Raw genomic sequence first — 139,053 nt, forward strand, 5'->3', positions numbered from 1 at the left:
ATGAGTTTTAATACATGTGTTGGTGGCTTGGAATCGTATAGTGAAGTTTTTGTGGCTTTGTGTGAAAGAAAGAAAACCTAAAAGGCTTTATGTTTGTGTTGATGCTGTACAAAACAAACGTGCATTATGTAGTTAAAAAAAAAATGATAATGATGAGTTTGAGTTTAAATTGGACTTGTTAAAGAGATAGAGTTTTACTCCTTATTAAGTTTGGACTAAACAAAAATAGTTTTATTTAAATATTATGCCGACGTGGAAAATTGTGAAAGTTTCAGAAGTTTTGATTTTATATATACTAGTATTATGCCCGTGCGATGCATGGTTTAATCAAAATTCATATTTAAACTATTTTTTATATTAATTTAATTAAAATTAAATAATAAAATAGATAATAAAAATAAATGAATATTTTACTTTTACGTTATATAATGAATGCAAATTGTATGAGACTAATGTATTATAAAAGGCATATATGTGTGTGTGTGTGTATAATAATAATTGAATGGAAGATGGTAGATAGCTATGTAACTAATATAAAAGGAGATACCTAAAAAAATAAATAAAAGAATTTTACATAATATATTGAAATTTAAGGCTCAAGTAATATTTAAATGGAAAAGCCTTGAATTTAATAATTAAAAACTATCCAAAAAAAAAAAAAAAATGATTGAAAGCATATTTAAGTGGAAACATTAATTCAATAATTAAGAACAATCTAAATTAATAAACATTTAAGAATTTGAAGTAGAAAGACTTACATGAAAATTTAATTTTTATCCTTGAAAGCATGGGAAAAGACACCAAAACTTGAGTAATTTTCACCCTACTAAAAAAATATGATTAACAAAGAGGATATATATATATATATATATATATATGTATATATAAACTTCAAGCTTTTTTTTTTTTGGCTGAGAAAAACTAAGAGTTAAGACATTGGCAATAAGTTTTCATCTGTAATTGAAAAAATAGCACAATCTCTATTAATTGATCTCAACTTCTCTTTGTAATTATTAACAAAACAAAATAAGTAGCAAAAAAAAAAAAAAAAAAAAAAAAAAAAAAAACTGCTTAGTATGATATTTGCTAGCTAGTTCACCTAAATAAGTTTCTTCAAAGTGAGGATAAAGCTTTAACTACGAAGAGATACAATATGCCAAGCAATAGAGAATAAAACTTAAACTACAAAGAGAATAATAGACCGTTAAAACAAATGCAGCAGCTTCCTAGTTAACAATATGGGCAATACAATCTACTATATCTTTTAATTAAGCTCTAAAACAATCTAAGTGTTGTGAATACCGTGTAAGAATGTGTGCTGAAAACTCCAATCTATCAAACTTGTTACAACCATCTGTGATATGTTTTCTAGGACCTCACAGTGCATATATAAAAAAGTTGATAATAACAATTAAAATTTGTGTCTATCCAAAACATTGTCAAAGCATTAGGGTAAAGTTTTTGAACTGATTTAATGGCTAGAATTAAAAAAAAAAAAAATTTCCTGTAATGAGCACCACATAAAGAGAATAAATCTAAAGCTTCTAACCACAAAATTAAACTTTAATTTTATGCATGCTTGCATGGGATCCATATAAAGAGTATAAAAGAAGTGACCAAGGGGAAAAAAAATCAAAATCTATGCATAAACATCAAAAGATTAGGCAGAGTACAAAAGGCTATGAAAAACTGCAACAAAATACATATAATAGATGACTGAAGCTAAGCAAGTTCATGTGCCACCCGATTGTTTTCTAAGATTGAAACCATGGCAAGCCCATGAAAGATGTTTTGTATCAGGTGTCCGTTGATTCATTGGTTTGACCACTTGAAAAAGCAATGGGCTCCTTGCTCTTAGGCGAAATAGATTTCTACTTCTAGTGCAAAAGCCTCCGTTCATTTTCTAAATAGAAAATAGAAATGGATAACTTGGTTTTCTAGTTTCAAAATAATTCTAGCAATAGTAGAGTTCTAGTTATATTTGGAGATATTTATCAACATTTCGGATTGATTAGCCTCCATTGAATTGTTCTTGGAGATAAATATGATTTTAGCATTTCATATTGATAAGCCTCCATCAAATAATTCTTTATGATCTAATCTAAAGTTGTTGATAAACTTGGAGACGGAAAGGAGAGTAAAAATTATTGATAATTCATAAACTCGAAAAAAAAAAAAAAAAAAAGCTGAACAATGCAGGAGATAAAATTGTAATTTATGTAAGAATCAAATATATCCAATAAAAAAAAAAAACTGAAAAACAAATAAGTGGTTGTTTTTATCTAAAAATTTGCTTTATTTCTATTTATTTAATTTACTGCAATTTGTTTAATAAGTGGTTACTGCTTTATTTTTTTTTTTTTTTTTGTTATAATAAATTTTTATAATACACTGCGTTGCTAAAGTAATGCAGTAGAGCTTTTTTTAACACTATGTCTAAGTTGCTGTAATTCAAGATGCATTAGACCTCCTTTTTTTTAGTATAGTATACATTGTTGCAATTTAAAATACATTAGACTTTTTATTTATTTATTTTTAAATCTAAAAATCTAAAAAAATTTCTACAATATGGTAAAGTCACTTGGCTCAACTTTTATTATATAATAATATACTAATCGTTAACCCATGCTATGCACGAGAACCTACTTATTTGTGAGGTAGACTAAAATAATTTTATAAAATCTTAAATTGATTAAGAAACTACATCATTGGATGATTTGCTCTTGTATGACTTCAATTTATGTTACAATTTGATAAAGAAGCCATTGCTTGAACGTACAATGGTTTACAAAAAATTTGTCAAACAATTTCAGATTCTGCAAAAAAATAACTCAAAAATTTAGATATTAAAGCTTTTGAAAGACCAAAAAATATTAAAATATCAGATGATTCACTGATTAAAAATTATTAAAACAAAACAAAATATATGTGACTAAATAATAAAGAAATATAAAAGAAAGATGAGTTACATTCAAAAGAATAATTTCAATTATTGTAAACTTTTTTATCTTGTAAAAAATGGCTAAAGAGAGTTTGATGGTTCATGTACAAAAATTACTTTTTAAAAAATACATGAAAAACCATAAAATAATTTTTTTTTAAAAAAAGTAGATGAGAAGAAAATAACATAAGAAGAGCTCATAACTCTACTCGGCTTTAAAAAAAAATATTGGGGTTTGCATTACTTTTATAGTGTTCATGATTAACCTCACAAATTTTGAGATAAAGTATCAATATTTGAGTTTGAGTTTAAGTTGGACTTGTTAGAGAGATTGAGTTTCACTCCTTGCTAAGTTTGGATTAAACAAAAATAATTTTGTTTAAACAAAATGATGAGTTTGAGTTTAAGTTGGATTTGTTAGAGAGATAGAGTTTCACTCCTTGTTAAGTTTGGACTAAACAAAAATAATTTTATTTAAATAAAATGATAATTTTATTTAAATATTATGTTGACATGGAAAACTATGAGAGTTTTAAAGGCTTCAGTTTTAAATCAATTTTGAAGAATTTCATTTGGTATAAAATTTCAAATTGTAAAGTAGTTAGATTACTAATCAATATGAATTATAAGAGAATGAGAATTATTGATAATGGTGGAATGAAAAGTTTGATAAGAAGAATAAATAAACTTAAAAAAAAAAAAAATTGTGACAGTTCCACATAAATAAAAAAACGAAACCGTGTATTAGGGAAAAAATTGTGACACTTTCTACCTAATAGCTAATGATTTTAGCGTAGAAAAAGACGATGTGAAGGGAAAAAAAAAATTGATTACCTTTTGTATCTATCCAAAAAGTGGATAAAGTAGTAGAGGAAAATGTTGTATATATATCTAAAAATTTGCTAAAGTAATAGGTAGAAGAAAAGTGGATAAAAAATTAAAGATGGAATTTCTATGTAAAAATAAAATATAAAAAATTTGTGACACTTCAACATTAAAACAAAAATAAAAAAGGAAAATATTATGACATGCACTTCAACATTATTGATTTTAGGATTGGAACAATAATTAAGTTTTCATATTTGTCTCAAAATTGGAGTTTAAGTTGGACTTATTAGAAAGATTGAGTTTTACTTCTTGTTAAGTTTGGATTTTTGTTTAAAAAAAATGATGAGTCTGAGTTTAAATTGGACTTGTTAGAGAGATAAAGATTCGCTCATTGTTAAGTTTGGATTAAACAAAAATAATTTTATTTAAATAAAATGATAATATTATTTAAATATTGTGTTGATGTGAAAAATTGTGAGAACTTCAAGGCTTCAGTTTTATATATATAGATAATCCAATTTTCAGCTTTATTTCAAATAATTAAACTTTCTATTTTTTTTTTGTCTTACATTATACAAATAAGCTACAAATAATAAGCAATTTTCAAACGGATACGAAATTGTGAAAACGTCGCTTTTTGTTTAATTTTTGAAGGGGCACGGTGGCTTAAGACAAGACGCGTCATGGGGGGAAAAATGAGTATTTTGTGGATTGTGTTACTAGCAGCAATATTTTCTCCAAACAAATAAAGGTGGAGAATTCTACTAATTAAATTCATGGCATATATGAGATGAGAGCATTGTTTGTTTTGACAATATTGTTGTAAATGTATTGTAAAAATTTTGTAGACATAACATTTATCATTTTTTATTAATAATATTTTCTTTACAAGCAAGAAGAAAATACTATACTTGATTTTGATTGAAATCGCAAGTTGTGGTTGATGGAGTCCTATCTCCTCCACTATCTATCTAACTAAAAAATAAAAAAAGCACGTTGTGGTCCTTGTCTAATGAATAGTGATCCAGTTCTATCAAATGTCTCCGATATGATGAAAACACAAATGTTTCACAAAGAAAGTTAACAAAATGACATTTTTGTGTGAGAACATGATAAAGACCGGAGTGGGCCAAATCAAATGCATCGATCTCTCGTGCCAATGGTCCATAAGATCGATAACGAACTAACGAAGTGAGGTTTCACCTTTTAGAGAAGACATTTGTATGTATAAGATACATGTTGGCAGTGTGAAGATCATGTATAAGATGCCAAGGCAATGTGAAGATCATGTATAAGATGGATGTTGGCAATGTGCACTAAGAACTGACGAGGTCTTGTAAAGTCAATTTTCTTAGACTGAGCTTCATTGCCTTTCTCATCACCCAGCCCTTAATCACGTGGTATGTGTGACACTTATCTATTTGTGTGTTTTTCGTTTTTGCCCCTCATCCAGTGTGTTTTGGATTTTGTAAAATACTATAATAGAATGGATTATATAGATCATAAAGCAACTGAAAGGAATTGAATGTGATGCATTTTTTTTTTTTCTGATGTGTTTTATAGTTTGGGATAAGATTCTCTCCCATTTAAATCCACTAATTCATTCTAATTTTTTAGTCTGATGTGAAACACATGACATTTATCTGATTTTGTATAGTTTACATGGATTTTTTAAATACTACTTGTCTTATATCTGGATTAAAATATTTCTACTAAACATCAATCACCCTAGATGAAAAGGAATTTACGCTATACATAGTTTTATATAGAAAAACTCTAGAGAAGAAAATTATGATAATCCACCTAAAAGATCAAATTTATATGGTACAAACTGAAATTTTTGGGAAAAAAAACAGAACAAAAAAGGATAAAAAGGAAAACTCAAAACTCCATATTGGTGCTGATGAAACCATGGAACTTGGAGTTGCAAGTGAGCTTATTTGATAAGGATCATATTATTATCATAATGAGTTACTTAACTTTATCACAAGTATTATAGTCAAGAACTTTGTTGCTTAACTAGCATTTCTTCTAATTGACATATCCAGGATTCAAGTCTCCCCTTCTCCAACAATTAAGTTATCCCAAAAAAAAAAAATTTAAAGTTTAGGGGAGCCATGTTCCTCGTTTTACATGTGGATGTGACTCTTCACCATCCTGCATGGCCTCTTGCTAGACACCGACACTGAAAGAAAATCATATATGATACATCCTTAAAGGTTGGGCCTAATCCAAGTACATATCGGAGTACAAGAGAGGTGCTATTGTGTCTTAAAAAAAAATAAAAGATAGTCCTCGCATTCTTGTCTAATTGGGTGTTTCTTTATTGATCGACCTTGTCTCTTTTGAGGCCCTTGCCCCTTGGACTTTTTTGATTGTGATCTGGTAGAAAAGAAGCTTAAATACGCTTTCAAGAACTCAAAAAGAAAAAAACCTTTGTTGAAAATGACTGTGAATTAGAAAAGTCTAATTGATTGAGACATTTCCAGTAACTATTATCTTAAAGAGATGAACTTCCTTGGAAAATATGTTAGATTTATAGATGTTTTAGGATTTTTTTTTTTTTTTCAATTCAAAATTTGAGATAACAAAAGTATCAACTAACTATATATTAAAATAGATTCTTAAATCATAAATCTACATAATTCATACACTTAACTGATATTTTTGTTAAAATAGATTCTTAAGCCATGTTCCCCTGTTTTACAGGCGGCTCTTCATCCTCCTGCGTGGCCTCCTCAGTCCTGCTTGATACTAATACCGAAAGAAAATCAGTATCCTTAAAAACAGTTCTGTTGTATTCTTAAAAGGTCGGACCTAATCCAAATATATAGGAGTACAGTACAGGTGAAAAGGTTTTAGTTTCAAACTGATTTGAAGTTATCTTCCTCCAACTCACTATGTAGCGATTAAAAAGACCATCCATATATAATTTTAGTTACATGAGTATTTTAATAAGTTGTGTAGCTTGTTTAAATAATACATATGAATAATTTTATAAGAACAAAATTTGGTTATAAACTTGGTTATAGCTAATGGTTACAATAGTTATATATTTTGAAAATCTAACTGTTGGGTTACATGTTGTTTGTATTCTTAACATATATGTCAAATTTTATGTCAATCGAATAATATTTACTGAATGATCCATAAACTTATTTTATTTATTTATTTATTTTTATGTATAATTGTAGACTACAAAAACTTGAAATTCAAACATTTGATTGAAGACATAGCTATTGATTTTTTATTTTTTAGAAAATTTGCAAGCATGGATGATATGAGAAGTAAATGTAATCCAATGGTGAATTTATTAAAATTCAGATCCAATAAAAAAAATATTGAATAGAGTTGTAGCCATTGACTACATTTAAATTTGTAGCCAAACTTTATATATTTTATAAATCACAATGTAATGGACTAAATGAGATAGCTCCAAACCGGTTTGAAGCCAAACATTATCATAATATTATATATGGTGTTATATCATTTAAAATTTTAAATGGAATGATAATTTTTTGTTTCTTTTGAGAAGAAAAAAAAGGGGTTCGCATGTATAATCATTGCCCCACGTTCCATGGTATTTTACCACTTGGACTTTTTAGTAAGTTCATGGATTCCATCATGGCTCAACAATAAGTGCCACAACTCAACTTCATTACCACAATTTCTGCATATTAAGAACTATGAGTCAGTATTAGTAATCAAACCCACAAATACTATGATATTAAATGTAAATTTAAATTTGTTATATTTAATCCCAACTATAAAATTTAGGACAAACTTTAGATACAAACTTGGTAGTAACTAATAGCTACAACTTCTATTAAAAAAATTAACATGATTATATATTTTGAAAATTTAATCTACAGATTGAATATTTTTTTTATGTTTTTAACACGCATGTTAAATTTCGTGTCAATCGAATGTTATTTACTATGACATTGCTATTGATCTTTTTTTTTTGGAGAATATTGCTATCAATTTTTGATTTTATTTTTTATAATTGCATGCATGAAGGATGTAAGAAGAAAATAATATCCAATTGTATATTTTTTTTCAAAATTTACGTTCAATAAAAAAATATTGAATGGAGTTATAACCATTGGTTAAAAAAAAAATTAAAACTGTAAAATAACAAATAAGGTATATATAAAAAAAAAAAATTTATTGAATAACATAATAGCATATGAGGAATTAAACACGAAACTACGAACAAAACCCTTAGAAAAAATGGCACGTGAAAGTATCGGATAATTCGGACCCACACATGCACCTAATTCATGTTTTTCACGCTAGTCTTTAACTTTCTAACTTTTTATTATTATTTATTATTATTATTATTAAAAAAAAAAAATACTAAAACGTGTTCTGCAAAAGCATAATTCAAAACTTGGCCCTACACTAAAAGCTTCTTGTTTTTTATATTGAATAAGAAGTGAGAATGCATTACGGCGGTTTTTTTTCTTTTTTTTTTTTAATTTAATTGTTAGGAAGTATAATTTAAGCATTCAACGTCTCCAACGTCTCTATTGAAAACATGCAAGTTTATTACAAGAGGATGTCGACAGAGTAGAACAATTACGAGGTTTTGACTTTTGATGCTCTTTTGACCATTGAAAAGAACAAAGTTTCTCTAAACTAGTTTGGAGAGAAACTCTTCAAACTTCTCATATATTTCTTTTTTAGGTGTGAATTTTAAAAATCTAACCGGTGAATTTCATGTTCTTTATGTTCTTAACATGTGTATCAAATTTCGTTCAAATCGGATATTATTTACTATTTGATCAATTAACTTATTTTTTATATACAACTTTAGATTACAAAAACTTGAAATTATAACATTTATTTGATGACATAGCAATTGATCTTTGATTTTCTCAAAATTTTGTAAGCATTAAGAATGTAATAAGAACATGCAATCTAACGGTTAGATTTTCAAAATTCGCACTCAATATAAATATATATGATGAGTTTGTAGGGTAACTCTCCAAACTAGTTTGAAGAGAAACTTTGTTCCACTGAAAATGAGCATCATATATGAGTATGACTAGTGAGTAATCCACGGCCTAAAACTTTGGTGGCCGGTTACTAAATGGTCCTGGCATTCTTGTCTAATTGGGTCTTTCTTTTTTGACTTGAAAGAAGCTCAAATATTTAGCAAAAAAAAAAAAAAAAAAACGAAAGAAGCTCAAATACGCTTTCAAAAACTTAAAAGCCGTTTTTTGGAAAATGACTGAATTGGACAAATCTAATTAATTGAGACATTTATAATACTAGGGTGTATTTTTTTTTTTTTTTTTTTTTGGAGAAGGAAATAGAGTGTAAGTTAACTACTATATTAAAGAGATGAACTTCCTTGAACAATATATATATATATATATATATATATATGAAAAGATATGTTTAGAGAGAGGTAACCTGTGTGACTAGATTTATAAATATTTAATATTGTTTAAGATTTTTTCAATTTGAAATTGGAGATACCAAAAGTATTAATTAACTATATTTAAATAAATTCTTAAATTACGAGAGGGACATGAGAATGTAAAAAAGAAAAAAGAAGGATGAGCTTTCTCTCGCTTTTGGCATAGCGGACTCCGGTAAACCGACATAATTCAAACAATTATTGATATATGTATTGTAATTTTTTTTTTGAGAGAGTTTCAAACTAGGTCGTCTACTTCTAATGATAGCTCTTTATCATCAGACTAAAACATCAATCGATATATTTGTTGTAATTTAATACTACATAAAATGCTAATGTCATGAAAAACTTTGAAAAGTGTTAATTGGATCAATTTTGTGTATTGTTGATATCTAAATGGCTTATATATTTGCTATTTTTTTTTTTTTTTTTTATGAAAATCAATTTTAATATATGGTTGATCATTCATGCTTAATAAGAATCTAATGGAAAGGAGCCTATAAATAATGCATTCTTGAACCACACACTATATTTTGAGAGGATATAGGATTTTATACCTTAAATTTAGATTATAAAGAAACAATGTCCACAACATTTTTGTCCAAATTTTAGGTGGGACCACACACCTAAATGCTATAAGGAAAAAACTTAGTCCCAGAATACTGATCAAAGACTACCCATGAATTACCCATGATATAAGACATCTTTCTAGTTATGCCCAAACAATAAAGTGGTGGGTACAAAAGTTGTGTCATTTGTTGCGGTATTAGACTTTTTGATTTTACTACACGAATCTTGCCAAACCTGACACCAATGAAAAAAAAGGAAAAAGGAAATACTAAAGCTATTATAAACTAATTACAAATTGACTTAGTAATACAATACAAGTAATTGGTCTCTTCAACCCATAATACTAAAATTGTCATTATTACTATTCTTTTTATTGTTGGCACATAAACTTAAGACTTATATAGTGAAATTTATAATATTTCAAGCATCACTCAAAAGAAAATGCTAATGAAAATATACCTCTCCCCCAGTTATCAAATTATAAATTAAAAATTAAAAAAAAAGAGCCTAAACTTGGTTATTTTGTTCTTCTAAATTGATAATTTAGACTTGCGAGAACTAAGATTTGAACGAAAATAGTAAAATGTAGTCCAAAACAGTAAATTGTTTTAGCTAAATAAGGATTGTTATTGCATACACTGGTAATTGAGATTTGAGAGAACTAAGATTTGAACTGAAATAGTAAAATGTAGTCCAAAATAGTCAATTTTTTTAACTGAATAAAAATAGTCAATTTTTTTAACTGAATAAAAATTGTTACGAGAGGAAGGAAATATACTTTCGAGTGAAACCCATCCCTCTACAAGAAAAAGGGTGTATATTGACAAAATATACAATAATTTTCTAACCAAATAAAGGACAAAAGATTCCTTTATTTTTATGTGTGTCTCTAGAGCGAGTTAAGATCCACATCTTTGCAAGAAGAAGAAAGTATACTGTGTAGTGAGACTCACTTTTATGTGAGAGGAAAAAAGCCTCGAGTAAGACCCATCCCTTAATAAGAGGAAGGGAGTGTAATTTTCTTGCCAAATAAAGGGTAGAAGATTCCTTTAGTTATAGAGAGGTGCTATGTTTACAATATTTTTATAATAAATTATTAGTAGTTAGTTGTTATTTGTTCAAATTTGAACCTAACACTAAGATTATTTTTTTGCTCCAATAATAACAAGTTAACAACTAGTAACAACCTACCATTTAAGATTTATTGTAAAAATGTTATAAAAAGTTAAGAGTCAAGAGTAAGACTAAGAATACACGCAGTGCACGCTAAAGTTCCAGCACAGACATCTCATTTTCTTATTTATAGTTGTTTTTTCAGTTACGGAGGCCCGGAATCCCAAAAGCATTATTATACACACACCATCATCTCTCCGCTACCGGTGACCCGCAGTTCCGGTACTTCTTCCAAATGCATTCCGAGATGACAATGCAAACCCTAGGCGCCCTTTCCTTCCCGTCCAGCCACTGGCGTTCCCCGTTCCCGGTCACCGGCCTCCCTACCACTAGAACCTCAACCTCACTCTCATTCTTCCGTACAGTGAAATGCTGCGCTCTCACAAGCTCCCCTTTAGGTATTAATTTTTTTTCTTTTCTATGTTTTTATTTGAAAGTTATGATTGCTGAGAAAATTAGAGAAAGAACTAATTCAAAAGAATATGAAGAGTTTTTTTTTTTTTTTTTTTTTTTTTTTTAAAGTGTACTTTGTCTCATTTTCACAGTCACTAACTGAAAAGGCTAAGACTTATTAAAGTGAAAGCGATGGTTTTAATCATTAAATACTATATGCTAAGACTTTTTTTACCTTTTTTTTTTTTTTTTTTTTTTTTTTTTTCTAATTTTTTTTTTAAAGAAGATTAGAAGCAGCCAAAAAAAAAAAAAAAAAAAATTAATGATATAAGTTATAAAGGGATTCTATTATTTCAGTTGACAATGAGATAAAGTTTGTGGAAGCGGCTAAAAGATCGAATCTAGTGCCACTTTATCAATGCATATTCTCCGATCAGCTCACTCCGGTTCTAGCTTATCGGTGCTTGGTTAAAGAAGATGATCGGGAGGCTCCGAGCTTTCTTTTCGAGTCAGTGGAGCCTCATCCTATTGTTTCGAGTGTTGTAAGTGTGTGTGTGTGTGTTTTGGGATTTTTGTTATTTTGGTTTTGAATTTCGAGTGTTGTAACCATATTTTATAATTGAACGCTGCATTGATTGTCATAGGGGCGTTATAGTGTAGTTGGAGCTCAACCAACAATGGAAATCGTTGCAAAAGAACATAAGGTGATGATAATGGACCACGAGGAAGGTCGCTTGACTGAAGAGTTTGTTGAAGATCCAATGGTGATTCCGAGAAGAATCTCGGAGGATTGGAAGCCTCAACTTATTGACGAACTCCCGGGCACATTTTGTGGTATGAGAATTATGCTACATAATATAGGTCTGTTTGGATATCGCTTATTGTTGAAAACTAAAAATACTGTAACAAAATAATTTTTAAATGTGTGAATAGTACCGTAGGACCCAATTTTAAAGAAAAAATTGCTGAATTAGACAATTTGGGGGTCCCGTGAACAATGCATGGGACCCACTGTTTGGATGCAAACGCGCTGAAACTAAATTTCAGTGCAATCCAAATGGAGGCTATATGTACCTTGATTAGTGTTGAAATTTGATATACATTTTAAGTATGATTGGATCATGACCCTGTGCTAATTTTGTTTTAAAGTTGGTTTCTTGGATGTACCATGCTCAAGCTGAAACAAAAGTGCACAGAGAAATAACTTTTTTTGTTTATTGCTGATTCAGCAGATAACTTATTCAAACAATTTCATCAATAACCCTCTTAATTGGAATATTGCATTAATGTATGCTAGAGACATATAAACGTGTAAGTTTCTCTCATGGCATGCTTATTGTCCTACAAGTTGGCAAACCAATGGTGGGTCTCGTTCATAATAGGAATCGGGTATTGGGGATTCACTTGATTGTCTATTGATGGAAGTGAACTATAAGTGTTGTATTCCTCTTTCTATTTCTGAAATACCTTGCTTTGTGGTAAATTGCTGTCATGACTAGGTGGCTGGGTAGGATATTTCTCGTACGATACAGTTCGGTACGTTGAGAAGAAAAAGCTTCCATTCTCTAGCGCTCCAAAGGATGATAGAAATCTTGCTGACATACATCTTGGCCTCTATGATGATGTGATTGTTTTTGATCATGTGGAGAAGGTAATCTTGTTTTGTAGCATTGACAGTGTATGACCTTTTACAGGTGATCATAATTCTTGGTTCTGATGTTTCATTGTGTGTATCATTTGTCAAATACCACTTAAATTTTCTTTGTAATTATTTTTTGGTTTCCATTTGAAAGTTTGAAAGTCTTTTTTGGTCCCCTTTGTAGTGCTCATGTCCTAATTTGTACACATTAAGATGTCCATGTCTCTCGGAAATGTAATGGGCATTATCATTCCTATTAGAGGTGAAAAGAAGGGAAATAATAAATTAAAATATGTACGTATACACTTCCCAAGATTTTGCTTATAATAAATGGCAGTGTATACTGCCAAGGAGCTCTAGTTCAACTGGCACCTCCTCCACTTATAGGTGTTAGGTGGAGGGTAAGGCGGCGGGTTCAAAACCCACCGAGTGCGTTTGTAACTTGCCAATAAAAAAAATAAATAAATAAATAAATTGCAGCATATATGATTGTACATTAAGGTATTATATTGCCATTTGTGATGGGTTTTTAAAAGTTGATTTGCAGTTACTTTGCTTCTGCTTATGGGTAGTTGAGTTTCATAATTTATGGGCATCTTGGTGTTCTGTTCATATGCAGAAAGCATATGTGATTCACTGGGTGAGGCTAGATCGGTATACCTCTGTCGAGAAGGCTTATAATGATGGGGTGAAACGCTTGGAAGTATTACTATCCAAAGTACAGGATATTGACCCGTGAGTAACTGTTGTTCTTTTTTTTTGTATGAAAATACTGGAGGTCATAAAATTGGTAAGTAATTTTTTGATTTTATTGTCAATTTTTAGCCCAAGGCTTTCTCCAGGGTCTGTGAAATTACACACTCACCATTTTGGTCCTGCTTTAAAGAAGTCAACCATGACAAGCGAAGAATACAAGAATGCCGTACTACAGGCCAAAGAACATATTTTGTCAGGAGATATCTTCCAGGTTGTATTAAGTCAATGTTTTGAACGGAGAACATTTGCAGACCCATTTGAAGTTTATAGGGCTTTGAGAGTTGTGAATCCAAGTCCGTATATGACTTACTTGCAGGTTTGTATCTCTTAAACCTTTTCTAATCTCAGGCCCTGGTTTTATGAGTTTGCTAAGCTGTTCTTTCTGATTTATTTTTCTTTTAACTTGTTCTCAATCAGGCTAGAGGGTGTATTCTGGTTGCTTCAAGTCCAGAAATTCTTACGCGTGTAAAGAAGGTATTTTATAACACTAATTTGAAGTCCAACAAAAAGATTTGCTCCTTGTTTAGCTTTAAAATTATTTTTCTACCCATAAATTTAAGCAAGTTTGTGGATGCCAGTGAGTTTTTATGTAATTAGAATTTATTTTTCTTCTTTGAATATTTACAAACAAAGATATCCATTTCTACAATGTTATGAACAGAATAAGATTGTCAATCGGCCATTGGCTGGAACTGTGAGAAGGGGAAAGACAAAGAAAGAAGATCATATGTTGGAAGATCAGCTGCTAAGTGATGAAAAGCAATGTGCAGAACACGTCATGCTTGTTGATCTGGGTCGAAATGATGTTGGAAAGGTTTCTCTTAAATCATTCTAATCACGTCTCTCTTAGGAGTCTCTTCTTTGTTTTTGCTAGAAAGGGTGTGACTTCTCTTTTTATTGTTAGCTGCATATATAAAACTGGTCTTGGTGACATAGATTCTAAATGTAGGTCTCAAAATCTGGTTCTGTGAAGGTGGAAAAGCTCATGAATGTTGAACGGTATTCCCATGTGATGCACATAAGCTCCACGGTGAGAATCTGCACTCTAGTGTCTGTTATTGGTTGAATAGGAACCTGAAAATGTTTTTTTCTTCCAGAGAATGATTATCTGCATAAAGCATGCATAACATGTTATTATGTCATTTGCACTGGTTTTCCTTCAATAACTGGATGGTGTAGGACAGGAACCTAGAGTTGGGAGACACTCTATGATTTTGACATCCTGTATACATATGACATTTAAAATGAGTAAGTGAGAGCAACCGAAGAACTAAATGGATGTGATGTGGGTGACAAACATGTTGTAATTGCCAATTTTGGGTTGAATGTGCATTTATTCCCCTAAGGAGAATAGTATGTCTACAGTAATAAGATATAAATGTCTATACACTACATAATATAGATGAAATGCCTTGCTTCAAGTGATGCGGGAGATGCAAGAAAATTATTATTTAATATTATTTATGTTTGCAAGTCAATTGTATTTTTATGTTTTAGGTCTTAGTAGTTTATTGGGCTATTAGTATTTTAATTTGGCAAGCAAGGTTATTTTTGTAATAAGACAATTAGGGTTTCCTAGCCAATTAGAACTAGGGTTTAGCAATCCTTTATAAGTAACCTATTGTACTCCTTGAGGAGATAGTTGATATTTTGATGAATGAAAATAATGGCCATTTGGTCTTTCTTTGGTCTGGTGCTAACTCCAGGTCTACCCTAGGTGAGGACTCCTAGTGGTTTCTCTGCTTGGTGCTGGCTCTAAGCAAGGCCTAGGTGTTGACTCTTAGGTCATATCTTTTATTTTATTGTTATTTCAGTTTTGTTCTGGTTGTCCTGTATCATCAAGTTTGGTTGATTAATGGTTATTGGGGTTAGGTCTGGCACTCAAGACATCAAATGAACTGAAATATATATATATATATATATATTTGTTTTGTTAGTTGTACAAGTCCATTTTGCCTCTTTTGCAACTTTGTATGATTGTATCATTTCCTTTCTTGACTTTCCTAACTTGAGCAAATTTAGGATTTTGCTAAATTTCCTATATTCAATTACCATATTGATTCTAGGGATGATTATGCACTTGTTCCACATTGGTTCTATACACTATTATCCAAGAGTATTCTTTGAAAGCACTACAAAGCAATGTGACCTTATAGATTCATAGTGACAAACGCATGCTGATTTATCTTATGCAGGTTACGGGAGAGTTGCAAGATCATCTCACTTGCTGGGATGCCCTTAGTGCTGCATTGCCTGTTGGAACTGTTAGTGGAGCTCCCAAGGTTTGTAGTTATTTTGCTTGTTTTCGTTCTTTTCATTTACCCTGTGTCTGCATATGTGGTTCTAAATCAATGACTAAGTGTTGCCAAAACAAGAGCAATACTAGGATACAACTTGTTTCACAAAATTTTTCACTACTTGATAAGATAACTAGTTGCGATTAGTGCAATGCCACTTTCACATGAGCTCATCACTGATACAACTTTTATTATGCACCAATTATAATATATCACCTCAATAGTTATAAATAATTGTATCACTAGAGTTATTGCAAAAACAATGTGGGCTGTCGTAAGAAAGTCAAGATCATTGCAAATGAATTAGCCATGTGTAATCTTACCTAGTTTACTGTTCTAAATTTGCAGTCTCTGATCAAGATTTATTCCCCCTCTTTGTTCTGGTTGTCATTGATGATTTGTCCAGGTCAGGGCCATGGAGATAATTGACGAGCTGGAAGTGACAAGACGCGGACCATACGGTGGAGGCTTTGGAAGCATTTCTTTTTCCGGTGACATGGACATTGCATTAGCTCTAAGGACAATGGTATTCTCCACGGCAACCCGATATGACACAATGTACTCTTATAAGGATGCAACCACACGCCAGGAATGGGTTGCTAACCTTCAAACTGGTGCTGGTATAGTGGCTGACAGTAGTCCCGAAGACGAACAACAGGAATGTCAGTACAAAGCTGCTGGTCTTGCCCGTGCCATTGACTTGGCGGAATCAGCATTTGTTAATACTAGCTGATGCTCTATGCCTCTATGCAATGGCACAGCCCTCCCCCTTTTTTTTATTTATTTGAGAGGGGAGGTAGAGCGGGTCAAACCCGATACAGGATGGAGAGTAGCTTAGTATGTCCCACGGCCAACTAAGCTATACGGCCATTGGGACATACTGTAATTTTATTTTGAAATAATTTGTAGCAAGTTTTCAGTATGATCGATCTATATGTAATATTCATATTTCGATATATGATATTATTTAGCATTTAGAGAAGTAATTTTAATTCTATTGCAAGATGAAAAACATTGTCAGAAAACGCAAAATGGGAATGCAAAAGAGAAATGAAAGGAAAGTAAGAAAGAGAAAAGAAAAAGAAAAAGAGAGATAGAACATAGAACAAGAAAAAAAAAAAATAGAAGTAAATTTTTTATTGGAGAATGAGAATCCTTGGTTTGGCTAATATAGCAAATGGGAATGCCAAATGCATTTCGCATAAACTAATAAATCAAAGGCTACCAAAATTTACAAGATCCATTTCATTTTATAAAAACATGTGAAATCTTTTTTTTTTTTTAAGATCAGAATTCAGGAAAATTGACTTATTATATCGTTAAAAGAAAAGAAAAAAAAGAAAAGGAAAGAGAGACTTTTATGACTTTATTAAAACGACGACGTCTTACATGCCCTTTTATAATTTTTTTATTTGAGAATCTTTTATAAAATTCTCTTGGTTGCACTACACAGAAAAAAAATTCATATCCATGGCGTCGCTGCTACTGAGACTGAGAGCTCCTCCAATTCCAACTCTGGCACCCGATATCTCCTCCAATTTATCGTTTTCTCAATCCGAAACTCTCTGTCTTCCAAAACCCATATCTCCAAATTCTGTTTCACTCTCTGTGGCCTCTCCAACACTACCATTAATAAGTAACTGCGTCTATCACAAACCCTCCAAAAACATATTACATAACATTCATATGTATATGTATATGTGTTTGTTTATGTTTCTTTTTTATAAAAATTTTTGGGCTAAAATTGCTTTGTTTTACTTTGGTTTCAGTTCACTGTGGCAGAGGTGACAGAAAGACCGCCAAAGGCAAGCGATTTGCTCACTCCTTTGGAAATGTGAGTTTCTTAAATTCATTATTTTTGTTTTCTTTATTTAAAAGTTGGATGTTTTTGTCTTTGTTTGGCTGCTGAGAAAACCCAGGAAAAGCTAGGAAAACATGGGGAATATGAAAATGAAACAATAACTTAGGTGTCAGCTCTATCATGATTGCTTTTATAGGGTGTTTACGAGATTCGAATCCGGGTCTCTTGTTTTAAGACAAGAGACTTTACTAGTTTAGCAAACTGAAACCCAATTTGTTTTTTTATTAGACTTACTGAGCAAACTATGAAGTATCGAAGATTTCAAATTTGCTATATTATATATTTTTAATATTTTGGGCAACCAAATGGAGTACTTTCATCTTTGATGAATGATTATGAGAATGGTTTTGGGTTTTGATTGTGTTGTGTGTCATCAACAGGCAAGGCCTAAGGGCAAGAAGAAGGGGAGAGGTCCACCGATGCCACCTATGCCTCCGTCGGAGCCTAAGAAAGATCGCTTTGATAATGATTAGAGATGGTGAAGTTTGATATTGATGGCTCATTGTATTCTAAAAGATTGTTGAGCTCGACATCTTTTTTTGTTTTTTGTTTGTTTGTGTGTGTGTGTAATTTCTGACATTTGAATTGCTTTTAATGTTAGTAAAATTGCTTCTATGGATCTTTAATTTGTAAATCAAAGCAATTTGTTTGTGATTTTACTTCACTAAAAGACAATCGATTTTCTTGCTAATTACCTGAAATTGTGGTTAAGATCACAATTTGTTAGCTATTCCATTTTGTAAAATTCAGGGTTTGGATAATATGTGTGTTAAAAGAAAACAGATGTGAAGCCCCAGCATGTGGGTTTTATGGTAAGAAAACTGGAAGATGGAAAACAAAATCTGAGTAAAACAATCTACAACAGTTTGAAATTAAAGGCTTGAATTGTTATTGATCGAGACAGATTTGGGAGTTACTGTGTGATATTTTTAATTATAAGTTGGGTTTCCTATTTGGTGTTGAATTAGTGAATTACCCATGTATGTTTATGTGTGATTTTAGGCTGTTGGACTATTGTCAGTGTGAGTGTGTGTGGATCGACTGTTAAATACCTAAATATTTGTGGAGAAAGAGTAATTCTGATACGGTTATTAATGTTGCTTGGGAAAGTATAATGGATTTGTTTTTCTCAGTTGTTACATGGATTTACAATTATTCGTTAAAGAAAACACTAAATACTTAAAAAACGAGTCTCACAGAAAATATGTATGTTACATATATAACTTGATTGGCTTTAATTTTATTGAGATTTAGACAGATACAATCATTGAAATTGGTATTTTATTGAATAACTAACTAATCTAATCTTCTAGTGTTGGAGTTCTCAACTCATAGCAATCATTTTGGTGAAATTGCAATTTATATTATCTTTTTGTAGGTAATTTTCCTGTCTGTCTCACTTAGCATTGACATGGATTGGACTTGGTTGCTTCTATGATATTGTTGAATTAGCATTTTGATGATCTATATTGTTTTTGTGGGCATTCACACTGTTTTGCAATGTGGTTCTAGTGTGTGTTTTACTAAATTTAGAGTTTTGTAATGTTTTAAGATCTAACTTCAGACTCTGGACTTTTTGCCAAGAAGCCAGTTGTTGAAAAAGGTTAATGACGAAAGCAATCTATATGAAAAACAGTATCTCTCTTTCAATCTCTTCTTCTTGTTCTTTTGTATTTGGGATGTTTGGTATCTGGCTGCTGGGTTGGTCACAAAAACATCAAGGATGACTCCCATATAATCAATGCATACTTTAATCTTGCTACTCATAGACAGGTGCTTTATTTTAATTAGGGTTAATTGTGTTTATAGTTATATACTGTATAAAAAGGTTGAAATGGCATTTATAAGTGTTTTAACGAATCAGTATTAATAGTTGGAGCCGATTCCCCACTAAAATGCAAATGGATTGCGCATGAAGCAAGAGGAGCTTTATTTGCTGCAACAAAAGCAGTTGAACTGGGATATAAATTTGTAATTTGTGAAGGAGACACCATGAATGTAATCTTCCCACTACAAAGTTCCTCGACTGCCCTCCATTGAGAATATCACTGCTAGAACTATTCTTGTCATAAATTCTTTTTATTTGATGCTCTGTAACTCATACAATTAGGGAAGCTAATTTTGTGACCAGTAATGTAATTAGATGGAGATGGATTCATTTACCAATATTTGCAATTTTTTCTTTTTTTGTTTTAATTTGTGATAAGTATTATTCAGAAAAATGAAAAAGAAAAAAGTGGATGGCATGTATGCCCAAAGAGACTTTATCACTTAATAAAAAATTCTCTTATGTAGTAAAGGATGTTAAAATTAGAACTAACGGCTTTTTTTGCAGAGTTACTTTCATATATTAGTTACATTCCTTCATTACTTGTGTACATTAGTGCTTCATTAAATCCCTTTGCAGAGAGAGTTTTGGACATTAAAATACTGTCGTACACCCTTGTGTCTTGCTGCAAACTAGATATTTACTATAGTTGATTTTGTTGTAATCTTACTGGATAAGGTTGCTTAGGTTACATCAAACCTGATGTGAAATCTTCTCGTTTCATTTTGTGAACACACAATTTATATCATGCTCTTTTGAGTTTCAGCTGAAATTATGCAGTGAAATATCCTATGCAGCATGTGTGAGTATGAAGACTTATAAACCTTTCTAATAACCTCAAGAGTTAGGCCCTTTTGAAGTTATTAGTATTGTAAGCTCTTGTGAGTCTCTCCCCCATTCCCCCGTGTGTGTGAGTGTAATTTAACTATGTCTATCAAAAAAAAAAAAAAAAAAAAAAAAAAAAAAAAAATCCTATGCAGCAATTTCTGCTCGTGTTGATAAAAATAGGCAACAGGAATTTAGCTGCTAATCTGTTATAGGTACTCTAGTTTGCAAATGAGTGTCAGGAAACATAGTTACTAGAAGCTAATGGCACACTTGAGAGTCGAGGCATTGAGGTTGCTTCTACAAATACATCCAAAGTAATGAACATGATGACATGAAATCGATTGACAGCAAGCAACTGATTGGTAATGTAACAGAGACGTGTTACCAACGATAAGATTTAGAACATATTTGTTTATTTGTGAACATAAATAGAAGATTCATAGGGGTTGAGAAACACCAAGATTTTGAAAGTCACCAAATTTTTTTTTTTTTTTTTTCCGTCTTTTTAAAATATCAAATACATCAACTGTTTAATTTAGTGCTCATATAGAAGCTGTAAAATAAGAAGCAAATAGAGAAGAAAAATACCAAACATAAAAGCATATATATACAAAAAGAGAATGAAGATGAAACTCTAATCAATATATATAGATGATACGACTGCAGCTTTAAAAACAAAGTCAAGTTTGCCACATTTATTTCAGACTATGTTCTACCTCAACCGAGTTGGTTGGTTACTTAACTAAACAGTGTTAGTAATCATAAGAATAACATCCTAACAATTTGTACCTAGTGATACATTATAAATAATCCAGCATAAAATCAAAGTAAACTCTTTTGCAAATAACGAATTACACCAAGTTTCAAAATCTTCATCTTTCTCCTCATTCAATAGTGACACATAATGTGATGCACTATCCATGCTTATAACTTCAACCCAATCAATGTTATAGAAATCCAAAGGTGGTATCTCCCCCTCTCTTCTTGGGGTGGTTTCTCAAAAAAAAAAAAAAAAAAAAGGTGGTATCTCAGGAGTGGTCCCTATCTAAGGAGTGCTCATCTCCGAAATCAGTGATGGAAGCTCTAGATTCTTAGATGAAGTAGTGTCCTCTATCTGGTGTGAATTATCTCTTGTAACACCTCCTCGTTTTTTAAATTTATTAATCTAGCAAAGGACATAATCATCCTGAAATTTAAGAAAAAATGTCATTTAAAGACAGACCGATAATATGATAAAAAACACAAGATATTGATTTTGCATGAGAATTAACTAAACTGTCCTAGATGTATACTCCAATTTAATTTACTTATAATAATAACAAATCAAGAAACAGTATAAACAATTAAAAAAAAAAATTGCTTATAGAAACAGAACATGTTAAAAGACAAAAAAAGAAAAGAAAAAAAAAGCAGATAATAATTAGAAAAATAACATGTTGAAAGACAAAAAAACAATAAAAATAAAATTTTATTATATCAATAAAACTAATGGCTTGTTTGGTTTGTATCTTTTTAAATTTTTTATTTTTTTTAAAGTTAGAAATAGAATGCAGTGGAACCTGCTTTAAAAATGAATTTGGTTGGAGTTTTTAAAAATACAACTTATAACTTTGTTTCGAAGATCACTACACATGCGAAAACTGAAATCATCTCCTACATATTTTCATTGTTCATCATTTTGTTCTTTCAAATGTATTGTGGCAATGGGGTAAATTTCTAAATTGAAATATCAAGCTATTACGAGAAATTGATTATTAATAATGATTTGATGCATCCACAACTTATTTTTATGAAATTTCTTAAGATTTCACTTTGAATTTAATTTTGTCTCAAAATTGGATAAATTTTATTGCGGAAAATTAAGATGAACTTGGCGTATGCTTGGATAAATTTTATTTTTAATTATTGATTTAATTTTAAAATATTGGAGCATTTTAAATATTAAAAAAAATGCAAATGAATTAATTGATGGAATATAATAAGTTGGCAAATTGAGAATAAGTGAGGAGCAGAGTTGAGCTTAAAGATGGGCCACTGGTTGGAGAGGTTTTAAAATGGCTTGGTCTGTTTGGATCGTGTAGGGTCAGGTCAATTCCAACATAGCTTATCTTAAATACTATTTTGAAAAATTGCTTTGTCAAGATTTGGGCCCGTTTGGTATGTGAGTTCAAACACATATTTTCAGTTTTTAAACAACATTACACGTATTTTCACACATTTTTTCACCCACACATATTTTCAAAAAAATTGAAAACTGTTGTTTAAACAATCGTACTAAACAGACATCTTTAATATAAATCGTTTGGATGGAAACAACTCAACAAAGCATGGTGAATTTATTGTTTGTGGTGCGTACAATATGGATGTTCAAAGTTGACAAATTGCGACCCGGGGTGGATTATTAGTTGCTTCTTCTAGAACTATTATTTGGAGAGTTTTTTGATCCTTGAAAATCCCTCAGAAAACCAAGAATTCAAGTCTCAACCATTCCATTCTCACTATGTCTAATCTGTGCATGCTCTATGGCCTATGGTCCTGTGAGGAAACTGTTGTTCATGCTCTATGGTCCTGTGGAGTGGCAAATGATGTATGGGCTGGTTCAATTTCAAATATAAAGCCTCAGACCGTGATTTCCACATGCTGTTTGATGTCTTAGTTGAGAGATTAACGAAGGACAAGTCTTTTTTACAATATCGGCATAGCAGATTTGGTCTCGAGTCGTGTTCATGGCAGCGAGTTCCATAATACTCTGGTGTTAATAGAATATGCTCAACAACTTTGGCATGGCTATAGGCAGATTTGCAGAGTTGAGGAGATTGCACATTCCCTGCTGTTCCAACTAACATGGAGTGATTCAGGATGTTGATGGTATCATGGTCATTGCTGCAAAGTCCTCTAGTGTGCCACAGTTACATAGTAGAATGGATGCTTATGTCTATGGACTATGCAGTAGTTGATATACTGAATTTTTGCCTGGAGGTCGGTGTTTTCGATTTTCTTATGGATTGAGATGATCTCGCTTTGGTCAAAGCATTGAAGGCTGGTTGAAATCCATCAACCACTTTTGGCCACTCATTGGCGGATGTACATGGACTGTGCTCTGGTTTAGATCCTTTTCTTTTAAATATGCTCGTAAATCTTCCAATAATGTGGCTAGTTTATTAGCTTCTACTGCAGAAACCCAAACTGATGTTGTCGTTGAATGGAGGAGTTACCTCCTCATTTTGGTGCTACTGTTGCAGCCGATGTACCTTGATGAATTATATCAATTAACTTTCCAATCTTTATTCAAATAAATAAATATCTTGTATTGTACTATACATGAACACTATAAATTTGAATAGTCCATTTTCTTGTGTAAAGAAGTTGCAAAACTAAAAAAAAAATTTGAACTTCATTTTCTTAAACCTTCTCATGGACCCAACAAACTGTTACTTTCCATGATATTATTAAAAATAAAAAATAAATAACTACACATTTTTAACCTCAAAACCAACACATTCCAAACAAACTAAATTCAAATATTCACAATCATAATTAATCAAATTCCAATAAAGCAATTTTACTTATAACCAATTAATATATATATATATATATATATATCAAATTCCCAAAAAAAAAAAAAAAAAAAATCCCCAACAAATTTGTATACATCATGTTTGACATATTAAAACACAAAACTAAATAATAAACCCAAAAACATCCATTGGCTACAAGATAGGACAAGGTAACAACAAGATACTCTTGTCCAAAACTAAAGTTGCCAAACACAACAGAAACAGAGAATTAGTAGAGGAATGCCTTAGATTTCCGTTGAAACCTAGCTCAAGTTACTCTGCTCTACTTTAGGGTAAAAAATATTTCGACAAAACGGGGGAATGATAGGGATATGATACCTATCACAACCTCCAATCCATGTGGTTGGAAGCTAACATCCGCATTTAGACTTAAAAGTATGCAACTTCCACTTTTTATTTACTTGTATACAGTTTTCATTTATGTATATTTCTATATGTATGTATTGATGTATGCAAATACATGCACACAAAGTCACAATAGAATTTAGATGAATGAGGTGGTGGCAGAAGCTTAATGTTGATGGCAGCAAGAACCTAGTCATAGTCAGAATAACTAACCTTGTAGGTAGGTGGCCACCCATGCTCCCATTCCAATCTTATGTTATTCAAAATTACATAGGGAAAATGCTTTTTCTGACTCCACCAATTTTGGGGGTTCCAATATCACCTAAAATTTCTACCAGTTGCATGTTATACTTCTAATCATAGTGATCAAATTAATTTATTAAAAATTATTTCTTTTTATTACTGATCATGAATCTTTGAAGCCCAAGTGATCAAGTTGAAGGGATATTAAATCCTTACCTTGAAACATGTTATCTTGAGTACAAAGGTCACATGAATGCTATTATGTCCATTTCCACTGAAGCAACAAGAGAGTGGATTGCTTTAAGCCTGCTACTCATATTTTTATTGCATTTTCATTCGGGATACTAGACAAAAGCATCATTGGATGTGGGTATCTCGGAGGTTGAAATTGGTAGCTGTCTAAACTCTAAAGAGTCCAGGAGGTTGGTGAAGTAGCTCAATGTGCAGCATAGAATCTTCTGCATGAGCTTCCAATCTTAGCTGTCTCTGTGTAAGGCTGATTACATACATTTGTTGTTCCTTTTCTGGCTTTCTTTAAAAAATAAAAGAAAAAAAATGAAGATGAAATTTGCTTTTCCTATCAGTTTAAATCAACTAGTGAGAGTTTAGTAGGGGACAAGAGTTATTTTAAACACTGATGATTCACGTTAGTATGATATATCTATTATCTTCAATATCCTATATTAAATGAATTTTTTTCCTGAACTCTACACGATATATTTCATGTGCTTAGGCAACAAGATGTCTGTTTCAAGCTGGCTTCAAGATGATAAGCATGGAGGAATCATGTTAAGGCACAATGTTGGTAAAAGCGTGATGCACACTTTAAGAACAAAGGCCTCCTAGAGCCTAAACACAAAGTGCAAGCATGCACAATCTTAATAGACAATCAAGCAATCAACTAATCATATAAAATTTTATACAATTCTCTTGTGCTTTACAAAATATACACACTGATATTTGATATCTATGATCAAAATGAAGACAAGATGTACATGGTTGAATCACCATACACCCAAAAGGCAAACGCTAACAGGCGCTACAATGTTAAGTAACGATTTCTATGCCTAACAAAGGCCATGCAAAGCAATGCAATACTGAAGTATATAATCATCATCCTAATTAAGAATAGGGCCATTACAATTGTCATCTCAATATTTGTAACCCTCATCATCTTCCTTATCTACTTCATGTAAATTAATAGTCTCTCTCTCATGAGGTTCTAATAAATTTGATTGTGCAGTGAGGTTCTGTGTTTACTGTCTAGTGACTAATGATTAATTACCATACACCAATTTGTCCCTATTTAGAAAGCAACACATTGAATCCAGCAAAAATCAAGGGATTGAAAAAGAGAATTATTGTAAATTCAAGATCTGAGAAGTGATGATTGATTCATTACCAAACAGAGAGAAACAGAGAAAGTATTCTTACAATTACAATTACAAAGAGCCACCAAACGAAACGATCCGCATAGATATACAAACAAAATATCCGAAAATTGAAAGTACAAAGAAATCGAGCTCACCAATTATCATCATCATCGCTTGCTATCGTAATCGACGATCTCGGAGTCGGTGACTGATCTAGAGTGCTGCACTATGGACCGTCCGATGGAGTTGATCCAATCCTCCTTCTCCTTCTCAGAATCGGCGATGAAGTACATGGTATCGGATCGAGTGGAGAGTTCGAAAGCGTACTGTCTGTTGAGGATGTCTTCGGCGCCCTTGACTGTGAGGCAAGTGGCCACGGGGATGACGCCACGTGGCTTAGAGACGCGGGTAACGGTTGAGTCTTTGAACCAGAACAGCTTGCCTTGCTTCAACACGAACCAGCGGCGACGCCAGGTTTTGATGTACTCGCCTTGCTTGGTTAGCCACCCGGTGCGCTCCGGGTTGGCCCAATACTCCACGCCGTCGTAGTTGTTGGGCTGCTCCGCCTGGCCCGTCGCGGCCCGCCACAGGCTCGCCATCGGAACTTCTTTTTTGGAGGAGCGTTGAGTGGTCGGTGGTGAGTGAAACTGAAAGAATATTAGGATTTTTTTTTTTTTGGTCGTCCTATTATTTTCTTTGGTTGGGGGAATTTGTAAATGTGGCCGTTAAATTTTGTGTATTTATGAACTAACCCAATGATTTCATGATATTTTCATAGACTAATGGATCATGGTTTTTTTTTTTTTTTTTGGGGTTCGGTGCTAAGTAAAATAGGAATGACACATGAGAAAAGAGTGTTGAGGGCCATTTGTGAGAAAGAAAGCCTAATAATAAGGACAACAAAGAATTGACAAAGTAGGTAGCAAAACCATTAGGTCCAAGCGGCAGGAATAAAGGATTACAGGCCCAAGAAATAAATAAGTGGGTCTTGAAGAGGCAAGTGGGCTCAAAGAAGCCCGAAAAGAAAGAAATAGCATCCCATGAGTAGTGTATGAGGTAGAAAAGCGAGAAAGGGCCGTCACAGGCCCAATGTAGTGTAAACTAAGAAAGTAAGGGGTTTATGGCAGGCCCATAAACCCCAAGGATGAGAATAAGGTTATTGGACCAAGGAAGTCCAATGAAGTTAGTAAAAAGTTCATGGGAGTGTGGAATTAGCAAATGGGCCGAGGAAGCCAAAAGAAAGCAAACGAGCTGTGGATGCCCAAAGGAAAGCCCAAAGGGACATAGGAGCCCATAAGTAAAAGCAAAACAGTGGCCATGTCAAGCCACTGAGAGAAGGAATAAATGGCTGGCCCAAAAGAAGTCCAACAGGATTAAGTTATTACGGCAGGAATAACAGTACAACATTGCAAGAAATAAAGAAAACCAAGGAGTGGGCCAAGGAAATGTAAGACCCATCATCAGACAAAATCCAACTCTTGAATGGAGCGGGAAAACAAAGAAAAGCCCACATAAGAGGTCAAAAAACACGGACGGCGAGCCTCCAGATCACGGCAAATGCATGAGCAACAGGCAGATTTTTGGACATATCTGAAAGGAAAGCACGCGCAAGACCCAGGTGCCACCAGCCTGTACCCAGCCAATATGGGACGTGGTGGGGTCATGAGCTAGAGGTAAGAGGTAAAGGGGGTATGGTTTGGTGGTGGGGAGAAGAGAAAAGACCTATTTTGTGGCTTCTGCCCAAGCCCTTTTGGGAGGTACGTCCTGCTAGGATGACAGACCACCCAAAAGAGGTAAGGTTGAGGGGGGAATCGTTAGGTGCATGCCTTGAGGGAAAGAGAGAGAAAGCATTTACGCCGTGGCAGGTAAGACTGCTACGGTGGATTGACGAATGAAACAAACCTGCCTTTGTCTGGCAAGGGTGAGTGGCACACAGATGAACCCTTTAGTGGTTGGCAAGTACGCCCAAACCAAACAAAGGCGGTTAAGGGGCAAAGTGGTAAAATCTGGTCACGGCAGGCACTATAAAAGGACCCTTGCTGTGCCCTGAATGAGGATCGAAAAAAAAGAGGGTATTTACGGAGTAAAAAGAAAACAGAGTAAAAGAAAACAAGAGAAAGAAAAGAAAAAGATAAGAGAGAAAATAGAGGAAAAAAGAAAGATAATACAATGGGCATGCACCAGTAGGTCGATTTCCCTCTCTCCCCCTTCAAATCCTGCTCTCTTCCAAAACATAACAAGGACTCTTTTTGGGCATTAACCATTCAGGTCCGACTCCCTCAAAGCCATTAATCCCCATGGTAGGATCTTTTCCTAGGAGATTATTTGCATTGAGAGGAGGCGTTCTCCCCTCTTTGGTTTTGCTTCTGCGGACTAAACTTAAACTCGACTTTATGCCTATTCTTGATTAGTTCATATTACTTTCTTTCTCCTTTACTTTCTTTGCAAATGACATTGTTATGACTGTAATTATGTTTTATAAGTAGGGATTACTTGGCCATTTTTCATTAAATAGTCAGAGTACTCTGTTTTGTTATTATTATTATATTTGCTTGCCGTAACTCATCTGAAACAGTTCTGCTTGCCGTAAGCATACTCCTGGCAGACGAGGCATACAGTTGGACCGGTTTCAACTCCCTTACTCAGAAACATTTCAGCCCATTACCGTAGGAGGCAGCCCAGCCCAACGCAATACACAAAAAAGGCCCCTACAATGAGAAGATAAAATTTTCCTCTAAATCAGTTTAAAGGAATCTACTTTTTTAACTTCTTAATGATAACTTATAAAACTATTCACTTACAATTTTTTTAACAAGTTGCATAACTTATCAAATAGATTACGTGACTAAAAGTACGTGGTGATGATCATAAATTGAGAGTCATTCACTTATTAGAAACTTAGAAAACATGATTCTTTTTATTAACCTTTTCACTTTGTTCTCCTCCTTCCATCTTGTTCAAATGCCTTATTAATAATAATGCTTAGATATTCATAGAAAAAAGAATGGAAATTACATGAACCTCCTTGGCAATAAAGAAACTACAATTACCAATAATATTTTGTGGAAATGACAATATCCTCCTTGAGTTTTGTGATAAATGTTAGATATATGATGAAATCCAATGTTGCACGAGTTATCGTATTTTTGTAGACTAACATATATTGGGTTCAGCAAAATGTTCCTAATTTGTCTGTTAGCTTATTGATGAAATCTTCATTTTGCTCTTTACTTTTCCAATTTATATGATTTTATTTTACCCAACAAATTTTGTTGTTGTTGTTGAAATAGTTATAATATGCATAGAATCTTGCAATTCAAATTCTTTACCCTTTAAGTAATTTGAGGGAAAATAAGAGATTTAATAGTATATGTTATTCTTCTCATAAAGTTTAAGGGAGATTATGATTCCTGATAAGGGACCCCTCAAAAAAAAAAAAAAAAAAAAAAAAAACTTATGTTAAGAACTAAGAACCAAAGAAGTCATACATTGATCCTTCAAACAAATGAGATTAAACAAGAACGCCAAATACAAATGCCAAATCTTTGCTCAACAAGGGTAACATATAGATTCCACTGATCTCTTCAAGTAGCTTATTGCACCTAGAATTTAAGTAAAAAATTAGTTATGTTCTATGATTGTAAATAAATATCATGATACCAAAAACATTAACACGTTTTGCATGTGCTCATTAAAAAATAAATGAAAATTATAGTACCCTTATCCATTAATAAGGTTCTTGGTTTAAATAGTCAAAAATTTCAATGAGAACAGCGAAATCAATTAAACAATCATGATTATCAAACAAAAAGAATTTTCTTTCATAAAAAAATATACTCTTGTGTTTATGGAAAATTAATTGGAACAAGGAAAGAAAACATATGTCTAAAAAAACACATAATGGCTTGTAATTATTTTACAAGATAATTGTCATGCGATATTCTACTTACCTCAACTTGGATTCTACTAGATAAGTCCACCTCTACGGATCTTGGAACCAAGAAAGGCATTAATTTTTAATTAAATGCATTTCTCTAGTAACTTCCTCCATATTCATTCTTTCTTTTGGCGACTCCATTGAACAAGCAAGTCCAATTTCAAGGACCGAGACTAAGCACTTATGCAGATTGGCATCAATGTGGCAAAGGTTCACAATATCAAGAGTTTCTTTGTCTTCTTGAATTTCATTTTTGTTTTTATCTTCTCTAGCCAATGTTGATGTTTGCATTTCTTCAACTTCTCTTGGTAGAAGGATTGGGTCTACAATCTGAACAAGCCTTTCTGGTAATGCCATTTTAGCAAAATTATGGAGATTGAGACCATCTTTAAACATTTCGTCAATGGGTCTCTTCCCCAAGAACATCTCCAGTAGAAATATCCCGTAGCTATACACGTCCCCCTCTGTTGAAGCCTCACCACCCATGCCATACTCTACACATTATGTTATTTAAGGAGATTTTGCAATTCTTGTTTATAATGATAATTGGGATTTAAGGAAAAACATGATGATAGATACCATGATTACAAAATTTCAAGTTAAGAAAATGGTAATATGTCCATTAGAATAAAACTTTTGGGGTCTAGTAGAAGGAGGTAATATTAATGGTTTAGAACTTTAGACGTAGTAGTAAAGGAAATATGGTTAATAGTTAGGATTAGGATAATCTAATCAAATTAATTTTTAAATGATATGGTCATACAGTCATATTGGACACATTAGATATTGGCATTCCTAAATGCCTTGGGCCCTTGGCTCCACAGTCCACCCATATATGTTCATAACAAAATCATATGTCCTATATTATTATCCGTTACTTGAACATTTGTTTGTTGAAAACTTGTTTAGATTAGGTCACGTACATGAATAGAATACACAAAATTGTAGCATAGATTTGTTTTGAGAGCAACTACACCATATTTGATATAGCCGATTGGTGAACTATTATCACAAAGACGTAGTGTTGTGGAAATAAATGCTTAAAAAAACAAAGTAAGTGAATGGATAGTCAATAACATTTGCCAACTAATTTAATAGATGCTTAAATCATGTTTAAAGCTTTTCGTACTTTTGAGTTTATTTAAAAAATAAATTGAGTGTGTATTTATGTTTCCGTGTTGCATTTGAGAGAGAGAGAATCTTGTGTTGATAGTAAGGTAATTGCAAAAGTAAAAATAAAAAATTAATATGTTTCAAACAATTATTTTAACGATATCTATTAGGATATTTTAGAATTTATACACAATTGGAAAGGCATTACCTGGAGCAGCATAGCCAATAGATCCCTTTATCCCAATTGTACTAGATTGCTTTTGAGAAGAATCATTAGTGGTTGGGAGGAGTCTTGCTAAGCCAAAATCACTTACATGAGCAACCATATCATTATCAAGAAGAATATTGTTTGGCTTTAAATCACAATGAATGACTGGTTGTGTAAAATGATTATGAAGATAATCTATTACAGAAGCCGCATCAATTGCAATATTTAGTCTTTGAAGAAGGCTTAAGTTACTTGATTGATTTTTGTTGTCTCTCTCGGGATGTAGCCAAATATCTAAGCTTCCATTTGTCATGAATTCAAAGACTAGAGCTTTGAATTGATTCCCACTGTAATCCATGCTAGAGCAACATGTTAATATCTTAACAAGATTTCGATGCCGAATGTTTCGTAATGCATTGCATTCAACCATGAAACTTTTGGAAGCTCTCTTGTGTTGAAGGTTAAGGACCTTTATAGCAACTAGTCTTTCTTCTTGATCAAGAGCTCCTTTATATACAACACCAAAACTCCCATATCCAATTAACTTACTTAGAGAGAATCCACAAGTTGCCTGGTAAAGTTCTTTGTATGAAACATTCAGAAGGAGGCCTATTGTTGAAACCATAGAAGGCGATTTCTTAAAACAAAAAGAAAAAAATAAAAATGGAAACAACTACAATTGCTAGTTTGAAGCCAGTGGATTTTCGTGGTTTCACGACGCTTATAGGGCATTTTGGCAACTGCAATTTTGATATACCACCACAAAGTTTAGTATTTCCAATCAATGATATGACACTTGTGTTTTTAAAAACCCCTTCAGTTGGTACCTCGCCCTCAAAATTATTGAACAAAATATTCAAATATTCAAGAAAATGAAGCTTCTCTATACCCTTTGGAATGGATCCTGATAGGTTATTTTTTGAAACATCTAGATGTTGGAGGCCTTTCAAAGAAGCAATAGATGATGGTAGTGATCCTTCAAAAGAATTCCCTTGCAAGTAAAGGTGTTCCAAGATCAAACAATTTCCTATAGATGTAGGAATTTCACCAAATAAATTATTGTTAGAGACATCCAGTTCGTTATCATTTTTCAAATTACCCACTTCAAATGGTAATTTCCCTGTAAAAGAGTTGTACAACAAATAGAGGAATACTATTTGTAGGGAAGAAGGACCAATAAGCTGCTGGGGTATGGATCCATTTAGGTTATTTTGTGAAATGTTTAAGTATTGCAGATTTTGACAGTTTACAATTGTTGGAGGTATGGTTCCTTCGAATTTGTTTTCACTTAATTCAAGATAGAACAACTGAGTAAGGTTGCCGATGGAGGCTGGTATTTCTCCTGACAGTTTGTTTTCACTTAAACCCAATAATTGCATATTTTGAAACTTCTCGAAAGTAGTAGTAATGATGCCCGTGAAGTGATTATTATATAAGGTCAAGACAATTAAGTTGACAAGATTCCCTAATGATGCGGGAAGAGTTCCAGATATTTCATTGGATCCAAGATATAATTTAGTGAGTTGGGTGGACAAGTTGGATATTGAATTGGGCAAAACACCTTCAAATTGGTTTGTATCTAAATCCAACATATAAAGTCTGTTACAGTTTGTTAAAGATGTTAAGAAATGGAAATCCCTTCCTAGGTAATTGCTACCCAAATTTAGCTGGTAAAGATCCAACAGATTTCCCAAATTAGTTGGAACCGATCCTATAAAATTGTTATGTTCTAAACCAGTGTGTTGAAGCTGAGTTGCGTTGCATAACGAAGCAGGGATTGGCCTAAAGAAATCATTATTACCAACTTGAAGAAATTGGTGGTTAGGAAGATTGAGGCCTATGTTAAGTGGAAGTGTGCCATTAAGTTGGTTGACTGCAACTGACAAGATTTGGAGAGATGACACATTGTAAAGAGAGGAAGGGATTGTACCTGACAATTTATTTATCCCAATTCTGAATGCTCTTAAGCCTTTTAATTGGCCTATGGCATTTGGAATAGTTCCCACCAAATTATTGTATGCTGCACTGAAATATTCGAGTGATGAAAGATTTCCAAAAGATGGTGGAATAATTCCTGTTAGATTGTTCATAGCAAGACAAAGTTTTTCAAGCTTCATCAAAGAGCCTAGCTCAACTGGAATCTTCCCTTTAAGGTTGTTCACACAAAGATTTATGTACCTGAGATTGGAGCAGTTGGACAAGCTGGATGGAATCTCCCCTTCCAATGTGTTATTGTTGAGATTGAGCTGTTGTAGTCGGTATAAATGACCGACTTCTTGTGGAATTTCGCCATAGAAGTTGTTATTTTGGAGGTTGATCAACCTAAGAAAGGTGAGGTTTCCAATATTAGGTGATATGGATCCATGTAACTTATAGCCCTCTAGGTTTAAGGCTGTGACTCTTTGGTGCTGACGGTCGCATGTGATTCCATGCCAGTTGCAGAAGTTCATAGAATCATTCCATGAGCTCAACATGTTAAAGGGATCTTGAGGTACAGATTCTTTGAATTTGAGCAAAGCCAAACGATCAGTCTCGTTTGTTAAAGCAATGGCTGTAATGGTGGTCTGCAAGCAGAGTAGGCATGTGGAAAAGAGAAGAATCACATGAAGGTATATAGAACTAGATGATGCACACAAATTGGTTTGCTGTAGCGTCATCTGGTTTGGAGGAGAAGGAAGCTGGTGACTATGTGAAATGGAGGCTGATGAATCCATTGGGGTCAAGGGCGGAATATGCACTTACATTGAAATTGTACTCCACTAATTACGTTAGCTTATAGTCTCGTACTAATAAAAATTCTGTATACCCCACAAATCATAATAACATGACATTCTTTTTTTCTTTATAAAGTAACTAAGATTTAAAATGAAATAAAAATCATATACATCTCCTACTGCCATATATTTTGATGAAATATAAAAATCAAACATTAAATGGTTTTCCCACCATTTCTCCCCCGTTCCCATACCTTTCTTTGTTTACTTTTTAAAACTTTCATCATTCTTAACTTTTAGTGGGGGGCAGATTTTTTGTCACTCTCCTCCTTTCCCATTTGAATATAATTTCTTTTCTTAATTCTTTCAATATTTTATTCTTATTGGCAAATGAACAATATGGGCTTAAAATATTTGAACATGTTTGTCCACCACTCTTTCCATATTCCCATGCCTTTCCTTCTTTCTTCACCTCTTCAACTTTTCTTCAATTTGAAATTTTAATGGGAGAGAGAAGAGTGTCATTTTCCTTAGGCTTTGTTTGGTTGGGAGATGGGAAAGTGGGAGATAGAAAAGATTTAATTTTCTTTTATATGTGTTTCGTTGAGGGTGAAAACTCTTTCATTTGATTGAGAAGAAAAATAAGACGATATAAAATATAGTTTAAATAAATTTACTTACATACTTGTATTACATAAAAAAGATTAATAGTTTAAAAGAAAAAAATTGCTGAAAAAAAAAAAAAAAAAAAAACCTACAACAACGTGTGGGAGGAGATAGGGGTAGATGAGTAGTTTTTCATAAGCACCTCTTTCCCCATATTTTCTCCCCAAATGAGGAGATTCCAAAATCACCCAAAATGGTGGGCCCAGAGAGAAAACTCTCGGGTCCCCCATTTTCCCCCCCTCAACCAAATACCCCCCACACCCAATTTCTCTCCACTTTTAACCATCTCCATCCTCCAATAATCACCTCAACCAAACGGGCCTTTAAGGTTTAGGACGGAGTTTCATTTCCCCAAATGGCAAGTGAATTTTTTGTAATTTTATTTAAAAAAAATGTTTTAGTAGTATTTTTATCATTTCTGAGGTTTTGGGTATTTTGGTCAAAACAAAGCTTTCGGGGTATTTCAATCGTTTTAGGCGTTTTGTGAATTATTATAGAGTTTGGTTAGATTTTTAGAATTTTAAGTGATTGGATGCCATTGCAAATATGAGGATTTTGTTTTGGGTCTTAAAATACTGAGTGAAGTTGGCATAAAACCAAATCTTTGCTCTTTTAAACTATCAGTACGATGTGAGGTCTATTTCCCCTTGGCTCTTGGATTCTAAACTTTATCAAAACGAAATATAAAACAAAACAAAAAAGAGACCACAATAACCAATAATATTTGGTTGAAATGACAATATCCTCCTTGAATTTTGTGATAAATATATGATGAAATACAATGTTGCTCGAGTTATTGTGGAGCCGTTTGGTAATGTTGTTTTAGTAACATTGTTTAAGTGTTGAAGAAATACTTATGAGTGAAAAAGTGTTGTGAAAATACGTATTGTATAGTTTAAATAACGAAAACTGTTGTTTAAACAACACAACCAACAGACCTTGTATTTTTGTAAACTAACATGTATTGGGTTCAGCAAAATGTTCCTAATTTCTTTGTTAGCTTATTGATGAAATCTTCATTTTTCCCTTTACTTATCCAATTTATATGATTTACCCAACAATTAGGAATGTTTAATTAGGTAATTTGAGGGCATAAGAGATTTTAGATTTGATATATTTGGACAAAACTTAGGTATAGCACCTTAGATGTTGTTCCTTAGATTTCCCTTTTAAGATTTAGTCATGTGGTTACTTAACTAAAAAAATAAACTTCCATTCCATAAGAAAAAATCTACATGGTAGAATTTTAAGAAATGAACCTAAGAAATAGCACCTAAGTACCGTATCTAAGTCTTGCCCATGTTATGTTTTACATAAATTTTAAGGGAGACTGTCATTCCCATTAAGGGACCCCTCCAAAAAAATAAAAATAAAATAAATACTTACGTTAAGAACCAAAGAAGTCGTACATTGATCGTTCAAACAAAGGAGATTAAACACGCCACATACAAATGCCAAATCTTTGCTCAACAGGGGTAACAAGTAGATTCCACTGATCTCTTCAAGTAGCTTATTGCACCTAGAATTTAAGTAAAAAAATTAGTTATGTTCTATGATTGTAAATACATATTATGATACCATAAACAAGAATAGGTTTTGCATTCGGCCATTAAGGAAAATTAAAGTACCTTATCCAGTAAAGTTCTTGGTCTAAATAGTCAAAAACTTTAGTGCGAACAACTAAATCAATTCAAAAATCATGATTATCTAACAAAAAAGATTTTTCTTAAAAAAAATCTACAAATGTGTTTACGTACGTGAAATTAATTGGAACAAAGAAAGAAAGAAACATACATATATAAATATATATATAAACATATTGACTAGTAATTATTTTGCGAGATAATTTTCATGCGATATTCTACTTAAGCAAATTCAAAATTGAAATATAGCATTACTGCAACTTGGATATAAGTCCACCTCTTTGGATCCTAGAACCAAGAAAAGCCTTTTTTATCAAATGTATTTCTTTGGAAACTTCCTCCATATTCATTCTTTCTTCTGCCGACTCCATTAAACATGCAAGTCCAATTTCAAGGACCGAGACTAAGCACTTATGCACATTGGCATCAGCTTGGCACAAGTTCACAATATCATGAGTTTCTTTATTTTCTTGAACTGTTGATGTTTTTGTTTCTTCAACTTCTCTTGGTAGAAGGATTGGATCTACAATCTGAACAAGCTTTTTTGTTAGTGCCAGCATAGCAAAATTATGGAGATTGAGATTATCTTTAAATATTTAGCCAATGGGTCTCTAACCCAAGAACATCTCCATTAAAAATATCCCATAGCTATATATACACACACACACGTCACCCTCTGTTGAAGCCACACCGCCCATGTCATACTCCACACATTATGTTATGTAATGAGATTTTGCAGTTCTTGTTTATAATGAGATTTGGGATTTAAGGAGAGTGCAAATTCATTTTATTCATTAGAAAAAAAAAGGTAGAAAAAAAAGTTTTGAACCTAAGGAAAAACATGATGATAGATACCATGATTGTAAAAAATTTTAAGTTAAAAAAATGGCACTATGTCCATTAGAATAAAACTTTTGGGGTATAGTAGAAGGAGGTAATATTAATGGTTTAGATGTAGTAGCAAAGGAAGTATGGTCAATGGCTAGGATTAGGATAATCTTATCAAATTAATTTTTAAATGATATGGTCATATAATCATATTGGACACATTAGACACTGGCCTTCCTAAATGGCTTGGATCCACAGTCCACCCATGTTCAAAACAAAATTATGTGTCCTATATTATTATCCATTACTTGAAATTTTTGCTTGTTGACAACTTGTTAAGATGAGGACACGAACATGAATAAAATACACAACATGTTTTGAGAGCAACTACACCATATTTGATATAGCCGAATGGGAAGCTATCATCACAAAGATATAGTGTTGAATAGATAGTCAGTAATATTTGTCAACTAATTTAATCGATGCTTAAATCATGTTTAAAGCTTTTCTTACTTTAAGTTGTTGTTGTTGTTGTTGTTGTTGTTGTTTTTTTTTTTTTTTTTTTTTTTTTAAATAAAATAAATTGAGTGTGTGTATTCATGTTTCCATGTTGCATGTGAGAGAGAGAATTTTGTGTTGATAGTAAGGTAACTGCAATTTTTTTTAAAAAAAAAATCAATTTGTTTCATAAAATTATTTTAACGTTAGGATTCAGACAAAATTGGAAAGACATTACCTGGAGTAGCAAAGTCAGCAAATCCCTTTATCCCAAATGTACTAGTTTGCTTTTGAGAAGAATCATTATAAGTAGTTGAGAGGATTTTTGCTGAGCCAAAATCGCTTACTTAACCAATCATATCATTATCAAGAAGAATATTGCTCGACTTTAATTAAATCACAATGAATAATTGGTTATGTAGAATGGTTGTGAAGATAATCTATTACAGAAGCCACATCAATTGCAACATTTAGTATTTGAAGAAAGCTTAAGTTCCTTGATTTTTTTTCGTTGTCTATCCTCGGATGCAGCCAAATATATAAGCCCCCATTTGTCATGAATTCAAAGACTAAAGCTTTGAATTGGTTCCCACTATAATCCATGCTAGAGCAACATGTTAATATCTTAGCAAGTTTCTGATGTCAGATATTTCATAATGCATTGCATTCAGCCACGAAACTTTTGGAAGCTCCCTTGTGTTAAAGGTTAAGAAACTTTATAGCAACTAGTATGTCTTCTTGACCAAGAGCTCCTTTATATACAAACCCAAAACTACTAGATCCAATTAAATTACTTGGAGAGAATCAATAAGTCACCTGATAAAGTTCTTTGTATGAAACATTAATTTGGAGGGAGGTCTATTGTTGAAACCATAGAAGGCAATTTCTTTTTTTATTTTTATTTTATTTTATTTTATTTTAATTTCTCATCCAATAAAGAACAAGAAAGGATGAAAACAAAAAGAAAAACAGAACAGTGGAAATAAATACTGTAGGGACACGATTCTCAAACGGCCCAACAATGACGTTGGGCTCGCACATGAAGGATCCCTCACAATAAGATTTGGAGAGAGTGGGCTTGAAAGGCTAGCGTTTGGTCACAGGGCGTTGGGCCAGACCGGACTTTAGGGAAACTCAGATAAGAAAAGGCTTCAGCCTGGATATCCAAGCCCTACAGCTTTGTAACTTGAGGGATTGGACTCCTCGGATCATGTCCGAGGAGCACTAATGCCTTTCTCCGGTTACCCGACGGTGGGTTTTTCGTGGTGGTGTACATATATTATCCGGGCATTCTCATCCCTGGAGTTTTTTCCAGGAAGTGAGATGGGCCTCCTTTTTCTAATTAGTTTACCTTTCCTTTTATACTAGCCTACGTTTGCTGTCCCTCGTCCACGTGTAGGGTCAACTTTTCCAGGACTGATATTTGTCCCGTCAATCTAATCCCAGAATTGTTGGGGATGGTTAATAAAGCCTAAAAATCAGGTTCTGTTAGGTGCAGAGTCTTATCAGTGAAGGGTATTAAGGACAACTTCCCTGAGATATTTTCTGATCTTTAGAGTTTGCCCGTATGCCACTTTCATCAATGAGACTTTGGGTCTGCCGAGGACCAAGCTGTCCTCGGCTGTATCCCCGGGCCATTTTGAGTTTCTTATCTTTGAGCTTGGGCCATGGCCTTCTTCGGCTTGGGCCTGTGGACTCCCCATAAGCAAGCGGGCCGGGCCTATAAATTATTGGGCCCCACAATAGCCCCTCAAAACCCTGCTGTCCAACATCTTGGTTGGAAAGGTGGGTTTTGGTAATACCGAGCCTTTATTGTGGCTCATTTAATTCAGCCCTTGATCGACGTTGGCGACTCTTCACCTCCCTAGGGAATGCGCCGGTCTACGAGACGTCTCCCTCAATTTACGCGCGATGCGTTTATGCCGTTTGGTTATCTGAAGCATGCCTTTAATATCTTCCTTTTACGAGACCTCCCAGATTCAACGGTTTTTGATAGCATGGGGGAATGAAACGGGTGTATTGATGTTTGCAGATCTCCTTGGAGATCTGCACACATTAAGTAATCTCCTCTTCGTCCCCTATATAAAGAGAAGAAACAAGAGTTGTTTCTCCCACAGATGAATCCCTTTAATCCCCACAAAATTTGAAACCCTTAGATTCCTTCCGGAGTTTATTCTTGCTCTCCGGTTACATCTTAGCCTGAAATACACTCACCGTAGTATTAAGCAATGAAGGAACCATTCCCCTCCCAGAAACACTATGTTCTAGCGAAGCTCAAAATGGCTCGGTCAGGGCAAAGATGGCGGAGACTCAAGATTTGTCCCGCCGTCCTTTTAGCCAAAATCCGAAGCAAGGACTCGTCACGTTACACTTTCGGCGTGATTGAGCCGAGGAAGCACATCATCAGTACCACCCGCTCTTTCACGAGCATATCTAACATGGCGCCAGCGTGTTAGGAGTCAGGACTGGGGCAGGGACTAAGTGCCCCTGCTTCTTCCTCTCTTCGTTCACTGGCGCCCCCCTTTGCCTCTCTCTCTTCTTCTCCTCCTTCCTAATCATGTCCTCCATCTTCTTCATTCATCTCCTCCATCTTCTGCTCATGTCCTCCATCTTCTTCTTCCTTTGCGCTCCTTGATGACAAGAGCTTGCTGAAGTGCTTCTATGTGTTCCAATTCTTCTTCCTTCTCCTTCATCTTTTTCTAAAGAAGGTTCTTCTCCTGATATGAGCAGTACTGAGGCAGAGATTGGAGAGACTTTGAAGGCGAGTTTAAAAGACACCTGACTGTTTACTGATCTGTATTGCGGATGCTATTGTTGCTTTAGCAATTCATTTTTTGTATAGGCTTGTTTAAGCCCTTCTTTGTACGTTGTAATAATTTTTCATATTAATAAAAGTTATTGTTATTCTACTTCGCATGTTCTGTTTATATGTTTTAATAAATTTGCAAACACTGCTCGGCACAATAGTATAGCATTTGAATCAATGACAATTAAGGCCAAAATACTTGCTAATAAAAAGATGCCACCATAACTTTAACAGAATTACTTGACATAGCAATGCCGACCAGGGAGGGACGACACTTACCTCAAAATTAGCCAAGATGAGGACTGAGTATTCAATACGGTGTAAGAAGTAACTATCCGAGGACATGTCATCCGCAAAACGAACAGTTTCCTTAGGCTATTGAATAGGGGGTCATTTTGCCATCTTAACATACTGGCCTTAACATTTTACAGTATTTGAGCCGAGGAATTTCCCGTCCGAGTAGTTGGCGTTCCCATAGGCTTGAGTCCGAGAACCATGCAAGACCCAGGTTCTGTCCAAAACTTTTTCCAGTACTTGGTTTCCCCATAGGCTTGAGTCCGAGGACCATGCAATGCCTTGGTTCTGTCCAAAACTTTTTAGAGTACTTGGTTTCCCCATAGGCTTGAGTCCGAGGACCATGCAATGCCTTGGTTTTGTCCAAAACTTTTTAGAGTACTTGGTTTCCTCATAGGCTTAAGTCCGAGGACCATGCAATGTCTTGGTTCTGTCCAAAACTTTTTAGGTTCAATTTCTCCCTTTCTTCAGGTATATCACGAGGCGCCGAGCAGGGGTTGTCCTTGGCAACGGCTACTTCTCGGCGTGGGCCACAGTCCCTGGGCCCTCATGCAGAGCGGGCCTGGGCCGCGAAGTCACTAAGCCCACAAATTAAGAAGTATCTCTACAACCTTTGGCCACGCGGTACTCTCTGACGTCCCAATGTTCGAGGTGCGCCTTTACGAGGCTTCTTTAATCTTGTGGTTGCAGTTGACGTTGGAAGTTGAGCCAGAGTCAATTTGTCTGTAGCGTTCCTTGGGACGCTGCGAGAATTAAATGCCACCACTTTACCTTTTAAATAAATAGGAGAGAGGTGTTTTACCTTTGCATAAGTCCTTCAGTTTCCTCCCTTAGTATATCATGTCTGAGGCGAGGGTTGAGGAAAAAGAACTCTTTCCGCCACGGAGGCGCCGTGTCCTCCTGAGACTCAAAGTAGTGAGGTACGGGCACAAGAAGCATAAGTTCAAGAGAATACTCAATTTCGATCGAGGGGAAAGGGTGTCTCTCCCTCTTTTAGCCAAAATCCGAAGCAGGTTCTGTTCATGCCAGAATTTTGGTGTGTCAGAAGAAAGATTCTCCGCCATCAGCGCCTCTGCCTTGTGGCAGGCAAATATTTAGAGAAAGCCCCTCAACTTCCGGCTCCCTGCACCTTTCCTTCAGCGGTGTAAGGCTCAAGTTGGGTTTCTTTTGCTGCCTGAGTCATGGGCATGTAAAAGCATTGAGGAAGAATTAGGTCTTGGAGCAGTAGCCAACCTCTCCTCTGATCCACTTCCTCGGCTTTGTTTTATTTTCTTGTATCTTCCCTTTTGATTATGTGGTTAGCTTTAGTAGCCAACCTCTCGTCTGTACTGCTCCTCGGCTTTATTTTATATATTTTTTCTTGTATCTTCCTACTCAATTATGTATTGAGCTCTGACATAAGCTGATTCCAGCTTTTTATTGTACGCTGTACTATTTCTTTGTTTTAGTAAAAATAGAAATTTATTTACATGTTTTGAGTACTGATCTTTTGGCAACACTACTTTGTGAATGGGTGTGCTCCATGTGTGTGTTGCTTCAAGAATATTTAGAGCAAGATACCTTGAAACATAATCTAACTAATTCTAATTTACCAGTACTACCAGGCGTTATATCGATAATTCATAGTAAATCAAATTTAGGAAACTAACCGGGGTAACAGTTGAATATTCTGTGATAAACGCGCGAATACCGTCCAAGACTGATAATCCCTAAATAATCCATCCGAGCGGTCGACCGGGAAGTAGGGAACTCCGATTGTGCTTTTGTGTACTTGGTTTCCCCATAGGCTTGAGTCCGAGGACCATGCAAGGCCTTGGTTCTGTCCAAAACTTATGTTTTTTCTTTTATGTACTTGGTTTCCCCATAGGCTTGAGTCCGAGGACCATGCAAGGCCTTGGTTCTGTCCAAAACTTTTTGTTTTTCTTTTGTGTACTTGGTTTCCCCATAGGCTTGAGTCCGAGGACCATGCAAGGCCTTGGTTCTGTCCAAAACTTTTTTGAGTACTTGGTTTCCCCATAGGCTTGAGTCCGAAGATCATGCAAGGCCTTGGTTCTATCCAAAACTTATTGAGTACTTGGTTTCCCCATAGGCTTGAGTCCGAGGACCATGCAAGGCCTTGGTTCTGTCCAAAACTTATTGAGTACTTGGTTTCCCCATAGGCTTGAGTCCGAGGACCATGCAAGGCCTTGGTTCTGTCCAAAACTTTTTTGTTTTTCTTTTGTGTACTTGGTTTCCCCATAGGCTTGAGTCCGAGGACCATGCAAGGCCTTGGTTCTGTCCAAAACTTTTTGTTTTTCTTTTGTGTACTTGGTTTCCCCATAGGCTTGAGTCCGAGGACCATGCAAGGCCTTGGTTATGTCCAAAACTTTTTGTTTTTCTTTTGTGTACTTGGTTTCCCCATAGGCTTGAGTCCGAGGACCATGCAAGGCCTTGGTTCTGTCCAAAACTTTTTGGGTACTTATTTGCTTTTTCCGCAGGTCAGCCTCTTGGCCATGACTGGGGGAGCTGATTTGAGGTCGGAAGCCCCTAGAGCTGCCCGTGCCGTTGGCACTACAGGATGTAAGCCCTGGCACCAGTTTATATCGGAGCGACAACTGCAGGTCACCGGAGATGGGAAAAACTCGCGAATCTCTGCTTGCTAGAGAGTTGACTCATGCGCCACCCGTGCCAACGCGCAAGCCTTCCCACAGACGGCGCCAATTGTAGGGACACGATTCTCAAACGGCCCAACAATGACGTTGGGCTCGCACATGAAGGATCCCTCACAATAAGATTTGTAGAGAGTGGGCTTGAAAGGCTAGCGTTTGGTCACAGGGCGTTGGGCCAGACCGGACTTTAGGGAAACTCAGATAAGAAAAGGTTTCAGCCTGGATATCCAAGCCCTACAGCTTTGTAACTTGAGGGATTGGACTCCTCGGATCATGTCCGAGGAGCACTAATGCCTTTCTCCGGTTACCCGGCGGTGGGTTTTTCATGGTGGTGTACATATATTATCCGGGCATTCTCATCCCTGGAGTTTTTTCCAGGAAGTGAGATGGGCCTCCTTTTTCTAATTAGTTTACCTTTCCTTTTATACTAGCCTACGTTTGCTGTCCGTCGTCCACGTGTAGGGTCAACTTTTCCAGGACTGATATTTGTCCCGTCAATCTAATCCCAGAATTGTTGGGGATGGTTAATAAAGCCTAAAAATCAGGTTCTGTTAGGTGCAGAGTCTTATCAGTGAAGGGTATTAAGGACAACTTCCCTGAGATATTTTCTGATCTTTAGAGTTTGCCCGTATGCCACTTTCATCAATGAGACTTTGGGTCTGTCGAGGACCAAGCTGTCCTCGACTGTATCCCCGGGCCATTTTGAGCTTCTTATCTTTGAACTTGGGCCATGGCCTTCTTCGGCTTGGGCCTGTGGACTCCCTATAAGCAAGCGGGACGGGCCCATAAATTATTGGGCCCCACAAATACAATTGCTAATTTGTAGGCATTGGAATTTCTTGGTTTCATGACTTTTAAATGATAATAAATGCAATGCTTCAACTTTTAGATATATATGTGGGACATGTTAACAGATGCCCTTAGGGCAATTGTTAACAAACCATAATAGAACAGTTTTGATACTACTTTAATGGAAATTGTAAAAAGCTATTAACAACATTTATTGTTTTGTCATTCTTCTAATAAAATGTTTCTAAAAATAATTCCTAAACCAATGCCCTAAACATTTGAAATCTATTCCCCTTATTCTAAAGCAAACCATATATAGATTAATTATTTTTTAAAATTGAAATCTATTCCCCTTATTGTTTGATAAGAGAAAGATTAATAATTAAGTTTTTGTATTTGTATTTGGGTTTTACTATGATTCATCTATTTAAAGCATAGAACAATATAATCTAGTTTATGGTGTGTAGTTTAACTTGTCTCACCCTCTCTTAAAAGTTACCATGACTTTTGAGTAGAGTTTATGATGTACCTTTGTATTGAACCCCTTTCTCTTGTGTGTGTGTTTTTCAAAAGATATAAATATATAAATATATATATATATATATATATATTATGAATTCAGTTAATAATTAATAGAATCACCCAACACTGTTAACATATCCAAACAAATGCTTTAACACATAACTCTTTTTTGATAATTTGATAATACAAACTAAGAATAATTTTACATAGAAAATTAAATATAACGATTTTGCAGTAAAATTATAAAAATGATGAAATTTATTTTGTTTTATGTATATCACTTATTTTGTTTTCACATTAAACGTATAAATAAGAGATACAACAAATAGTTTTTTCTCCTCCGAAAAATTTTGCTTCATGGTTGAGCCATGCTACGTACACACTAGCACTGGTTTTCCTGCTCGTGTTAGTTAATTGTATAATAAAGCTTAAGTACTGTGATAACTGATAGAATATCTAGTTGGAACTATTTAAGATGCGTATTGGGGGTAGAAGCACGAGAAGTCGAGAACCCAAATCGGAGAATGGAAATGGCTTATATTATATAAGGATGTATGAAGGTTACTACTTACTAGATGAAACTAGGCCCTGTATAATTTTATTATGTACCTAAATTAGTTACAACTAACTTAATTAAGATCCCTGGCATTCCGATATTATCCTTTATTTTTTTCTCGTGGCCCTAGCTAGCTCTTTATGGGAGAGTCTCTCATGGCTTGTATGTTGTATATATATTAAGTTGTTAACTATATTAATCTCTTCTCGTTTCGGTAGGAAAAAAAAAGTTGCGTATTGACTACGACTAGTTCGTGCAAATTATTGAAGTTCTATACCTCCCAATAAAACATTTACCAAGAATCTATTTTTCAATGCATCAGTGCTATGTGTGAACGTTTGCAGGGAAGAAATGACCGTACTGAATTATAAGTAGTAAAGCTTTCCACTCACACTTGAATTCGCAATGGACTTTGGGGATTAGAGACCTGGAAGTGGACTGTAATTCACAGTGTGTTACAAAGGAGCTCTCAACTCACACCCACCATGTACGTTTAGACTTGGTCAATTTATGCATGACAAGCTTTGGAACTGTGTCTAGTCAAGGAAATAAGGCTGCAAAGCAACTGGCAGTAGGGTCCCAGCACCATGAATCCATGACGATGATGTAGTGTATTGGGTGGAACAGTGGTAGACATCTATAACTCTCTGTATTTCGAATATTAAATAGCTACTGATATGTACAACATTTAACGGTGCTTGTTAACATTTTCCTTTATTATATGTGTACTGCTTTTGAATTGAAAAAAATAGTGTTGTTTGATACTAACATGAAGAAGATTAGAAGAATCATATTATTTTCACATTGGATATTCCACAATTTTCCAATGGGAAAGGTTTGATAGTTTCACATGGGTTGGTTGGACGATGTTTAACATTGTCATAAAGTCATTGACTCACTCTGCGGATTCTGACGGAGGCGACCATAATATGGCTCCACACTTGACGTCTGAATCATGATTTTCCACCGTGTTTGACACTTCGCATGGTATTAAATTTGTCCTTGCTGCCTTGCGAAAAACGGTGCGAGTAATTTCAAAAAGTCTCAACTTTGAAGTCATGTTTTAACAGATTTGGGTCTAATCTTCTGCTCGATTTTCTCACCGAATAAAGAAAATGATAAACCTCTTGTAAGTCAAGTCTTTGGTTTTTAAAAACACACCTAGTGAAATAAACAATACCAGGCAGAAAATACTGTCTTAAAAGAAATGTCGGCCAACATGCCATGTCGGGTTTCCACGGCAACAATGCCGTGAGATGTTAGAAAGGAAAAATAATTTTCCTCTTTACCATCTCTTTAGAAAGGCTTTAGGCTTAGGGTTCAAGTAATAATTCAGCAACAATAGTGTCATTTGGGATGTTTTATGTTTGTAATTTAAATCTCATCTTTCCCTCATCTTTTATAGTTTTTATGTCATACACCATATCAATCATACTTGATTACTTTAAGCTTTTGTTTAATTGGATGATAGAAAAGATTTAGTTTTACTTTATGTATGTTTGGTTGGAGGATGGAAAAATATTAGAAAAATAGAAAATTATTTTGTTTAGCTGAGAAGAAAATTGAGAGGATAAAAAATGTAGTTTGTATAAATTTATTTTTATGCCCTTCTTATATTAAAAAAAATAGTTTAAAAGAAAAAAAAATCTATTGGGAAATTTAATCACCAGTTGATAGAATTAACCAATTTTAAGTCAAGTGATTAATTAGGCAAATTATGAATAGTCATTGATTAAACAAACAAACATTAATATCATGCATAGCATAATAGTAAATAAGACAAGATATGAGGACCTAGAAAACCAAATAAATAAACTAGTTTTATAATTAGAAAAACCTAGGAGGAAACTTTTTCAATAAGCAATCCACTATAATAAAGAGAAGTTTAATATTTAATACAAAACATTTGTGCCTAAATTCTACAATATTAGTAGATGAACTCACAATAGAAAGTTACTACCACTTTAAAACTTTTGAACTTTTCAATATATGAATACTCCACGGATAACGCACTCACAATTTGACAATTTACAAAGTGTCATATTTTTTTAAATTTTTTAAATGATATGATATGAATACACCTTTAAATTTATAATATTTAATGTGAATCACAAATGAATTCATTTGAAATGGAAATGATCCTAATACATTAGTCGATAGTTAGAGAAAAGCACATGGTTAGTGTGAGATCATTCAAATGAAGATATGAGGTCATTTTTATTGAATTTAGTATCATAAAACATAAATGATGAAATGTCACAAAATATGTAAAGAGTTTTGTGGTTTTGTACCATTTTCTTTTTCTTTTTTGATGGGTTTAGTTTCATTTTCACTCTCCCTTATGAGAAGACTTTGGATCCTAATCCCGTCACTATAAGGGGAGAATAATGTTACCATATATATAATAGACAATACAAATTGGGACTACAGTGAAAATCATATTAATAAGAAGATGCTCGCGCTTCAAATTGAGACCTGTATTATGTTTAAAATTCCTACTTAATACGTACATATATTTTAATCAAAAGGATTGCTTGAATAAAAAATGTCAAGAACTGAGAGCCACCAAATCCCTGTACAACTTGAGCGAGTTTGCTTATGGAAATAGTATATGTTGGTCAAACAAAAACAGCGCATTATGGGCTCTTTGCTCCTAGTCACTGAGAGTTTGTTTGATTGGAGGGATGAAAATGTGGGAGAATAAAAAGTAGGAAGAGGGTGGAAAATACGGAGGATAGAAGATATTTTAAATTCTCTCGTTTGGGTTTGGTTGGAAGATAGAAAAGTGGAGCGCTCCACTTTTATTACACTTTTATTAAATTTACTCTCAAGCACCTATTAGGAAAAAAATTATAATTTTATTAAAAAATTGTGTATGAGTGGACACTTCATTAAAAACAAGTATAAGAATCCAAAACAGATGAATGAAAAAAAAAAAAAAAAAGTAAAAAACCCATTAAAAAATCAAGGGAAACAAGAAAAAAAATAAAATAAAATGGATGGAAAAAAAAAAAAAAAAAAAAAAAAACCAAAGGAGAAATCAGAAGTGAATGTTAATTGGGGAATTATAAGAAAATCAAAGAAGAAAATGACAAAAACTCCTATGAATATGAGAATGATACAACTGTTCAAGTGAAGTTAGTGAACTTTGCACAGTAAAGAAAATAAAGAAGAAAAAGAGCAAAAAAAAAAGAAAAGAAAGAACAACGTTGCAATACGGGACATTTTTGTCCAGATCATTGGCCCAGTTCTCTATCTAGTTTTCTTCTCATTTTGGGGAAATTACATTTTGTTGGGCTTAGGGAGAAAAAGCTTGGGCCCACCAAAAAGTTTTAACCTTTATCTCCTTACCAAACAACACTAAATCCTATTTTTTCTCATTTCTTTTTCATCCTCCTTGTTCCACCTCCAACCAAATATAGCCTAAAGTAGTGTAAGGATATAAGGGAAGGCACATAAAAAGAGACCTTAAGCAAATGGTATTAAAGCCACAGTCTTACTTGTTGCAAGAAAAGGTTGTTGAGTGTGTTGTGTTAGGTGAAGAGAATATAGCACGAAGAAGTTTAAGAACACTAGCCTTAGTCATGCTAATTTCAAAAATTTTAGTATTTAACATACTAAATATCAAAAATACCCCTACAATTGTTTTCTTTTTCATGCTAAGAGAACCATGGTATAGTGTCATCATGAGTTTTTTGGCTAAATATTGATAAAAATAGAGTTTAGAGCATTTACAGTAAATGTGTTAAAATAGCTAAAAAACTATTTTAACCCCTCAAACACCAAAAATCTCCCTTTAGTCAATGGTGTTAAAGCTAAATTTTTTGCTGTGACGATTAGGATTGAGATCGAAATTTGGGTATATGTTAGTTTTGATTGGTTTTTGTTTTTGTGTGTATTCATATGGGTTTGGCGGTGGTGGTGGTGGTGGTTAATTTTGGTAGTGGGTTTCGTGGATTTGGCTATGGCGATGGGTTGTTATGGCTAGTGGTGGCGGTGGCTAGCCATGGAGGTGGCTATAGCTAGTTGCTAAAGGTGTTTGTGGTGTGGTTGTTTTTTATTATTTAATGAGTTGTTTATATTATTTAAAATAAAGTAGTAAAAAAATAGAGTATTTGATGTTGGGTGTAATGTCTAAGTGAGATTTTAAAATAGATAAATTAGTTTTTTGAGTTGTTAAAAACTAAAATTTTTAGAAGTTTTAATGTGAATGCTCTTGTAGTTGATATGTGTACTATGGAAAGTTATTTCAAAAATTGAGGAGAGAGAAAATTCGGCAATGTTAGTATCAGATTTACATAGCAATTTGGGGGGAAATGAGAAGAGAGATATACAGAATTACAAGAAAGAAGAGAGATAAATTTACATCAATTTTAGTGTTAGAGTTGCCGAATTTCAACTCCCAAAGTGCCATATAAGTTGCCCAAACTTCTGCCCACACTGATATGGGTATTAATTTTTCGATTAGGGTTCATTTGGTTGGAGGGGTAGAAATTGGGAGGATAAAAAATGGGAAAGAGATAGAAAAGTGGGAAAATAGAAGAGATTTAGTTTTCTCTCATATGTGTTTGGTTGAGAGGATAGAAAAGTAGACAGATAGAAAACTCACTTGTTTATTGGTTGAAAAGAAAAATAAGAGGATGTAAAATAAAGTTGGTATAAATTTACAATTATGTCTGTACGGCACCAAGCTTCCAAAGCCCATACTGTCCTTGGGCCCAGACCCATTTAGGCCCCGGGCCCAAGCCCATACCGGCCTTGGATGCAGGCCCAGCAGAAAATTCCAGTTACCTTATGCCCTTCTTGAAACTGCCTTAGAGTAAAAACAAGTTTTGGGTATTAAGTTCCCAGAGTTGACCGGTTGATCCTTCCCGGAAGAGCGCATGAGTCATATCCGGGAAGGACATGATATGCACGGGAACGTGAGTTGCCGAACATAATCGGTGAAAATGGAACCAAGTTCCAAGATCATAAATGCTGCACCGCCCTTTCACCTAAACAACCACTTTAACCAGATAATACTGGACCTTCAGTAGCACTAACGGTAATTGTAGTCATGATCTCCCCACTAACCTTCACTATAAATAGAGGAAAGTTGGGAGAAGAAGGGGTTCAGAAAAATTGAGAGAAAATAGTCAAGGAAAGAGTATTTCAACTGAGTGTTGCTTTGAGTCTCTCTGCCGAGAACGACCCATTGTAGGAAATCCTTAAACCCACTACAAATAAATTGTGAGCCCAAGGGATCTAAGGCCCAGAATTCTTGTACTTGGTTCTTACAATTGGCGCCCACCGTGGGGCCATCCTACGAAGCTGTGGTTCGAGTGAGACTCAAGCAAAGAAGATGTCTGAGGAGCGTTCAAGAGGGCACGTTCCGAGCAATTCCGCAGGATCTTCTCGGGGATCGACGTGGAGGGAGAGAAGGCAGAAGCGGCTGGAGGATAGGGAGCATTCAAGAGGAGAGGAAAGGTCCGGATTGGGAGAAGGATCGGCCCAAACGCACCGGACGATTTCAAACGTCTCAGCACATCGGCAACATGATGATAGAGACCGGGAGCTGGAGCGGTTGCGCAGATTGGTAATGGACTTGGAGCTGGAGGCAAGGGGTCGGCGCCACGAAAGGAACCACAACCCCCAACCCAGGAGGAACCGTGGCGAGGAAGGTTCCATCCGATCTGTTACACAACAACACCGAGACCGATCCCATTCTCAAGAGTCACGTCGTCACTCCCCGGATATTCGTCGTAGACGGGACCGTTCTCGGTCGCATGGATATGATAACCAGGGGTCAGAGTCGCCAGAGGAGCGGCCGCACCACAACGCCGCGATGGACGCCATGAGCAGGGCCTTGCGGATGGCGGCCCGGTCTCCATTCTCTGATGAGATTGAACGGGCACCCATGCCGAGCAGATTCACGCGTCCACCATTCAATTCCTATGAGGGGAGGACAGACCCCGTGGAGCATGTCAGTCATTACATCCACATGATGTCGTTGCATGCGCACAACGATGCATTGATGTGTAAAGTATTCCCCTCTAGTCTCGGCTCTACCGCACTGAGATGGTTCAATGGGTTGCGAAAAGGTTCTATACACAGCTTCGCCGAGCTGATTCAGGAGTTCGGCAGCAGGTTCGTAACATGCAGCCGAGTGCAACAATCGGTCGACGCGTTGCTTTCCATGAAAATGAGGGTCGGGGAAACCCTTCGGAGTTATGCCAGCCGATACTGGGAGCTCTACAATGAGATTGGTGGGGGAAACGAGAAAATTGCGGCTAGCACCTTCAGGATGGGGCTCCCCGAGGATTCTAAATTACGGGAGTCGCTGACAAGAAGACCCCCGGAGGACATGAGGCAACTGATGAGACGCATAGAGGAGTACAAACGCCTGGAGGATGACCGGCTGCAAAGCAGGGGGAAAGCCCCTTTTACGAGGAGATCTCGGCAAAGCATCTTGCCGCCAAAGCCGAAAAGGGACTTCAGAATGCAGGAACCAGAGGTGCAGATCGAAGGGGTTAATGTGTTGTTTAAAGAGCCCGTGCACAAGATACTGGAACGGATAAGGAACGAGCCATACTTCAGATGGCCGAACAAAATGGGGGGCGACCTATCTCGGAGGAACCAAAGCCTATACTGCACTTATCACAGAGACAAGGGGCACACCACCGAACAGTGTAGGGTATTGAAAGATCATCTCGGGCAGTTAGTGAAGGCAGGGCACCTGAAAGAGTTTGTAGCAGATTCCACTGACCGGGAGACCGAGCAGGGCGCCCCACAGAGAAGGAATCCCCTCCCACCACCCCGGGGGGTAATCAACGTCATTCATGCCGCACCGAGAGGGGCAGCAGCGGCAAGGATGGTGATGACAGTGGCTTGCGCGGAGGGAGAATCATCCAAGAAGCAAAAGAGAGTTGGACGGCTAGACATCTCGTTCGGAGAAGATGATTTCGAAGGAACCATCCAACCTCACGACGACGCTTTGGTGGTGACAGCCCGAATAGGCGGATTCCTGGTGAAGAGGGTGATGATTGATCAGGGTAGCGGGGCTGACGTCATGTACCCAAACCTCTTCGAAGGGCTCGGGTTAAAAACCCAGGATTTGGCAAAGTATAACACGCCATTGGTCTCGTTTGACGGGAGAATTGTGATTCCCGAGGGGCAAATCTCACTCCCAGTGGACATGGAGGGCAAGGAAGTTGTAGTTACGTTCATAGTAGTCCGATCGTTCGCACCTTACACCGCAATCCTGGGGAGGCCGTGGATTCACGCCATGGGGGCTGTTCCGTCCACCCTTCACGTGAAAGTAAAGTTTCCTACTGAGTACGGAGTTGTAGAGGTAAGGGGGAATCAGCAGGTGGCGAAGCAATGCCTCGTAGCCGCGGTCCAGTGGGAAAAGGAACAGCTCGGCCAAGCTGAGCACGCCGAGAAAGAGATTGCATAGCAATTACAGATACCCCAGGAAAATGGGGCGGACGTTGCCGAGGAGGTGCTGAAGGTAAGAATTCTCCCAGATAGTGACAAATACTTCCAGATAGGTACAAGCATGAATGACCGGGAAAGGGTAGAGATGTTGTTGTTCCTGTTGCAGAACATAGATGTCTTCGCATGGAACCCGTATGAAGTGCCCGGCGTAGACCCCGAGTTCATTGTTCACAAACTCAATATGGACCCATCATTTCCTCCGAAAAAGCAGAAGCCGAGAAGAGCATCAAAGGAGCACGTCGATGCAGTAAACCTGGAGGTCCAGCGACTGAAGGAAGCCGGGGTCATAAAAGAAATATTCTTCCCGAGATGGCTAGCAAACACTGTCGTAGTAAAGAAGAAGAGCTGTAAATGGAGAGTTTGCGTGGACTTCACCGATTTAAACAGAGCGTGTCCCAAGGATCCGTTCCCGATGCCCAAGATTGATCAGTTGGTGGATGCCACGTACGGGCACCCGAGAATGAGTTTCCTGGACGCCTTCCAAGGCTACCACCAGATTGCCTTAGCACCCGAGGATCGAGAGAAGACAGCATTTATATCCCCGAACGCAAACTATCACTACGAGGTCATGCCGTTTGGATTGAAGAATGCCGGGGCCACCTACCAGCGTATGATGACAAGGATGTTCCGGGAAAAAATTGGTTGCACGGTTGAAGTTTATATCGACGACATGGTAGTAAAGAGCAGAAAAGAGTCGCTGCATACTGAAGACCTTCGGGGTGTATTCGAGATACTACGACGACACAGGCTGCGCCTCAATGCCGAAAAGTGCACTTTCGGAGTGGGGGCTGGCAAGTTCCTGGGTTATCTGATCTCCACTCGTGGAATAGAGGCTAACCCCGACCAAATAGAGGCAATCAGTCGCCTAAAACCACCAAGCAATCCTAAGGAGGTGCAGGTGCTCACCAGGATGTTGGCCGCCCTGAACCGGTTCATCTCCAAGTTTGCCGATCGCTGCCGGCCATTCTATCAACTTCTGAAGAAGTGGAAGGGGTTTCAGTGGGACGAGAGCTGCGATGAAGCTTTTCGAGAACTAAAGGAGTATTTGGCAAAGGCGCCGAGGTTGACGGCCCCGGAGCTCGGGGAGGATCTGTTTATGTACCTTGCAGTCACCAATCATGCCGTAAGTGCTGTATTACTAAGGGACCGGGGAGTGCAAATACCGGTGTATTACGTAAGCAAGACCTTGGTCGATGCCGAGACAAGGTACCTGCCTCTTGAAAAGTTGGTTTTGGCCTTGGTACACGCCACGAGGAAGTTACCACACTACTTCCAGGCGCACACAGTGTTCGTCCTCACCGAGTATCCATTGCAATCACTGTTGAAGAGATCCGACTTCACATGACGGATTGCTAAATGGGGGACTCGGTTGGGATCGTTTGACATAAGATACCGACCTAGAAGCTCGGTGAAAGGGCAGATTCTCGCTGATTTCATCACGAAATTTACACCTAAGAATGAAGGCCAGGTAATCTGTAGTGCGGAGATTCGCCCGTGGAGGTTATTTGTGGACGGCGCATCAAATGCTATGGGGGCCGGGGCTGGTATTGTCATAATCACCCCTGAAGGTATGCGACTGGAACATTCCTTCAGATTGGGGTTCAAAGCCTCGAACAACGAAGCCGAATATGAGGCCCTGTTGGCCGGACTAAGGGCAGTATTGCATCTGGGCGCCAGGGACGTGGAAATCTACTCAGACTCTCGGCTGGTTGTTTATCAGATCACTGGGGACTTCGAGGCTCGAGATCCCCGAATGAAAGCTTATCTGAGTACGGCAAAGCAGATTATCGGTCAGTTTGGAACGGTAAAGATATCCCAGGTAGCCCGGTCGCAAAACAAGCATGCTGACTCTCTTGCCACGTTAGCCTCATCGGCTACCGAGGACACCCCGAGGCTTATCACGATTGAACTTGTAAGAGAACTAAGCATCTGTGTGAAGACTGCCCTCGACCGGTCCGGAGTAGAGGTTGCGCAGGTGGCGGTGGCCGGACCATGCTGGATGAACCCGATCATAGACTTTCTTTCCGAAGATAAAGTTCTAGAGGATGAGTCCGAGGCCAATAAGATTCGACGAATGGCTCCCAGGTACTGGTTGTCTTCGGACCGAAAGTTGTACAGAAGGTCCTTCGCTGGCCCTTACCTCTTGTGCCTGCATCCTTAAAAAGTCGAGGAGCTTCTAACCGAGCTGCATGAAGGAGTATGCGGCGGGCATGCCGGGGGACGATCTTTAGCACACAGAGCAATGACGCAGGGGTTTTGGTGGCCACAGATGCAGAAAGACGCCGCCAAATACGTTCGAAGTTACGAACAATGTCAAAGGCACGCCCCAATGATCCATCAGCCTGCCGGACATCTAAATCCTGTCAGCAGCCCGTGGCCATTTGCACAATGGGGGCTCGACATCCTCGGGCCATTCCCCCGAGCAACGGGGAACCGCCGTTTTGTACTGGTGGCCGTGGATTACTTCACAAAGTGGGCTGAAGCTGAAGCCTTGGCCAATATCCGGGATACCGACGCGAAAAAGTTTGTGTGGAAAAACATAGTTACAAGGTTTGGGGTGCCGAATTCACTAGTGACAGACAACGGGCTACAGTTCGACAGCAACGCTTTTCGGACCTTTTGCAGTGAGCTCGGCATCAAGAACAAGTATTCAACCCCGGCATACCCCCAGAGCAACGGCCAAGCTGAAGCAGTAAACAAGACTATTTTGAACGGGCTCAAGAGAAGGTTGGATGGAGCGAAAGGAAGGTGGGCAGAAGAACTACCCAGTGTTTTGTGGGCCTACCGCACGACCCCCAGGAGATCCACGGGGGAAACCCCATTTTCTCTGGCATACGGAGCAGAAGCAGTGATACCAACCGAGGTGAGCTTATGCAGTGCGCGGGTCGCCGGGTTTGACCCCGTACAGAACGCCGACCTTATGATGGAGCAGTTGGATTGGCTAGAAGAATGCAGGGAGGCCGCGACCGTACGTCTTGCCGAGTATCAGCAGAAGCTGGCGCAAAGGTACAACCGAAAAGTGAGGACCAGGGAATTCAGTGCCGGGGAATTGGTGTTAAGAAGGGTAGTGGGGAACATGCGGGACGTGGCTGCAGGGAAGCTTGCTCAGAGTTGGGAGGGACCATACAGAGTCACAGCCGTCGCAGGGGCAGGGGCTTACTACTTGGAGGACCTGGACGAGAGGCCGCTCCCCCGACCATGGAACGCCAACAACCTGAAGAAATTCTACGCGTAACCATCGATGTAAGCCGAAACTTGTATTCTATGAAGATTAAGAAGAGTATGATGAACTTTTTTGTCTTTGCTGTTTTTGACCCTGTAGCCGCACACCAAGAGAATCGCCAGCAGAACCTAAGGACAGAAACCTGACTCTCGGCTCGATCAATATCGCCGAGCAGGTGAAAACCTTACAAACAAAATCCTAAGGACAGAAACCTGACTCTCGGCTCGATCAATATCGCCGAGCAGGTGAAAACCTTACAAACAAAATCCTAAGGGCAGAAACCTGACTCTCGGCTCGATCAATATCGCCGAGCAGGTGAAAACCTTACAAACAAAATCCTAAGGACAGAAACCTGACTCTCGGCTCGATCAATATCGCCGAGCAGGTGAAAACCTTACAAACAAAATCCTAAGGACAGAAACCTGACTCTCGGCTCGATCAATATTGCCGAGCAGGTGAAAACCTTACAAACAAAATCCTAAGGGCAGAAACCTGACTCTCGGCTCGATCAATATCGCCGAGCAGGTGAAAACCTTACAAACAAAATCCTAAGGGCAGAAACCTGACTCTCGGCTCGATCAATATCGCCGAGCAGGTGAAAACCTGACGAATAAATCTTAAGGGCAGGAACCTGACCCTCGGCTCGGTCAAAATCACCGAGCATGTGTGAACCTTGCAATTAAATCTATGAAGACAAAAACTTGATTCTCGGTTAAAATCAAATATCCGGACAGACGGAAACTTTGCAAACAAATGCTCGAAGGACGAAAACTCAATTCTCGGTTAAACCAAAACCTGATAAAAACCTAACCCTTTTTACAAAAACTAAGTCCAAATAGCGCTCTCAAAACTACCCACAGCTCCGCACAACAGGTTCTCGGGGGTACCATTCTATTAAGCGGCCATAGCACTGGTATAATTCAAGCAAAGCACAAACGGATATAATTTCATTCAACAAATCGAAACAGGAAAAGGAAGCGGACTACCAATTAAACAAGTAAAAGCAATTGTTCAATCACCACATCCCGGTGACATGGGCAAATAAAACCAATAAATTAAAGCAACGGTTCAATCACCACATCCCGGTGACATAGGCAAATAAAGATGAAATAAAAATAAGCTAAAATAAAATCAACTAGGAGGTTGAGTCGGTGGTGGCACTTCCTGTTGGACGATCAGGGAGAAAGGCTGGGCCTCGTCAAGAAGTTCCTGCACAGTAGGTATGCTCGTGGCCTCCAGTTCCTCGGGCTCGGCATGAGAGTCGATTTGCTCAACCAACTCCCTCATACTGGCCGTCTCCTCCTCGTCTAGAGTAGCCGGGGCGTCCTGGCCGGCAGGTACAGGGTTCGGAAATGGAATCTGGCTGGGGTCCTTCAGCGGCGAGTCCTCAGGAACTGCCATTGCCTGAAGAGCAGCAAACCACCCGGCCTCGAAACCCGTATGCCGAGCCCGAGCCACAACCGGCTCTGCGGAGTTCTCGGCGTCGGCGAAGCCTACGTCATACCACTTTTGCTCCGCGGCCGCCAAGCCTGCCCTGAGATCGGCTATCTCGTCAGCATGGGAAGTGTTGAGGCTGAGGGCTTCGGCTAGTTTGAGTTCCGTCTCATTTTGCCTGGCCAGGAGGTCTGTACACCTTTTTTCAGCCGATGCTCGGAACCTCTCCGCGGCAGCAGCTTTCTTCTCGGCAGCCTCAGCAATCTTTGCCTTTTCCTTAGCCGTTTTTACTGCTGCCTCCCGCGCCCCCTTCTCGCGCTCATTCTCCTCATCAAGCTCCCGTGCCCGGGCAGCCACGATATGAGCCAGTTGAGCGGCCTAGCAAACACGGGGGTTAACAAAGAAACCAAAGGAAATCTATATATATACGAAAGTAAAGAGATAAAAGAATTACCGCAATGGCGTGCCACTCTAACCGGCGCCCCACAGACTCCTCGGACCCATCCTCGAAAGCATGCACATCCTCGGGGAGTTGGAGAGCTCCAGCCAAAGTCTGGGCGATACGACCGCCCTCGCCCTTATCCCACATCCGAACGGAGGCGGTTGAGGGCAATGGCTTGCCGTCCAAAAGGAACTTAGGCTCCCACGCTGGAGCCACTTGGGAGGAGGACGCGCCCCCCGTGCCAGCTTCGGTTGGCGGCTCGCGGATAACGATTCCACCAGTTGGACGGGGAGGAGTCTGAACTACGGCATCCCCCGGGCCCGTGGAAGGCTGCTCGGTTACTTTCTGCTTCTTACGGGCCCGTCCGGACTGCGGAGGGGGAGGAGGTTGAGACGCTGGACCCCGACCTTGAGTAGGCGGGGGCGGGTTGTTCGGCCGGGCACTAGGCACGAACCTGTCAAGGGTCATTACTCTCCTTGCCACCATTCTTGCACCGGGCTGGGTTGCTTCAGCTAGCAAGTTAGCCGCTTCTATCACTTGCTGTTGAGGCTCGGCGGGTGGACCCTCGGGATGGGGCTGCTCTTGGGCTTGATCCCCTTGTTGAATGGCTTCGTGAGCTCTTTCTCTGAGGCGCCGAGAGACCCGTTCAGCGGAATCGTCTCGCAGGGGAACTAGTTCGTCCGCGGCAGTGAACCGTCGACCAAATTCCCTCGCTTCCCCGGTTGTAAGCTTCGGCGGCAAGAAATTCACGTACCGAACGTCTATGTACGATAGCAGGGGGCTGTCAACTATCAACGCCTGCTTGAAAGGCTGCCAAGTAGAGTAAACCGGTTCCACGCCGAGGATCAAGTGTGAGGCCCGGAGTTGCCCGTCCCAATGCGCGTAGATCTCGGAACGGAGAACGAAGTTTAAGTCCCTAGTATGGACGGCTCTGAGGTCCTGAGTAAACACTTTGCCGTCTGCAAAAGAACAGGTGACGCATTAGCTTTTAACAATATAAAAATAAAAATAAAAATAAAAATAAAATTTTTTACTCAAACAATTATAAGAAGGGGATGGTACGAACCCACTTCACGCCGTGTGAGGGGGCAATGGATCTCCCCGGCAAACCAATTGCCGCGCACCCTGACGAACTCCCCGGCGGAGTTCCTGTTCGAATCGGGTAGGCACGATATCAGCCGTACCCGAGCATCCCTCGTCTTTAAGTAATAATTTGTGGATTTGCTCCCACAGAGACTGTACATTTGGTTAATATCATGTTGGTCTAATTGTAAGTTAAATGTTTGGTTCAATTGGCTGACACAACTAACTACCCGGTAAAAATTAGGGGGAAGCTGGTCGGGGCACAGCCCATAGTAGGTGAGTGTGTTTATCAGGAGGGGATCTACCGGGAACCTAACCCCACCCTCCAAAATGGACATCAAAGGAAAGAAGGCTGTACCCTGCCCTCGGTGGAGTTCCATATCACTCTCATGGCAGTAGGCCACGTCCACGTCATTGGGAATACTAAATTTACTCCTAAAGGTGGCCAACGCAGCCGGGGTATCTAGAAGGTAAGAATAACCCATCTACAGAGCCTAAAACTACAAGAATGAACTCAAAGAAACAAAGCTGTAGGATTAGGAAAGGGAAGAAAGACTTACTTTGGGTGCTAAGGAGGAAAAGAACGCTGAGCGAGCAAGCACACAGAGATGTGATCGGCAGAGAGTAGGCACTAAAGATCAGAGGCGAAGGAAAAATGGAATGATGTGTGGAGAAGGACTATTTATAGAGCCAAAAGAAATGGGGGAAGAAGAAACACTTAATCAAGCAATAAATGGGCACAGCCTACGAGCGACCCAACGAATGCCAAGCGTAACTGATTTGCGCGCCGCTTAGGTTCACGAACCGTCAGGCAATAATGACGACTGCACCTGGCGCCGCGAAACGGCGCGTCTTTTGAGATGAGTATTAATGAGAAGTGACAGCCAGAAGCCCCAGGCTAGAGGGTTCCCGGGATCAAAAGGCCCTGGCAGCTCCTTGATTCTCCTCGGCAACCGAGTATGAATCAAGGGGGGGCTATTGTACGGCACCAAGCTTCCAAAGCCCATACTGTCCTTGGGCCCAGACCCATTTAGGCCCCGGGCCCAAGCCCATACCGGCCTTGGATGCAGGCCCAGCAGAAAATTCCAGTTACCTTATGCCCTTCTTGAAACTGCCTTAGAGTAAAAACAAGTTTTGGGTATTAAGTTCCCAGAGTTGACCGGTTGATCCTTCCCGGAAGAGCGCATGAGTCATATCCGGGAAGGACATGATATGCACGGGAACGTGAGTTGCCGAACATAATCGGTGAAAATGGAACCAAGTTCCAAGATCATAAATGCTGCATCGCCCTTTTACCTAAACAACCACTTTAACCAGATAATACTGGACCTTCAGTAGCACTAACGGTAATTGTAATCATGATCTCCCCACTAACCTTCACTATAAATAGAGGAAAGTTGGGAGAAGAAGGGGTTCAGAAAAATTGAGAGAAAATAGTCAAGGAGAGAGTATTTCAACTGAGTGTTGCTTTGAGTCTCTCTGCCGAGAACGACCCATTGTAGGAAATCCTTAAACCCACTACAAATAAATTGTGAGCCCAAGGGATCTAAGGCCCAGAATTCTTGTACTTGGTTCTTACAATGTCCATATAAAATAAAACAAAACAAAGTGTAACACATTTTTTTATTAAAAAAATTGTGTATGGACACTTCAATTTATTTTTATTTTTTAAAATTTTAAAATAGCACAAGCCAAAGGATCCAAAACAAATGAGCACCCAAAAAATTAAAAATTAAAAAATAAAAAATAAAACCTTACCGAGAAGTATAGAAAAAGACAAAAACCAAAGAACAAAACATAAAAAAGAAAAAAAAAATGACAAACCATGTGCTTTGCACATGGTTTTTTTTTTTTTTTTTTCTTTGTCCAATTTTTTTGTCCACCTTTTTCTCTCTAGATTTCTCCCTAATTTGGGAAGAAAATATTTTGATGGGTTAAAGGAAAAAACACCCGGACCTCACCAATTTTCTCTTCAATCAAACACCCACAAAACCCATTTTCTCTCCACTTTTCTCTCACATCTTTTCCAACCTAAATTCTCCCCAGCCAAACAAACACTTATAAACCAACCACCAAACTGCTCCATTGATTGTTGTTAATTTTGGAAACTAAAATTATTTTCCTAAAATGATTAGATATTTCAAAACAAAAATGATATGTTTTATTTTATTTTATTAAAATAGATAGATTCAAGGTTTTGAGTCAAATTAATTAAATCGAAAGTTAATAACCTTGATTAATAAATAGTTGAAGCTAAAATTATTTATCCCTAAAACGATTAGATATTTCAAAACAAAAAGTATTAGTTTTTTGTTTATTTTAGCATAATTAAGAACTTAATTTTTCTACTTTACATACTCATTTTTTTTTTTTAAACAACTCATGTCGAATTATCTATTTTATGCTACATTTTATTAAAATATCAAATTTTCTTGATTTTTTAATTGTTTCTCTTTCTTCACACACAATAAATACCATCCATTCTCTTTTTTCATACTCTAGATATGTAGAGAAAAAATAAAATGTTAAATGCAAAATGAATAGTGCTAATATAAATTTACACAGTTATTGTAACAACCATGTATTTTTATACGACTTTACATGGCCTGCTGGGAAAATTTGAGCTTGGTTGACTAAAATGCTGTACTTTACATCCTAGACTTTTATTTTAGCCAATTTACTCTATAAACTTCACATTTTTTGCCAAATTGATACTTCTGTTTGACTACTGTCAATAGTTCTCACATGACATGCACGCTCAGTTTTTTTTAGAGAAATATCAAGATTCTTTTTTTCTTTTTTGCCAAGGCCATGTAGCTGTAGTTTACAATTTTATGAAAGTACGCAGTCGTGATTTCATTTATTTATCTATTTTGCCTTTTATAATTACATATATAATAATATTACAAGACTTGTGTGACCATTGTGTATCTCGGTTGGATAACTTTTAAACCGAAAAGCTTTAGTTTTTGTTATCTCCATTATAGGCATAGCTATTGGTATGTACAGTACCATTAAAAAAAATTTACAATTACATATATATATATATATATAAAGATTCAAATTATACTCACTATTTTTTTCTCTTATTTTTTTTTTTTTTGGTTATACACATGAATTTACTCTTTAAAAAAAAAAAAAAAAAAAATTTATTAAGTTCTTGATGATTAATTTAATCAACTAGTGAGAGTTTATTAGGGGACGAGTTATTTTGAACACTCATCTGGAAATGAAAAAAAAAAACAGATAAGGGACTTTATCCCCGTTGAGACACTTATAGCACCAGATGATTCACGTTAGTATGATATATCGATTATTTTCAATATCCTATATTAAATAATTTTTTTTCCTGAACTCTACACAATATATTTCATGTGCTTAGGCAACAAGATGTCTGTTTCAAGCTGGCTTCAAGATGATAAGCATGGAGGAATCATGTTAAGGCACCATGTTGGTAAAAGCGTGATGCACGCTTAAGTACAAAGACTTCCTAGAGCCTAAACACAAAGTGCACGCACAATAATAGACAATCAAACGATCAACCAATCATATAAATGTCATATAATTTTTATGTGCTATACAAAATATACACTATGATATTTGATATTTGATATCGATGATCAAAACAAAGACAAGATGTACATGGCCGAATCACTATACACCCAAAAGGCAAACGCTAAAAGGCACTACAATGTTAAGTAACGATTAAGAATAGGGCCATTATAATTGTCATCACAATATTTGTAACCCTCATCGTCTTCCTTATCTTCATGTAAATTAATAGTCTCTCTCTCTCATGTGGTTCTGAGTGTAAATTTGAGTGTGCAGTGAGGTTTTGTGTTACTGTTTAATCGACGATCTCGGAGTCGGTGACTGATCTACAGTGCTGCACTATGGACCGTCCGATAGAATTGATCCAATCCTCCTTTCCTTCTCCGAATCGGCGATGAAGTACATGGTATCGGATTGGGTGGAGAGTTCGAAAGCGTACTGTTTGTTGAGGATGTCTTCGGCGCCCTTGACTGTGAGGCAAGTGGCCACGGGGATAACGCCACGTGGCTTAGAGATGTGGGTGACGGTTGAGTCTTTGAACCAGAACAGCTTGCCTTGCTTCAACACGAACCAGCAGCGGCGCCAGGTTTTGATGTACTAGCCACCCGGTGCGCTCCGGGTTGGTTCGCCTGGCCCGTTGCGGCCCGCCACAGGCTCGCCATCGGAACTTCTTTTTTGGAGGAGCGTTGAGTGGTCGGTGGTGAGAGTGAAACTGAAAGAATATTAGGATTTTTTTTTTTTGGGTCGTCCTTTTATTTTCTTTTGTCGGGAGAATTTGTAAATGTGACCGTTAAATTTTGTGCATTTATGAACTAACCCAATGATTTCATGATATTTTCATAGACTAATGGATCATGGATTTGTTTTTTTTGGTGCTAAGACCATTCACATCAAAGGTTCTAAAAAACCTTTATAATATATAACACATCACTTTACAATATCCCTTATATCAAAACTTCTATTTTTTTAATACTTCATTTAAATATTCTTTTTATTTTTATTTTTTATTCTTCCTCTCTCTCTCTCTCTCCTTTGTCTCTCTTTCTTAACCCATCGTTGCCACCAACAAACCCACCAAGCAAAAAACACACACAGAGCAAACCCACATCCCAATCCACCATTGCCAATCAAACCACCAAACAAAACACATACACACACACAAGAAACCCACAAAACTCCACAACCACAGCAACAACGAAAATCCACGGCAACAATAGCAAACCCACAATGGTAACCCTCCACCACCGATCTATTGCTCAATCCACCACAACAACCCTTCAACCCGGATTCAACCTACAACATCAAACCCACCACAGCAAACCTCCACAAAAGCAAACTCATCACGTTGACCTACTGCACCATGACCCACCACGCCCTAGACCCATTACGACCTAGACTCATAACCCACCATCCCGTCGCCACCAAATTTGACTCACACCCCTGAACCAGTAGATTGGCGAAGACCAAACCAAAACCCATAGTTCCATTAAAAACACTGCATCGTGACCCACGACCCATGCCCATCGAACCACAATCGTCGACTATCGGACCATCGTCGCCGCCACCCATGACCATTGGACCATCAAACCATGACCCACAACCCAAAATCAAAACCATAGTCATTGGACCCATGATCCATGACCATTGGACCATAACCCACGACAGCCCACAATCAACATATCACAATCGCTGAACTAAGGGAGAGAGAAGAGAGAAGTGAGAGAGGAAAGAGAAAAAAAAATGAATAACAGCTCATTGTAGCTCAGTGCTAAATTTTTTAAGATTTAACATGTTTGATGTAAGTGTGTTTTTATCATTTGAGGTGCTAAAAATGCTAAAAAAATAGCATTTAGCATTTTTAGCACCTTTGATAAGATTGTAAAATAGGACTGACACATGAGAAATGAGAAGATAAAGTTTTCCTCTAAATCGATTTAAAGGAATCTACTTTTTTAACTTCTTAATGATAACTTATAAAACTATTCACTTGCAATTTTTTTAACAAGTTGCATAACTTATTAAATAGATTATGTGACTAAAAGTACATCGTGATGATTATAAGTCGAGAGTCATTCACTTATTCCAAACTTAGAAAACATGATTTTCTTTGTTAGGTTCTAAGACTTTAGGAACTAAATGTATTAGAACTTCATTATATATCATGTTGGCAAACCATGATCAAAACATAGAGTCTAGGTTTAGGCTTGCTCAAAGTGTGTTTATTTGTAAAAGTTGGAATCGAGTGATTGCAGGATTTATTGGTTAAATCTGCAAGGCTCAATCGATCAAAAATTAGGCTTGATCGATCGAACCTCATGCAGATTAATTTTCTGCAGAATTTTCCAACTTAGCTCAAGCCCGATTTAACGTGTAGAGTTTTATGTTTTACTCCAAGTATATAAGGAAAAACCCTATCTACATTTTAGAAGTCTTTATGTGATGTGTGTTGAATCTCTTGTGAGATCTAGAGGTGTTTACCTTTATACACACTTAGGGTTATCAAGATCAAGATTCATCTCAAGAATTTGGTGATCGCTTCAGTTGTTTATAAAGAATTTAAAGGAGATCTGAAACCTTTAAGTGGAGTCTCAAAGTCACAAGTGGGAGTACTTGTGGTTGCAGTGGATCAAGGAAAGAAGTAGTCCGTGGACTTAGAGTTGTCTTGTGGTCGTGGTAGTAAGTTTTCTACTCAAGGTAGCAATAGGATGTTAGTGGTCTAAGTTCTATTGTACAAATTTCAATTCTTTCATAGTGGATTTGTTTTACCTTAAGGATGGCTAGGTTAAATCCCCCTCAGGTTTTTCACCAGTTTGGTTTTCCTAGGTTATCATATCATGTGTTCTTTATATTTCCGCATTACTTATATAATATGATTTGAATGTGTTAACTTAGATCTGAATAATTTATCTAAGTAATTATTTGGCTAAATAACTTGTATTTTAAGAGGTCTAAAAACGTACACTTTTTATTAATCTTTTCACTTTGTTCTCCTCCTTCCATCTCGTTCAAATGCCTTACTAATAATAATGCTTAGATATTCAAAGAAAAAAGAAGGGAAATTACATGAACCTCCTTGGCAATAAAGAAACTACAATAACCAATAATATTTTGTAGAAATCACAATATCCTCCTTGTGTTTTGTGATAAACGTAAGATATATGATGAAATCCAATGTTGCTCAAGTTATAGTATTTTTGTAGACTAACATATATTGGGTTCAGCAAAAATGTTCCTAATTTGTCTGTTAGATTTTTGATGAAATCTTCATTTTCCCTTTATTTTTCCAATTTATATGATTTAATTTACCCAACAAATTTTTTTGTTGTTGAAATAGTTATAATATGCAGCTAATTTCGCAGATTTAATAGTATATGTTATTCTTCTCATAAAGTTTAAGGGAGATTATGATTTTCGATAAGGGACCCTCAAAAAAAAAAAAAAAAAAAAACCTTATGTTAAGAACTAAGAACCAAAGAAGTCATACATTGATCCTTCAAACAAAGGAGATTAAACAAGAATGCCACATACAAATGCCAAATCTTTGCTTAACAAAGGTAATAGGTAGATTCCACTGATCTCTTCAAGTAGCTTATTGCACCTAGAATTTAAGTAAAAAATTAGTTATGTTCTATGATTGTAAATAAATATCATGATACCAAAAACAATTACACGTTTTGCATGTGCTCATTAAAAAATAAATGAAAATTAAAGTACCCTTATCCATTAAGGTTCTTGGTTTAAATAGTCAAAAATTTCAATAAGAACAGCGAAATCAATTAAACAATCATGGTTATAAATAAAAAAAAAAAAAAAGAATTTTCTTTTATAAAAAAATATATGCTTGTGTTTATGGAAAATTAATTGGAACAAGGAAAGAAAACATGTCTTAAAAAAACACATAATGGCTTGTAATTATTTTACGAGATAATTGTCATGCGATATTCTACTTAAGCAAATTCAAAATTGAAATATAGCATTACCTCAACTTGGATTCTACTAGATAAGTGCACCTCTACGGATCCTGGAACCAAGAAAAGCTTTTTTAATCAAATGCAATTTTCTAATAACTTCCTCCATATTCATCCTTTCTTTTGGCGTCTCCATTGAATAGGCAAGTCCAATTTCAAGGACTGAGACTAAGCACTTATGTAGATTGGCATCAATGTGGCAGAGGTTCACAATATCAAGAGTTTCTTCGTCTATTTGAATTTCATTTTCGTTGTTATATTCTCTAGCCAATGTTGATGTTTGCATTTCTTCAACTTCTCTTGGTAGATTGATTCCATTTTTAAAACCATGTTATTTTATGCAAGACAAATACCAAATAACAATTTAAGATGTTAGTTGGTAGACCTTGGCAAAATTGAACCCCAACCCAAGACTTTTTTGACTCGGAGAAACAGTCGAGTCAACTCGTGCCAATCAGTTGGAATGTTGGGTTGGGTCAAATCAACCCATGACCCAACCCAACCTGTTTTTTAAAAGAATGGACTTAAAAGGAAATTCATTTTGCTTATTATTATTTATAATCTTTAAATTTTAAAGGTCATATACAAAGTTGTATGATTTTCCTTATTGGAAAGAGAATTATAGTCAGTTTTCAAAGCTTTTGTTAACGGCATGCGACCTCTTAAGCATTTCAATAACCGTGATTACTTCTTACTGAACTTTTAGCATTAGAGGTAAAATTCGTACTTATTATCAATCTTGTCTTTTGCTCAATAATGTGAGAGATTTGCACTCAAATTAGGTTATATGGATTTTGAGGTGATATATATATATATATATATATAGATTTATAGATTTAGTCATAATTATAAAATTTAAACCCTTTATTGACTTGATTACTTTGTATACTTAATTTATATTAAAATTTTGCATTGTAAATGAAAATTTTAATGAAATTACTCGCCAACTTAAGATGCAATTATTAAGTATGAATATTTCCACTATAAGATCTACCTACCAACATTGAGTAGATTGAGGTGTTATTCAAATTAAATATTTAACTTTTTTTTTTCTTTACCTAATGTGTTAGGTTTTATTCTTAAAGTTTTATTTGCTTAGTTATCTTTCTTGGTAATTTAACTTTATTATTAATTTATATGCAACAAGTGCATTTGAGAAGATTGATATGGTCCACATCTTCTATAATGTGTGTGTGTATATATATATGGTCCACATCATCTTTTTTTATTTTTTTTTTATTTTTTTTTATATTATAATTTTTTTGTGGTGATGATAATATTTGTGAGTTTTGGATTGTGTAAAAGTAAAAGAATTTGTGTTTTATAATTTTTATTCAACTTTTACTTTTGCTTAGTTTTCTTTTTTTGGATCACTTATTTGTATTGAAAAAGAAGATAAAGACAATATCATATTATTGTTATTGTTGTTGTTGTTGTTGTTGTTATTTGAAAAAATACTAGTCAACCTGATCGAACCCAACTGATTCAACATGTAACTAGATGGACTCAGCTTGTTTTGTAATCTGTTTTGGATAACTTGTTTCTTACCCAAATCCGAATGAGTCTAATTCTAATTTTATCAACCCAACCCGTTTGCCAAATCTACCTGTAATATTATCCTGAAAAAAAAGAAAAAGAAAAAGAAAAAAAGAAGATTAAAAGGAAGGGTATTTAAATAAATCTCTTGTGGGGTCAATTTTATAATTTATAATTATAAGGGAGTTTTTAGAAAATAAGGTTGAAACCCTAGCTACATATATAAGCTTCTTAAGTCAACGTATATGGGGAGATATGGTGAGAGAGAAGATTACCCAAAAGATTGAAGTAGAGAAGGATCCTTGGGTCCCGTGGCCTAATGGACACAAAACAAAGCTTAAACATACCTCCATGATATGCAATCCCATGATGGTATCAAGCCTCTTTTTTTCTTCAAGGTTGTAAACATTGAGAGATTGGTGGAGCTATTTGATGCTAAATCTGTGGAAGCTATTGAGAAGAAGATTGTCATCCCTTCTTCACGAAGACAAGATTGACTGATATCAATTAAAGACCCAAAGGAAAGTTTTGTTTTATATCAGCAAATGTGACAAGTCAAGACCATAGGGTAAATCATAAATGTAAGCACGGGTTAATTGGAAAAGTCTATGGAAATCCCGACAGGCATCCTACCCCCAAAACGGAACATAGCTCTGAGATTGCAATTGCTGGGATATTTGGTTTGGAAGCTTATGGGGCTTTGAGATCTGAGATTCTCCCTATTTCGAATAATAAAGATATTGTGAAGCTATTGCTGGACCGCCATAGTCTTTCCAAATTTAGATTCTCCTACAAATTCTTTACAAGAACAATGTACTGCTCAAATTGCTTTCACACTTGAAGTAATCTAGAATCTCATAAATCAAGTAGAGCACAATGATTCACAGATCAACATCATGACCACTATCAATTCAATAGAACACAAGGTGAAATCTAAGGATTTTTTTCTTTTATAAAGGAAGTGTTAGGGTAAAGTTCTCTTTGGAATAGCTTTTGGAGGTAAGTAACCTTATCCTAATTGGTTTTATTTTGCGTATTTTAACTACTGAAAATTGTTTATAGTTGTTACAATTTTATTTCTATTGTATTACTAATTTCAAGTAAAGAATTATCACAAATATATCTGATTACTGAAAATATGATGTATTTTATTTAATAGTTTTTAACTATACTAATTCAAAGTAAAGAATAAAGAATTTTCACAAATATATATGAGCATTGAATATAAGATTTATTTAATTTAATTGTTTTTTTTTAGCTGTATTGATTTAAAGTAAAGAATATAGAAATATCACAAATATATTTGAATATTGAATATATGATTATATATATGTATTTGAATAAGATATATTTTTGTTAGAAACTATGATTTCATATATATGATTATGGACAATCTGACTATGAATTGATTTTGATACCCAAACCAATGAGGGTTATTCATTGGTACTCTGATACCCAAACCAATGGAGGTTATTCATTGGTACTCTGATACCCAGCCAATGGGAGTTATTCATTGGTACTCTGATACCTAGTCACGGGGATATAGTGTGACCATAGTCATAAGATTGTTAAGAATATGAATTACATTTGAATAATTGACTATTTTGAGTCCTTAAAACTACCTATGTGATTTTGGAAATGTTTGAGTATTTGAATTATTTTGAGTCACTAAAACTGCTTATGTGTTTTTGGAACCTATTGTAAGTTATAGCTTTTGATATATGAAAAACTGATTATTTTCTAAACCATCTATGATATATTTGTAAGATTAAAGTATGTGACCTATGTGCAAATTATTATTTTAAGACTATGAAACTTCTTCAGTTATTTTGAAAACGCATAGTATATTATAGCTTTTGAAAACACATATTACATCTTATACTTTACAGATCTATTGCTTGATAGAACTTATTAGGACTTTGGTTACTTATTAAGTTGTCAACTCACCCCCTTTTTTCCATCCAATTTCAAATTGTGAAGAATAACAAGTTTTGGGAGTTTTGCTGTTGTGTTGTGAGCATGAAAGAAGCTTAGTAAGTTTGGGATTAGATGGTCTGGTAATGGTCTTATATCTTTTGGTCAATTGACATTATGTGCATGAGGTTTGGAATTGTTCTATTAAATTATTGGAGATCTTTTGAGAATTGCATTATTGAGAATGTTTTTAAAATTTATTAATGAAATTTTCTTTGAGGATAATTATTTAATTGCTAAGAAGGCCTTACATACTTGTAGGGTGATTACTTTATAAGCGTGCGGCCGTTGTCACGTGCTTATCTTTATGATTGGGTTCAGGGCGTGACATTACCAATTGGTTCCATTGCTAAAGGTTTGTAACTTAAAAGTGCAGTAGGCTATATAATATAGCTTTAAAAAGATAAGAATGAAACAAAGATATAGGATAGTTGGACAAGAATGAACTTTTCACCATCTTTGAATTTTGCCTTAAGCAAAAGAATAATATGTCTAATAACATAAAAAAATTTATGATATTTTTTATAATTTATGAGGTGATAGATTATGATTGATGCATGTAGAATTGATGGTAGCATTGGTTCAAAAAAATTGTTGTTGACTAATTACAATCTGTCATCTACGAGTATTGTAAGGTGTCTGTTAAGGAATTTTTTCTTTTATGTCAGATTTTTTATTAGTTTTATATGGTATGAAGCCAATGGAACTAACTTTTTAAATTCCACTTATTATTTCAGCCATATTTTTAGCTAATCTCATTAATTCATGCAACTTTTTTATTAGTTGAATTCCATGACAACTCATCCTTAACTGCAAGCACCTTATGATGCTCATTAACATTGCCCTTTATTATGTGTACCACTCTTGAATTGAAAAAATAGCGTGGTTTGATACTAACATGAAGAAGAATCAATTATTTTCACATTGAATGTTCCACATTTTTCCAACGGGAGTGGTTTGATAGTTTCATGTAGGGGTGGAAATTCGTGTTCGTGTGTTGGGTTCATGTCGTGTCAACTCATGAGTATTCGATTAAATGGGTCAACACTAACCTGACATGTTTAATAAACAGGTTAAAATTCCTCAACCCTAATACAATCTATTTATTAAACAAGTCAGTCGTGTTGATCTGTTTATCAGATTTTATCAAAATGAAATAAAAATAAATTATGAAAAAAAAAACAAATAAATATCTTTAATATAAAATCCAGAACTAACTAGTAGCTGCATCACAAATAATAATTCAAAATTAAAGCATATCTTAATATCACAAATAATCAATCACAATATGTTAAAGAAAATAAATCACAACAACTAATAAGTTTATATACCTAGGGTTTGAAGGGTATATTGGTAAAATGTCATTTAATCAGACGGGTCAAACAGATTCCATTGGTTGAACACTAATTCAATCCGTTTATTAACGGGTCAATCATGTCAATCTAAAGATAACACGAATCTATTAAATCTCAACCCTTAACCTATTAATTTCGTATCATGTTGTATCGAGTTCACGGGTCGTGTTCAATTTTATTGCCACTAGTTTCACGTGGGTTGCTTGGACGATGTTTAACATTATCATAAAGTCATTGACTCCACACTTGACGTTTGAATCATGATTTTCCACCGTGTTTGACACTTCACATGGTAATAAATTTGTCCCTGCTGCCTTGCAAAAAACAATGACAGTAATTTCGAAAGTCTCAACTTTCAAGTCATTGTTTTACTAACAAATTTGGGTCTAACGTTCCACTCGATTTTCTCACTGAATAAAGAAAATTTGTAAGTCACATTTTCAGTTCATAAAAACAGTCTACGTAATACACTGTGTGAAATAAACAATACCAAGAAATAGTAATACTGTCTTAAAAGGAATATCGGCTAGCGGGGTTTAGATGGCAACAATGCCGTGAGGTGTTAGAAATGAAAAATGATTTTCCTCTCTCAAATGAGGTGCCCCTACCATCTCTTTATAAAGGCTTTAGGCTTGGGGTTCAAGTAATAATTTAGCAATAATAGTGCGATTTGGGATGCTTTAGGCCTATTTGATAAGAGATTTTTAGTAACGTTGATTAAGTTTTGTGGAAATATGTGTAGGTAAAAAAGTGTGTGGATATATGTGTTGTGGTGTTTAAATAATAGTTGGCGTTGTTTAAACACCGTTACCAAACGAGGCCTTTATGTTTGTAATTCAAATCTCATCTTTCCCTCCTCTTTTGTAGTTTTTATGCCATACACCATATCAATCATACTTAATTACTTTAGGCTTTGTTTGATTGGATGGTAGAAGAGATTTAGTTTTACCTTATGTGTGTTGGGTTGGGGGATGAAAAAGTGGAGAAATCGAAAATTCTTTTGTTTGGTTGAGAAGAAAATTGAGATGGTAGAAAATGTATTTATATAAATTTATTTCATGCCCCCATTACATTAAAAAATAATAATAGTTGAAAAGAAAAAAGAAATTTTTGGGAAATTTAGACCCCATTTGATAGAATTAATCAATTTTAAGTCAAGTGATTAATTAGTCAAATTATTAATAATCCTTGGTTAAATAAACAAATATCAATATCATGCATAGCGGGATAGTAAATAAGACAAGACATGATGACCCATGAAAACTAATGAAACAAACTAATTTCACAAAAAAAAAGGGGGGAATCTTCCCAAAAAGCAATCCTCTATAATAAAGAAAAGTTTAAGAGCTAGTACAAAATATTTGTGCCTACACTCTACAATCTCATTTGATGAACTTAGAGCAGAAACTTTCTATCACTTTAGAACCTCTTTATCACTTTAGAACCTCTTAACTCTTCAATATATGAACACTCTATGGATGATGTACCTACAATTACAATCAGAACCTCCAACTAACTCCGATTTTATTTTTTGAATTTGATAAAATACAAAATGTCATATTATTTAAATTTTTTTTAATAATATGATACTAGATACACATTTAAATTTATAATATTTAATATGAATCACAAAATGAATATATTTCAAATGGACATGACCCAAATACGTATGGTGGATACTTAGAAAAAAAAAAAGCACATGTTAGTGTGAGATCATTCAAATCAGGAAATGGTGTGGTTTTTTATTGAATTTAGTATCATAAATATTGAAATGTCACAAAATATGTCAAGAGTTTTGTGATTTAGTACCTTTTTTTTTTATGGGTTTAGTATCATTTTCACTCTACCTTATGAGGAGACTTTGGATCCTAATCCCCTAGGGGAGAATAATATTACCATAATAGACAATAAAAAAAAAAAATTTGGGACTACAGTGAAAATGATATTAATAAGAAGAGGCTCGCGCTTCAAGCTGGGAGTCTGGGAAATGGAGATGGTGATATTAGAGGATTTAAAGTTTTCGGCAAAGGCCTTTATAAGTTGTCAGATCTCATGTAGTGGCCCATGGATTACGAAAATGGGTCTTATCTTGCCTAGTCAACTCTCACTAGTAGGGGTGCTGATATTGTGTAGTACGGAACTCCCTCTAGAGGGATGGGCAGGCCCCATAGGAGGGGTGGGTGAAGGCCTTCAGCGAGTTGATCCATCTATTGATTGTTGGACTCTAATATTTTTTTTTTTTAATTATTATTAAGTGGTTGGGACTTGGGATTGCCTTGTATTTATTTTTAATCAAAATGAATAAATATTCTATACTTATCCATTTATATAATATTTAAAAATTGAAATGTATAATTTATTATTTTTAGTCTCATTTTAAGCCACATCAATGTAACATTTTGGTCAGTAAAAAAAAAAAATGTAACATTTTGGTACATTTTGATATAATTTGGTCTAGTTCGGTACATTTTGAACTAATTGAATCTTAAATTGATTCTTTTGTAAGTTGCTTTTTTGGTTTTTGGCTCAAAATTTAATTTTTTCTTTTTCTTAATTTAGGTTCAAAAGTACAAAATTTTATTATATTTAGGTCAAACACTTTAGCTTTTGGCTAAAAAATACAAACAAAATAAATATAAAAAATTAGAGAAATGAACCCTAAAAAGTAATAAAAATGATAAATAGTGATTAGAGAAACAAACCTTAGTTGCGTGAGTTTGTGACTAGTCAAAATAATGATTAGAGTAAAAATAATGTATTTCTATGAATATTTACATTCAATTAAAATAGAATGAGTAATTGTCTTACATTGTTTAAGAAAGTGTGTTGTGTATAGTATAACTTGTTACACACTCTTTTAAAAGTTACCATGACTTTTAAGTGAAATTTGTGGTGTGTTTTTATGTTAAAACTCATTTCCCTCTCCCTTGTTTGTGTGTTTTCCAAAAAAGTTAAAATATTCCACATTCTCACAAATCTAAAAAGATTGGTTTAGTGATTCTCAACACTCATTCAATTTATAAGATCTAAGATTCAAATTTGGGCCTCTCTTTAGGAACTTTTATTGTAATTACTCAGTGTGTGTTTAGGACAGGACACACGAAAATACTAGTAAAATGCTCTAAAAATTGTGGAACATAATTTGTTTTTTAGACCCCAATCTTCAAAGAATTTTGCAGCCAAAGTTCACAGTCACATCTCTAATTCTTTGCCAAGAGATTGCCCATGCTTACCTTTGGTCTTCCTTTCATACTTTTTATATGCCTTATTAACAATGTTATTAAAATTAAGAAGAAAAAAAATAGATAGAGAGTTTATGGATACAATTTTTATCACAACTTTGATCTAGCTGATTGTGAGTGGTGGAAAAAATATGGATGGACTTATTTGAAGTGATTGTCCACTACTCACATTTGACCACTTCATAAGTTTTGACAAAAATTTTGGTCCTAGAAGAACAAAAAATAAAAAAAGAGGAGAAATTACATCAACTTCCATGTAAGGGAACGATGGTGACCAATTATGTTTTGTAGAAATGCTATCATATTCTTCAAACTTGTATAAGCATAATACATAATGAAATCTTTATTATTATATAAAAGAGATAACCCATGATTCTCTTTATTGTTATTATTATTCAAGGCAAAACTGGGGCTTACACCCACCTTTAGCACCTGCGAGTCAGGGAGAAAATAGATGTTTATGGGACCATTTCACATACAATAAGCAAGTCAAGAGGCTAAATTATGGGTGAGGAAATTAAAGTTTCTAATAACAAAATGGAAACCCCAACAAGTCAAAGGGATGAACTATAAAGAACTAAGAACTAAGGAAGTCATACACTGATCGTTCACACAATGGAGATTAAACAAGCAAGCCACACACAAATGCCAAATCTTTGCTCAACAGAGGTAACAAGTAGATTCCAATGATGACCTCTTCGAGTAATTTTTAGGTATTTCCGGAGTATGATGACGTGGTGCTCCATGCTCTCACATTTATATTGGATCACACTAATTAAGTTTATGATGGAGGCTACTACAAATATGTGAGGGAGGAGCAAGACATCATCATAGTTCAAGAGTGCTTAATAATTTTCTGATATCTTTACGTAATTTATTGCACCTAGAATTTAAAAGTAAAAATTTTGTTATGTTCTATGATTATAAATAAATATCATGATACCAAAAACAAGAACACATTATGCAGGCCTTTTTTTTTTCAAAGCAAATATTTTGTTTTTGCAAAAACCTTTACTGAAAAGTCTCCATCAAAACTTATTTAGTTATGTAATACCTTTTGAAACACGAATTTGCTAAACTTTAGTTCTAAGTGAAACTTAAATTTACCAAACTCGAGTTTGACATAATGCTTGAAACTTTTTTAGTTATGTAGCAATTTTTTCCATAATTCTTGGAACTCGAGTTTAGTAAACTCAAGTTCTATATAACTAAATAAATTTGAGTGGAGGCTACTCGGTATATATATATATATATATATATATTTTTTTTTTTTTTTTGTAAAAATAGAATATTTGGCAAAAAGAAAAAAGCATGTTTTGCTTGAGGCCATTGAAAAATAAATGAAAACTAAAGTACCTTATTCATTAAAGTTCTTGGTCTAAATAGTCAAATTATTTAGTGAGAACGGCAAAATCAAATGATCATGATTCCCATAAAAAATAAAAATAAATAAAAAAATTTGAACAATCATGATTATCTAACAAAAAAGATTTAAAAAAAAAAAATATATATATATATATATATATATCTATGCTAGTGTTTATGGAAAATTAATTGGAACAAAGAAAGAAAACATGTATCTAAAAAAACATATAATGTCTAGTAATTATTTTACGAAATAATTGTCATGCGATATTCTACTTAAGTGAATTCAAAACTGAAATATAGCTTTACCTCAACTTGGATTCTACTAGATAGGTCCACCTCTGCAGATCCTAGAACCAAGAAAAGCTTTTTTTAGCTAATGTAGTTCTCTAGTAACTTTCTCCATATTCATTCTTTCTTTTGGCGACTCCACTAAACAAGCAAGTCCAATTTCAAGGACTAAGACTAAGCACTTATGCAGATTGGCATCAATTTGACATAGGTTCACAATACCCTGAGTTTCTTCATCTTCTTGAATTTCATTTTCATTATTATTTTCTTGGGCCATGGTTGATGTGCCGTTTCTTCAACTTCTCTTGGTAGAAAGATTGGGTCTACAATCTGACCAACCCTTTCTGGCAAAGTCATCTTAGCAAAATTATGGAGATTAAGACCATCTTTAAACATTTTGTCAATGAGTCTCTTCCCCAAGAACATCACTAGTAAAAATATCCCGTAGCCATACACGTCCCCCCTCTGTTGAAGCCTCACAGCCCATGCCATACTCTACACACATTATGTTATGAAAGGAGATTTTACAGTTCTTGTTCATAATGAGATTTTTTATTTAAGGATAGTGCAAATTCATTTGATTTGTCAAAAAAAAAAAAAAAAAAAAAAAGGTAAAAAAGGTAAAAAAAAATTGAACCCAAGTAAAAACATGATGATAGATACCATGATTGTAAAAATTTCAAGCTAAAAAAATGGTAAATATGCCCTTTAGAATAAAACTTTTGGGGTCTAGTAGAAGGAGGTAATATTAACGGTTTAGACGTAGTAGTAAAGGAAATTATATGGTTAATGGTTAGGATTAGGATAATCTAAACAAATTAATTTTTAAATGGTATGGTCATATAATCTGTGGGAGGACTTTCGTCTCGGCTCCCAATCAAGAATTGTTCGCTTTGGGATCACACACACTACGGTACACCTTCTTTAGGCCAAAGGCTTATAAGACAAGGGTGGGAGACGTCTCCCCCCGATGTGGGATTGAGCAAATTCGTGCGGGTGGGACGTAGGTCGATCTTTGCCCATCCCAAAGCGAACAATACTTGATTGGAGGCTGAGATGAAAGTCCTCCCACATAATCATATTGGACACATTAGATACTAGCCTTCCTAAATGCCTTGGCACCACAATCCACCCATGTTCAAAACAATATCATGTGTCCTATATTATTAATTAATTATCCATTACTTGAACTTCTGTTTGATGAAAACTTGTTTAGATTAGGACACATGAATAAAATAGTAAAATTACACAACAGGTTTTGAGAGCAACTACACCATATTTGATATAGCCGATTGGAAAGCTATCATCACAAAGATATGGTGTTGAGGAAATAAATGTTTAAAAAATAAAAAAAAAAACTAAGCAAATGGATAGTCAGTAATATTTGTCAACTAATTTAATCAATGCTTAAATCAGGTTTAAAGCTTTTTTTTTTTTTTTAAATAATAAATTAAGTGTGTATTCGTGTTTCCATGTTGCACGTGAGAATTTTTGTGTTGATAGTAAAGTAACTGCAATTAAAAAAAAAAAAAAAAAGTTTCAAAAACTAATTTTAATGTTAGAATTTATACAAAATTGGAAAGGCATTACCTGGAGCAGCATAGCCAATTGATCCCTTTATCCCAATTGTACTAGATTGCTTTTGAGAAGAATCATTGGTGGTTGGGAGGTGTCTTGCTAAGCCAAAATTGCTTACATGAGCAATCATATTATTATCAAGGAGAATATTGCTCGGCTTTAAATCACAATGAATAATTGGTTGTGCTGAATGATTGTGAACATAATCTATTGCAGAATCCACATCAATGGCAACATTAAGTCTTTGAAGAAGGCTTAAGTTCCTTGACTTTTTTTGGTTGTCTATCACCGGATGCAGCCAAATATCTAAGCTCCCATTTGTCATGAATTCATAGACTAGGGCTTTGAATTGATTCCCACTATAGTCCATGCTAGAGCAACATGTAAATATCTTAACAAGATTCCGATGCCGGATGTTTCGTAAGGCATTGCATTCAGCCATGAAACTTTTGGAAGCTCCCTTGTGTTGAAGGTTAAGGACCTTTATAGCAACTAGTCTTTCTTCTTGATCAAGGGCTCCTTTATATACAAACCCAAAACTGTCAGATCCAATTAAATTATTAGGAGATAATCCACAAGTTGCTTGATAGAGTTCTTTGATTAATCATAATTAATCAAATTCCAATAAAGCAATTATACTTACTTATCATCATGAGTAAAAAGTGTTTTTATTTCAACAAAGCAATTCTACTTATAACCATATATATATATATATATCAAATTCCAAAAAACAAAAATCCCCAAAAAAATTGTATACATCATGTTTGACATATTAAAACACAATACTAAATAATAAACCCAAAAACATCCATCGGCTGCAAGATAGGACAAGGTAACAACAAGATACTCTAGACCAAAACTAAAGTTGCCAAACACAACAGAAACAGAGAATTAGTAGAGATTCCTTAGATTGCTGTTGAAAACTAGTTCAAGTTGCTCTGCTCTACTTTAGGGTAACAAATATTTCGGTTAAACGAGGGTAATATGATACCTATCACAACCTCCAATCTATGTGGTTGAAAGCTAACATCCACATTTAGACTTAAAAGTACGCTACTTCTGCATTTATACTTGTATACAGTTTTCATTTATGTATATTTCTATATTTATGTATTGATGTATGCAAATAAAGATGTACACAAAAATCGCAATATAAATTACATGAATGAGGTGGTGGCAGAAGCTTAATGTTGATGGCAGCAAGAACCTAATCATGGTGACAAGGTCAGAATAACTAACCTCGTCTGTGGCCACCCCTGCTCCCATTCCAATCTTATGTTATTCAAAATTACATAGGGAAAACGCTTTGTCTGACTCCACCAATTTCAGTGGTTCCAATATCACCTTAAATTTCTACCAATTGTACGTTATACTTCTAATCATAGTGATTAAATTAATTTATTAAAAAAATATTTCTTTTTTATATTCCACATTAATATTGATCATGAATCTTTGAAGCCCAAGTGATCAAGTTGAAGGGATATTAAATCCTTACTCTGAAACATTTTATCTTGAGTACAAAGGTCACATGAATGCTATTATGTCCATTTCCATTGAAGCTACAAGAGAGTGGATTGCTTTAAGCCTAGATACTGCTCTTATATTTTTATTGCATTTTCATTCAGGATACTAGACAAGAGCATGATCGAATATGGGTATCTAGTAGGTTGAAATTGATAGCAGTCTAAAGAGTCCAGAAGGTTGGTGAAGAAGTTCAATGTGTAGCATAGAAGCTTCTGCATGAACTTCCAATCTTAGCTGTCTCTGTGTAAGGCTGATTACATGACTCTGTTGTTCCTTTTCTGGCTTACTTTAAAAAATAAAAGGAAAAAAAAAAATGAAGATGAAAATTGCTTTGCCTGTCAGTTTAAATCAACTAGTTAGTAGGGGACAAGATGTACTTATTTTGAACACTGGTTTGGAGATGAAAAGAAAAAGCTAAAGGACTTTATCCCTATTGAGACACTTATAGCACCAAATGATTCGCGTTAGTATGATATATCTATTATTTTCAACATCCTATCTTAAATGAATTTTTTTTTCCTGAACTCTACACAATATATTTCATGTGCTTAGGCAACAAGATGTCTGTTTCAAGCTGGCTTTGAGATGATAAGCATGGAGGAATCATGTTAAGGCACAATGTTGGTAAAAGCATGATGCACACTTAAGTACAAAGACTTCCTAGAGCCTAAATAGGACAATCAAGTGATCAACTAATCATATAAAATTTTATATAATTCTCTTCTGCTTTACAAAATATACACTATGATATTTGATATCGATGATCAAAATGAAGACAAGATGTACATGGTTGAATCACTATACACCCAAAAGGCAAATGCTAAATGGGGCTACAATGTTAAGTAACAATTCCTATGCCTAACAAAGGCCATGCAAAGCAATGCAATTCTAAAGTATATAATCATCATCCTCATTAAGAATAGGGCCATTACAATTGTCATCTCAATATTTGTAACCCTCATCATCTTCCTTATCTACTTCATGTAAATTAATAGTCTCTCCCTCATGAGGTTCTAAGTGTAAATTTGATTGTGTAGTGAGGTTCTGTGTTTATTGTTTAGTGACTAATGATTAATTAGTTTACACCAAATTGTCCCTATTTTGAAAGCAACACACTCAATTCAACAAAAATTAAGGAGTTTGAAAAAGAGATTTACTGTAAATTCAAGATCTGAGAAGTGATCATTGATTCATTACCAAACAGAGAGAAACAGAGAAAGTATTCTTACAATTACAATTACAAAGAGCCACCAAACGAAACGATCCGCATAGATATACAAACAAAATATCCGAAAATTAAAAACACAAAGAAACCGAGCTCACCAATTATCATCATCATCATCATCGCTTGCTATCGTAATCGACGATCTCGGAGTCGGTGACTGATCTAGAGTGCTGCACTATGGACCGTCCGATGGAGTTGATCCAATCCTCCTTCTCCTTCTCAGAATCGGCGATGAAGTACATGGTATCGGATCGGGTGGAGAGTTCGAAAGCGTACTGTCTGTTGAGGATGTCTTCGGTGCCCTTGACTGTGAGGCAAGTGGCCACGGGGATGACGCCACGTGGCTTAGAGACGCGGGTGACGGTTGAGTCTTTGAACCAGAACAGCTTGCCTTCCTTCAACACGAACCAGCGGCGACGCCAGGTTTTGATGTACTCGCCAGGTTAGCCACCCGGTGCGCTCCGGGTTGGCCCAGTACTCCACGCCGTTGTCGTTGTTGGGCTGCTCCCCCTGGCCCGTCGCGGCCCGCCACAGGCTCGCCATCGGAACTTCTTTTTTGGAGGAGCGTTGAGTGGTCGGTGGTGAGGGTGAAACTGAAAGAATATTAGGATTTTTTTTTTGTCGTCCTTTTATTTTCTTTTGTTGGGAGAATTTGTAAATGTGGCGTTGAACTTTGTGTATTTATGAACTAACCCAATGATTTCATGATATTTTCATAGACTAATGGATCATGGTTTTTTTTTTTTTTTTTTTTTCGTTTTTTCTTTTCGGTGCCAAGTAAAATAGGATTGACACATGAGAAATGAGAAGATAAAGTTTTTCTCTAAATCGGTATAAAGGAATCTACTTTTTTAACTACTTAATGATAACTTATAAAACTATTCACTTGCAATTTTTTTAACAAGTTGCATAACTTATTAAATAGATTACATGACTAAAAGTATATAGTGATGATTATAAGTCAAGAGTCATTCATTTATTCCAAACTTAGAAAACATGATTCTCTTTATTAACCTTTTCACTTTGTTCTCCTCCTTCCAACTTGTTCAAATGCCTTATTAATAATAATGCTAAGTTATTCATAGAAAAAAGAACAGAAATTACATGAACCTCCTTGGTAATAAAGAAACAACAATAACCAATAATATTTTGGGGAAATGACAATATCCTCCTTGTGGTTTGGCAAAAATGTTACTAATTTGTCTGTTAGCTTATTGATGAAATCTTCATTTTTCCCTTTACTTTTCCAATTTATATATGATTTAATTTACCCAACAATTTTTTGTTGTTGTTGAAATAGTTATAATATGTAGCTAATCTCGCAATTCAAATTCTTCACCCTTTAAGTAATTTAAGGGCAAATAAGAGATTTAATACTATATGTTATTCTTCTCATAAAGTTTAAGGGAGATTATGATTCCCAGTAAGGGACCCCTCCCAAAAAAAAAAAAAAAACTTATGTTAAGAACTAAAAACCAAAGAAGTCATACATTAATCGTTCAAACCAAGGAGAAACAAGCACGCCACATACAAATGCCAAATCTTTGCTCAACAAGGGTAACATGTAGATTCCACTGATCTCTTCAAGTAGCTTATTGCACCTAGAATTTAAGTAAAAAATTAGTTATGTTCTATGATTGTAAATAAATATCTTGATGCCAAAAACAAGAGCATGTTTTGCATGAGGTCATTAAAAAATATATGAAAATTAAAAGTACCATTATCCATTAAGGTTCTTGGTTTAAATAGTAAAAAATTTTAGTGAGAACAACAATCAATTGAACAATCATGATTATCAAACAAAAAAGATTTTTCTTTTATAAAAAAAATCTACGCTTGTGTTTACGGAAAATTAATTGGAACAAGGAAAGAAAACATATGTCTAAAAAAAAACAAATAATGGCTTGTAATTATTGTACAATATAATTGTCATGCGATATTCTACTTAAGCAAATTCAAAATTGAAATATAGCATTACCTCAACTTGGATCCTACTAGATAAGTCCACCTCTGTGGATCCTGGAACCAAGAAAAGCATTTTTAATCAAATGCATTTCTCTAGTAACTTCCTCCATATTCATTCTTTCTTTTGGCAACTCCATTGAACAGGCAAGTCCAATTTCAAGGACGGAGACTAAGCACTTATGCACATTAGCATCAATTTGGCACAAGTTGACAATATCAAGAATTTCTTCATCTGCTTGAATTTCATTTTCGTTGTTATCTTCTCTAGCCAATGTTGATGTTTGCGTTTCTTCAACTTCTCTTGGTAGAAGGATTGGGTCTACAATCTGAACAAGCCTTGCCGGCAATGCCATTTTAGCAAAATTATGGAGATTGAGACCATCTGTAAACATTTCGTCGGTGGGTCTCTTCCCTAAGAACATCTCCAGTAGAAATATCCCGTAGCTATACATGTCCCCCTCCATTGAAGCCTCACCGCCCATGCCATACTCTACACATTATGTTATGTAAGGAGATTTTGCAGTTCTTGTTTATAATGAGATTTGGGATTTAAGGAGAGTGCAAATTCATTTGATTCATAAAAAAAAAATAAAATAAAATAAAATAAAATAAAGGTAGAAACAAATTGAACCTAAGGAAAAACATGATGATAGTTACCATGATTACAAAATTTCAAGTTAAATGGTAATTTGTCCATCAGAATAAAAGTTTTGGGGTCTAGTAGAATGAGGTATTATTAATGGTTTAGATGTAGTCGTAAAGGAAATATGGTTAATGGTTAGGATTAGGATAATCTAATCAAATTAATTTTTAAATGGTATGGTCATACATCATATTGGACACATTAGATATTGGCCTTCCTAAATGACTTAGGCCCTTGGCTCCACGATCCACCCATATATGTTTAAAACAGAATCATATGTCCTATATTATTATCCATTACTTGATCGTTTGTTTGTTGAAAACTTGTTTAGATTAGGTCAAGTACATGAATGAAATTAATACACAAAATTGTAGCATAGATCTGTTTTGAGGGCAACTACACCATATTTGATATAGCTGATTGGCCAGCTATTATCACAAAGAAATAAATGCTTAAAAAAACAAAGTAAGTGAATGGATAGTCAATAACATTTGTCAACTAATTTAATCGATGCTTAAATCATGTTTAAAGCTTTTCGTACTTTGAGTTTATTTAAAAAATAAATTGAGTGTGTGTATTGGTGTTTCCATGTTGAATGTGAGAGAGAGAATCTTGTGTTGATAGTGAGGTAATTGCAAAAGTTAAAATAAAAAATTAATATGTTTCAAACAATTACGTTAACGATATCTATTAGGATATTTTAGAATTTATACACAATTGGAAAGGCATTACCTGGAGCAGCATAGCCAATAGATCCCTTTATACCAATTGTACTAGAATATTGCTTTTGAGAAGAATCATCAGGGGTTGGGAGGAGTCTTGCTAAGCCAAAATCGCTTACATGAGCAACCATATCATTATCAAGAAGAATATTGCTTGGCTTTAAATCACAATGAATGATTGGTTGTGCTGAATGATTATGAAGATAATCTATTGCAGAAGCCACATCAATTGCAATATTTAGTCTTTGAAGAAGGCTTAAGTTACTTGATTGATTTTCGTTGTCTTTGTTGGGATGTAGCCAAATATCTAAGCTCCCATTTGTCATGAATTCAAAGACTAAAGCTTTAAATTGATTCCCACTGTAATCCATGCTAGAGCAACATGTTAATATCTTAACAAGATTCCGATGCCGAATGTTTCGTAATGCATTGCATTCAGCCATAAAACTTTTGGAAGCTCTTTTGTGTTGAAGGTTAAGGACCTTTATAGCAACTAGTCTTTCTTCTTGACCAAGAGCTCCTTTATAAACAGTACTAAAACTGCCATATCCAATTAAATTACTTGGAGAGAACCCACTAGTTGCCAGATAAAGTTCTTTGTATGAAACGTTCGGAAGGAGGCCTATTGTTGAAACCATAGAAGGTGATTTCTTTTTTGATTTTTTCATCCAATAAAGAACAAGAAAGGATGAAAACCAAAAGAAAAATATAACAATGGAAACAACTACAATTGCTAGTTTGAAACCAGTGGATTTTCGTGGTTTCATGATGCTTATAGGGCATTTTGGCAACTGCAATTTTGATATACCACCACAAAGTTTAGTATTTCCAATCAATGATATGACACTTGTGTTTTTGAAAACCCCTTCGGTTGGTACCTCACCCTCAAAATTATTAAACGAAATATTGAAATATTTGAGAAAAGGAAGCTTCTCTATACCCTTTGGAATGGATCCTGATAGGTTATTTTGTGAAACATCTAAATGTTGAAGGCCTTTCAAAGAAGCAATAGATGATGGTAGTGATCCTTCAAAAGAATTCCCTTGCAAGTAAAGGTGTTCCAAGATCAAACAATTTCCTATAGATGTAGGAATTTCACCAGATAAATTATTGTTAGAGACATCCAATTCGTTAACATTTTTTAGATTACCCACTTCTGATGGTAATTTACCCGTAAAAGAGTTGTGCGACAAATAGAGGAATACTATTAGAAGGGAAGAAGGACCAATAAGCTGCTGGGGTATGGATCCATTTAGGTTATTTTGTGAAATGTTTAAGAATTGCAGATTTTGACAGTTTACAATTGTTGGAGGTATGGTTCCTTTGAATTTGTTTTCACTTAATTCAAGTACAAACAATTGAGTAAGGTTGCCTATGGAGGCTGGTATTTCTCCTGACAATTTGTTTCCACTTAAACCCAATCCTTGCATCTTTTGAAACTTCCCGAAAGTAGTAGGAATGATGCCCGTGAAGTGATTATAAAATAAGTTCAAGTCAATTAAGTTGACAAAATTCTCTAATGATGTAGGAAGAGTTCCAGATATTTCATTGAATCCAAGATATAATCTAGTGAGTTGTGTGGACAAGTTGGATATTGAATTGGGCAAAACACCTTGGAATTGGTTTTTAGCTAAATCCAATACGTGAAGTTTGCTACAGTTTGTTAAAGATGTTACGAAATGGAAGTCCCTTCCTAGGTGATTGCTATCCAACGTTAGCAAGTAAAGATCCAATAGATTTCCCAAATTAGTTGGAACTGATCCTATAAAATTGTTTTCACCTAAATCAATGTATTGAAGCTGAGTTGCGTTGCATAATGAAGCAGGGATTGGCCCAAAGAAGTAATTAGCACCAACTAGAAGAAGTTGGAGATTGGGAAGATTGAGGCCTATGTTAGGTGGAAGTGTACCATTAAGTTGGTTGTTTACAACTATCAACTTTTGGAGAGATGACACATTGTAAAGAGAGGAAGGGATTGTACCTGACAATTTATTCACCCCAATTGTGAATTGTCTTAAGCTTTTTAATTGGCCTATGGTATCTGGAATATTTCCCACCAAATTATTGTATGCTGCATTGAAATATTTGAGTGACGAAAGATTTCCAAAAGATGGTGGAATACCTCCTGTTAGATTGTTTATAGAAAGATAAAGTCCTTCAAGCTTCATCAAAGAGCCTAGCTCAGCTGGAATCTTCCCTTTAAGGTTGTTCACAATAAGATTTATGAACCTGAGATTGGAGCAGTTGGACAAGCTGGATGGAATCTCCCCTTCCAACGTGTTATTGTTGAGATCGAGCTGTTGTAGTCGGTATAAAAGACCGACTTCTTGTGGAATTTCGCCATAAAAGCTGTTATTTTTGAGGTTGATCAACTTAAGAAAGGTGAGGTTTCCAATATCAGGTGATATGGATCCACGTAACTTATAGCCCTTTAGGTTCAAGGCCGTGACTCTTTGGTGACGACGGCCGCATGTGATTCCATGCCAGTTGCAAAAGTTCATAGAATCATTCCATGAGCTCAATATGTTAAAGGGATCTTGAGGTACAGATTTTTTGAATTCGAGCAAGGCCAAACGATCAGTCTCGTTTGTTGGAGTAGTGGCTGTAATGGCAGTCTGCAAGCAGAGTTGGCATGTGGAAAAGAGAAGAATCACATAAAGGTATATAGAATTAGATGATGCACACAAATTGGTTTGCTGAAGCGTCATTTGGTTTGGAGGAGAAGGAAGCTGGTGACTATGTGAAATGGAGGCTGATGAATCTATTGGGGTCAAGGGCGGAATATGCACTTATATTGAAATCGTACTCCACTAAATACGTTAGCTAATAGTCTTGTACTAATAAAAATTCTGTATACCCCACAAATCATAATAACATGACATTCTTTTTTTCTTTATAAAGTAACTAAGATTTAAAATAAAATAAAAATCAGATACATCTCCCACTGCCAATTAATTTGATGAAATATAAAAATCAAACGTTAAATGATTTTTCCACCATTTCTCCCCCGTTCCCATACCTTTCTTTGTTTGCTTTTTAAAATTTTCATCATTCCTTATTTTTAGTGGTGGGGGGGGGGGGGGGGGCAGATTTTCTGCCACTCTCCTCCTTTCCCATTTGAATCTAGTTTCTTTTCTTAATTCTTTCAATATTTTATTCTTATTGGCAAATGAACAGTATGGGCTTAAAATATTTGAACATGTTTGTCCACCAAACTTTCCCTATTCCCATGCCTTTCCTTCTTTCTTCACTTCTTCAACTTTTCTTCAATTTGAAATTATAACGAGAGAGAGAAGAGTGTCATTTTCTTTAGGCTTTGTTTGGTTGAGAGATGGGAAAGTGGAAGATAGAAGAGATTTAATTTTCTCTTATGTGTGTTTAGTTGGGGATGAAAAACTCATTTGTTTGATTGAGAAGAAAAATAAGATGATAGAAAATATAATTTAAATAAATTTACTCATGCCCCAATTACATTAAAAATTTTAATAATTTAAAAGAAAAAATTGCTGTTAAAAAAAAAAAAAAAAAACCTACAACAACAACGTGTGGGAGGAGATAGAGGTAGATGAGTAATTTTCCATAAACCCCTCTTTCCCCATATTTTCTCCCTAAATGGGGCGATTTCAAAATCACCTAAAATGGTGGGTCTAAGGAGAAAACTCTTGGATCCCCCATTCCCCCCCCCCCCCTCCCTCTCAACCAAATACCCTCCATTCCCATTTTCTCTCCACTTTTTACCGTCTCATTTTCCATCATCCAATAATCATCTCAACCAAATGGGCCTTATAGGTTTAGGGTGGAGTTTCATTGCCCCAAATGTCAAGTGAATTTTTCATAATTTTATTTAATAAAAAAAATGTTTTAGTAGCATTTTTATCATTTTTTAGGTTTTGGGTATTTTGGTCAAAACAAAGCTGTTAAGGTATTTCAATTGTTTTAGGAGTTTTGTGAATTATTAATTTAGCTGCTTGTGTTAGTTAATCACTTAGGTTGTGTTTGGCAATATCTAGTTGGAACTATTTAAGATGCTTATAATTGGGGGTAGAAGCACGAGAAATCAAGAACCCAAATCAGAGAATGGCAAATGGCTTATATTATAAGGATGTATGAAGATTACTACTTACTAGATGAAACTAAGTCCAGTATACTTTTATTATGTACCTAAATTAGTTATAATGATGTCCGAATCGTTAGTCAAGGGTGATTGTCTAGATTGAAGTCGTCCTTAGCCAACTCGACCCTAAAATAATGAAAAGAAGAAACGTGGGTCATCGGTGTGGTGCCTGCCACTGAGCCTCTGATGCCAAAGTAAAAAAAATCAACTCAAGAGTGTCAAGAAAGCAGTATGAAAGAGCTAGAGTATGTTTTGTATATGTACCTCTCTTTTGGATTTCATGGCTATATATATATGTATGCAGGTGCCTCTTTCTAGCCGTTGGTGGAGCCTTGATGGTGACTTTATTCCCTCCTGGTAATGCCTCTGTAGGGTGTTAATGGTGGGTTATCCTTCCAACGGTATAAAGGCTAATCATTACTTTGTAACGTATAATTAATGATCGAGGACAAATTAGTTTGTCCTTGTTTGGCGACCATTCTTGGCTGGACGAACCTGGGAATCTTCTTCGTCCTTGTCTACGATTATGGACGACGATGGTATTATCGGGTCTATCAGCTGCCCCTCATTCCGAGGTCGTCCACGCTTTGGACGGTCACAGGAATACGAAAGGATTTTTTTTTTGGCGATTGTGGCACTTGGGGTTCTGCTCCCGCATTGATTGCTTTGTGGCGGCGTGGCACAGATCGTGGCCACGTGTCTGATTCTGAGTGGCCACGGGGTCTTGTTTCCGGTGAAAACCTTTTCAGGTTTCCCACATTTTTCAAGGCAAAACCTTTTGATCTTTGCCTTCCTTTTCTCACTTCTTCATCTTCTCTCTACGATTGGTTTTTTGACTTCCTTAGTTGCGCATTTTGCTCTTAGTTTTATCAGTTTCCTCCTTGATTTCTAGGTACGCCCTTTATTTACGCTCTTTTCCTTTCTGAATTTTATTTGTATTCCTTTCTTTTGAGTTCCTTTTTTCTTTTTGTGCTTTCCTTTCCCCTTTTCGAGCTACGTTACTCCCTTTAATGGTGAGTTACTCTAAAATTAAGCACACCTCTCCTTCTGTCGCCTTTCTTTTTGCTCGCTTAGGGGTGTTAGTAGAATCTTCTAGTGACCCTTTAGGTGCGTTTCCATCCAGTGATTTATACCCACCGATTGGGGGTTTCGTTTTTAGTGGTAGTGGCCTAGGTTTGGTGTTGGGTGACTTATACCCTTTATTGCATAGATATCAGGTTTGGTTTAAATCTGTTCGAGGGGTCTTAGAGAGGGAAAATATGGGGTCCGAGGTGAGGTCAGGTGACTTGGGGAGAGGTTCGTCTTCTAATGTCGGCAGGGAAGGGGCTGGGGTAGAAACAGCCACTTCTGTGAATTCTCATGTGCCTTCGTCCTCTAATCCTCCTGCTCCGGCCATTTCCCGTTCTTTTCACGTCCTTAAAGAAAAATTTTCTCTGAAAATAGAGGTTTTTAGCAAGTTCAGGGATAGGTTCTAGTTTCCCGAGGAGACTAGGGCTCGTCTTCCTAGAAAAGGTGAGAAGGTTTGTGCCTTTGCTCATAGGGAAGTTTGTTTTTATGAGGCTGCATTTTTGTGCAGCCTTAGATTCCCTGTCCATCCGTTATCATGGAGCTTCTTCACTACGTAAACCTTGCACCAGGGTAGCTTATGCCTAATTCGTGGAGAATCGTCATAAGCTATATGGTGATTTGGACAACCATTGTCGACGGGGACATGATCACATTGAATGAGTTTGTCCATCTCTATCATTTGAAAGAATCCAAGGAGTTTGGGTATTATGAGTTTGTACCCTGGGATAGAAGGTCGCGTCTTATCGTTGATCTTCCGTCGTCCTTCCGTTACTGGAAATCTAGATATTTCTTCGTGTCGGGCAACGGTTGGGAAACTCTTTTTGATGATTCTTGGGGGGACGTCCCTAGGCTGATACGCCAGTGGGAGACCCCTCTGCTTGGTGCGTTTGCCCCTCATGAGATGTTTATTCTTTTTTAACTTGTTGTTCATGTTGGTCATCACCTCTGACCTTTTCTTGGTTTTATATTTTGCAGCAAATGAGCATCCTAAGCTCGAGAGTCAGTTTGAGGAACGGGTTCAAGTAGCAATTAAGTACGCCAGAACTATTGATGATTTTGACAAGTTAGTTGATCCACGCACGTTAGCTTGTCACTGCTTAGGGACGGAGCCTTCTCTTTACGTCCTTAGTACGCTTGATAGGGAAGAGAGAAAACGTGAGTTGCCTTGGCATATGGGATCGTCTTTTCCACTTTTTCTTTGTTCTAATTCCTTATTTTCTTTGGTGTAGAGATGACGACCAAGTTTAACAAGGAGATGTACAGTAAGATTAAGGAGAAAAAGAACGAGCCCCTTTCCAAAATCGACCAAAGAAGGTTAAGGATTATTGACAAGGAAAAAAAGAAAGAGAAGGAAACGATGGAGAGAGGTTCATCCACCCCTGCCCTGGACTTAGAAGAGGGTCAGGCAGCTTCTCCTGGCTAGGGGTGTCAATTCGTGTTCATGGATCGGGTTCGTGTCGTGTCGAGCAATAATTACTCTGCTATATGGGTTGACCCGAACCCGACCTGTTTAGTAAACATGTCAAGAATCCTCAACCCTAACCCGACTTGTTTATCAAACAGGTTGACCCAACCCGACACGTTTAACTTGTTTAATTAATAAGTCATGTAAAAGTTAATACAAATAACCCGTTTAATAACCTGTTTGATTAATAGGTCATACATGACCTAAATAATCTATTATCAATTTCTATATATCTAAAATTAAAATACAATTACAACCATAAATATAGTAATAAACATATAATTACAACAAAAAATTAAGCAATAATAACATAATTTAATACCTTTATTATCTAAACGGGTCAAACAGGTTAGATGAGTTCACATGTTGAACACGAACACGACCCCTTTATTAAACGGGTCAGCTATGTCGACCCGAATATGACCCGAATCCATTTAGCCTCAACCCATGACCTGTTTATAAACGGGTTAGTCGTGTCAGGTTTGTGGGTCATGTCAGATTTTGCCACCCCTACTCCTGGCGTTTCTATTGAGGAGGTTGTTCGTCCATTGAAGAAGCAGAAGACAGGGAGCAAAGGAAAGGAAAAGATTGGCTCCAACGTTTGGGCAGATGCCGAGACAACCATGGACCATGCCAACGAGCTCTTTACTCCTGGGGAGTTGAAAGAACTTTCAAGCGTGCCCTTCCACAAGATGGTGAGTCGTCAAGTCCATAAGCTCGTACAGGTAATAACTTCTATCCTCGTCCTTTTTTTTTTTTTTTTTTTTTTTACTTCATCCATAAGCTCGTGCATATCATGATAAAACTTTTTGTTGTAAGGTGTTGGGAGAAACAATGCATATCACCACCCAGTATTTGGCGAACGAGGAGAAGGTCGTTGTGGCCAATTCGAAGGTGGAGGCATTGGCAGCTGAAGCCTTGGGGCTGCAGAAAGACTTGATCGCTGCTATGGATGCTCACAACACTTCCAAGGAGCAGGTCAAGGTTTTGACTGAGCAGCTAGAATCCGAGAAGCAATTAGTGAAGCAAAAGGACGAACTTCTTGCCTCAACCGCTCAAAGGATGAAGGCTACCGTAGCTAAGGCCGTCATCATCTTCCAAACCACAGACAAATACAATACTATACTGTTTCAGTGGTATTTCAAAGGTTTCGAACTTTTGAGGAGATATCTGATTAAGCATGGTCCTAGTATGGATCTCAAGGAGTTGGATTTTGAAGCTGTTGATAAAGAGATCAAGGAGGACGAGGTAGCCCAGACATCAGCCCAGACCGCGGCCTCTACTGGCGCGGAACCTTCCCAAGCTAACAAGGACGATGACGATGCCCCTCAAGCTTGAACTTGTTGCCCCTTATAAAAGTTTTTTTATTTTATTTTTTTTTTATTATTATTATTTTTTTATATATATGTGCCCTATATGTTTTTGAGCTAATGGATACCTGATATTCGGATGCCGTACTTGTTTTTGGGGCTTTTTGAACAGTTTAATTTTATATAATATGTCTATGCATTTACTTTTGCCTTCCTGGTTGGTTGATATCTCTTGCTTGTATTTTGCTAGATTTACTTCTGGATGTTATTCTTTTCCCTTTGGGGACTTAGAAAAATTTTGTTGGAATATTTGTTTATACTCGTCCTTTTGTGGACTTACAAGATTTTGCCCAATTTTTGCTTGAATGTAAGATTTGTTAGAGGACGATGTACATCCGCTCAAGGAATTTTATCGTCTTTTCGATCTGGACGATGTACATCCATTTAAGGAATATTATAGTCTTTTTCATCTAGACGATGTACATCCTTTATCGTCTTTTTGATTTGGACGACATACATCTATTTAAGGAATCTTATCGTCTTTTCGAATTGGACAATGTACTTCCTTTTAAGGAACCTTATCATCTTTTTGATCTGGACGATGTACATCCATTTAAGGAATTTTATCGTCTTTTCGATCGGGACAATGTACATCCTTTATCGTCTTTTTGAGGAGGAAATAATTAGAGCGCATGAATTGCTGGATAATATCTGTGAAATGCTGAATAACAACTTGCGAAATTCTGAATAATCACTTTTTACATAAAAAAGCATGAAATCAAATTATATTAACTGCTTACAATCAGGCTATGACTCTTTTTCGTAATACCTCTTTAGATGTTCAACATTCCATGGACGAGGTAGCCTTTTTCCTTCTGAGTCTTCTAGATGGTAACTTCCCTAGCGTGAATAGTGGACGACTCTATAGGGCCCTTCCCAAGTTGGACCTAGTTTGTCTTGTGTTGGATCTTTTGTTGTAGGAGTCACTTTCCGAAGGACGAGATCTTCGATGCTGAATCTTTTTAGCTTCACTCTCTAATTGTAGTATTCAGCCATCTTTTGCTAGTAATTGGCCATTCTTTGGGAGGCTTGGTCATTGACTTTGTCTAGACAATCCAGGTTCTGCTTCAATTGATTGTCGTTACTTTGCTTGTCAAAGAACTCCCTTCGGAGGCTAGTGAGCCTTACTTCGACCGGGATGACTGCTTTTGTGCCGTATGTTAGGTTGAATGGTGTCTCTCCTATTGGTGTTTGTGCCGCCGTCCTGTAATCCTACAGGGCACTTGGTAATTCCTCGGGCCATGCTCCCTTTGCCCCTACTAACCAGGACTTGATAATCCTGAGCAAGGTTCGATTGGTTACTTTAGTCTGTCCATTGCCCTGAGGATGTCCTGGTGATGAGTACTTGTTTTTTATGCCTAGGCTCGAGCAAAATGATCTAAACCCATGACTGTCGAATTGACGACCCTTGTTTGAAATGATCGTCCTTGGTATCCCAAACCTGCAAACAATATTTTTCCATACAAAATTTTGTACCTTTGCCTCTGTGATCGTTGCAAGAGCTTCTACTTTGACCCACGTCGTGAAGTGGTCAATTGCGATAAGTAGGAACTTCATTTGTCTCTTTCCCTGTGGTAGGGGCCCCATAATGTCTATCCCCCACTGCGCAAACAGCTAGGGCGAGGATATGGTCGTCATTTTTTCTCTTGGGACTCGTTGAACATTCCCATACCTTTGGCAACTGTCATACCTCTTCACGAAATCTGCTGCGTCTTGCTGCATCGTGGGCTAGAAGTAACCTGCCCTCATGATCTTCCTTACAAGGGATTTTGACCCCATGTGATCTCCGCAAACCCCCCCATGTACTTCTTCCAAGACATATCTGGCTTCTTCCTCTTCTATACATCTCAAGTAAGGTTGGGCCTCTTTTGTAAAGCTCATCATTTAGTACTGTAAACCGAGCAGCACGCTTCTGGATCTTCTTGGCTTCTTCAAGGTTTGGTGGTAATCATCCATCTAGGAGGAACGACAAGATTGGAATCGTCCATCCCGAGCAGGTGTGCACATGGAAAGTTTAAAGCTCCTTGATGCTAGGGGAGTTTTGTTCTTCCAACCTCCAATCATTCTTCTTATCCCAGTCATCTGCTGAGGCACTCCGTGCTACCTCGTCAACTTATGTATTCTGATCCCGTGGGATCTGAACAAACTCTTCACAATGAAAGGTACTCACCAGCTAGTTCGTCAATTTGAGGTATTTCTGCATTCTTGTCTCTTTTACTTTGAAATCTCCTCTGACTTGCCCTATGACGAGTTGTGAGTCGCTCTTAAGCACGATATTTTTAGCTCCAAGTGCCCGAGCTATTCTTAACCTTGTCAACAAGGCCTCATACTCCGCTTCGTTATTAGTTATAAGGAATTTGAGCTGGACCCCATACTTGAGAACATCCTTTTCAGGGAGGTGATAACAACACTCACTCCGCCTCCTTTTTGAGTGGACGATCCATCAATGTTTATCGTCCAAAGGTCTTCTTGGTCTCCTCCCTTCTCGAGGGTGGTGAATTCTGCTATGAAATCGACCAATGCCTGAGCTTTTATGGCTATTCGTGGACGGTATTCTATATCAAACTAGCTAAGGTCGATGGCCCATTGTACCATTCGTCCTGCGGCCTCAGGTTTGTTCATTGCTTTTTTGATGGGCTAGTTCGTCATTACTATGATAGGGTTAGCTTGAAAGTACGGAAGAAGTTTTCTTGAAGCCACTATTAGGGCGAAGGTGATCTTCTCTATGCGTGGATATCACACCTCAGCACCCTGGAAAGCCTAGCTGACATAGTACACAGGGAGTTGCAACTTGTTTGCTTCTCTGATCAAAGCTGCACTGACTGCCGTGACGGATACTGCCAGGTACAAGAATAAGTCTTCGCATTCTTTGGACGGACTTAAGAGTGGGGGGTTGCTCAAGTAGCGCTTCAACTCTTGAAACGCTATTTTGCATTCCTCCATCCAAGCAAACGTTTTCTTCAAGGTCTTGAAAAAAGGAAGGAATTTGTCTATTGCCTTGGAGACGAACCTGTTAAGTGCTACCACTCTTCCTGTTAGAGATTGTACTTCTTTGATCGTCTTTGGTGAGGACATCTCAAGGATAGCCCTCACTTTTTCGGGATTTGCTTCAATTCCTCTTCGTGACACCAGAAACCCAAGGAATTTCCCTGAGAAAACCCCGAAAGCACATTTGGACGAGTTTAACTTCATGCTGTACTATCTGAGTGTGTTGAACGTCTCCTTGAGATCGTCCAAGTGATCCTCCTCCTCTTTGCTCTTGACGAGCATATCATTAATGTATACCTTCACATTTCTCCCAATCTGTTTTTTGAACATCTGGTTTACCAATCTTTGATTCGTGACCCCTGCGTTCTTTAATCCAAAGGGCATGACCCTGTAGCAGTAGAGTCCTTGACTGGTGACAAAAGTAGTTTTTTCTTGATCTTCTTCGGCCATCTGTATTTGGTTATATCCGAAAAATGCGTCCATGAAAGTGAGAAGTTTATGTCCTGCGGTAGAATCTACCAGTTGATCAATTCTGGGCAAAGGAAAACTGTCCTTCGGGCAAGCTTGATTTAGATCTGTGAAATCGACACACATTCTCCACTTCTCATTTGCTTTTTTGACCATGACCATGTTGACCAACCACTCAGGATAGTGGACTTCTCGAATAAAATTTGCAGCAAGCAGCTTATTTACTTCGTCCATGACTGCTTTGTTTCGTTTGGGGGCAAAGACTCTTCTTCTCTGCTGAACGGGCTTCTTCTCTAGATCTACATTCAGGCGGTGCTGGATGATGCTTGCTGGGATCCCTAGCATATCCTCGTGGCTCCAAGCAAATACATCGAGGTTATCTTTCATGAAGTTGATAATCCCTTCCTTCGTCCTTGGACTTAGATTCGTCCCTATTTAGGTCGTCTTTGCTGGACTTCCCTCAACCAATTCTATCGCTTCTAGCTTCTCGACGATCTCTAGTGTTTTTTCCTCGATTATCCACGTGTGGTTCTCTTTTGAGGTCAAGACGGCCTGGTAACACTCCCTTGCTAACACTCGATCTCCTTTTATCTCTTCGACCCCCTGTTCTATTGGAAAATTTATCTTCAAACAGTATATGGAAGTAGTAGTTTTCCAGAGGTTGAGGATAGGTCGTCCTATGATCACATTGTAGGACGAGGGTGAGTCTACCACTAGAAAATTGTGTTTGTTGGTTACCTGGAGGGGGTATGAACCGGTCATGACTGTCAACGTCACTATCCCCCTGGGGTATACGTTGTCTCCACTGAAACTGACGAGGGGTGACCCGAAAGGACGAAGCCTTCTAGTGTCTACTTTTAATTGCTAGAAGGCGGAAAGGTAGATAATGTCAACTGAGCTCTCATTGTCTACCAGAACTCTCCTTGTATTGAACCCCTCGATCATGACCATAATGACCAGTGGGTCATCATAAGGTTGCTTTACTCCTCTGGCATCTTCTTCTGAGAAATACATGTCTTGGTTTATCCGTCTTTGCTTCAGAGGAGGTAGGCTATGGACATTGTTTACCTGCCTTTGGTGTGACTTTCTGAGGGATCTGAACGATCCCCCTGTGGTGGGTCCCCCTGTGATAGTCTTTATTTCCCTAGCGCATTCTGTGGACAAGGTGGTGGGTGGTCTTCATCTCTTCGGGAACCCCCATATTGATCCTTCTAACTGTATTTACTAGAATCTCCCCTTTTCACATACTGCTGTAGTTTCCCTTTTCGTATAAGCTCTTCTATCTCCTTCTTCAGATCCCTGCAATCCTCTGTGTAATGCCCGTGGTCTTTATGAAAACGGCAGTATTTCCTCTTATCACGCACACTAGGTGATGAGTAGAGTGGCCTAGGCCATTTAAGAGATGATTCGTCTCTTATTTCCATCAAAATCTGGTCAACAGGCATCACTAATGGTGTGAACTTCATTGGATGAGGGTTCTTGTCCTCTCTCCGCCTGTTTCCTTCGTCATTCTGTCGATCAACTCGATCTCTTTTTTTCCCTCTTCGATCGTCCTCCTTTTCCTTCTTCTTTTCCTTAGTTTTTTCTGCTCCATCTATGGCTACCAGAGTTTCTTCAACGTTCATATACTTCTGTGTTTTCAATAATGCCTCTGCCATCGTTTTGGGGGGATTCTTAGCCAAGGAAGCCACAAAATCTCTAGACTTCAACCCTTTCTTGAAGGTCATAAGCTGCACCTTATCGTCCGCTTCATCTACCTCTAGCATTCCCTGGGTGAAGCGTGTTACATAAGCTCTCAAAGGTTCCTTCTCTCCTTGTTTGATGGTGAGCAAATGGTCAGCAGTCCTTTTTGGACATTGCCCACCGACAAAATGACGGACAAAGGAGCTGCTTAGCTGCTCGAAGTTATCAATGGATGACGTTGGCAACTTGTTAAACCACTCCCTGGCTACCCCTTTGAGGGTAGTGGGAAAGGAGCGGCACAGAATCTCGTCAGGAGGTTGTTGAAGACCCAGAGTTGTCTTAAACGTATTCAGGTGATCCAGCGGGCCTTTTAGCCCGTCGAAGGGCTTGAGTTAAGGTAGACGGAACTTGGAGGGCACTGGGCACTCCTGGACGGCCACGGTGGAAGGTGAATCTGTCTTCCTGACTATCTTGTCCAAACTCTGGTCCGTCTTTCCTTTGATGATGTTTCTCAATTCGTCCATCTCCTTTCTCATCTCCCTAAGGAGATCTGAGTTCGTCTCTTCTGGAGTGCTGGTTCGTCTCTTGTCATTGTCTTCATCATCATCTCTGTTGATGTCTGTGCGGTTGTCTTTTTGTTGCAACCGTTGTCTCATCTCCTGGTTTTGCCTGGTAAGTTCCTCCATAGTAGTTGCGAGTGACTGAATTTGCAGGGCCAACGCAGCAGGATCTTGGCTGGCATTGGATTCCATCTGGACTTGTGAGTTGAATAGAATAATACTCTCAGATCACGTGTTGAAGAGTAATCTTCCCACAGACGGCGCCAAACTAATGATGTCCAAATCGTCAGTCAAAGGTGATCGTCCAGATTGAAGTCGTCCTCAGCCAACTCGACCCTGAAATAATGAAAAGAAGAAACGTGGGTCACCAATGTGGTGCCTGCCACAGAGCCTCCGATGCCAAAGTTAGAAAAATCGGCTTAAGAGTGTCAAGAAAGTAGTATGAAAGAGCTAGAGTATGTTTTGTATATGTACCCCTCTTTTGGATTTCATGGCTATATATATATATATGTGTGTGTGTGTGTGTGTGTGTGTATGCAGGTGCCTCCTTCTAGCCGTTGGTGGAGCCTTAATGGTGACTTTATTCCCTCCTGGTAACGCCTCTGCAGGGTGTTAATGGTGGGTTATCCTTCCAACGGTATAGAGACTAATCATTACTTTGTAACGTATCATTAATGATTGAGGACGGATTAGTTCGTCCTTGTTTGGCGACCATTCCTGGCTGGACGAACCTGGGAATCTTCTTCGTCCTTGTCTACGATTATGGACGATGATAGTATGATCGGGTTTATCAAGTTACAGCTAACTTATTAAGATCCATAGCATTAGAAGTTCCGATATCCTTTATTTTTCTCTCGTGGCCCTAGCTCTTTGTAGGAGAGTTTCTCTCATTTTTTTTTTTTTTTTTTTTCTGAAATTCTCTCATGCTTGTATATATATTAAGTTGTTAATTATATTAATAATTTCTCCTTTCAGTGGGAAAAAAAAGTTGCGTATTGACTACGACTAGTTCGTTTTGGTCGTGCAAATTATTGAAGGTCCATACCTCCCAATAAAACATTTACCAAGAATCAATTTTTCCAATGCATCGGTGCTATCAGCTATGTGTGAACATTTGCAGATAGGAAATCATGACCGTGCTGAATTATATAAGTAGTAAGCTTTCCACTCACACTTGAATTCACAATGGACATTGGGGATTAGAGACCTGGAAGTGTACTGTAATTCACAGTGTGTGACAACGGAGTTCTCAACTCGCACCACCATGTACGTTAAGCCTTGGTCAACTTATGCATGATATAAAAATCCTACCGAGTAGTTTCCGCGATACAAGCTTTGGAACTGTGTCTAGTCAAGGAAATAAGGTTAGGCTGCAAAGCAACTGGCAGTAGTCTACATCAAGGAAATATGGTTAGATGTAGACTACTGCCAGTTGCTTGGCAGCCTAACCTTATTTCCTTGACTAGACACAGTTCCAAAGCTTGTATCGCGGAAACTACTCGGTAGGATTTTTATATCATGCATAAGTTGACCAAGGCTTAACGTACATGGTGGTGTGAGTTGAGAACTCCGTTGTCACACACTGTGAATTACAGTACACTACTGCCAGTTGCTTTGCAGCCTAACCTTATTTCCTTGAACTCACACCACCATGTACGTTAAGCCTTGGTCAACTTATGCATGATATAAAAATCCTACCGAGTAGTTTCCGCGATACAAGCTTTGGAACTGTGTCTAGTCAAGGAAATAAGGTTAGGCTGCAAAGCAACTGGCAGTAGTCTACATCATCATCATGGATTACTGCCAGTTGCTTTGCAGCCTAACCTCTAGCTTTGGAACTGTGTCTAGTCAAGGAAATAAGGTTTGGCTGCAAAGCAACTGGCAGTAGTCTAGACAAGGAAATAAGGTTTGGCTGCAAAGCAACTGGCAGTAGTCTCATGACTACTGCCAGTTGCTTTGCAGCCAAACCTTTTTTCCTTGACTAGACACAGTTCCAAAGCTTGTATCGCGGAAACTACTCGGTAGGATTTTAATATCATGCATAAGTTGACCACGGCTTAACGTACACGGTGGCGTGAGTTGAGAGCTCCGTTGTCACTTGTCACACTGTGAATTACAGTTCACTTCCAGGTCTCTAAACCCCAATGTCCATTGCGAATTCATTTTGCATTTGTAAATAAGGTTAGGCTGCAGAGCAACTGGCATTAGAGTCCCAATACACTACATGATGTTTATGTTGTACATCATGTAGTGTATTGGGTGGAACAGTGGTAGAAATCTACTATACCTCCCTGAATTTCGAATATTATTTAGCTACTGATGTAATGTACAACATTTATAAGTTTCAATAAAATAAACCACTATCGTTTATCTCACCCCAAAAAAAAAAAAAAAAAATTAAATTAAATGTTTAAGGTTGTACTAGATTTCAATAAAAAGTTTAATGGTGATGATGTCATAAAAAAAAATTAAAGAATATGCAAGCCCCGCGTGTAAAAAAACATGAAGGAAAATGTTGCAAGTTCCAAATGAAAAAAAAAAAAGGGTTATGCTTCTTTCTTTATAAATAGTACACTGCTTAATGATTTTTTTAAATAAGTATTAAATGAATATGTCAAAATTTTTGTAGCACAACTTGTTAGGCAATTCCAATTTTTAACAAAGATATTTAGGATTAAATTTTCTATTTTTTTATTGTTAGTGTAACTATTGAATTATCAAAAACAAAAAAGTGAAAGGCTACTTTTTGGTATTAGTATTTGACTAGCTTAACCCATTTATTCTTCGTAATAATTTATGATAAAATGACATATTATCATTTTTGTTTATTACTAATAAATAAAAACGATAATATGTCATTTAAAAAAAATTAATAATAAAAAAAAGAAGAAAAACAATGGTCGAAATTGGTTTTGGTTCCTTAGTTTGACTTGTCACTAGTAATTAGTTTTAGTCAATTTAATTTTGACCAATTTTACAATGGTCTAGTTTTTACTAGCTAGGATCGCATTGACCAGATAATAATTTGGGTGTGTTTGGATACTGCTTATTTTCTTGAAATTGAAAACTTATTGCTGAAAGTATTGTAAATAAAGATAAAATTTAGTTGAAATAGTACAGTGGGGCCTGTGAATAGTGCCAAAAATTGCATTGGAATCTATGAATAGTAGTAAAAATAAGCTGAATAGTGAAATAATTTTAATTTTTAACCCTAAACCAAATGCTAATTTAATCAGATCCATCGATTTGATTCCATTTTTAAAACCATGTTATTTTATGCAAGACAAATACCAAATAACAATTTAACCCCAACCCAAATTTTTTTTTACTCGGAGAAACAGATGAGTCAACTCGTGCCAGTCAATTGGAATGTTGGGTTGGGTCAAATCAACCCATGACCCAACCCAACCTATTTTTAAAAAATTGGACTTAGTGTGCGTTTGGATACCGCTTATTTTGCTGAAAACTGAAAACTAAAAAATGAAAACAATAAAAGAATAACAATAAATTATTGTTCATGCTTGAAAGTACTGTTCGTATGTCTGATTGCACTGATCATGTCCCATGAACTGTGCAATAGACACTGGTTTAAAAAAAAAAAAAAAAAAAAAAAAAAAAAAACTGAAAACGCCAGACGCGTAAAACGTGGACGCGAATGCACAAGGCAAATGCACCCTTAAAAGGAAATTGCTTTTGCATATTATTATTTATAGTCTTTAAATTTTGAAGGTCATATACAAAGTTGTATGATTTTCCTTATTGGAAAGAGAATTATGTCAGTTTTCAGAGCTTTTGTTAATGGCATGCGACCTCTTAAGCATTTCAATAACCGTGATTACTTCTTACTCAACTTTTAGCATTTGTGGGCTCTAGTTAGTTCAACTGGTAAAATCTCTAATGATTGTATAAGAAATTTAAGGTTCAATCTCCGTCTACACCAAAAATTGATTGGTATCTTGGTACCATCATAGGTTGAAACTTTCTCTCAAAAAAAAAAAAGAAAAGAAAAAACTTTTAGCATTTGAGGTAAAATTCGTACTTAGTATCAATCTTGTCTTTTGCACAATAATGTGAGAGATTTGCACTCAAATTAGGTTATATGGATTTTGAGGTAATATATATTAATAGATTTATTAATTTAGTCATAATTATAAAATTTAAACCCTTTATTAACTTGACTCGATTACCTTGTATACTTGCCTTATATTAAAATGGACAAAATTTAGCTACAAAACTTATTGTAACCTAAAACTGCAATCTTACTTAATAAATATTACTACATATTTTAAAAATCTAACCGTTAAATTACATTTTCTTTACGCTCTTAATATACATGTCAAATTTTGTGTCAATAGGATATTATTTATTAATGACTATTGATTTTTAATTTTCTAAAAATTTTGCAAGCACGAAGGATATAAGAAGAAGATGTAATCTAACGGTAGATTTGATAAAATTACTCGCCAACTTAAGATGCAATTATTAAGTTTTGAGTATTTCCACTATAAGATCTACATACCAACATTGAGTAGATTGAGGTGTTATTTAAATTAAATATTTACTTTTTTTTTTCTTTACCTAATGTGTTAGGTTTTATTCTTAAAGTTTTATTTGCTTAGTTATCTTTCTTGGTAATTTAATTTTATTATTATTTTATATGCAACAAGTGCATTTGAGGAGCTTGATATGGTCCACATCTTCTATAATGTGTGTGTGTATATATATATATATATGGTCCACATCATTTTTTTATTTTATTATAATTTTTTTGTGGTGATGATAATATTTGTGAGCTTTGGATTGTGTAAAACTAAGAATTTGTGTTTTATTCAACTTTTACTTTTGCGTAGGTTTTTTTTTTTTTTGGGGGGGGGGGGGGGGATCAATTATTTGTATTGAAAAAGAAGATAAAGACAATATCATATTATTGTTATTGTTGTTGTTGTTGCTGTTATTATTATTATTATTTGAAAAATACTAGTCAGCCTGATCGAGCCCAACTGATTGAACATGTAACTAGATGGACTCAGCTTGTTTTGTAATCTGTTTATGATAACTTGTTTCTGACTCAAATCCGAATGAGTCTAAACCTAATTTTATCAACCCAACCCGTTTGCCAAATCTACCAATTGGTTCCATTGCTAAAGGTTTGTAACTTAAAAGTGCAGTAGGCTAGCTATAATATAGCTTTAAAAAGATAAGAATGAAACAAAGATATAGGATAATTGGACAAGAATGAACTTTTCACCATCTTTGAATTTTGCCTTAAGCAGAAGAATAATATGTCTAATAACAAATTTTATGATATTTTTTTTATAATTTATGAGGGATTTTTTTTTTATATAAATTTGAAAAACACACACATATATATAGGGGAAGGAGGATGAGATAAGAGAATACACTCACATGCCAACACCAAGGCAGTTAGTGTCGCAGAGCAAGTGATAAACCCCTTTTCAATATCACACCTTATCGATGTGGAATGACTCGACAACACTGTGTATCTTTTTTTATTTGAGAAACACACACGCACGCAAATATATAAGGGAAGGGGGGTGAGATAAGGGAATATAATTTAGAAAAATGATATGTCTACAACATTTTTACAACAAATTCTAATTGGCAAGTTATTACTAGTTGTTATTGTTGAGACAAAAAAGTAATCTTAGCGTTAGTTTGAAATTTGAACCAATAACAACTAACCACCTGTGATTTATTATAAAAATGTTATAGATGTAGCATCTCTCTATAATTTATGAGGTGATAAATTATGATTGATGTATATAGAATTGACGGTAGTGTTGGTTCAAAAAAAATTGATGTTGACTAATTACAATCTGTCATTTATAACGAGTTTTGTAAGGTGTCCATTAAAAAAATGTTTTGTGTCAAATTTGTTCTTTTATGTCAGATTTTTTATCAGTTTTATAAGGTATGAAACCAGTAGAACTAACTTTTTAAATTCCACTTATTACTTCAGCTATATTTTTAGCTTATCTCATTAATTCATGCAATTTTTTTATTAATTGAATTCCACGGCAACTCATTCCTAACTGCAAGCACCTTATACTGCTCGTTAATATATTTTCCTTTATTATATGTGTACCACTCTTGAATTGAAAAAATAGCGTGGTTTGATACTAACATGAAGAAGAATCAAAATTATTTTCACATTGGATGTTCCACATTTTTCCAATGGGAACGGTTTGATAGTTTCACATGGGTTGCTTGGACGATGATTAACATTATCATAAAGTCATTGACTCCACCCTTGACGTTCGAATCATGATTTTCCACCGTGTTTGACACTTCGCATGGTAATAAATTTGTCCTTGCTGCCTTGCGAAAAACGATGCGAGTAATTTCATAAGTCTCAGCTTTCAAGTCATTGTTTTACTAACGAAATTGGGTCAAATGTTCCACTCGATTTTCTCACTGAATAAAGAAAATGATAAAGCGATCTTGTAAGTCAAGTCTTTGGTTTATAAAAACACACCGTGTGAAATAAACAATACAGGGCTGAAAATACTGTCTTAAAAGAAATGTCGGCCAACATGCCATGTCGGGTTTACATGGCAACAATGCCGTGAGGTGTTAGAAAGGAAAAATGATTTTCCTCTCTCAAATGAGGTGTCCCTACCATCTCTTTAGAAAGGCTTTAGGCTTAGGGTTCAAGTAATAATTCAGCAACAATAGTGTCATTTGGGATGTTTTATGTTTGTAATTTAAATCTCGTCTTTTCCTCAGCTTTTATAGTTTTTATGCCATACACCCTATCAATCATACTTAATTACTTTAAGCTTTTGTTTGATTGGACGATAGAAAAGATTTAGTTTTAATTTATGTGTGTTTGGTTAGGGGATGGAAAAATATTAAAGAAATAGAAAATTATTTTGTTTAGCTAAGAAGAAAATTGAGAGGAAAAAAAATATTTGTATAAATTTACTTTTATGCCCTTATTATATTAAAAATGCAAAACTGACCCTCTAACTCTCACATTTTTTTCATTTCATTTCTCTAACTTTTAGTTTTGTCAATTCAGTCCTCTAACTTTCAATTTTTGTCAATTCAGGGTTTCGTTACAGCTCAGTTAGTGCTACTGTTAGGGAGCACTAAAACAACACCGTTTTGCATGTGTTTTTTTTTTTTTTTTTTTTTTTTTTTTAATTTGGAATTTGGAGCTTGGAGAGTCGGTGGGAAGGGAGGGTGGAGAGGATAGAGATTGCGACGGCGGTGACATCAGGGTCGGGGAAATTGAGATCGGAGCAAACGTCGGTGATGACAGTGTCCCAAAGATCGGAGGTGAGACAAGCGGAGAGGATGAGATCGAATGTGAGCTTTTTGGAGATGGCAGAGGCAGGGGAAGCGACGATTTCTTTTAGAGCGAATTTGGCGAGCTTTTTGGATTTTTTGCTGTCAACTTCAAATGTCCTTTATTTTGTTTTGTTTCAGGAGAAAGGGAACGACTCGTTCCCCTTAATGTTTTATTTTTTATTTTTTATTTTTTTTAAAATTTTTATTTTCTTTTAATTTTGAATTAAAAAAAAAAAAAAACACACACACACACACACACACACACACACTCACACACATGCAAAACGGCGTCATTTTAGTGGTCCTTAACGGCAGCACTAACTGAGCTGTAACGGAGTCCTGAATTGTCAAAAATTAAAAGTTAGAGGGCTGAATTGACAAAACTGAAAGTTAAAGGACTAAAATGAAAAAAATGTGAAAGTTAGAGGATCAGTTTTGTATTTTTGCTTATTAACAAAATAGTTTAAAAGAAAAAAAAAATCTATTGGGAAATTTAAACACCAATTGATAGAATTAACCAATTTTAAGTCAAGTGATTAATTAGGCAAATTATGAATAGTCATTGGTTAAACAAACATTAATATCATGCATAGTAGAATAGTAAATAAGATAAGATAAGATGACGACCTAGAAAAACCAAATAAATAAATTAGTTTCATAATAAAAAATACCTTGGGGGAAACCTTTCCAATAAGCAATCCACTATAGTAAAGAGAAGTTTAATATCTAATACAAAACGTTTGTACCTAAATTCTACAATATCAGTAGATGAACTTATAATAAAAATTTTCTACCGCTTCAAAACCTCTAAACTTTTCAATATATGAATACTCCATGAATGACGCACTCACAATTTGACAATGTACAAAGTGTCATATTATTTAAAATTTTTTAAATGATATGATACTGAATACACCTTTAAATTTATAATATTTAATGTGAATTACAAAGGAATCCATTTGAAATGGAAATGATCCAAATATGTTAGTCGATAGTTAGAGAAAAGCACAAGTTACTGTGAGATCATTCAAATCAAGATATGAGGTGGTTTTTATTGAATTTAGTATCATAAATAATGAAATTTCACAAAATATGTAAAGATTGTTGTGGTTTAGTACCATTTTCTTTCCTTTTTCTTTTTTATGGGTTTAGTATCATTTTCACTCTCCCTTATGAGGAGACTTTGGATCCTAATCCCCTCTCTATAAAGGGAGAATAATGTTACCATATATATAATAGACAATAAAAATTTGGACTACAGTGAAAATTGATAAAGCTAGATTTCGCCTCATCACTATGTTCCTCATCAGTACTACTGGACGATGCGTGTTCCTGTTTAAGAGAAAACACCAAGTAGATGATGACACTAGTTTGGGGTCTGCTAAGGACCCTTTAATACTTAAATTAGCTTAAACTCTTTAGAAATCAATAATCTATAGAGTAATTTGTGATTAATGTAAAAAAATATACCTGTTAGGTTCTAAGATTTTAGGAACTAATGTATTAGAACTTTCAATATGTATTATGTTGGTAAACCATGATCAAAACATAGAGTCTAAGTTTAGGCTTGCTCAAAGTGTGATTTAATATAAAATTGGAATTGAGTGATTGTAGTATTTATTGGACAAAATCTGCAAGGCTCAATCGAAATTAGACTCGATCAATTGAAACTCATGTAGATTTAATTTTCTACAGAAATTCCAATTCAACCCAAGCTCATATGACGTGTAGGGTTAAGTGTTTTACTTCAAGTATAAAAAAAAAAACCCTAGCTACGTTTTAGAAGTCTTTGAAGTGTTGTGTGTTGAATTTTCTGTGAGATCTAGAGGTGTTTACCTTCATACACACACATAGAGTTGTCAAGATCAAGATTCGCATCAAGAATTTGATGATCTCTTCAATTGCTGCATAAAGAACTTTAAAAAAGATCTGAAACCTTTGAGTGAAGTCTCAAAGTCACAAGTAGGAGAACTTGTGATTGCTGCAAATCAAGGAAAGAAGTAGTTCGTGGACTTAAAGCTGTCACGTGGTCGTAATAGTAAGTTTTCTACACGAGGTAGTAATAGGATGTTAGTGATCTAAGTTCTATTGTAAAAATTTCAATTCTTTCATAGTGGATCTGCTTTTACCTTGAGGATAGTTAAGTTAAATCCTTCCCAAGTTTTTTACCGGTTAGGTTTTTTTGGGTCATCATATCGTGGTGTTATTTATATTTCCGCATTATTTGCATGATATGATATTATTGTGTTAACCTATATCTAAATAATTTATCTAAGTAATCACTTGACTAAATAACTAAATTAATCAACTTGTGTTAAGGGGTCTAAAAATGTGCAATATCTACTTACTTGTCTCTCTTGGTTTATATAGCCTTTGTGTGAGTAAATATTCAATCTATTGGCCTCACCTTACGTTGCACCTGAGCTAGAGAATTAATGGCTCAGTAATGACCACTTCATCCTAGCTATTTAAGGTTCATAACGGCCATTGAATGTACAGAAGTGGATGGCGGTAACGACTTTGCATCCATTCTTCATTTTGTCATTAAATGCTGAATTTATATCTCGGATTAATGCGTTTATGCTCATTCATATGTTAGACGTCACTTGTTTGGACGGTCGTCAGTATGGACAACCATTTTATCGCTATTTGTCAAAAATCATATTAATAAGAAGATGCTCGCGCTTCAAGCTGGGAACTGGAGATGGTGATATTAGAGGATGAGAGGATCTAAAGTTTTCGGCAGAGGCCTTTATAAGTTGTCATTTCTCATGTAGTAGCCCATGGTATAGCCGATTGGTAAGCAATCGTCACAAAGATATAGCGTTGAGGAGATAAATACTTAAAAAAAAAAAAAAAAAAAAAAAAAAAAAAAACAAAGTGAATAGATGGGAAGTAATATTTGTCAACTAAAAGACATTATCGTTTATCAATTGCTTCTTCTTCGTACTTTTTTTTTATTTAACAAAAAAACGAAGAAGAAGAAGAAGAAAGAAAAGAGAGCAAAAAAAAAAAAAATGCAAACAGGAAAATCATTATCGTGTTGATGTGGATTTTTTTTCCTCTATGAGATAAAATTATAAGTATCTAATTATGAATTACTTCACTCTCACTATCTCACAATTAACGCTTTTCTTCCTTTTTTTGACTGAAAAGGTAGAAGCTTTTCTTTTATTTTTGGAACATCTCAAATTCAATTGAGTAGTGATACAGTCACAAACTATTTTACAACATTTTTACAAAATATTAATGTGACCAATCTATTATGAATAATGCTAGAGATATAAACTATTTTACAAAGAAAATTAAAGTACCTTATCCAGTAAAGTTCTCGGTCTAAATAGTCAAAAAAATTTAGTGAGAACAACTAAATCAATTCAAAATCATGATTATCTAGAAAAAAAAAGATTTTTCTTAAAAAAAAAAAATCTACACTTGTGTTTACATGAAATTAATTGGAACAAAGAAAGAAAACACACACACACACACATATATATATATATATATATATAAACATATTGACTAATAATTATTTTGCGAGATAATTTTCATGCGATATTCTACTTAAACAAATTCAAAATTGAAATATAGCATTAGCTCAACTTGGATATACTAGATAAGTCAACCTTTGTGGATCTTGGAACCAAGAAAAGCCTATTTTATCGAATGTATTTTTTTGGTAACTTCCTCCATATTCATTCTTTCTTCTGCAGACTCCATTGAACATGCAAGTCCAATTTCCAGGACCGAGACTAAGCACTTATGCACATTGGCATTAGTTTGGCACAGGTTCACAATATCGTGAGTTTCTTTATTTTCTTGAATTTCATTTTCAAATTTGTCTTCTCTGGCCACTAGCGATGTTGCCGTTTCTTCAACTTCTCTTGGTAGAAGGATTAGGTCTACAATCTAAACAAGCCTCTCTAGTAGTGCCAGCATAGCAAAATTATGGAGATTGAAACCATCTTTAGATATTTAGCCAATGGATCTCTAACCCAACATCTCCATTAAAAATATTCTATAGTTATATACATTCCCGTTGAAGCCTCATCGCCCATGCCATACTCTACACATTATGTTATGTAAAGAGATTTTGCAATTCTTGTTTATAATGAAATTTGGGATTTAAGGAGAGTGCAAATTCATTTTATTTATTAGAAAAAAGGTAGAAATTTCTTCTTCTTTTTTGAACTTAAGGAAAAACACGAGATAACATGATTGTAAAAATTTCTAAGTTAAAAAAAAAGGCAATATGTCCATTAGAATAAAACTTTTGGGGTCTAGTAGAAGGAGGTAATATTAATGGTTTAGATGTAGTAGTAAAGGAAATATGGTCAATGGCTAGGATTAGGATAATCTAATCAAATTAATATTTAAATGGTGTGGTCACATAATCATATTGGACACATTAGATACTGGCCTTCCTAATAAATGGCTTTGATCCACAGTCCACCCATGTTCAAAACAAAATCATGTGTCCTATATTATTATCCATTACTTGAAATTTTTGCTTGTTGACAACTTGTTTAGATTAGGACACCGAACATGAATAAAATACACAACATGTTTTGAGAGCAACTACATCATATTTGATATAGCTGATTGGGAAGCTATCATCACAAATATATAGTGTTGAGGAAATAAATGCTTAAAAAAACAAAGTATAAGTGAATAGATAGTCAATAATATCTGTCAACTAATTTAATTGATGCCTAAATCATGTTTAAAGCTTTTCTTACTGAGAGTTTTTTTTTAATAAAATAAATTGAGTGTGTGTATTGAGTGTTTTTATGTTGCATGTGAGAGAGAGAGAATTTTGTTTTGATAGTAAGGTAACTGCAATTTAAAAAAAAAAAAAAAAAATCAATTTGTTTCATACAATTAATTTAACGTTAGGATTCAGACAGAATTGGACTGTAATTCTCACTGTGTGACAACGGAGCTCTCAACTCACACCCACCATGTACGTTAAGACTTGGTCAACTTATGCATGACATAAAAATCCTGCCGAGTAGTGTCTAGTCAAGGAAATAAGGCTGCAAAGCAACTGGCAGTAGGGTCCCAGCACCATGAATCCATGATGATGATGTATTTTATTGGGTGGAACAGTGATAGACATCTAGACCTCCCTGTATTTCAAATATTATATATATATGTACAACATTAATGGGTGCACATTAACATTTCCCTTTATTACAGTGTACTGCTCTTGAATATAAAAAAAAATAGCGTTGTTTGATCCTAACTTGAAGAAGATTAGAAGAATCATATTATTTTCACATTGGATATTCCACAATTTTCCAATGGGAATGGTTTGATAGTTTCACATGGGTTGCTTGGACGATGTTTAACATTGTCATAAAGTCATTGACTCACTCTGCGGATTCTGAGGCGACCATAATATGGCTCCACACTTGACGTTTGAATCATGATTTTCCACCGTGTTTGACACTTCGCATGGTATTAAATTTGTCCTTGCTGCCTTGCGAAAAACGATGCGAGTAATTTCAAAAAGTCTCAACTTTGTAGTCATGTTTTAACAGATTTGGGTCTAATGTTCCGCTCGATTTTCTCACCGAATAAAGAAAATGATAAAGCCCACCTAGCGAAATAAACAATACCAGGCAGAAAATACTGTCTTAAAGGAAATGTCGGCCAACATACCATGTCGGGTTTACACGGCAACAATGCCTTGAGGTGTAGTTGGGTTTTGTGGAGCCCAGTTAGTATGATGATTTAGATGATGATTTAATCTAAAATAATGTTGCGTGGTTTTTAATAGAAAATTTTCTAAGGTTTAGTTTATAGAGCAGAGGATTAGGCCGATAGGCCCAAGTCGAAAAAAATTTGGCCTGTTTTGTAGTTCATTATGAATCCTGTGCGCAGGATGTAGAAAAACGTTATTTTGATGATTATAGTTTGTTGTTGTCGTTTTTCAGAGTGAGAAAAATTGTACTGCCGCAGCTTGTATTTTTTCCTGATAATAGTGAAATTCCTATAACTCCGTGAACGTAAACAAATTGCCGAATCACATAAATATTGTCTTGTGTCTTGTGCGTGTGATTATTTTTCTTTGACGTGTGTTTTCTCAATTTTTGTTTCTCGCAGGTTTGGGAATTTTGTGTTAATTTCCTACAGGTGTTAGAAAGGAAAAATTAGAGTCTATTTGGTACATGTGTTTAAACATATGTTTTCAGTTTTTAAACAACATTATATGTATTTTCACACACTTTTCACCCACATGTATTTCAAAAAAACTGAAAACTGTTATTTAAACGCACGTACCAAACGGGCCCTTATTTTCCTCTCTCAAATGAGGTGTCCCTACCATCTCTTTAGAAAGACTTTAGGCTTAGGATTCAAGTAGTAATTCGGCAACATTAGTGTCATTTGGGATGTTTTATGTTTGTAATTTAAATCTCATCTTTTTCCCTTAGCTTTTATAGTTTTTATGCCATACACCATATCAGTCATACTTAATTACTTTTAAGCTTTTGTTTGATTGGATGATAGAAAAGATTTAATTTTACTTTATGTGTGTTTGGTTGGGGGATGGAAAAATATTAGAGAAATAGAAAATTATTTTGTTTTGCTGAGAAAAAAATTGAGAGGATAAAATATGTAATTTGTATAAATTTACTTTTATGCCCTTATTATATTAAAAAATATAGTTTAAAAGAAAAAAAAATAGTTGGGAAATTTAAACTCTAGTTGATAGAATCAACCTATTTTAAGTCAAGTGATTAATTAGGCAAATTATAAAAAGTCATTGATTAAACAAATAAACATTAATATCATGCATAGTAGAATAGTAAATAAGACAAGATATGATGACTTAGAAAAACCAAATAAATAAACTAGTTTCATAATAAAAAAAATAAAAAATAAAATCTAGGGGAAACCTTTCCAATAAGCAATCCACTATAGTAAAGAAAAGTTTAATATCTAGTACAAAACATTTGTGTCTAAATTCTACAATAATAGTAGATGAACTTACTGTAGAAACTTTCTACCGCTTCAAAACATCTGAACTTTTTAATATATGAATACTCCACAGATAACGCACTCACAATTTGACAATGTACAAAGTGTCATATTATTTAATTTTTTTTAAATGATGTGTTACTGAATACACCTTTAAATTTATAATATTTAATGTGAATCACAAATGAATTCATTTGAAATGAAAATGATTCTAATACATTAGTCAATAGTTAGAGAAAAGCACAAGTTAGTGTGAGATCATTCAAATCAAGATATGAGGTGATTTTTATTGAATTTAGTATCATAAATAATGAAATTTCACAAAATATGTAAAGTCTTTTGCGGTTTAGTACCATTTTCTTTTTCTTTCTTGATGGGTTTAGTATCATTGTCACTCTCCTTTATGAGGAGACTTTGGATCCTAATCCCCTCTCTATAAGGGGAGAATAATGTTACCATATATATAATAGACAATACAAATTGGGACTACAGTGAAAATCATATTAATAAGAAGATGCTCGCGCTTCAAGCTGGGAATTAACTGGAGATGGTGATATTAGAGGTTGAGAGGATCTAAAGTTTTCGGCAGAGGCCTTTATAAGTTGTCATATCTCATGTAGTAGCCGATGGTATAGCCGATTTGGAAGCAATCGTCACAAAGATATAGCGTTGAGGAGATAAATAATTAAAAAAAAAAAAAAAAAAAACAACAAACTAAGTGAATGGATAGGAAGTAATATTTGTCAACTAAAAGACATTATCGTTTATCAGTTGCTTCTTCTTCGTACTTTTTTTTTTATTTAACAAAAAAACGAAGAAGAAGAAGAAAGAAAAGAGGAAAAAAAAAAATGCAAACGGAAAAATCATTATCGTGTTGATGTGGATTTTTTTCCCTCTATGAGATAAAATTATAAGTATCTAATTTTGAATATTACTTCACTCTCAGTATCTCACCATTAACGCTTTTCTTTTTCTTTTTTCTTTTTTTGACTGAAAAGGTTGTAACCAATCTCTTATTAGTTTTCATTTAGACTCACCACTAATATCACTTTTTCGTTTACCAATAATCACTCACCACATCAATTATTTGTAAAATAATTTGTATCTCTAGCATTATTCAAATAAATTTTTACATCAAGTCATCAACGCAATAATGGTTTAAACAATTATTGTGTTGATGTGGATTGTGGATTTTTTTTTCTCTCTCTTTATCCATCAGTATTTAATTATGAATTGTTTCACTCTCTCTATCTCACAATTAATGTTTTTCTTTTATATATGGAACTTCCCAAAACAAATTTTCACATTAAAAAAATGAAAGTCATCATCTTTTCATTTTCTTATATGAATTAATTGCAAATTATATCCTTAAATGGTTGGGTGATTTTGATTTTGCCCCCTTTAAAACTTAAAGCGTTTTATTCAGTCCCTCGATATAACCTATTGTTTTGATTGGAAGATATTTTGTAAATGTTTACACTAATGTGTCCATTAAGTGACACATAAATTTGTCATATATACTAGTTGGATCAATCAAATCTTGACACGTTAATTAAACTTTTTTTAAAACAATTAAATAAGCATTTCAAGACAAAAAAAAAATTATTAAAAAAAACTTCAAAAAATAAAAAAATTCTTTAAAATATATATATATATTTTTTAAATTAACCTTTATTATAATTTATTAAAAAAAAAAAAATTCAGACTTCTCTCTCATCTCTTCAGATCTGTTCCTCTCTCACTCATTTGGGTATAACCATGACTTATATTATGGGTTTTATAAAGTCTCAATTTTCATAGGTCATGATGACCTAAATATGATCTTAACGGATAAAAATATGAACTCAGCAAAGCTTTAGGTCCAACTGAAAAGAAACTCAGCAAATGAAAGCAATTCCACACCGCAGCTCTCTTATACTAACCTTATTTTGAGGAGGAAAAGACATTAAAAACAATGCCCACATGTTTTATAGATTGACATTTTGACAAAATCACCACATTTACTCCTATCGTTGATAATTGTGTCGTTTTAGGGTTAAGATATAACAACTGTAATCTCACCAAAGTTTTCTTTTCTTTTTCCCACAAATGTTAAGACCAGGTATTATGAAAACGGTGTTAGTGGTGAGGTTATAAACAAATAGAAGTGGAGTAGGAGAGTGGGAGTGGGAGGCAACAGAGAGAGAAATAAGATTGTTAGGGTTTGTGAGGTAATCTATATATATATAAAACCGAAACTTTTGAAGCTTCCATAATTTTCCACGTCAGCACAATTTTTAAATATAATATAAAAACAAATTAAAAAAAAAAAAAAAACATAAAAACTAATGCACGGGAAATTCAGCCAATAAATAGTAATATATAAATCTCTTAAAACCTAAACCTAAACCTAAACGTAAGGACTAAATGGTTGAGAAACATTGTTAAAATTCACAGTTTTATGCGCCTTCTCTTGCTTTCCTGATGTATTTGGTTTATGGAACATTTGCAAAGCAGGATCCAGGTCACGGAATGCTGACAAAATTGATTGGGGAGAGAAGCTCAAAGGTATATAGGTTTTGGAGTGTTTTGAACTTCAGCCAGATAATAAGATCTTTCTGGAACTGATTCCAATTTTTCCCAAGGTAAGGATGTGTCGTAGGTTGACTGGTCTTCAAGTTATAGTATACTAATTGAATAGCTTTATTTTACTAATACTTCTGTCATTCTTTGCAGTCTCCTGCTTCACAGATTCTTGGTTTTAAATTTCAATATTATCAGCGTATGGAAGTAAATAGTCCTGTACCATTTGGGCTGTATAAGCTTGCAGCTTTGCTGGTGAAGGAATATATTTTATGAATTGGTAAGTTAAACAATGTTTCTCAACCATTTAGTCCTTACGTTCAAGTTTAGGTTTAGGTTTAGGTTTAGGTTTTAAGATATTTATATATTACTACTTATTGGCTGAATTTCCCGTGCATCAGTTTTTATTTATTTTATTTTATTTTTATTTTTATTTTTTTAAGTCAACAATGATAATCAATGTCTCTGTAATTTTCTCTTTTTAATCAGTGTTTTTCAGATTCATGTTGATGGGGTTGGCCTCTCTTCACAGAGATATTGATTTTTGTGATTATGTGAAAAGGACTTTGGGTGTTCTAATTTCTAAATAACTGTGATCAATTGTTAAGTGCTTGAGTTTGAAATTTTTTATATTTTGTTTGTTTTGCTTCTATTTCGTAAGCACTGCCTACCAAAATCTGTTTTGTATTTTTCAATGACTTCTTTGGATCGCCTTTTCAATGGGTCTATTGAGTGGACTCATAATCTCAATGATTTTCTATAGATTATGCTATTTTACCGTGTTTTCTTTTCTTTTGTAGCATGTAGCTTATCCAAATTTGGACAGTTTCACCTTTCTTTGGTGTCTATGATAGTCATGGAGGTTAGCATATGGCTTTTATTTATTTTTCCATATTTTCCTCCCATATCATTACAAATTTCTTCCAATTAAAATTCCTTTTCAAATTGAAGTTTTTCTTGTAAGCCATTGCAAGTTCAAGCAATGGCTTCTTCATCAAATTGTAACACAAATTAAAGTCATACAAGAGCAAATCATGCAATGGTGTAGTTTCTTAATCAATTTAAGATTTTAAAAATTATTTTAATTTACCTCACAAATAGGTAGGTTCCCGTGCATAGCACGGGTTAGTGGCTATTGTATGTTTCAATTGCTTCTTTGTTATTTATTCTTGAGGTTTGGATATCAATTATCAAGTACTAAACAATTAAAATTCAACAATAAAACTCATAGATAATAAATAATCAAGAGCTTATTGCTACGGACACTATGAGTTGTGAGATCACAACTTCAATAATATTCTATACACTCAATAGTAGATTTTAAATCGCTTTTGAAAGAACTAAGATTTGTCTCAACTTTTTTTTTTTTTTTTTTTATATGAACTTTTGGTCTCAAATTTAGCCATTTCTTTGTTTTGGATTACAGGTTTGGCCATATAGTGGATCTCACTAGCATTACATCGGTTCTTTATCTTAAAGATAAGGCTTCTATTTCTACCGCAAGAACTATTTAGGTATGTATCCCTTGCAAGCATACATGAACTTAAATTGTCTTTTAAAATATGCATGCTTTATTATTTTCCAATAGTTTTCCTATACATTGCATGGGTTAGCGACTAGTTAGGTTTTATATAGGAAGAACTGAATAGGGGAAAAATCAAATAAAAAAATTATTAATTATATAAGATATTTTTAAATATATATAATTTAAATTTAAATATATATAATTTAAATTTAAATATATAGGTGGGTCGGGTCGGGTTAGATGGGTTTGTGATTGTTATGACCCAAATCCAACCCGACTCACTATTAAAAAAAATTTCATAACCCAACCCAACCCAACCCACCAACTCCTAAAAACCGACCCAACCCACTGGGTTTTGGTGGGTTGGCTTCACACTCCCATCCACCTATTACTTTACCACATGTTACTTTACCATTAGATCAGTTCAAACTTCAAAGTTTCGCTCTCTTCTTATTTTCTAGTTTTCTTTCCTTTCCTCCACAGTCCACATGGTAAGACGTAAGAAACATCCTCTCTCTCTCTCTAGACAAGCTCTTCACTTCTTCCTCAACATCTAATCCCAAGTCAAAGGCTCAATACTTTTTTTTTTTTCCTTCTTCTTTCTTATTCAATTACTAGAACCAGTTTAACCACACCGGTTTTCGATTTTACCAGTTAAACTGGCAGCTTTCGAATAATTTTACTTTGTATTTATTTTACGGTTTTTTATGATAACCAAACTAGATTAAGGTCCGGTTCTCGATTGAACCGGCTAGTTCGGTCTGGCTTTTAAAACCATTATATTCCATCTTAGCCAAAATATTGGCATATGTAGTTTGTACCAGCCGTTCTTGTGGAGTTTTGAAATTCTTGTCCAACTATGCATTTCAGGCCGAAATTGATTTCGTGGTTTTCTTACGATTTTGCTACGGTCTTAGGACCTACACCCATGTTAAAATCAATTTAAAGAAACAAAATGAAATACTCCTCATAAAGACTAAAAATTTCATGAGCAGCTTACTCTCTTTTATTTTTGGTTGTGAACCATTCCAAATGACAATTAAATGGGCTTGTGGCCATTTTTTTTTTGAAAAGAAAGTTATATAGGGTCTCTTTTACTGAAAATGATTCAGTAGGTTGAGCGCAGTGAGAGAGGATGGGCTATTTCCTTTTTGTAAAAAAATATGGGCTTTAATTTTGTTAGACAGAGCAAATGGGCTTTAACTAAATTAGGCCAGTTCGCGTAATTGGGCTCTTTCTCTTTTAACGAAGACTCATACTAGCCGTCAAATCCGAGTCACCAAACCTCAATTTTGAGATTGCCATTAGTAATAACCATGCTTGGCTTTTGTAAATTCAATGTTCGATCGGAATTGTGTAAAACCCATCTCATGTTAGAGGTTTTTGAAGGTTTCACAGTTAGGCTCTGTTTGGGAGTTCATGAAGGGAATGGAATGGAACCAACAACGGAGTTCGTCACAGAACCAGCAGAGGCCATTTCGAAGTCCATGTAAAAATGCTAATCCCCAAACTACTTTCACTTCTTTCAAATTAAATTTAAAAAAGCTAGATCTCATATGCTGTCCTATTGTTTTGTTTTAAAATTATGTTTTCGACATGAACATGAATGAAAACAGTTTCGAAAGATTTAATAATAGTATTCAACTCTTTATTTTGGTCATATCTCCATGTCACTATCATTCTATGATGTGTAAGGATTTTGAGCCCACAGGCTGTCTCTCTATCATATTCAGACTTTTTTTTACTGTTGTCTTTTCAATTTTTGTGTTTTTTGTTTGTCTTTCTAGATGCGAGTTGAGCATACAACAACCATCCGATCAATCATCAGATTCATCTTCAACGTCAATAAATTGGAACAGAGGAGGTGTGATATAAGTTTGAGCCAACTGAACTTTAATGATATTTGCCCTAACCCTATTTCATCCTTTCTGGATAAATAAATTTAATAATTACATTTGATCTGCTTTTGCAGTGCTCAGAAAGGTTATTCTCTGTTATCTTGAGTGGACCTCCAAAAGAATTTTTATGGGAGATATTAAGCGTAGTGGGCTTGATCTAGTGAAGGTTGCTCGGGAGACTCTACCAGAGCCTTCTACAAACATTGTTTTGAGATTTACCTATTATGATGTGAGTTCACCATTTCCCAGTACAATTTTTATATTAATTGTTTGTTCAAAAATATTATATCGGGCTATTCTTGGTTGGTATTTACCTATTAAGAAAAAAATGTGTTGCCTAGTATATCAACCCCCTCCGTCCTTTCTTTTATCACTGGCCTCTTTCCTTTTAGAATATAGATTGTTAGAAATACTGGAAGATTGTATTGTATTTCATAATAAGAGAATATACATCAGAGCCTTATATAGGAGGCGTAAGTGTGCGGTACAAGTAAAGTGTTGTACAAGTAAGGTAATTGGGCCTAAAGCCCAAATATAATATAATATACATTAACAGCCCCCCTCAAACTCAAGGTGGATGTGAGACCAACTTGAGGTTGTCAACTAAATCACGAGTGCGTCTCTTAGGAAGTGACTTGGTGAAGATATCTGCAAGTTGATCTTTGGAGGAGACGGAGAAGAGCTTAAGAGCACCATGGACAAGATGATAACGGATAAAATGACAATCAATCTCGATGTGTTTAGTCCGTTCATGAAAGACATCATTGTGAGCAATATGAATGGCACTCTGGTTGTCACAATAAAGGGGAGTAGCAGAGGAGGTGGACACACCCAAATCCTTAAGAAGCCATCGTAGCCAAAGGAGCTCAGATGTGGTATCAGCAAGGGCACGATATTCTGCTTCAGTACTAGAGCGGGTCACAAAAGTTTGTTTCTTACTTCGCCAAGAAATCAAAGAAGAACCAAGGAGAAAGCAATAACCTGTAGTGGACCTGCGATCAGTGGGATCCCCTGCCCAATCAGCATCAGAAAATGCACGAAGTACAAGAGGAGACTGAGCTGAGTAGAAAAGGCCATGGAAGAGAGTGCCCTTCAGATATCGAAGAATGCGCAGAACAGCAGCATAGTGAGTAGATCGTGGAGCAGACAGATACTGGCTCACCTGATGAACAGCATAGGAGATGTCTGGACGAGTAACTATGAGATAAACTAGGCTGCCAACCAATCGTCTGTAAAGAGAAGGATTAGACAATGGTTTCCCCCCCGAGGGTGTCAAATGCGCATTAAGTTCAACCGGAGTGTCAACAGTCTTGCTGTCAGTGAGTCCAGCTCGAGATAAAAGGTCAGAAGCATACTTGGCTTGAGTAATATAAAGACCATCTGTGGAATGAGTAATTTCAAGACCCAAGAAATAACTGAGATGTCCAAGATCTTTCATCTCAAATTGCTGACTGAGAAAATCCTTGAGGTCTTGAATGCCACTGAGGTCATCACTAGTTATGATCATATCATCCACATATAGAAGAAGCAAAATGGTGCCTTTATCAGTACGACGAAGAAATAAGGCAGAATCATACGTACTGGCAGTGTAACCCAAGCGAAAGATAGTGGAGCTGAACTTGGCAAACCAAGCTCGTGGAGCTTGTTTAAGACCATAAAGTGCACGTCGAAGATGACAAACCTTGTTTGAGTCAACAGAGAGACCAGGAGGAGGTTGCATATAGACTGCTTCACTCAAATCCCCATTAAGGAAAGCATTTTTAACATCCATCTGAAAAAGATCCCATTTACTAGCAGCAGCAACAGCTAAGAGGGCACGAACAGATGAGATACGAGCAACTGGAGCAAAAGTCTCTTCATAATCAATCCCATACTCCTGTGTAAAACCTTTTGCAACAAGACGAGCCTTGTAGCGCTCAATGGACCCATCAGAGCGAGTCTTGATCTTATAGATCCACTTACAACCAACCACAGACTGTCCAGGAGGGAGAGTAACCAGATCCCAGGTATGGTTTTTGGTTAATGCATCAAGTTCCTCTTTCATTGCAATCTGCCATAAAGGGTCAGTGGAGGCCTCACGATAGGTTTGAGGCTCGTGAAGTGTAGCAAGGGCAGTGTAACAATGATAGTCAAGTAAATGTGTAGGAATGGATCTTACCCGGGTTGAGTGGCGATGTGGAATGTCTTGTGGAGGATCTTCAGGCGGAGCAGGAGCAGGGGACCCAGGCTCAAGGTGGGGTAGTTCGTCATCAACCTGTTCATCTTCAACCTGTCTAGGAGAAGCATCAAAAATATCTGGAGAGAAGTCCAAAGAAGGATCAAAAGTATTTGTAGAAGGAACAAGAGACTCGTCTGGAAAGATTTCTAAAACAGAGGAGTTAGTCAAGGAAGAACGAAAGTGAGAGAGCTCAACAAACAATCGGTGTTCCCAAAAGACAACATTACGAGAAACACGAAGACGATGAGAGACAGGATCATAACACCTATACCCCTTTTGAGTTTCGCCATAACCAAGGAAACAACAAAGTCTAGATCGAGGCTCAAGTTTGTTGTGCTCATGAGGCTGAAGAAGAATGAAACAAGCAGATCCAAAGGATCGAAGGTGATGATAATCAGGAGGTGACCCAAAGAGACGCTCATACGGAGTCTGATTATGGATGACAGCACTTGGAATGCGATTAATCGCATGAACAGCATTAAGAGCAGCTTCACCCCAAAATGGGGCAGGAACTTTGGCAGAAAGAAGAAGAGCATGAACAGTGTCAAGAATATGACGAAGTTTTCTTTCGGCTCGACCATTTTGCTGAGAGGTACCTGGACAAGTTAGATGATGCACAATGCCATAGGAATGTAACAAAGCTTGAAAAGCATATTGAGTATATTCAAGAGCATTATCAGAACGAAAAGTTTTGATACGTTTGGAGAATTGGGTTTCAACCATTTTGGCAAAGTTGCTGTATATTGGTAAAATTTCAGACTGAGATTTCATAGGAAATATCCAACTATAACGAGAATAATCATCAATAAAGACAACAAAATATCGAGATCCACCAATACTAGCAACAGAAGAAGGTCCCCAAACATCAGAATGAATTAACTCAAAAATACTATTAGAAATGGATTCACTGTTATTAAAAGGCAAAGCTGGTTGTTTTCCTAACTGACATGAAGTACAATCAAAATTGTCTTTGGACACAGAACCCAACAGACCCCTAGAAGCTAACTGTTGTACCCGAGAAGATGATGCATGACCAAGACGAGAATGCCAAAGTGCAAGAGATGGTAAGGAAGAAACTGCAGCAGCTGCAGCAGCAACAGAAACAGGAGCAACAGGTGGAAGATGAAGATTGTCCACGGGAAACATACGCCCAACTCTAGGGCCGGTCCCAAGCTCTTGTCCCGTCCTCGGATCCTGCACAATACACCCAGAATAGTCAAAAATAAGGCGATAACCTAATTCAGCTAATTGTCCCACAGAGCACAAATTATAGGATAGGTCAGGTACATGGAAGACTCCAGGAACAGAAAGGTTAGAGGTTGAAACAAAACCTAAACTATTTCCATGCATGGTGGAACCATCAGCTATATGAATATTTAGAGGATGTGGTGCAGGGTCAAGTTTGGAGAATAAGGATGAGTGAGGTGTCATGTGATTGCAGCAGGCAGAATCAAAAAGCCAAGTTTGAGACTTACCGGATAGAACAGATAGGGCAGTGGAAAGAGATGCATTACCAGCCATACGAACAGCCTGAGCTATGATTTCCTGTAGTTCAGTGGGGGAGAGGTTGATAGTGGATCCAGAAGACTGGGACTCAGCTGAGGTGGAAGCCATTGGCGGAGTAGGCTCAGTATTAGCAACAGCAGCAGTAGATTTGTTGCGACGGAAACAAGTCTCAATGGTGTGGCCAGAACGCTTGCAATAGTTGCAGACTTTTTTGTTGGACTGCTTGCGACGATTGTGAGAGCCAGAGGAATCACTTGATTGCTGAGGTTGCTCTATGAGTGGAGTAGATGGAGTAATAGCCAAAACATTGAGCTTATTTTGGGCTTGAAGGGTTGCAAGACGAGCTTCTTCTCTAACTAACTCATTCACAACAGTATCAAGAGAGGGAGCAGGACTGCGATTTAGAAGCTGACCTCGAATGGGCTCAAAGTCCTTGTGAAGTGACATCAGGAATTCATAGAGGCGAAATTCATCTCTGATGGAAGCATATTGCTGAGCATCCTTTGAGCATGCCCAAGTTGGATCAGAAAGGTCAATTTGGTCCCAAATGTAGCGAAGCTAATCATAATAGTCATTGATGGATTGCCCTGGTTCTTGCCTGAGTTGATGCAATTCAACCACTAACTGATATTTCATGGATCCATGAGTAGTGGAGTACCTTCTGGCCAACATATCCCATGCAGATTTTGCATCATCAAAGCTGCCCAACAGATTGGAAATAGAGGGAATGGAAGTGTTTCGAATCCATGTGAGGATCATGTGGTTATGACTATCCCATTCAATCATGCGACCAAGAAAAACAGCATCTTCTTCACTTGCTCCCTTGACAGGAATAGTCATTGCACCAGTACAATAATGCCAGAGCATGCGACCCTTAAGAAAACTGCGCATAGCTTGAGACCAAGATAAGTAATTTTTATTCCCCTCCAATACAGTATTGATGGGGCGAGGAACAAAATTATCCTTTTTATCCATTTAGAGACACAATATGCAAAAACAGACAGCAAAAATGAAATCTACGCGAAAAACTGGGTAAGGAGAACCTATACTGAAAAAGTCAACCCTCGAAAAGTCAACGATCAACGGTCAACGGTCAACGGCCAGTCAAAGTCAACGGTCAGCCTGAAGTCAACGGTCAAATCCAGATTCAGAAGGTGACGTCAGCGGATGACGCAAGCAGTGACGTCAGCAAGCTGTTAGGGCTGACGTCAGCGATGACGTCAGCGAGGCTGTTGAGGCGCGTGGAGGCGCGTGATGGCGCGTGACGGCGCGTGGAGGCGCGTGAAAAGAAGCTGTGGCGCGTGGTGGCGCGTGATCGGCGGAACAACAACTTTGAACGGCGCGTGGGGGCGCGTGCAGTCTCCGATGGCGACGAGGCTTCCACGAGTGTGTAGATCGGCGCTGGACGATCTCAGTGGTACCTTCAAAATCGTAATCGGAGCAATAATTGCAGCGGAGCAATGGTCTGTGCAGTGTGAAACTCCTTAACGACGGCGGCTGCAGGTCCGGAACCCAAGGACGACGGCTGGATGACGTCGGAAGTTCAACGGCGAGAGGTTGCGGCGGCAGTGTGATGGCGGAAGCGTTGTTAAAAAGAAAGCCACACTAATGAAGACAAGACTGCTAAGAAAAGGTCAGAGCAGTGGCTCTGATACCATGTTAGAAATACTGGAAGATTGTATTGTATTTCATAATAAGAGAATATACATCAGAGCCTTATATAGGAGGCGTAAGTGTGCGGTACAAGTAAAGTGTTGTACAAGTAAGGTAATTGGGCCTAAAGCCCAAATATAATATAATATACATTAACATAGATGATTGTATTTAGAAAATTAATTTGATTATTCCTGCAATGGACATTGTTGTGTGGTTGATTGACTTGAATCATTCATTTATTGAGATTTTTGTTTGTACTGGAAATGCACACTGGAAATGTACTACAGTGGTAGAAATTAAGAACTCAGATTAGGTGGAAACTTTTCCTATTTTGTTCTTGTGTTTCATGGACCATCTTTGTTCCTTCTCTATCAAATTTCAAATTTGTACTTCTTCTTTTAGATTGTCAATATTTAATTGTGTTGTCATTTCTTTTCTGGAAGGTAAGAGAAATAAGTGTGTTCAATATGCTTTTGCTCAAGTCCTTTTAAGATTCTACTCCCATAATATGATGAAATCTAACTGTTTTTTTTTTTTTTTTGGCTCCAAGATAGAAGTTATGACTTTGCTTGGAAAGAAAAAATCATCGGTATTACTTTTAAGATTTGTGGGTTTTTTTCCCCCACTTTTTTAAGTGTCATTATTTTAACTTCAACTTAAACTGGTTTCCCCTATGATGGTATCATTGCCCTTCCCTGCCCTTCTCTTCTTACCCATAGAAAAGTACCGTATGATACTTGACTCTTGTACTTGTGTATATGTTTTCTGCATTGTGTTTTAGGGAGTATTTATTAATCTCACAATAATGGTTACACTCTAAAAAAAAAAAAAAACTCAGAATATTGGTTATATATTACTCTTGAGGGTTTTAATTATTGCCAATATAATTGTGATTATTCTTGACTTTGATGTGCGTTGGATAAATTGTAGATGTGATGAAAGCTAACCCTAAGAATCAGCTTTGGCTGCAAAATGAGTCAAATTGAGAAGATTTAGATTACATACCTGTATTTGATTCAACTGTAGTTGACGACCATGCCTATGATCTACTTATAAATGGCATTGAACAATGCTACTGGTATAGAGTTTTAAGGAGAGTTTTTTATGATAGTGATGTTGAAGATGTCAAAGAAGATGCTATTGAAGATGTCAATGAAGATGTTGATGAGGAAATGGACTATGAAGAGGAAGATGAAGCTGAAGATGATGAATATGACAAGTTACATGATCCTCACTTTTTTTAGCATTTTAGACGGTGTTGAAGGTTGACTATGGTAGAGTTTCAGCTAGAGTTAAATGTGTCAATTAAGTTTCTGTTGATGATGAAATGAATTGTTAATATGAAAGATGAAGTGGACAATGGTGAGTATGATGCAGATGGAAACTAGAAGTTGCTTAAGATGTATACTTGTCTTTTACTTTTTAGGTTGTGTGTTGAAGCCAATTATGCCAGTTAAAGATATTTAACTCAAACCTCTTTAAGTTACTCTTTCGGTTATGTGGTGAAGCCAATTATGCGTATGTAAGAAAATTAACACAAACCACTCTTAAGGGCATATGTTTGATGCATTGTGATAGACACTGTAATTGAATAGTTCTTCCTAAAGAATACTTATTCCGTTGTTTGGTTGTTATTATTATATGGAACAACTATTTCTTATGAATAATTATTCTTAAAAATGACTATCTTAATGTTTATTCTTTAACCTAGTAATAACTTTTTTGGGGAACCCATCCCTCCCCACTTAACTAATTGCCACTTCCTCTCCCCCCCCCCCCCCCCCCCCCCAAAGGACTTTTTTTGGGGGGCTTCTCTCTCTCTCTCTCTCCTATTTTTGCTGCTGCATAGACCCACAAATAATGGATTGTGAAAGCAAGTATTATGATTAGGTCAGTGCACAAAGACGAGAGTAATAGCAAAAAAAGCGAGATATTACTAGCATTTGATAGGCTTCTTTATCTTTATAATATTTTGATTTATTGCTAATTTTGAACAAAGAATAGTAATCAATTATATATTATTAATTTTATTTATTATAAAAAGTTAATTTAGACCCTTAAAATGTGTGAAAATAATTTTATAAATAAGGGTAGGTTTTGAAAATTTGATCTAAATATCATTTCATTGCACCTTCTTGCACCAAATTGTGGTATCATGTTTCTAGTCTAATGTTATCACTAAATAAATGGAAAGTAATAATTACTCGACTCCCTCTTGTATTCTTTGTAATAATGATTCTTATTCCCATGTATTCACTCTTACAATGTACCAAAAGTGTTTTAAGTATTATATGATGATGTAATTTATGGTAATGTATGAAATTCATAAAGCCTAATGTATTATGTTTAAAATTCCTACTTAATACGTACATATATTTTAATCAAAAGGATTGCTTGGATAAAAAATCTCAAGAACTGAGATCCATCTAATCCCTCTACAACTTGAGGGAGTTTGCTTACGGAAATAGTATAGGTTTGTCAAACAAAAACAACGTATTACTAGCTCTCTACTCCTAGTCATTGAGGGTCTGTTTGGTTGGAGGGATGGAAAAGTTGAAGAACAGAAAAGAGGGAGAGGGTGAAAAATAGGGAGGATAAAAGATATTTTAAATTCTCTCGTTTGGGTTTGGTTGGGAGATGAAAAAGTGGCAAGATGGAAAATGTAGTTTCCATAAATTTACTCTCATGCTCCAATTAGGAGAAAAAAAATTATAATTTTATCTAAAAATTTTGTATGAATGGATACTTCATTAAAAAAAAAAAAAGGTACAAGAATCCAAAACAGATGAATGAAAAAAAAAAGTAAAAAACCCGTTTAAAATTGAGGGAAACAAGAAACAAATCAAATAAAACGGATGGAAAAAAAAAGTATAAGAATCCAAAACAGATGAATGAAAAAAAAGTAAAAAACCCGTTTAAAATTGAGGGAAACAAGAAACAAATCAAATAAAATGGATGAAAAAAAAAAGAAAAAGAAAGAAAAAAAAAAGAAGAAGAGAAATCAAAGGTGAATGCTGGTTGGGGAATTATAAGAAAATCAAAGAAGAAAAGGGCAAAAACTCGTATGAAAAAATGTATAAATATGAGAATGATACAACTGTTCAAGTGAAGTTAGTGAACTTTGCACAGAAAAGAAAACAAAGAAGAAAAAGTGAAAAAAAAGAAAAAGAAAAAAAAGAAAAGAACGTTGTAGTACGGGACATTTTTGTCCAAATCATCAGCCCAGTTCTCTGTCTAGTTTTCTCCCCATTTTTGGGAAATTACTCTTTGTTGGGCCTAGGGAGAAAAAGCTTGGGCCCACCAAAATTTTTTAACCTTTATCTCCTTACCAAACAACACCTAATCCTATTTTCTCTCATTTCTTTTTTATCCTCCTTGTTCCCCCTCCAACCAAATGCAGCCTAAAGTAGTGTCAAGATATAAGGGGAGGCGCATAAAAAGAGACCTTAAGCAAAGGGTATTAAAGCCACAGTCTTACTTGTTGCAAGAAAAGGTTGTTGAGTGTGTTGTGTTAGGTGAAGAGAATATAGCATGTAGAAGTTTAAGAGCACTAGCATTAGTCGTGCTAAATGCAAAAATTTTAGCATTTAGCATACCAAACATCAAAAATATCCCTACAATTGTTTTCTTTTTCATATTAAGAGAACCATGGTATAGTGTCATCATGAGTTTTTTGGCTAAATATTGGTAAAAATAGAGTTTAGAGCATTTACAGTAAATGTGTTAAAATAGCTAAAAAACTATTTTAACCCCTCAAACACCAAAAAACACCCTTTAATCAATGGTGTTAAAGCTAAATTTATTTTAGCAACTTGCTACAATGAATAGTAGCAGGTTCTTGTAGCAAGTTGCGAACTGCCAAGGCCGTCATGGCCATCATGGCACCAAGTCCATCTCTCCTCTCTTTGCTATGATGATCAGGATTAAGATCGAAATTTGGGTATATGTTGGTTGTGATTGGGTTTTTGTTTTTATGTGTATTCATATGGGTTTTGTGGTGGTGGTGGTTAATTTTGGTAGTGGGTTTCGTGGGTTTGGCTATGATGGTGGATTGTTGTGGCTAGTGGTAGCAGTGGCTAGTGATGGAGGTGGCTATAGCTAGTTGCTAAAGGTGTTTGTGGTATGGTTGTTTTTTATTATTAATGAGTTGTTTATATTATTTTAAATGAAGTGGTAAAAAAATAGAGTATTTGATGTTGGGTGTATTGTCTAAGTGAAATGTTAAAATAGATGAAGTATTTTTTTGAGTTGTTGAAAACTAAAATTTTTAGAAGCTTTGATGTGAATGCTCTTGCAGTTGATATGTGAACTATGGAAAGTTATTTTGAAAATTGAGGAGAAAGAAAATTTCTACAATGTCAGTATCGAATTTACATAGCAATTTGGGGGAAATGAGGAGAGAGAAATACATAATTTCAAGAAAGAAGAGAGATTTTACATCAATTTTGGTGTTAGAGTTGCCAAATTTCAACTCCCAAAGTGCCACATAAGCTGCCCAAACCTTTGCCCACACTGATATGGGCATTAGTTTTTTCGATTAGGTTCCATTTGGTTGAAGGGGTAGAAAATTGGGAGGATAAAAAATGGAGAAGAGATAGAAAAGTAGTAGGATAGAAAAGATTTAGTTTTCTCTCATATGTGTTTGGTTGGGAGGATAGAAAAGTAAAGAGATAGAAAACTCACTTGTTTGGTTGAAAAGAAAAATAAGAAGATGGAAAATTAAGTTGATATAAATTTACAATTATGTCCATATAAAATAAAACAAAAAAAAAATGTAACACTTTTTTTTTTATTAAAAAATTGTGTATGGACACTTCAATTTATATATTTTTTAAAATTTTAAAATAGCACAAGCCAAAGGATCCAAAACAAATGAGCACCAAAAAAAACTTATCGAGAAGCACAGAAAAAGACAAAAACCAAAGAATAAAACATAAAACATAAAAAAGAAAATGACAACATGTGCTTTGCACATGGTTTTTTTTTTTTTTTGGTCCGGTTTTTTGGTCCACCTTTTTCTCTCCAGACTTCTCCCTGATTTATGAAGAAAATATTTGGTAGGTTAGGGGGGAAAACACTAGTGTCTCACCAATTTTCTTTTCAATTAAACACCCACAAAACCCATTTTCTCTCACATCTTTTCCATCCTAAAATCTCCCCAAACAAATAGACACTTAACAACAACCACCAGATTGCTCCATTGATTGTTGTTAATTTTGGAAACTAAAATTATTTATTCCCAAAATGATTAGATATTTCAAAACAAAAATGATATTGTAGTTGCACGATTTTCCTTGTCCGAACCCTACTGATCAGGCCTTGGCCCAAGGCGCAACACACAATAAATCTTTGTAGAGGATGGGTCAAAGAACTTAGCCTCAGTGAACTTGGTCGGTCTGATGCATGGACAATATTATTGCAGAAACAAAAACACAAAAATGGATATCTAACAAAAGATTCTATTTCCTCAGTACCGAATACATTTCTTCGTCCCCCTTTTTGAGGGATTCCACTACATTATATAGCTCTCTCATTATTATCTGAACCTTACACTTGTTGATCATCTAAGCCCCCACTTGAGCACCTGTCCTATCAGACACCCTTATCACTCCCTTGTGAGTTGCAGTGGCCAAGGTAGTACTGTTCAGGGGTCTTTTTCTCATTAATGCAGCCAAGAGGGTGGTTGTGACACATTTAATGTGGTGGTGGCAGCTTTCTATGAGATATTTTGGGTTTTATTCTTTTTTATATGCTTGGAGGATGAACTGCAATGGTTGGGGCGAGCTCTTGGTCCGGACTTCGTAATGTCCGAGGAGGAGTTACTCCTCGGACAGGTTTCTTTCACCGTAATTGGGCTTGAATAATGTTTTGGCTATGACTTCTCCTCGGACAGGATGCTCCTCGGACAGGCCCGTAATTTAACTAGCCCATTATTTTGGGCCGGGCCCCACAGATATGCTTTATTTTATTTTATTAAAATAGATAGATTCAAGGTTTTGAGTCAAATTAAACCTCAACCAAGATGATATCATAATTAATTTAATATTAACTAAATGGAATAATTTTTTTTAAAGTTAATAACCTTGATTAATAAATAGTTGAAGCTAAAATTATTTATCCCTAAAATGATTAGATATTTCAAAACAAAAAGTATTAGTTTTTTGATTATTTTAGCATAAGAACTTAATTTTTCTACTTTACATACTCTTTTTTTTAAACTACTCACATCAAATTATCTATTTTATGCTACATTTCATTAAAATATTAAATTTTCTTGATTTTTTAATTATTTCTCTTTCTTCACACACAACAATTACCATTTATTCTCTTTTTTCATTCTCGAGATATGTAGAGAAAAAATAAAAAGTTAAATGCAAAATAAATAGTACTAATGTAAATTTACACAGTTATTGTAACAACCATGTATTTTGTTAAGACATATGTGATTCACTTGTTAGGAACATATGTTACTATTTTATGTAATTGGCTTATCCTTTGAGAAAACGCACTTTACTTGTATTTGGGTAGATCTGGATGTGTTTAATACTTCAAGAAACTATGTTTCAAGATCAAGTGTTGAAGACATACAAGTTTGTCCAAGATTCAAGTTAAAGAAGTGTTGTTCATTAAAGCTCGATAGCTAGCTATCCATCGAGCTTAAGAAGCTGTTCCAACCCCGAGACTCAACAGATGCTTGACAGCACCTCGACGAACAGCTATCTGTCGAGTTTTATGAAAAACAGAATTCCAGTTCTGTTTTGACTCTAATCCGGGATTATGTGTTTGGGCTTTCTTTTCTTCTAACCCTAAATATATAAAAGGATTATTTTAAGGGCCGTCAAAGTGTACACAAGTTGCACAAGTATTGAGCAAAGTTTGTTCAAGCAATTTGTAACCGAAGACAAAGTTTTGCCCTAGTTCATCATTCTTGTGAAGAAGTTGTTGTGTATGTGCACCGTAGGGTTTTGTGACCAAGTATTTTCTTGATCTTCATTGTTGGGATGAATTGAAAAAACTTTGCAGCCAACAACCTTCTTTAGTTGGTGATTGAAGTCGCGTACTGGGATCCGCGCATTGGTTAGTTACGTACTTGAAAGCTGTGCATCAAAAGGGAAATTGTCACTACAGAACAAGTCCAATTGGGTATTGGAGTAAGGGTTCAACTGTAGGTTAGTATAAAATATTGAGATTCCTTTACTTGTAACCGCTTGTTTTGATAATAGTGGAATTTCGGGAATGGTGACCTGAAAATCACCTGGTGGAGTTTTTGCCGTTAGGTTTTCCCCATTCGTAAACAAATCACCGTGTTATTTATTTTCCACTGCATAATTAGTTTATTGGTGATTTGTTTGTGCTACCACGCACTTTGCATGTTAATTTGATTAATTAATAAACTTGGCTAATTAATCAATTAATTTATCAGAAGGGGTCAATATGTTTTTGGCCTTTCATATTTGTTTACGACTTTATATGACCCGATGGGAGAATTTTGAGCTTGGTTGACTAAAATGCTGTACTTTACACCCCTGGACTTTTATTTTAACTAATTTACTTCATAAATTTCACATATTTGCCAATTTGATACTTCTGTTAGACTATTGTTAATAGTTCTCACATGACACGCACTTTCAATTTTTTTTTGAGAAATATCGAGATTCCTTTTTTTCTTTTTTGTCAAGGCCATGTGGCTGTAGTTTACAATTTTTTGAAAGTACGCAGTCATGATTTCATTTATTTATCTATTTTACCTTTTAAAATTAGATATATAATCATACTACAAGACTTGTGTGACCATTGTGTATCTCGATTGGATAACTTTTAAACTGAAAAGCTTTAGTTTTTGTTATCTCCATTATAGATACTAGTATATAACTCAAGCATATGCACTATACAACTAAAAAAATTACAATTACATACATATATGGATTCAAATTATACTCTTTTTTTCTCTCTCTCTTTTTTTTTTTTTTTTCTTTTGGATATACACATGAGTTTACTCTTTTCTTTTCTTTTCTTTTTTTTTTTTTTTTTTTTTTTGTTTATTGAGTTCTTGATGATTAATTTATATTAGACTATTCGTCTTTTGCACGTCATTAACTCAACTACAAAAAAAAAAAAAAAAAAAAAAACTTAAATAGGACACGTGGCACAAAATTAGACAACAATTGGAATCAAATTTAGAACCTAATTGGATTTTCTCACAGCATGGTCAGTACCATGGGTAGTGAGATCCACAGTCAAGGACAGACCCAGGTGGGGGCCTTGGTCCCCCTGGCCCTTTTTTTAATATTTTAATTTTTTTTAATGCTTATGATTTTTTTTATTGTGTGTAGTTGACCCTCTCCTCCCTAATCAGTGTAGCCAGCGTAGCACAACTAGCTACTATCCAACCCAAAAACTTAACCCAAAAAAAAAAAAAAAAAAAGTATTAACAATGGTAATTGTATTTTAGCAAAAAAAAAAACTTTTTTACTACCAAAGAACCAAAAAAACCATTTGTTATTGGAGAAGTTAAAAAAACCAGTTGACTATAGCAAGTTGTTAAAAAAAAATTTATTAAGATTATCTCTCTTCCTTCAATTAAAAAACTCAAATTATCTTTCTTCCTTATTATTTAAATGAGTTGTTTATATTATTTTAAATAAAGTGGTAAAAAAATAGAACATTTGATGTTGGGTGTATTGTAAAGTAAGAAAGTAAAAATAGATAAAGAATCTTTTTGAGGTGTTAAAAGCAATTTTTTAGCACCACTATTGTGAATGCTCTAACTTTAAAAAAAAAAAAAAAAAAAAAAAAAAAAATTATGGATGCCTATTTGGAGTTTTTTTTTTACTTATACTCCGGCCCCCTCTAACTTAAAATCCTAGGTCCGTCCCTGTCCACAGTGGTTCCATTGAGTGAGATGCTCTCTCTCTCTCTCTCTCTCTCTCTCCTCAAAAAAATTAAGACCCAGTATTTTTTTTTTCTAATTTTTTGTTTTTGTTTTAAAATATGAACGTGACTGGGAGTAAATTTTAATAGTAGACTAACAAAAGTAACATTTTGGCAAACATGTGAAGTTTATAGAGTAAATTAACTAAACTAAAATAAAAGTTTAAGAGGTGTAATGGCCACTACCCTAAAGTTCAGGAAATGTCATGGTGTTTTTTCCCGAATGCTTAGAGGTAAGACTTTTATTTAAGAATAAACCACTTGACTACCCCATATTCTGTTGTCCAATGTTGAAAACTTAAATATTTATTAGTATAGATATTGCAACAAATAAAGTATGATTCATTTAAAAAAAAATCAATAGATATAAACAATTGGGTTGGTAGATTTGAATCTTGGCCATCTATGCTTGAAACATCAACAAAGTATCTATTAGCATACAACAATAAAATATATAAAGTTTCATTTCAATTTTTATCATAATTATATATATATATATATATAAATATAATTTTTCATTGTATGATTTTATTGTAATTATTTTTCACTCAAAAATAAATATATATTTTGTTTGAAAATTTTGAAATTATTTTTTTATTCATGCAATCATATCATTTACTTGAAGGATTAACTATAACTTTTACCTCATATTTTGATCGGAAATTCATAGATGATCAGAACATTTTTCAATGGCTTAAAAGTTCAAGAACAAGATAACTTTTGCCTCATATTTGACACAATTTTAATCATTTGCCAAACATGGTCCAAGTGTTTTAGTGCTAAATCTTTTTGCTCGAAATCTTAATGTTTCATTGATGAAAGTAGTACCTTATAGCTTGTTTAGATGGATGGGGAGTCAAGGGGAGTAGAGTAGAGGGAAGGAGAGTAAGTTAAATTACATTGTTTGGATTTTTTTAAGAGAGGAGGCAAAGGGATTTGGAGGGGTTCTAACTACTTCTAATCCCTCATTTTTAATTCCCCCAAATTGGAGAGATTTGGAGGGAGAGTAGCGCATGGAAATGCTTGACCAAATAAATTACCAAATTTACCAAATTACAAACTATGAAAAGGTTAATATTTCCCTCCCCCTTACTTAATTTTAAAAACATCTAAATAAGATGAAGGATAACCATTCCCCGCTACTCTCCTTCCCACTACTCTCCTCCCCTCTACTCTCCAATCCCTCCAAACTTCCAAACACAGCATTAGAGTCTTTTAAATCTAAACATCCATATGTAGTTGCCAATGAGATCTCAAATGACATTTCCTTCCATTGCAAGAGCAAGATGGAAGGTGAGGTCATGAATTCAATAACTGGTGGGTGCATGTGTAAATACCATTAGAAAAGAATCCCATTTGTTGCTCATATATTATTTAATTAAATTTGGCTATTATATAATATTCTATTGTAGTTGTAGAGTGTTGAAGACGATGAAGATGTTGGTGATGATGAAATGGACTATGAAGATGAAGATTACAATGGTATAGCATTTTAGGTGGTCTTGAAGGCAAGTATGGTCAATTTTAGCAATAGTTAAAGAAGGTTGAAGATGTTACTGATGAAATGAACTTTTTTTTTCCCGATACCAAATAAGGATAGTTGATTACATAGATAGTGGTTTATATATTTTACTGTGTAGATATATTATTTTAATGTCTTGTATAGGAATATAAAAGTTGGGATGTTGGATGTGTTGTAAAATGGTATGGTATAATAGATAAAATAGCTTTTGAGATGGTAAAATAAAATAGTTTGAAGATACCAGATGCTAATACTCTAACAGGTGCCTTTAGGGCAATTATTAATAAACCAGAATAAAAAAATTTTAACACCATTTTTATGGAAAATATAAAAAGCTCTTATATTATTTAATTGAGTAGTTTATCTCTATCTCTTATTTCTATATATTAAAAAGATTCAAAGAGTTAATCATGACTTCAAAATATGTCAAAAATATACCCTTAATCTAATTAGATAATTATTATTCTTAAAAAAAATAAAAAATGGGGTTAAAATTGTAATTCAACAAAATTCAAAAAAAAAAAAAAAACTACTAAGAGAAACTTTTTCCTAAAAATTAGCACACTCTCTTAAATATAAAGAAGTTCTATGTCCACAACATTTTCATAACAAATCATAGGTGGTAGGTTTTTATTGGTTTTAATTTGAATCTACAATTTAAATTACTTTTTTGCCCACCCATAACAACCAATAACTACCTATTACTTAGAATTTGTTATGAAAATGTTGTGAACATAACATTTCCCTTAAATATATCTCTTGAACATTTGATATATAGCACATTCTAAACCCTAACAATAAATATTTTTTTCTTTTTCATTTTTTTTTTTGATGGGAAAGGTAGAAATAATCTTATTGCATATGAGAAAAAGAGGTTACATCATGGATAAGAGCTTGCATAATACAGCAAGGGTCCTCTTCAATCCAAACCATATAATCATCGATGCTAGACGCATGCTTTGCTAGTAAATGGGCTGGAACATTGCTCTGTCTTCTAACATGTGAAAAGCCAACACTCCTAAAGTCCCCATAGATGTCTTGTATGCCCTGGACCACCGTAGCCATAGAGGATGGGGGCGAGGAATTATTACAAAGTGCATTGTAAACTACAAGTGAATCTCCTTCCAACACGACATCACGCACTCCAATATCCTTAGCAAACAGCAGACCAATTTCAAAAGCCTTGGCCTTAGCCTCAACAGCCCCCAAAGGTGCTTGGATCTTCTTGCTTAGCGCTGCTCCAAGTCTCCCTTCCTCATCTCGGATCACCACTCCAACTCCTACTGCTTTCTACTACAAAAATGCAGCCCCATCCACATTAATTTTGAAGTGGCCACCCCATGGAGGATACCATGCAACACCATGCTGAGGTAAAGGCGTTGCTGGGTTATTTTGAGCGACTGCCGCCCTATACTCCAATAGATAATCCGATGCCCATGACAAGTGTTACCCAGATTTTCATATGCCACCATATCTGGTCTCATTCCGATTATGCCATAGTGCCCATGCAATGGTGGCTGCTAGCATTACGTGGTCATCTCCAACATCGTCGTTCAACAACATATTCCACATAATGTCTTGGAAGGACAAATTCGCTCCATCAGTTGACCGAATCACCAATTTAGAGCACTCCCACGCCTCCCTAGCTCTCAGACACCCCCATAGAACATGACCTACAGTCTCTAGCACCTCCTTGCACCCTTCACAAATTTCCTCCTGAATAATCTTCTGTTTCCGCAAGTTTTGTTTCGTCGACAAAGCATCGTGACATGCTCGCCAAACAAAATGGCATATTTTATGCGGAAACTGCATGCTCCAAATCCTCCTCTAGAAACGCCTTAGGTTGCTTGTGTCTGAGCTAATGCCCCTGCTAGCTGAAAAAGACTGATTCATAGCTAGTTTATAAGTGCTGCGCACCATGAACAGCCCATTTCGTGTCTCTGTCCAAATGATTTTGTCAGGTGGCAAACGAGAACTGATGAGTATGCTTTATATAACTTCAGCCTCGTGGGGTAGGAATAATGTATCAATGACCGTGGCTTTCCATTCCGCTGTAGTAGCATTTATCAAGTATTGCACCCAAGTGTCTGAGTGCAGGAACAGTCTTGGAGAGCTTATCCTATATGTGGATGGACTTGGTAGCCACTTGTCCTACCATATACGGATGTTAGCTCCATTTCTAACTCTCCACCTCAATCCAGCTTTGACTAGTTGTTAAGCCACCAATATGCTATGCCACATGTATGATGGGTTCTTGCCAATTGTAGCATCTACAAAATTACACCTTGGGAAGTATTTGGCCTTTAAAACTTGATAAACTAAAGAGTCATGTCCTACCTGGAGTCTTCATCCTTGTTTTGCCAACAAAGCCAAATTAAAGAGTTTTAGTTTCTTGAAACTCATACCTCCTTTTGACTTAGGTTCGCACATCTTCTCCCAACTCAACCAAGGGATTTTATTTTCATCCTTCCTTTGTCCCCACCAAAACCTCCTTATCATGGCTGTCAACTCATCACAAAGGGAGTCTGGCAACTTGAAACAACTTATGGTGTAGGTTGGTATAGCTAGAGCCATTGCCTTGATCAAAACTTCTTTCCCAGCTTTAGATAACATCTTCTCCTTCCATCTGGACAATTTCCTACCTAGCTTCTCCTTTATATCATTGAAAGTACTTCTTTTATTTCTTCCCACAAGGGATGGCAAACCTAAGTACTTTTCATGCTGTTTAACTACTTGGGCACCAAATCTTCTTTTAATCTCATCCTGGATCTCCTTAGGAGTGTTGCTGCTGAAAAATAGGGAGGTTTTTGCTTTGTTCAACTGCTGACCAAAAGCTTGTTCGTACACTTCCAAAACTCTTTGAAGCATGTCACATTCAACTAGTGATGCTTTGTAGAAAATGAGGCTGTCATCTGCAAAAAAAAGTGGGATAGCTTTGGACCCCCACGGCATATTGCAATCCCCTCCATGCTACCATTGCACACCGAGGTTTTAATCAAGGCTGATAGTCCTTCTACACACAACAGAAACAAATAGGGTGATAGGGGGTCTCCTTGACGGATACCCCTTGAAGGAATAATATGACTCCTAGGGCTACCATTCATCTTTATGGCATAAGTAACAGTAGTGACACATTACATGATCAGCTTTCGCCGTTTATCAACAAAGCCCAATTTTTCCATAATTTTTTCCAAACAAGTCCACTCCACCCTATCATAGGCCTTGCTCATATTAAGATTTATAGCCATCTCACCTACTTTACCTCCTTTTTTCTGACTAATATGATGCATGGTCTCAAAAGCTACCAATACATTATCAGTAATTAACCTTCCATGCACGAAGGCACTTTGGGTTTCACTAATAATGGACGATAGAACTTTTTTCAACCTGTTTGCTATTACTTTAGAGGCAAGCTTATAAACAACATTACAGAGGCTAATAGGCCTATAATCAGAAACTTTTTTTGGTTCCTTTATTTTTGGAATAAGCACAATATGCATTTCATTAAAATTAGGTGGAGACATACCATGGTTGAGGAAATCCAATACTGTAGATGTCACAACCTCACCACATATGCTCCAGAAATGCTGGAAAAATATAAGGGGCATGCCATCAAGTCTAGGAGCTTTAAGGGGGTACATCTGCTTTAGGGCCACTCTAATTTCCTGTGCTATGAATGTACGGGTCAGTTCTTCATTCATGGTTGTAGTCACTTTTGGTTGGATAGCACTTAAGATGTCGGTAAAATCCTCTGGACTGCTTGAGGTGAAAAGCTTCTCGAAATAGTCTACCGCAATATCCCCTACCTTCACCTCATCATCCTGCCACCTCCCATGTTCATCCACTAGACCTTCAATGAAATTCTTTTGGTATCTCGCAGAGGCTTTTGCATGAAAAAAACTAGTGTTTCTGTCTCCTTCCTGAAACTAGTTCAACCTTGATCTTTGACGCCACATCTCATCTTCTTTCTCTAACCAACAGTTCAGGTCAGCTCTAGTAGTCCTCATATCACTGATCATGTTCGGACTTGCCAGTTGTAGTTCCAACCATTCCATCCTGCATTCTAGTTCAGCAATTTTTCTTCCCATGTGGCCAAATTCCTCTTTGTTCCATGCATCTAGGTCGTGTCTACATTGCTCTAGACAACTCTTCAAGAAACCACCTGTCCCTGCTTCTAACCCCTTTTTCCCATGCAGCTTTGACAATATCCTCACATCTACTATCCTTCAGCCACATTGATTCGAATTGGAAGGATTTCTTTATTTTCTTTTGTCTCTTCTTCTTCACCAAATGAAGTGAAAGTGGTGAGTGGTCTGATGCTGATGACGAAAGGTGGTACAACTTTGCTGTGGGAAACATATCAATCCAATCCTTGGTGGCCAGTGCCCTGTCAAGCCTTTCCTGAATTTGAGTACCATCTGCCCGCTGATACAGCCATGTGAACTTCAGCCCTATGAAACCCACCTCCTGGAAGCCACATTGGTTTATGTCATCATTAAAAATCTCCATCTACCTCCTCGATCTAAGCTGCCCTCCTTCCTTCTCCGTGAGACCAATAATCTCATTGAAATCACCAATAACGAGCCAAGGGAGTGACGACGTACCCTTAAAAAATTTTAATTTAGCCTATGACTCCGGTCTTTTCGTTGTGTCGAGGTTACCATAAAATCCCGTGAGGTGCTAGTGACTCCCATCCTATCCCCCTTCTACCCACACGTCTATATGTTCTTGGGAATACGTCTTAACCTCCACTTTGATCCCTTCCTTCCACAACATGGCTAGGCCACCTTTACTTCCATCGCTAGGGATGATTAATCCATGCTTCATCTTACACCGATCCTTCACTTGCTCCATCCACTCCCTGTTCGACTTTGTCTCCATCAAGAAGACAATGTTGGGCTCTTCTTTATTCACCACTTTCTCTAAGACTTTAACTGTTCAGAGGTTCCCAAGCCCCCGGTAGTTCCAACTTAAGAGACTTATTGGTCTCGACGGGATTGCCTAGCAACCTCCGCTGTTTCTAGACAGTCATTCTCAATATCCACCTTCTTCTTTTTTTCATGTGTTATCACCTCAACTATCTCTCTGTTTAAACTCTCAGACTTTCTCTTCGAACCAATCTCTACATCCAAAGGAGGGCTTGCATTAGTGCATGAGCTACGAGTCACCACTCTCTTCCACGTGCCCTCACTGAAGCCCATTACTCCCTTATTTGCTTCTTTATTTTATGTCAACACCAGTCCACTTGTGGGCCTCAATTTTTGTTTCCCTTTACTTCCACTCTTGATGGGCTTAGTTTTATTATTCACCCCTTCCAAGC

The 139,053-nt window shown here is 35.8% G+C and overlaps 4 protein-coding genes and 2 pseudogenes across 5 annotated transcripts; 2 read left to right on the top strand and 4 right to left on the bottom strand.

Moving 5' to 3' along the window:
* Positions 1 to 11,078: 11,078 nt before the first annotated feature.
* LOC126697694 (anthranilate synthase alpha subunit 1, chloroplastic-like) lies at positions 11,079 to 17,007 on the top strand. 2 transcript variants are annotated; one of them, XM_050394775.1, is made up of 11 exons: positions 11,079 to 11,338; positions 11,691 to 11,875; positions 11,978 to 12,167; positions 12,833 to 12,984; positions 13,592 to 13,707; positions 13,798 to 14,044; positions 14,146 to 14,202; positions 14,390 to 14,542; positions 14,702 to 14,758; positions 15,924 to 16,010; positions 16,432 to 17,007. In XM_050394775.1, the coding sequence occupies exons 1-11, from the start codon at positions 11,176 to 11,178 to the stop codon at positions 16,756 to 16,758; spliced, it is 1,734 nt and encodes a 577-aa protein (XP_050250732.1). In that variant the 5' UTR covers positions 11,079 to 11,175; the 3' UTR covers positions 16,759 to 17,007. The 2 variants fall into 2 exon arrangements, with proteins under 2 accessions (XP_050250732.1, XP_050250731.1); XM_050394774.1 differs by having other exon boundaries at positions 11,081 to 11,338; positions 14,678 to 14,758.
* Positions 17,008 to 17,446: 439 nt separating this feature from the next.
* LOC126697695 (30S ribosomal protein S31, chloroplastic-like) lies at positions 17,447 to 18,505 on the top strand. Its single transcript, XM_050394776.1, has 3 exons — positions 17,447 to 17,661; positions 17,795 to 17,859; positions 18,267 to 18,505. Exons 1-3 carry the CDS (start codon positions 17,496 to 17,498, stop codon positions 18,357 to 18,359), a joined length of 324 nt encoding a protein of 107 aa, XP_050250733.1. The 5' UTR covers positions 17,447 to 17,495; the 3' UTR covers positions 18,360 to 18,505.
* Positions 18,506 to 22,814: 4,309 nt separating this feature from the next.
* LOC126697697 (pleckstrin homology domain-containing protein 1-like) lies at positions 22,815 to 81,291 on the bottom strand (annotated as a pseudogene).
* LOC126697696 (pleckstrin homology domain-containing protein 1) lies at positions 26,086 to 26,791 on the bottom strand. Its single transcript, XM_050394777.1, has one exon. It carries the CDS (start codon positions 26,678 to 26,680, stop codon positions 26,249 to 26,251), a length of 432 nt encoding a protein of 143 aa, XP_050250734.1. The 5' UTR covers positions 26,681 to 26,791; the 3' UTR covers positions 26,086 to 26,248.
* LOC126696626 (probable LRR receptor-like serine/threonine-protein kinase At3g47570) lies at positions 30,091 to 34,053 on the bottom strand (annotated as a pseudogene).
* Positions 81,292 to 81,923: 632 nt separating the features above from the next.
* Positions 81,924 to 86,765, bottom strand: LOC126697698 (probable LRR receptor-like serine/threonine-protein kinase At3g47570). Its single transcript, XM_050394778.1, has 3 exons — positions 83,912 to 86,765; positions 82,550 to 83,026; positions 81,924 to 82,172 (listed from the first exon to the last, which is right to left on the bottom strand). Exons 1-2 carry the CDS (start codon positions 86,607 to 86,609, stop codon positions 82,566 to 82,568), a joined length of 3,159 nt encoding a protein of 1,052 aa, XP_050250735.1. The 5' UTR covers positions 86,610 to 86,765; the 3' UTR covers positions 81,924 to 82,172; positions 82,550 to 82,565.
* Between the last annotated feature and the right edge of the window lie 52,288 nt (positions 86,766 to 139,053).

The sequence above is a fragment of the Quercus robur genome, chromosome 8 (assembly GCF_932294415.1).
Source record: "Quercus robur chromosome 8, dhQueRobu3.1, whole genome shotgun sequence".
In the NCBI taxonomy this organism is placed as follows: domain Eukaryota; kingdom Viridiplantae; phylum Streptophyta; class Magnoliopsida; order Fagales; family Fagaceae; genus Quercus; species Quercus robur.

Coding starts and splice junctions, on each gene's coding strand:
- LOC126697694 (XM_050394774.1), top strand. CDS start 11,176: ATGCATTCCGAGATGACAATGCAAACCCTAGGCGCCCTTTCCTTCCCG. Junction 11,339..11,690: donor TCTCACAAGCTCCCCTTTAG/GTATTAATTTTT, acceptor CTATTATTTCAG/TTGACAATGAGATAAAGTTT. Junction 14,203..14,389: donor TTCTTACGCGTGTAAAGAAG/GTATTTTATAAC, acceptor TGTTATGAACAG/AATAAGATTGTCAATCGGCC.
- LOC126697695 (XM_050394776.1), top strand. CDS start 17,496: ATGGCGTCGCTGCTACTGAGACTGAGAGCTCCTCCAATTCCAACTCTG. Junction 17,662..17,794: donor TCCAACACTACCATTAATAA/GTAACTGCGTCT, acceptor CTTTGGTTTCAG/TTCACTGTGGCAGAGGTGAC. Junction 17,860..18,266: donor TTGCTCACTCCTTTGGAAAT/GTGAGTTTCTTA, acceptor TGTCATCAACAG/GCAAGGCCTAAGGGCAAGAA.
- LOC126697696 (XM_050394777.1), bottom strand. CDS start 26,680: ATGGCGAGCCTGTGGCGGGCCGCGACGGGCCAGGCGGAGCAGCCCAAC.
- LOC126697698 (XM_050394778.1), bottom strand. CDS start 86,609: ATGACGCTTCAGCAAACCAATTTGTGTGCATCATCTAATTCTATATAC. Junction 83,027..83,911: donor TATTGGCTATGCTGCTCCAG/GTAATGCCTTTC, acceptor CATAATGTGTAG/AGTATGGCATGGGCGGTGAG.